Here is a 140,339-nt window from a genome sequence, read left to right on the forward strand (position 1 = left end):
GGTTTTAGTGCAGACAGAGTGAACAAGGTACCTTGTGCTCTTAAACAATGAGATCCTATGTGAAACATTTTTTTTTTATTGCATTGCTGGGCTTGTGGGAAGGGAAATCTCAAAGAGGTCACAAAACAAAAGAAAACAGCCCTCTTAGGCATGGTGAGTGGACAGGAAAGGTGGAGTTGTCCTAAAGGAAAATGCCAATATTAGCATCTTAGTTGGTAAGTTAAACATAAAGCCAAGGTCACGGTAAGATAACCTGAGATTCTGGTAAGTTAGGGACCTGGTTCCAAGTTGGTATCTTTATCCTGGACCCGTCCTGACAGAAGCAAATGCAACTCGTTTCTGGAGGAAGGTATCCTCAATTTCAGCCCCCAGATTTTCCATAGATTCATCCAAACATGAGCTCACAACAAGAGATCACAAAATTCAGAGAAACAGACCACCATGAGCAATAGTCAACATAAACAACAACATATTTATATGTCCAAGGACTTCTGATATTAGGCACAACATGTAAACTAACCGTGTGCATGTAAATGTTTAATGAAATAAAAGATGGCATTACAAAAATTAACAAGCAAGAAGACATTAGAATGAACAGTTAGTTTTGAAGGAGAACCATCCAGAACTTGTAGAAATAAAAATACAATGCTTAAAACAAAAACGAATTGGAGGGGGTTAACAGCAAATCAAACACAACTGAAAAGAGATGAATGAACCAGAAAGTTGCTCCCCTAAGTATGGTCCTTGGATTCGCAGCATCATCAGCCTGGGAGCTTGTTAGAAACGCAGCACTCAGGCCCCATCCAGAACTACTGCATCAGATTTGCAGTTTAACAAGATTCCTTGGTAATTAATAGGCATTTTCAAGTTTAAGAAGTACTAAACTAGAAGATAGAGCTGAAGAAATTATATAGATTGAAGAACAGAGATAAGGAGAAGGGAAATATGAAAGAGAGGGTAAGAGATATGGCAGTTATAAAGATAAGGTCTAAAAAAATGTTATCCTGGTCAATGGAGACATTAAAAAGAATGGAGTATAGATAAATATTTGAAGAGAATTTTCCAGAAATGATGAAAGGCATGAATCCACAGATGTAAGGATTTACACCAAACAAGAAAAATTTACTCATGGTCAGGAGTAAAACTGCAGAACACCAGTACAAGTAGAAAGCAGTCTGAGAAAAACTATCACATCACTCAGTCTGTCAGCAGACTTCTCAACAACAACACTTATAGCTAAAAGACAAAATAATAGTATTTCCAAAATGCTGAGAGAGAATGGCTGTAAACCTAGAATTGTATACCCAGCAAAACTCTTTCAAGAATTTTTTTTTCTTTCAAGAATTTTTATGAAGTAGAGCTTTTCAGATAAAAACTGACAGACTTTACCACTAACATGACTTTTTAAAAAGAAAATCTGAAATGTAAGGATCTAAGTAAACATTGTCTGTGTAAAATAGCAATTAACAATAATGTTTAGTTTGTACCTTCCTACAAAGAAAATTCTAGGCCCAGATGCCTTCACTGACGAAGTCTACCAAACATATGAAAAAGAAATATTACCAATTCTACACAAACTCTTCCAGAAAATTGAAGAGGAGGGATCACTTCTCAGCTTACCCTGGTACCAAAACCAGGCAGAGAACTTAACAAGAAAAGAAAACTACATACCAGTACTGACCAAGTCAAATTAATCCCTGGTTGGCTTAATGTTAGAAAATCAAAGAATAGAGTCATATTTGCAGACTAAAAAAGAAAAAACATATAATCATCTCAATAGTTGTTGAAAAATCATTGATAAAATCAACATCAATTTCTGATTTTAAAAAGCTCAGTAAACTAGGACTAGAAGGGAAATTTCTCAACCTGGTAAAGGGTCTCTATGAAACACACACACACACACACACACACACACACACACACACACACACACATATATATTCTTTTTCAGTTTCTTTTCCATTCTAGGTTATTTCAAGATACTGAATATAGTTCCTTGTGCTCTATGGTAGGTCCTTGTTTAACTCTTTTCTATGTAGTAGTGCATATCTGTTAATCCCAAACTCCTAATTTATCCCTTCCCCACTCTTCCCCTTTTGTAACCAAAAGATTGTAGAAAATCTCTCTTCAATAGGCCTCAGTAGATTAGGATCATAACATCCAATTCTTTGTCTAGGGGTCGATTAGGGAAGGACTATCTTAAAACATTCATTTTCCCATCGACACTCTCTTTGGTGTTAAAATATTTCTTTAAAAGAAACTAATGGGAGGATAGAGGGTAGTTTATTATAGCTAATATCCCAATTTGGCAAAACAGAACTTTAGCAATGCTGATGTTCCCCTAGTTTTTACCTCTCAGCAAGTCCCCAGGCTGGAAACCCTTGCTCTTGGGATGGGCGAGCGGCGGCTTATTGCAATTCTTTTGTTCAAGGGCCTCTCATAGGTACACGAGATCACAGAGCTGAAGGTGTGGGTGTACAAATACAAAACCAAGGTGTATCAAGATGGGGGACTGCAGAGTGGCAGCTGGCGAGGGAGTAGACTTCTTCCCCTGCCCAGGAGGGTGGCGCTGGGCCAGCACTGTGGCAGCACTGGGAGCTAGGACAAGTGTGCCAGGGTCTATGAAGGAGGCTTGAGTATCTAATAAATCCACGGAAACTTGGAATCCAGTGGATGCCAATCCTAGGCTGCCTTGGAGAGAGCTCTGCTTCACAAAAGACATAGATCTCTTTAGCAGGCACATGGTCTGAAATCAGGCAAGGGGTGGGACTGGGATGACCCAGCTGAGCATTCCTGGTCCCCCAAAAGCTCTGACTGCTGTAGGTGACAGGCTGAGAGGACAGGAAGTTTCTTTCCCTTCTGAGAAGCCCCTGTTCTCACCAGCCTCCAGCTGAGGGATTTCTCATGGGCGAAGCCTGCTTTGGAGCTGAGACCACCTGAAACTTGCTAATTCCTACTTCCCCCAACATCTGGGCACACACTGTGCCCAGATCCTGGGCAGAGTCCCTAGAGCTCAGACTCGGGTCTCCCTTTCCACTCAGAGAAGGTAAAAAGTGCTCACTACTTCACCCCCCGGGGAACTGGCTGCCACCTTCTGGTGAGTTTCCCTTGCATCTTCAGACCGGCTCCACCTTGCCCAGCCCCCTAGGCCCTCATTCCATAGGCCTTACGGGTGGTTTCTCCTCCCACACCCACTGGGATGGGTGCAGAGGCTGGTGAGGACTTTGAGAAATGCTGACTGCTAGGACCTGGTGGGGGTGAAACTGGTACTGCCATTTCTCAAAGCTGTTTAGCAATGGGTATCAGTAACTTCAGAACCGTTCACACCCTCTGACACTTCCACATATGCACATCCTTCTGAAAGAAATCTCCAGATGCGGGCAAAGCTGTGCGCCTAGATTCACCATGCTGTTATTTATAACAGAAATAGAAACAAATTAAATATCTAGTGAGAGAGAACTGAAATAAACTGAAGCATACCAATCTGAAATGTTATGCTGCTGGTCAACATTTAATTTATAAAAGGTTTGTAAAAACATTATGCAAAAACATGCTTGTGATATAATAATTAGTGGGAAAAGCAGGATATAAAGTTATAGGTACAAAATAATTTGTAGAAGCACATCAGCAAGTGATGTGGAGGAAAAAGACTGGAAAGAAATACAACAAATTGCAGTGATTTCGTCTTCGGGTAGCGGTGAGATGATGGGTGATGTGTTTTCTTCCTTTTATCCCCCCATCTTTCTAGGTTTTGTATATTGAGCAGCCCCCGGTTCATTTTTCAAAAACCCAGTCGTTCTTTTATTCTACCTTCCCTCTGCCCACTCCAGGGGACCAAACTCCAGGTCACCGTCAGGTTCCCCTTAGGGTCCTGCCCTGTCCCCTCCCTCCTCCCTTTTAGATACCTACCTCCACCTGCACCCTGTGTTTTCCTACCCCCTCCCCAGCTCTCAGAACCCACAGGTAGTCAACCCTTTCTTTTTCTTTTTTTTGTTTTTTTTTGCGGTACACGGGCCTCTCACTGCTGTGGCCTCTCCCGTTGCGGAGCACAGGCTCCGGACGTGCAGGCTCAGCGGCCATGGCTCATGGGCCCAGCCGCTCCGCGGCATGTGGGATCTTCCCTGACCGGGACACGAACCCGTGTCGCCTGCATCGGCAGGCGGACTCCCAACCACTGTGCCACCAGGGAAGCCCTCAACCCTTTCTTGACAAGGAAGGAGCCGTGCTTTTTTCCATCCTCCTTCCAAAGCCTGGAATGCATGGCTAGGTAGGGAGATCAGAAAGACAACCGCTCCCCGCCAGTCCTGGGCTCACCCCTTCCAATGTGCACTTGACCTGGGACTGGACTCGGGCAGGTCCAGGAAAGCCCCCAGCTGGGTCATGGTGTCATGGGCAGAGCAGGCCCTATAGGGGGCAGGGGGGAGACTCCACACACCAAATGTAGACTCTCTAAACTGGAGGGGCCTGAGAGCTCAACCAGCCCACTGGTGCTCAAACTCAAGAGTTAGAATCACCAGTGCACTTTTTAGAAATGCAGAGTCCCAGGCCCAGCCTCAGAGATGGTTTTCGTAGTTCTTTTTTTTTTTTTTAAATTATTTTTGGCTTCGTTGCTGTGCGCGGGCTTTCTCTAGTTGCGGTGAGTGGGGCCTACTCTTCGGTGCGGTGCATGGGCTTCTCATTGCGGTGGCTTCTCTTGTTGTGGAGCACGGGCTCTACGTGCATGGGCTTCAGTAGTTGTGGCGTACGGGCTTAGTTGCTCCACGGCATGCGGGATCTTCCCGGACCAGGGATCTAACCTGTGTCCCCTGTGTTGGCAGGCAGATTCTTAACCACTGCACCACCAGGGAAGTTCCGTTTTAGTAGTTCTTGATGGGGCCCAGGAATTATCTTTTTAACCAGCTTCCTGAAGGACTGGGATGCAGGAGGTTCCCAGCCCGGCTTTGAGAAATCAGAATCCCGTCTAACCCAGCAGTCTCCCTCCTCCTCACCAGCTTATGTAGGAGAACTTGACCTTGCGTCTGAGGATGGAAGGAAGGAAAGAGAAGGCGGGGTCTGGAGGGGGAGTTAGGAGCGGCCCGTGGCTCGGCACCCAGGCCCAGAGGAGCTCCTGTAGCAGATACAAACTCGGACCAGACCCCCTGAGCCCTGCCTGGCCCCTTGAGGGTCCAGCGGCTGCACGCTTTGCCCAGGAATGTGACCATCTTGGGGAGGTCCCCGTCTCCAGCTGGAACCGTGAAGCCACCACTCCAGGCTCCAGCGCTGACGAAGCGTTCCGGGTCAGCTGGGGCATGCAGGAGGAAAGCTTGGGGAGGGTGGAGGAGAGCCCTGGACTCTGGCAGGAGGACTCTGAAGCCGTAGCAGAAAACTTATCCGAGTCAGCGCAAATTCAGCCCTTCCAGAGATTCACGGAGGGCGTTAGGCGGCTAGACTGAGATGAACTTAGAAAAGTCTGGCTCGTCCCCAGACACGGGGAGGGGAGGGCCTGGGGTCATGTCTCCCTCAGGGGTCTGCCACGAGGCTTCGTCTTCCTTTGAAGTCTGTAAAGACAACAGTAGGGGTTGAAAAGCAGAGCCCGGCTTGGGGGGGTCTCCAGGTAGCTGCTGGGTCCAGCCCAGCCTTTTCTGCACATTCTGGACCTGTCCGTCTGGGGGTCACAGGACTAACCACTCCTTTTTCCCAGAACCCCCAGGCTTTGATTCATTCCCCCCCCCCCCCCCGGCACACACCAGGCCCCACTCCCTGGGAGATCAACCTCATGGCCTCGGGCCCAGTTGTGGCTGCAGACGTGGGGATCCTGCCAGCTCAGAACTCTTTAAGCTGTCCCTCTCACCACGCTATTCAAGAATTTTCTGGATCACAAGAAATGAGGATGTGAGGTCAGGAGCCCTGGCTTCCTGGGTGACATGGTCTAAGCTCTGGCTGTGATGCGGAAGGTAGGTGGACGCTGAGGGCAGAGACCTCCCCCACTTCCTTGCATTGTCTGAGTGGAGCCAGGCTAGGTCGCTCCAGACCCCCAGAGCCCTCTGTCCACACCTGGCTCAGGCACCGGATCTCCACATTGGGGCTGGCAGGAGGCCCAGTGGGCCCTGCAAGGTCGATCACAGCATACTCTGGGACCCCGCTGTTCCCCAGTGGCTGAAACACAGACTCAGTCAGAACGGCCTGTTCTTGGCAGCAGGGATAGTCCGCAAGCCAGAGCAGGAGGAGGGAAAGGCAGGGGGTGGATTTTGCAGTCAGAGTCCTTGCGGTCCATTCACTATGTCTCAGTGTGACCTCAGGTGAGCCACCCAACTTCTCTGAGGCCCAGCTTCCCAAGCTATAAAATGGGGATAGAAAGTTTTCCCTTAGGGTTATAATAAATATTTCTGATAATGTTTTTATCACTCAACAACTGGGAACTCCTGGAATGATTAATTTGTTTCCATGATGATTATTTCTATCCTTGAAGCAGGAAGAACATGCAGGCTGCAGGTTCTTTGTAATAGGCCCAGAGAGAGCAAAGTTGGACACCTCAAAGATTCACCAAATAACAAAGAGCACAGGAAGAATTCTTTAGGGATCATGGGTCTGAGCAATTCCTCCCTGATCAGATGAGAAAACCGAGGCCCAGGGAAGAGAGGTGGGTAGTCCAGAGCGAGTGCGGAAGCCCGTCTCCTGACCTGGGCTCAGCTGCCCCCGTGGTCCTCAGGTCAGAATGCCGGGCCCCTCTGTCACCTGCTCCCTTGCCCAGCAGCTGAGCAGAGCAGAGGCTGGAGCTGGCCAAGGCCCCCAGCCATGTCTCCTAACAGCACAGCTGCCCTGAGGTGGCCCGGCCAGCAAACCCCTGGCCTGATAGGCACCGAAGCCAAGGAAAGAAGCTCCCATTTTCTGGATAACTACGAGGGGTCTCATCTCACTCATTCCTCACCACAGTCCCGTGAGATGGGGAAGCCGAGGCTCAGAGAGGTGATGTAACTTGCCGGATGTCACACAGCTGGTGAGTGGTGGAGCTGGGCCTTGTCTCCGTAATTCTTTGGTCTCAGACTCTTTCCTACACCATGCTGCCTTCCTGGTAGGGCGTCCTGCACACTTCTCTTTGTGGCAGTGTCCCTTGTCTACTAACTGGGCCCCTGCTTCTATCAATACCCTAGGTGTGGGACATGGGGGCAGAGGTAGATGTTTGAGCCACCTCTGGTGACACCTTCAGTTTTACGGGGACAAGGTAAGAGTCAGAACAGAATCCCTCAGGTGAGATGTGACTAGGGGGATGAGGGCCTGAAGGAATAGGGGAGGGGGAGGGAGAATTCACAAATGCTGTCACTCACGGCCCTCGTGCGTCCCAGCCCTGCCTGTGGGGAGGACATGGCAGAGCTGGGGTTGGGCCAGAGAACTCCTGACATCAGGTCCATTTCCCATGAATCCCATACTGACAGCTTTCTGATTTGGTCGAAACCCAGCCACTGCTGACCGCTGACCACCAACAGCTGCAGAAGCGTCCCCTTCTCAAGGGTGACAGAATTTGAGGAAAGAACCTCAGGGGACAGAGAGCAAACCGCACATGTAGGCTGTGGCCAGGACCACTACCCTCTGTCCAGGGGGGCGTCTGCATCTCTCAACGGTCCCTCTGCCCACGCAGTGGACCCTGGACTGTTCCAGTGAGCGTGGAGGCATCTTCTGGGTTGTTGACTATACGAGATCTATACGAGAGCCTCTACTTCTAGGCACTAGAAAAAACGGCAGCAAGGCATGGCGGTTCTCCCTCCGAGCCCAGCCCCTCTTCTGGAGTTGGGGGCAGGGCTAGCCTCAGGACACCGAGCCAGGAGGAGGGCCCCGGCAGTGGCCTTGGCAGCCCCTCCATCTGTTTCCATGACCTTTCCCTCACTCCTGTCCACCCCTTTGGTCCTGCTGAGCTTCCTGAGGTAACAACAGCTGCTTCCTAAGTGAAGGAAGGCCCAGTACCCCATCCCACCGCAGCCCCTCCCTAGGGGGATCGGGCCTGAGTGTTTTGTCCCTGCTGGCACCAGGAAAGAAGGCAATGGCAGCCCCCCTTTCCTGCTCCAGTGTCTAAGGGAATCAGGGTGGAGGCCTCTCAGTAAACAGCTGAGGAAGGAGAGGCTGGGGGCGGGGGTGTTGGCGAGGCAGATGAAGCTTCGGTTTCCTAAGCAGTGACCCTCTCCGTAGGAGTGCTGGTGTGGGAAGAGGGTCTCTCTCTGCAGGGGTCAGGGAGGGGCCCAGCAGCAGGTAGACTCAGGGCAGCGTCCTCTCTCCAGGGTGATGGGCACAGGGACCCCCATTCTTTCTGTCCCCCGGTCTCCAGAGCACCACCCGCAGCCCGAGTGTCAAGGTAGCTGCACCACCTTGGTCTCAGAGCCAACGACAGCTCAGAGAAGGGTGTTCCGGAAAGAGGAGAGATGGGAGTCGAGAGCTCTGGGACCCGCTCTGTATCTGGGCCACCGCCTGCTGTGTGACCTCGGGCAAGACTCTTTCTCTTTCTGGGCCTCAGTTCTCCCTTCTGCAAAAGCAGACTAGAGTCTATTGGTGCTATCAGAATCCCCCAGGGCAGCGTTTCAATTTCAGGTTCCTGGCCCCCACCCCAAGGGGTTCTGGCTGGGACCGATGTCGAGGAGAGTGTATTTCTAATAGCCGCCCACACACCCCCCAAGGTGTTTCGTAAGGGATTTTGCACCAAATTTAGAGAAAGGCTGGACGAGCTGATATCAAAGCCCCCCCTGTGGAACCAGCTCCAATGTTCTCTGATTCTAAAAGGGGGGATGGGAAGAGGGCCTTGGGCCTGGAGCAGAGCCCCACTGGCACCCGGTGGGAAGTCTGGGTGAGGAGGGCAGCCCGAAGGGCTCATCTCGGGGCTCACACAGATTCCCTGGATGTGGGACGCAAGTCCTGCCTTGAGGTCAGCCGTGGAGGACCAGGCAGGGAGCCGGAGAGGCAGGGCCTGGGAGCCGGACGCAGAGGGATCTGAGCGTGGGCTTTGCCTCCTTCCTTACCAAGTGGGAGAGATGGACCTTCTCCTTCCTCTGTGTCTCCGTGGCCAGTTGAGCTGAAAGAGACCAGAAGTGTTAAGGGAACCATTGACTGAAACCGTCCACCCTGGCCAGGCCTGTTAGTAACCACTCGCACGAGGTATCTTAAACAGGAGGTCCTGGTAAGGAATGCGGAACTAACAAGCTACCACCAACTGGAAGACTTCGGGAAAGGTCAAAAGGAGAGAGGAGACTCCAGTCCGTATGTCCTACCAACCTCCCAGAATCCTTCTTGCTGGAATCCATCTTGAGTGAGTGATGCGTGGGCCACCAGAAAGGACCCTGAGTCAGAATGATTGGCCAGAGACAACCCGGAAACTAACCCTATTCCCATAAAACCTGAGACTGCGAGCCACGTGGCAGAGCAGTTCTCCTGGGTTCCCTTACCCTCCTGCCCTCTGCCCGGGCGCCCCTTCCCAATAAAGTCTCTTGCTGTGTCAGCAAGTGTGTCTCCTCAGACAATTCATTTCTGAGTGTTAGACAAGAGCCCACTCTCGGGCCCTGGATGGGGTCCCCCTTCCTGCAACAGAAGGAGCACCTTGAAGCCAGGAGTAGCTGGGAGTAGTCTGCAGCTGCTCCCGCATACGTGGACTGGGTTCCTTGCACCTGGGGCTTCCCAGAGGGAGCTGGCAAGCAGACTGGCCCGAGAACCCCAGCACCTCGGCAATGACCTGGACTTTTGAGATTGGTACATGGAAATCCCCTCGCATGGGCCAGAAACTGGCTAGGGAAGTGATCCTGTATGCCAAGGTCATTGCTTCTTAAATCTCAGTGTGTGTACAGGACCTTGGGAAATTTTACTCAAATGCAGATTCTAATTCAGTAGGCTGAGGTTGGGGCCTGAGAGTCTGAGTTGCTAACAGGCTACCCGGGGATGTTGCTGCTGCCAGCTGGGGACCACAATTGGAGAGGCAAAGTGCGAAGAGGCTCTGAGGTTGTGATGGGAACGTTCTCACCCTGTGTGTTCCTCCCGACTCCTCTGAGGGGGCCTAGGGATGTGGGCAAAGCTGACATTTCTTCCTGGGGGCCACACAGAGGGGAGTCACATAGCAAGCCCAGCGTTCCCCACCATGGCCACCAGTGCTGGGACAACACTGCCAATTTGCAAAGTTGGCTTCCTGGTTCTACCACTTTCCAGCTATACAAACCCAGGGCAAGTTGCTTAACCACTCTGTGCCTCAGTTTCTTGCCCTGTAAATTGGGGGTATTTGTAGGTGTTGAATAAGTAGTTCCTAACTCGACAGTATTGAGGAGATTAAAGGAGATAAAAAGAACATAAGCCACACCACTGTGCCGGGCACAAGGCAGCTCCCATTACCGTTATTTCGGTTAAACTCTCTTAATCTGTGCCATCCACCACAGGAGCTACACACGGCCATTGAGCACCAGAAAGGTGACTACTCTGAATTACACTGGGGTTGAAAGACTCAACTGGAAAAAATGAACGTAGAATGTGTGTCATTAGTATCTTTTTTTAAAAAAATAAATTTATTCATTTATTTATTTACTTTTGGCTGCGTTGGATCATCGTTGCTGCGCGCGGGCTTTCTCTAGTTGTGGTGAGCGGGGGCTACTCTTGGTTGTGGTGCGCGGGCTTCTCATTGCGGAGGCTTCTCTTGTTGCGGAGCACGGGCTCTAGGCACGTGGGCTTCAGTAGTTGTGGCACGTGGGCTCAGTAGTTGTGGCTTGCAGGCTCTAGAGCGCAGGCTCAGTAGTTGTGGCACACGGGCTTAGTTGCTCCGCGGCATGTGGGATCTTCCTGGACCAGGGCTCGAACCCGTGTCCCCTGCATTGGCAGGCGGATTCTTAACCACTGCACCACCAGGGAAGTCCTCATTAGTATCTTTATATTGATTCCATGTTGAAATGATAATGTTTTGGATATATCATGTTAAATAAAGTGTATCATTAGAATTAACTTCACTAGTTTCTTCTTTTTCTCGTGTGACTATCAGAGAATTTTAAATCACACGTGTGGCTTCTATTCTATTTCTGTTGGGCATATATCTGAGGAAGCTGAGGCTCAGGGAAGTTAGATGACTTACCCAAGGTCTCACAGCTAAAAAGTGGCAGAGCTGGAATTTGAAGCCAAGTCTTGAAAGGAGCTGAGCACCTCTAGAGACCCAGTGGCAGGGGCGGGGCCATACACACATCCTGCTCAAGTTCAAGTGCTCAGACCTGCACTTCCCCCTGTAATCAGTCCTCGTACAAGAAGCAGGACCTACAGAGACTGGACATGGATTCACTGGGATCAACAGGGAGAGAAGTGGCTCATGAGCTTGGTCGGACAGACCAGAGCAAGATGAGAGCCCCCCAGCCTCTTGCTCCCCCGTTTGAATTGCTTGTGCCTGGTGTGGACGGCCCTGCGGGTCCCTCAGAAAAGAGGAGCAGGGCTCCCGATGCCCACGTCTTGGACGCATACGCCGAGGCCCACGAGGTCTCTCTGGGGCGGTGGTGGGGACTGCGGGTCTCAGCGAGGCCCCTGGCTGACAGCCTCTCACCCCTCCCGTCTACACTGCTCACCTTTCTTCCTCCATTGGAGCATGTAGCTGCCGAGGGCGGCCAGGCCTGTGGCCAGCAGAAGGGCCAGCAGCACCAGGACTGGGGCCAACATGCGGGTCATCGGGACGGAGACCCTGTGGACGAGATGGAAGGAGACTGGTGGCTGTCATCAGATGTCGGCAGCACACTGGGCATTCTTATTCTGAGTCCCAGTCATATCCCTCATCCCTCCCAAGGGGGTCAGAGGGTACCAGGGACCACAGCATCTTGTTGGTCCCAATGGAAGGGACCTCAGCCCCCATCGCCAGCCCCAGGAGGTACTTTCAGCTGGCTCTGAACCTGTGAGTAGTTACCTGGCCACCAGCAATGGAGGGCAGTTATATATAAAGACCCAAGAGCCAGTCCTTCCGGCTGGGATCCCAGTTGGGTAAGAAAACATCACATTGTTTGGTCTACAGTTTCCTGCTTAGCACAGGGCCCAGTGCAAAGTGCACAAACAAGAACTACTGAACTGGGGTGGCTGTCCCTGAAGCCGGGCGGGGAGCGAGGTGGGGACTGGGGCCATGGAGGACCCTTCACCTTGGGCGGGCCTGCCTGTCCAAGGCAAAAGGGCTGCTGGCCCCCGTAATGTAGGTCGTTCACTGCTCCAGGGCCCTGCTGGGTAGGGGGTGGGATGGGGGCTGAATCTGCCCTCTCTGCGTGTCTGTGGCCACGTCAAGAAGCTGTGTTCCCCCAGAGGAAGGAGTATTGTATTCCTATTCGCTCAGGGGCACCTTATGGTTCAGGGATGACCTGAAAAGGTGGCCTTGGTTGGAGCTGCTCACCTGGTCTTGGAGCTGCTTCTGATGGGGACAAAACTGGTGTCCTCTGTGGAGGTAGAGTCTAGCCGTGTGGCTTGGCGGGAGATCCCTGCAGGAGGAGAGGTTGCTGGGTGAGGAGAGGTCCCTGCATTTGGAAGGGTTGCTGCATACGGAGAGGTCCCTGCATACGGAGAGGTCCCTGCGTACGGAGAGGTTGCTGGGTGAGAAGAGGTCCTTGCAAATGGAGAGGTTGCCGGGTGAGGAGAGGTCCCTGCATACGGAGAGGTTGCTGCAGGCTCGGATGGGGAGGTCCCTGTGAATGGAGAGACCTCCGCCCCTGTCTTCCCCAGCTTGGCTGTGGTGACTGTCAGGTGGAGACCAGCAGAAGCTACAAGTCCAAAAGCAATGCCTCAGCACCTTCCCTGATCCTTGATTCCCAGCATTCCCAGACCTCTGACCCTTGACCCCTGAACCCTAATCTCCCCAGGACCAATTTCTCAGAACTTCCCCAGCTACGCCTCAAACAGAGGCCTTGAGGAAGCCATTTTGAGCAAGCAGGTCATATCTCAGGAACACCCCAAACCTGTGCGTGGCTCTCAGCTCCCCCCGTTTGAGCTGCAGCCTGTCCTTTATTGTAGGGAGGTGCCGTGCTCCAGCCCCCACCTCCATGACCCTGAACCCCTCCCAGGGAAGGAGGGACATCTGTTACCTGGAAAGACGAGCAAAGAAACCGAGAAAGTCTTATCGAAGCCCATTCTTTTGGCCCCACACCAGTACTGCCCCACGTCCTTCAGGGTGAGGTTCCTCAGGGTGACCTCAAACCTGAGCTGCCGGGGGTTGTCGTGGACGGACACCCTGCCTTCCTGGCCATATTCTCCAGAGTAGACAGTCCCAGAGCAGCGGGAGATCAAGAACCCGCTCTCCCTGCACCAGTATTTCCTGTACTTCTTCAGCTCTTCCCCGTAGGTGCACTGCAGGGACACGGTGTCACCTTCAAAGCCGCTGACCTCCTTCGGGCCCTCCAGGGCTTCATAACCTGAAACCACAGCAGGGATGAAGGTTGGAATTCCCTGATTCAAGTACCAGGATCAAGACCAGAAGGCTTTCCTCAGTCACTCCCTTCTTGGGGCAGCCCTGGTAGGAGCTGGTACTCCACTCTGCCACCGAGGGGGTCTTGGGACAGGACTGTTACTGTTTCCCTATACCTGGCATATTGAAGCCTGGTGATGGGGAAGATCTAGATTCATACAGCCCAGAGTTTGAATCCCAGCACTGCTACTTAGTAGCTGTGTGACCCTGGGGAAGTTGCTTGACCCCTCTGAGTTTTCTCACCTATAGATGATGACAATGTCCTATTTCATTGAATTAAGATGCTATCATATGTAAGAGCCACCATAATTTTATAAAACATTAAGAAAAAAAAACTGTCATTTGAACAACTGACATCAGTTATAAGATGCATCCTAATTTTTTATGTTAAAAGGTTAAAAAACGAAAGAAAGAAAAAAAAGAAAAGCAGGCTTGTGAATTGATGAAACAGGATAATTTATCTCTCGGGGCTGTTGTGAGTGGTACAGCAGAGGTTCAAGAAATATTTGCTGAGTTTAATGTGGCAACATTAAATAAGGGGTGTCTTGTCTGTCCCCAGGCTGGCACAGAGTCAGGAAATGAAGATAAAAGAGGTAAAGGTACTCTCACAGCCACTTGGACATGAAGGGTCTGGAGCCCACAGGTCTGGGGGAAGACCTGGCTCTGGGTTCCAGAAACAGCAAATGCCCGCACCCTCTGAGGGCTGAGGACGAATGGGGAGGGGTGAAGCCTGGAAGGATCAGGCGGCTGGGCTGGGTCACCCCCACAAGGAAATGTAGGTTCAGTAGGTCCCTCTCTTGCAGACCCAACGGGCAATAAGAATAAGCAATAAGGACGTTGGGGATAAGCCCCACATCCCTCCATCCCCGCCCCGCATCTCACCATCCCCGCCCCCCATCTCACCTGGGAGCACGAGGCAGCCCCACAGCAGGACGAGGGGCCGCATGGTGAGCGCTGGCCAAGCTGGAGTGCACGCCGGGAGCTGGGGGTTCCTCTCCGGGCCACGCGGGACTTTAACTTCCTCCAGAGGCATAATCGAGAGAAGGAAGGGAGGGGAGGGGCCGTGTGGCTCCCCCAGCCGGGGGAGGCGCCTCTGCTGATCCCTTCAATACTTACCCTTGGTTCACAGCGACCCGCACCCGAAAACCCACCGAGCGCTTCTCCCAAACCCATGCCCTTTCAGGGGGTCTTAACCATGCCCCCGGCCGCGCACCCCAGAGGGCCTGTGTGTAGAATTCAAGGAGTCCGTGAATCTGGGTGGGGAAATAGTACATCTTGACTTTTCACTAAACTTTACGTAATAGTTATTTTTCCTTGTATGATGAGTAGTGTTCGCAGTGCCGTGACTGTCACCAATTAAAAATCACAGACACTAGGGGCTTCCCGGGTGGCGCAGTGGTTGAGAGTCCGCCTGCCGATGCAGGGGACACGGGTTCGTGCCCCGGTCCGGGAAGATCCCGCATGCCGCGGAGCGGCTGGGCCCGTGAGCCATGGCCGCTGAGCCTGCGCGTCCGGAGCCTGTGCTCCGCAACGGGAGGGGCCACAACAGTGAGAGGCCCGCGTACCGCAAAAAAAAAAAAAAAAAAAAATCACAGACACTAGGAGTTCAAATTGTCGCCGATAGCTTGAAATACTGTGTACGCACCTCACTACTTGGAAAATCATTAGTTATTAGATCTGCCACTGGAATTGTTATTTAAAGTGCTAATTTAAAAAAAGCACATTTGGGCTTCCCTGGTGGCGCGGTGGTTGAGAGTCCGCCTGCCGATACAGGGGACACAGGTTCGTGTCCCGGTCCGGGAGCGGCTGGGCCCGTGAGCTGTGGCCGCTGGTTCTGCGCGTCCGGGGCCTGTGCTCCGCGGCGGGAGGGGCCGCAACAGTGAGGGGCCCGCGTACCGCAAAAAAAAAAAAAAAAAAAAAAAAAAGCACATTTATTACAGTATTACACAATTATATTTTGATAACCACTTCATTTATTATTGGTTTTCTTTCAAGCATGTGTATAGTATTTTATATGCTTAAAAAGACCATTATTCTGAGGCGTGGCGCATAAGCTTCACCAGACTGCCAAGTGGTTTATGGTACAGAAGTTAGGGGGTCCACAGGCAGCCGCCACTGCTTCTCCTCCCCATCGCCTCCCGGAGGGCGCAGTACCGCCCTGGGCCACAGGGCGGCGGTGCAGGCGGAGGGTGAGGGAAGCTGTCCGGCTGGGCTGAGCCGGGTACCTGGAGCCACCAGCAGGCCGAGCACAAAGGCTGGGGAGCCGCGCTGAGGTGTCTTGCCTTTTAAAAAGTTAATTAGCGGCTTCCCACCGCGGAACTGAATCCTTCCTGAAAGGAATAGAACAAACACGCACACTAGAGGGAGCCCTGACATACCGTTTTTCCAAAATAGTTCTGTTTGTTTCTTCTGATTGCAAAGGTCACACCGGTTGCAAGCAAAATTTTACACGGTGCAGATATGTTAAAAAAAAAAGGGTAACGTTTCCTGTTATTCTCCTCCTCTCTTAGAAAACCACTGTTAATATTTTGGCATATACTTCCATATGTACAGGTGGAATTTTTACCCACTTGCTGGGCTAATATTTGAAGCATTAACTCAGTGGTTCTGGGAGGGGAGATTGTGTGTGTACGCGTGTGCGTGTGCGCGTGTGTGTGTGTGAGTGATGTGGGAGATATGTTTGAATTTCACAATGTTGGCGGCTTGGGGGGCGCTGCTGGCATTCAATTGGCAGGGACAGGGGTTCACATGGGTGAAAACTCTGTTATCTCAGACTACAAAAGGTAATCACATTTTTTTTTTTAAATTAATTTAGGCTGCATTTGGTCTTCGTTGCTGCGCGCGGGCTTTCTCTAGTTGTGGCGAGCAGGGGCTACTCTTCGTTGTGGCCCACGGGCTTCTCCTTGCAGTGGCTTCTCTTGTTGCAGAGCACAGACTCCAGGCACGCGGGCTTCAGTAGTTGTGGCACATGGGCTCAGTAGTTGTGGCTCTTTGGCTCTAGAGCGCAGGCTCAGTAGTTGTGGCGCATGGGCTTAGTTGCTCCACGGCATGTGGGATCTTCCCGGACGAGGGCTCGAACCTGTGTTCCCTGCATTGGCAGGCGGATTCTTAACCACTGCACCACCAGGAAAGTCCCGGTAATCACAGTTTTAAAAACACAGATTAAAATAATGTTTATTCTAGTGTTTAATAGTATATCTCTGCTCTTTTATTTTTTTGGTTCTTATACAGAATAATTTCTGATCTTCTTGCTTTCTTAAATCCTAACTTATTTGTTATAAGCAGGGGCAAGCATCTGACACTTTATTGTGTTTTCTAGTGTCATGAGGCCTCAGCATCGACACTTTGAGTATGTGTTATTTGGTTACAAATCGTTTTCCTTCGATTTTTGTCCCCCTCTATTACAGCTCAGGCATTATATTGTGATTTTTAAAAACTGAGTATGTGAGAAGGCATATTATTGATGATTGCCATTTCGGGAGAGTAAAGGAAGCGTTACTCCAATTTTTATTTTTATGAAGAGGGTGTGGGGTGTACTGTGCAACACCCCTGATGCCTTCATGTGTATTGTGAGGTCCTTTTCCTCCACCCCCGCCAGCCAGGAGTGAGGTTTGAAGACTCCGTAAGAAATAGATCCTCCAGGGACTTCCCTGGTGGTGCAGTGGTTGGGAGTGCGCCTGCCGATGCAGGGGACACGGGTTCGTGCCCCGGTCCGGGAAGATCCCACATGCCGCGGAGCGGCTGGGCCCGTGAGCCATGGCCGCTGAGCCTGCGCGTCCGGAGCCTGTGCTCCGCAACGGGAGACGCCACAACAGTGAGAGGCCCGTGTACCGCAAAAAAAAAAAAAAAAAAAAAGTCTCTCTAGATGTTGTCAAATATTTCCCTGGGAGGCAAAATTACTCTGGGTTGAGAACCACTGCCTTAGATGATGCATGAAACTTTGGGGAAAAAAACAGTGTAAGTTGTGTTTACATAGGTACAGTAACCAGGTTTTGGATGTAGGAGAGTGAGCTTTCTACTCCCGAACCTCAGAGCTAGGCACACTATGCATTCACAGGCAGTGCAGAACACACAGTCTCTGCAGGCAAGCCAGCTCCCAGGAGGAAGGGAAGTAAAAAGGGCTGGGCGACACATGCCTTGTCCTCCTTCCAATTCATCTATCAAATAAGTAAAGGTGTGGGGAGAGAGCAAGAGTGTTACACCCGGCAAAGAAGGGTGAGCCAAAAGCTGGAAAGAACCTGGATCCTTGAGTCACCACTTGGAAGAGAGCTGACTCTTCCATGCCAGCGGCAGACTTGCTTTTATGAGCAAGAGAGGCTTTTATGTGTTTAGCCACGGAGATTTTTTAAAAAGATTTATTTATTTATTTATAATTTTGGCTGCTTCGGGTCTTAGTTGTGGCACATGGGCCCTTCATTGCGGAGCGCGAGCTTCTCTCTAGTTGTGGTGTGCAGGTTTTCTCTTCTCTAGTTGTGGCACGCAGGCTCCAGGGCATGCGAGCTCGGTAGTTGTGACGTGTGGGCTTAGTTGCCCCGCAGCATGTGGGATCTTAGTTCCCTGACCAGGGATCAAACCTGCATCCCCTGCATTGTAAAGCGGATTCTTTACCACTGGACCAACTGGGAAGTCCCTAGCCACTGAGATTTTGCAGTTTGTTTGTTTTTGGGGCATAGCCTGAGCCAACACGAAGTTTTTTGTTTTCTCACATACATTTCATCCTCTATTCCGCTTACAGCTCCCCCATCCCCAGCCAGTGGCAAACTCAATTGTTCAACTTCCTCCACTATACAAGTCTAAAAACTGCTTTCGAGATTTTTATGTTGACTGTTTAAAGGATTTTTTTTTTAATTTCTAGGAATGCCAGTGAAACAATGGGGGAGGGCAGCAATGTAAGACGAAGTAAATAGGGCCATCCTCCCTCAGAAACTGGATGAAATAGACATATATTTTAAAATATTCTCAAAAACATTTAAGGCTAACTGCAATGTGGTGTCTTGGATTGGATCCCAGAACAGAAAAAGGATATTAGGAAAACTAGCGAAATACTAAGAAAGTCTGGATTTTAGTTAATAGTAATATACCAATGTTAATTTCTTAGACGTGACCAATGTACATGGTTATGTAAGATGTTAACATTAGGGGAAACAGACAGAGTGAAGGGTATTCAGAGACTTTCTGTACTAATTTTGCAACTTTTCTGTAAATCTAAAATTATTCCCTAACATAAAGTTTATTTTTAAAAAAAGAAGTGAAGAGCTAACAAGAGTGGGAAGGATTACCCGGCTGAGGTCTGCAAGTAAAACCCCAGAAAGATGAACCGAGTAGGCAAGGTCCCTTTGTCCTTGGGAGCATTTACTGATTCAGAGGAAGCAACTAACGGGATGAGCTAGGAGTGCGGGGCCCTCCAAGGGTGAGAAATCTGGTATATATGTAATTTTTTATCACCTTAGGCTAGGACCCCAAAGAGCTGCACTTTGGGAGAAGACTGAATTGCAAAGAAACCAAGCCACATGGACTTCACTCAGCTTCCTGTCTTTTGGGTGTCCCAGGAAACCTCAAACTCTGAACTTGAATTTTAAATGGTCTTGGTCCGACAAGAGCTTAATCTCCAAAATATACAAACAGCTCATACAACTCAACAACAGAAAAATAAAGAACCTGATCAAAAAATGGGCAGAAGCCCTTAATAGACATTTCTCCAAAGAAGACCTACAGATGGGCAGTAGGCACGTGAAAAAATGCTCAGCATCCCTAATTATTAGAGAAATGCAAATCAAAACTACAATGAGCCATGGCCACTGAGCCTGCGCGTCCGGAGCCTGTGCTCCGCAACGGGAGAGGCCACAACAGTGAGAGGCCCGCGTACCGCAAAAAAAATTAAAAAAAGATGCCTTGAAGAGCGAAGAGACACACCCACAGAGAGGGAGAAAAGGTCAGCAACGCACATGACAGGCAACATGGATAAATCATAAAAAAAGATAACGTTGAGTGAAAGAAGCCAGGCATATAAAAGACTGATTTCATTTAGATGAAATTTAAAAACAGATCCAACGAAATGGCATTGTATTGTGATATATATACTTAGAGGGTAAAACCAGAAAGCAGAAGTGATTCCTATAAAAGTCAGGGTAGCGGATGTCTTTGTGGGAAGATATTGTGCTCTCAGGGGTCACATGGGGGCTTCTGGGGCTGGAAGGGTTTATTTCTTCATTGGGGTGGTGGCTACCCAGGTGTTCGTTTTTTATTAATTTGTGAAGTTGTCTTGTTTATGCCCTTTCCTGCGAGCATATTTTATATCACAAATCTAAACTTTCTTTTTGAGATGGAGTAACAGAAACAACAAATAGGAAAAGTTATCAGAAATCTCAAAAAACAAAACAAAATCAAAAACCCAAGGTTACAGTACTTTCCCTAGTTCTCACTGAGATGTAAACAGGCTGAGCCCGCCCTTTCTTCAGACCCTCTGACTCACTCTCTTTGTCTGGGAGTGAGCCCATTTCTCCTCTTGGAATTCTTCTTCTTTCTCTTTGGTGTCTGGGCTGAGTGCCAAACCCAACGATGCAGACCTGTCGCCTGAAGCAGAGATTCTGTCACCTCTAGGAGGATAAAGGACCATTGACATTCTATCTTTACCAGAGCGTGCCTCCTCTACTTTCTCACCCTGCAAAGATGGACCCCCAAGTCATTCATTCCTCTGGCCTCATCTTTCTGTTCCATCTGTGGCTGCCCTGGCTGGAGCACCTTGACCAAGGCTTGGGTGGGTGAGGTGACCCTGCCTGGGCTTCCAGCTATCTTGGCCAACGCCGCCCTGAGTGATCTGCTCTGTCCTGGGGTTCAGCCCTCTCCTCAGCTCTCCAGCTCTAAACTCTCATTCATCCAAACATCTAACACTATGTTAGTTTCAGGTGCACAACACAGGGATTTGGTATTTCCATACATTGCAAAATGATCACCACAATAAGTCTAGTTACCATCTGTCACCATAGAAAGTTACTACAATATCATTGACTATATTCCCCATGCTGTACATTTCATCTCCCTGACTCATTTATTTTTGTACCTGGAAGTTTATACCTATTAATCTCCTTCACCTATTTCATTCACTTCCCCACCCTCTCCCCTCTGGCAATCACCTGTTTGTTTTCTGTATCTATGAGCCTTTTACTGTTTTAGGTTTGTTCTTATGTTTTGTTTGTTAGATTCCACATTCGAGTGAAATAATATAGTATTTGTTTTTGTCTGACTTATTTAACTTAGCACAATACCCTCTAGGTCCATCCATATTGTTGTAAATAGCAAGATTTCATTCTCTTTTATGGCTGAGTAGTATTCCATTGTATATATATATATACCACATCTTCTTGTATCCTTTCATCTATTGATGGACACTTAGATTGCTTCTATATCTTGACTGTTGTAAATAATGTTGCATTGAATATAGGGGTGCATATATCTTTTGGAATTAGTGTTTTTTTTCTTCTTCAGAAAAATACCCAGGAGTAGAGCTGCTGGATTGTACGGTAGTTCTATTTTTACTTTTTTGGGGAACCTCCATACTGTTCTCCATAGCAGCTGCACCAATTCTCATTCTCGCTAACAGTGCATGAAGTTTCCCGTTTCTCCCCATCCTTGCCAGCACTTGTTATTTGTTGTCTTTTTGATAGAAGCCATTCTCACAGATGTGAGGTGATATCTCATTGTAGTTTTCTGTTTGTTTGTTTGTTTTGTTTTGTTTTCTGCAGTACGCGGGCCTCTCACTGCTGTGGCCTCTCCCGTTGTGGAGCACAGGCTCCGGACGCGCAGGCTCAGCCGCCATGGCTCACGGGCCCAGCCGCTCCGCGGCATGTGGGATCTTCCCGGACCGGGACACGAACCCGTGTCCTCTGCATCGGCAGGCGGACTCTCAACCACTGCGCCACCAGGGAAGCCCCCCTTATTGTAGTTTTGATTTTCATTTCCCTGATGATTGGTGATGCTGAACCTGTTTTCCTGCACCTGTCGGTTATCTATATGTCTTCTTTGAAAAAATGTATATATCAGTCCTCTGCCCATTTTTCAATTGGGTTGTTTGTTTTTTTGATGTTGAGTTGTATGAGTTTTTTGGTATATTTTGGATAGTAACCCCTTATCAGATGTATCATTGGCAAATATCATCTCCCATGCAGTAGGCGGCCTTTTGTTTTATTGATAGTTTCTTCTGCTGTGCAAAATCTTTTTAGTTTTTTTTTTTTAAGATTAAAAAAAATTTTATTTATTTGGTTGCACCGGGTCTTAGTTGCGGCAGGCAGCCTCCTTAGTTGTGGCAGGCAGGCTCCTTAGTTGTGGCAGGCAGCCTTCTTAGTTGTGGCAGGCGGGCTCCTCAGTTGTGGCATGCGAACTCTTAGTTGTGGCATGCGAGCTCTTAGCTGCGGCATGCATGTGGGATCTACTTCCCTGACCAGGGATCGAACCCGGGACCCCTGCATTGGGAGTGCGGAGTCTTATCCACTGTGCCACCAGGGAAGTCCCAAAATCTTTTTAGTTTGATGTAGTCCCACTTGTTTATTTTTGCTTTTGTTTCCCTTGTCTGAGGAGACATACCTCAAAAATATTGCTAAGACCAATGTCAAAGAGTATGCTGCCTTTGTTTTCTCCTGGGAGTTTTATGGATTCAGGTCTAACATTTAAGTCTTTAATCCATTTTGAGTTAATTTTTGTATATGGTGTGAAAAAGTAGTCCAGTTTGATTCTTTTGCATGTATCTACACTATTTTTTTTAGTAATTTCTCCCCCCCAACTGATTTATAATGTCATCTTTCTTAAAAGTTAAATTAGCATATACATGAGGAATATTTCTGTACTTTCTATTCTGTTCTATTTGTCTAGTTGTTGATGGTTTCTTCTGTACAAAACTTTAAAAAAATTGTTTTCATATCAGAAATATTTTGTATCTGATAGGTCTAATGCCTCCCCACCCCCCAATCTAGTCCCATAACTTTTCTTTTTCAGAATTTTCCTGCTATTCACCAATGCTTATTTTTCATGAAGAACTTCTGTACCATTTAATAAGTTCCCTCTGCAAATCCTCTTTATATTTTAATTGAGATTGCATTGGGTTTGGAGATTATTTTAGAATGAATTGACATATTTACAGTATTCAATTGTCCTTTTCCCTGAGTTATAGTTTGTTGTATATGTCCTTTACTAGTGTTTTAAAGGTCCCCCCTCCCATATCAATAGGTCCTTCACTTTTCCTATTCAGTTTATAACTTGGTATTTAATCTTTTGATTGATATTTTAGTTTGGAATTTTTTTCTTACATTATGCTTTTTTTTACTCTTTTTTTTTTTGGTTTTTTTTTGCGGTACGTGGGCCTCTCACTGTTGTGGCCTCTCCTGTTGCGGAGCACAGGCTCCGGACGCGCAGGCTCAGCGGCCATGACTCACGGGCCCAGCCGCTCCGCGGCATGTGGGATCTTCCCAGACCAGGGCACGAACCCACATCCCCTGCATCGGCAGGCAGACTCTCAACCACTGCGCCACCAGGGAAGCCCGCTATGTTTTCTTCATTAACTGATTCCCTCATCATTATGAAATATTCATCTTTATGCCTGGCAATAGTCCTCGTCTTGAGGTCTACTATGCCTTGTATTAATGTAGTCGCTTCAGCTTTCTCAATTAGTATTTCCATGGTAAGTCTTTTTTCACTCATTTTCTTTTAACATGTGTGTCTTTGTGTTTAAAGTGAGTTTCTTCTAGCTAGCACATAGTTAAGTCTTTCTTTTTAAATCTATCCTGACAATCTCTGTCTTTTATTTGGAGGATTTAGACCATTTATTTTTTACAAAAACAACTTTGAGATATAATTTACGTACCATAAATTTCATCCATTTAAAGTGTACAAGACAATAGTTTTTAGGATATTCACAGAGTTGTAAAACCATCATTATAATCTAATTTTAGAACATTTTCATCATCTTAGTAAGAAACCTCACGCCCACTTGCAATCACTCCCAACCTCCATCTCTCCCAGCCTAGGCAACCACTAATGTACTTTCTGCCGCTATAGATTTGCCCATTCTGGATTTTTCACATTAATGAAATCATACAATATGTGGTCTTTTGTGACTGGCTTCTTGCACTTTGCATTATGTTTTGAGGTTTATCCACGTTGTGGCACAGATCAGTATCTCATTTCTTTTTATTGCTAAATAATATTCCATTGTATGGTTATACCCTATTTTATTTATCCCTTTATCAATTGACGGACCTTTGGATTTTTTTACACATTTGGCTGTTATGAGTAATATTGCTTCAATATTCTTGTGTAAGTTTTTGTGTTTTCATTTTCATTTCTCTTGGGTATATATCTAGGAGAGGATATATATGAAAACTCTATGTTTTACCTTTTGTTCACCTTCACTTTTGAAAGACATTTTTGAAAAACCAGCATCTGTGGACATAATAATATGAAATTTTCACTTTTTATTCTATTAATAGATTATTTTATATGGAGTTATAGTAACAGATTTCCAGAGAGTAAACCATTTAATTTCCAAATATTAAACCATTTCTAGAATACACTCTACTTGATCATTTGTATTATTTTTCTGGTATTCTGGTGACGCTGTCAGCTAATATAGCTTTTAGAATTTTTTAATAAGTGAGACTGGTTTGTAGGGTTGGAGTGTGTGTGTGTGTGTGTGTGTGCTGCTTTCTTTGACAGGTTTTGGTATCAATGTTATGTTCACTTCATAAAAAGAATTTTGAAGATTTCCTTTTATTTCTGTGTTCTAGAAGAGTTCAAGGTAACTGTTCCTTAAATGTTTGGTAGAATTCTTCTGCAGAACTATCTGGTGCTTCTTGAAGGAGAAATTCTTTGACATCTCTACTCTATTAAAAATCAGCCTGTTAGTATTTCTCTTCTGGAGTAATTTGGTAATTTGTATAATAATAATAAACTGGGTTTCTGGACCAGCCAGGTCAAGGCCTCTGAGTGCAGTGACAGCATCAAGATCACAACCTTCCAAGAATCATACAGTGTGTATTTTTCGTGTCTTCCTTCTTTCATTCAGTATAACGTTTTGACATCTACCCATGTTGTTGCACGGTGGGGATAATCTTTGAATATTAGTTTTTTTTCACTTATGAGTCAATATACCACTGTATGGACGTACCACAATTTATTTATCCATTCACTTGTCTATGGAATCTGGATTGTTTCCCTTTTTTGGCAATTATGAATAATACTCACATGGCAGTCTGACAGTTTCAGATGCTCCCCGTCCTTACGTGTTATTCAGTCTAACACTCTAGTGTATGCACCTGCTTGTGGATTTACTTTGCAATTCCCTAACAAATAATGTTCGATGAGCACTTTCTCATATGCCGCTTATTGGCTATTTATGTATCATCTTTTGTGAAGCGTGTGTTTACATGTTTTGCCTGATTTTTGGTTGGGTTGTTTTTCTTTTTATTATTTCTTTTATTATTGGGTGGCAGGAGTTCTTTACTGTGGATACAAATCCTTTGTCATATATATATGTTGTGAGTATTTCCTCTCAGTCTGCTGCTTGCCTGTTTATTTTCTTGACAGTGTTTTCTGATGAACAGAAATTTTAAATTTTGATGAAGTCAGTTTTGTTTTGTTTTTAGAGTCCATGCTTTTTATGTCCTTTCTAGAAATCGTTGGCTTCCAAAAGATTGAGAAGATAGTCTTCTATGTTTTTCTTCTAGAAGCTTTCTCAATTTAATTTATGTTTATGGTCCCTTTTATTTTTTAATTTTTAAAAAGTTTAGTAAAATATTTTAGTCAGCCCACTATGTCCAAAATATTATCATTTCAACATGGAATCGTCATACAAATTGTTAATGAAGTATTTTACATTCTGTTTTCTGTATCAAGTCTTTAAAGCTGGTGTGTGTTTTATAGTTACTCACACCTCAGTACAGAGTAGCTGCGTTTAAATGCTCAACATGCTAGTGGCTGTAGTATTGCACAGTGTGTATTATACTTACATGTCTCCCCACCTCATGGATACTCTTGTGTATGACCTACTTGATCATCAAACCAAATACAGTCTTTTCCCCATACACCTGCTCCTCAAACCTCTCCATCTGGACCCATGGTCCCATTTATTTATTTTTGAGAGATGGAAAAAAATTCTCATATATTTCTTCTTTTTTTAATTTTTAAATTTTATTTAATTTATTTTTTATACAGCAGGTTCTTATTAGTTATCCATTTTATACATATTAGTGTATATATGTCAATCCCAATCTCCCAATTCATCACCCCCCCCCCGCATTTCTTTGTTCTTAATGACATGAGTGTACTTCATTCATCTTCCACACGGTCAGTATAGTGTTACAATATCAAATTAAGATGAGGACACAGAAGCTCTTGACCAGAAGTTAAAGGTGAAGGGGCAAGTCTGCATATTACCCAGGGTCCCTACAGGAGACACATAGGACCGTTGTCAGGATTAAGGGAATGAGGTGAGTCACCCAGGGGTCTGTGACAGTGGGAAACTCTTGCCTTTTACCTTGGCCAAAAAGGGCCAATGGGAGGGAACTGTGTGGGCGAGCCTGGACAGCTGGAGGTGTGGCAAAGGAGGGGAATAGTCCCTGACCTCTCTCTCCTCCCTCCTGCCAGTTTCCTGCTGTGGCTCCCACTGGCCAAATCCAACTGGAAGTCCAAAGTAAAGGGAGCCCAGGTAACACAATCCATCAGTGTCAGTCTCCAAGGACACAGAGCAAAACAGAGTAGGATAGAGAAAGAACTGGGGGCAGGGTGTGGAGCAAGGTACATGGAAAATACCCAGCATGGTCTGCTGTCCATAATCCTAAGATGTGGCTGACGTCCTCAGCACAGTCTCTGCATTTCTGTATGATTTTCTAAAACCAGAGAACAGCAGCCCAAGAGCTGTGCTTGGGTGGCCAATCGAACACCTGAAAAGAATCTGTTTTTCAATTTTCCAAAGAAATTAAGAAATTTCCATCATCTTCCCCAAGGCTGTGTTGTCAGACTCTTTTAGTCTCAGCTCAGCTACTTCAAACACTGTCACGTATTTCTATAAACTCGAACCATGGGAGTTCCGCTTTCACGGTTTTAATATACAATCTAGAGGCAAAGACTGTGTCGATATGTCACAGATGTCCTGGTTCCAGGATGCACCGCCACCCGGCCCGGACGAGGAGCCAGCTGACCTCATCTGGCAAAGCTGGCTTTGGGGGATTTTACTTTAAAACCTGAATATGTATACAGTTTGCATTCTTAGGGAGGTGAGAAATTCTGTGAAACTTCAAGAGCTCTCATTTGCTTTATCTTTTTGCTAAGAGAAGCCAGGCGGTCTGGCTGAGGGGACCGAGCTGATTGGCTTAGCTGAAACATACCTGTTGTTATTAACTACAGAGCAGAATTATTTGAAGTTCAATTTCTACGTTAAACATAATAATTTTGCTCTGTTTGGATTCCTGAGGGCTCTTTGGATTCTGTAATTTATTTCATTGTTCTGATGCTGCGCCTCCCCCCACCCCCTTGTATTCCAGACTCTTCGGCCCCTATGGTCCCTTTTAAACTGAACTTTGTATGTGGTGTAGGGTAGGGATTGACCCCCCTCCCGCCCCCACCCCAGAATATCTACTTTCTCCAGCACGTTGGTTGGTTCCCTCGTCAAAATTCATCTGACCCTATATCAGATGACTCTTGATATCTCTCAAACTCTAAGCACCCCTGGTCAAAATGGGTCTCATTTAGGCTTTCCCTACTCAAAGCGAGGTCCTAAGACAAGAGGCATCACATCACCTGGGAGCTGAAATGCAGAACCTAGCACCACTCCAGCCCTACACAACCCCCAGATGATTCATAATCACATTACATTTTCAGAAGCACTGGTGTAGATAATTTTTGAGGAAGGAGGGGAAATGTGATCACGACGTATTCTGCCACCGACAGCCTCCCCATGCACCGCAGGCTGTGGGGGCCGATGGATCCATTTGTTCTCCTTGAATCACTGGACTTACTCCCATACTTCATCCCTGGGTCCACGCTCCCGCTGCGTGCTGCGTGCTGGGGGCGAGGGGAGGGGACTCACCGGCCCAGTCCTCACCCTCGAATACCCACAACCACCTGCTCACTCATCCGGCAGCTCCTGCCCTCTCCTCCGTACACATCCTTCCCTCTGAGCCTCAGTTTCCTCAATCACAGAGCAGAGATAATAATGGTCTCCATCACAGGAGTTAATGCGATGCGAAGTGATCTGAAGAGTGCCTCGGGCATAAAGACCGCACAATAAAAGTCAGTGATCGTCACGGCTGTTTCCGAGCCGGTCCCCCAGGAGAAGCCCCTGCCCACAAGCCGCCGTTTCCCTGGCAGATCCACCCCCGCCTACTACAGCGGGGCAGAATTGAGCCTTGCAGTCTGGCCGACTCGACTTCTCCTCTCTCCCTTCCCCGCTCCCCCAGGACCCGGTGCACCGATAAATCTTTCCCAGCACCGTTGCATTGTTACGAGTTGCCCTCGCATCTGACTGGTCCCCCGCCCCGGCCTGGGGACTCCTCAAATCCAGGATCTCTGCCTTGGTAGTCTCGGAACCCCCAGCCCCTGGCACAGTGCCTGGCACTTGGAGGGCGCGCAATAAATGTTTGCAAAACCTAATTCGGCGTTAAGCAAGCGTCCACCTTTCAGCAGGTGGGGGTGGGGTGGGGGTGGTAAGTGCGGGCTATGGTGAGGGAGGGAAGGCTGGCTGTGTGCCCGGGTGGGGGACACAAGGCAGGGAGCTCCTCGTGGCTCGGGTGGGAGGACACTGAGGAGGGGGTACGACGCAGGAGAGCGGAGCCAGGGCCGGCAGAGGGCTGGCGGCGCCAGACGCCACGGGGCCCCTCCGCTCCTCCCCCTCCTCCCGGCGCGCCCCCTTCCCCCTCCTCCTCCCGGTGCCTTGCCTCCTCCGGCTCCTCCGCCCCCGCCAGCGCGGCCGTGGCAGGGAGGGGCCGGGGAGGCGGAGCCAGCGGCGGCCGAGGCTCCCGGCACCCGCGCGGCTCCCGGTCTGGAGCTGAGATCCCGGCGCGCCGAGGTAGGAACCCGCGCGGAGGACGGACCAAGGGCTCGGAGCCGCAGGGGCCGGGCGGGACTGGAGGATGGGCTGAGACCCGCCTCTCATGCCCAGGCAGCCACGCGGCTCACGGGGCCCCCAGCTTGGTGATGGTGGGGCGGGGGGGCTCAGTCCCCGCCCCTCGGCCCCTGGTCTTCTCTCCGCACCCACCCCCTCCTCCGTGCGCCCCTCTCTTTTCCTGCCGCTCCGCATCCTCCGAGACCGCCCCGAGCGCCCCCCAGGTCTCGCCTCGCCTTCACCTTCGCCCAGCCGCGCTCCTTGTTGGTCCCACAGGTTCCTTCCCAAAGCGAGCTGGAGTCTCTGCTTGGCTGCCTGGGGGAGTGGGGGGCACAGCTAGAAGGAGCCAGAGGATGAGTCTGGCGTAGGGGGGCGGGGCGTTGGCTGGAGGGCCGGGGGCCATTCTTATGCATCTCGGTGTCAGCGGGGCTCGGGCGGGCGCTGTGGGGCTGGCTCCATGTTTGCGGAATGAATGAATCATTACTCTCCTTATCTCCTTCTGAAGGAGGACTTTTTGAGGTCCACGTGCTGCAGAACACGTCGGGGGGCCTGCCGAAATAGGGCTCCCCCCGCCGGCATAGTAGACACTGACTCTCATCTCTCCACCTCCTCTCTATACGCTCTGTTTTGGCGGCAGGCTCCCTTTAGGTTGGGGCTTGGGGATGGCGGGGGAGGAGGGGTTGTAGGCCCAGCCAGGTACTTGTTGACAGTCAAGGGACTTGAGTGAGGCCCCTTAGAAGGTAACAGGGGAGGGGTGCGCTGTGGAGGAGAGCACCCACTGTCAGGCAGGGGCCACTTCTCATCTCTGAGACCTGCCTGGAAGGGCCAGTCGAGTATGGATTCTGACCTACAATTTACTGAATCCTCCAAGCCTCTGTTTCTTCATCAGTAAAATAGGAATATTAGTGTCAATTCCTCGGGGCTTTGAACAGATTAAGAAAAATGTCATATGAAATCACGCAGGACAATGCTTGACACACTGGGAGCGCTCAGCAAGGCTTTGTTTTCTTTCCTTCGTCTCTGAAAAAACTGAGCAGAGAATTATTTATTCCAACCCTTCTGTCCCGAAATTGATCCTGGACAGGCGCAGTACATGTGTAATCACTGTTTGTTGAATGAATATGCTTGGTGGAGTTTCACCCCGCTTTTTTCTCCCAGAATCCACAGGCAGAGATCTGACCAGCACAGACATGCCAGTGCTGTCCGAGGACTCTGGTGAGTGTCTCCCGGGGCTGGACCTGCCACAGTCTTGAAGACAAGACCCTGCCTAGCAACCTGGGGCAGCAAAGAAAGCAGCTGCTATCCAGTGTCAGCTCCAAGCCCTGGGAATGAGAGCTGGGGGAGAAAACGTGCACATAGCAGGGCTGAAGTGTTGTCGGAAGGTCCGCTCGGGGGTCCCACAGGGCAGGAAGTTCCCACTGCATCGGTTATACAGTGTTTTTCTTACTCTCTCCTCAGGTTTGCATGAAACCCTGGCACTACTGACCTCTCAGCTCAGACCTGACTCCAACCAGAAGGAAGAGATGGGCTTTCTGAGGGATGTTTTCAGTGAAAAAAGCCTCAATTATTTAATGAAGGTAAATATGCTGCCCCGTGGATGACCCGGTCTGCAGCCCCAGGCATCCCCACAGCCGTGGGTGGGGTGTGTGATGTCCAGGGTAAACCTGGGCAGCTGGCTTGGGAGGCCGCAGCCTGAGATCAGCTGTCTTTGCAGATTCACGAGAAGCTTCGCTATTACGAGAGGCAAAGTCCAACCCCTGTTCTGCACAGCGCTGTGGCCCTTGCCGAGGATGTAAGCCCCAGGTTTCTCCTTACGGCCTCAGCCCCCCTCCCACCTGTAGCTCCTTCATCTGGCCTGCATGCCATTGCTTAGTGAGGGGACGTCGGGACTCGGGAGCCCCAAGGTGAAGAGCGTCTTCTCCCCTTCCCCTCCTCCCTGGGCTTCCTAATAGGCAGGGAGGAACTCATGAGTCTTGGACAGGGCCAGGGGACATGGTGACATGGTGACGCCCACTTACTTTGTGTTCCTGAGAAAGTCTGTTTCCCCAGCTGTGAGATGAGGACAGTTCCCAAACGGTTGAGAACTGGCGACAAGAACAGGTCAAACACGCACGTTGTGTATCTGCTTTGGGGAGGCCCAATGGGAAGTCCTGCGTCCAGGGACTTGCAGCTTCTTGGACTTTTGTTGTTGTTTGTTTGTTTGCTGTACCCATGTGGCTTGCGGGATCGACTAGGGATTGAACCCTGGCCCAGATAGAACCCAGCCCTCCAGCAGTGAAAATGCTGAGTCCTAACCACTGGACCGCCAGGGAATTTCCAGGCTTTGTTTTTTAAAGGGATCCTTCCTCATTTCTTGTGGACCTGTCTGCTGTGTTGCATGGTTGGAAAAACTGTCCCGGTTGATTACTAAGGCTGGCTTCTGAATAAACTCACATAACCTCAGGAGATGGCCTAGTGAGGGGTCAGAGCAGATCCCCTGCCTTTCTTGGCTGTGGAATGCCATTAGGAGCAGGTTAGGTTGCCAGGCTCCCAGGCTTAGCTCTGCCTCTGCTACTAGCTCTGTGACCATAAGCAAGTGACTCAACCTCTCTGAGCCCCAATTTCCTCATCTGGAAAATGTGGTGAAGGGCACAGACAATAGAGCCAAATAAGCCCAGGTTCAAGTCCTGCCTGTGCCACTTACCAGCTTTGCGACCTTGGGCAAGATATGTAACCTGTCTCATTTACTTCTTACTTCTGAAATGCCAATATAATAGTACCTGCTCCATCTAGTTCCTTGTGAGAGTTAATCCACATAAGGCAGACAGCACCCAGGAAGAGCTTAATAAGTTAGCTCCCATTAGGATTAGAGGCTGCTCAGGGTCTCTGATCTCTGGTGTGATTTCCCTGGGAGTGTCAGTCCTGGGGTGGCTGAGGGTCCAATGCTCCCTGGTGCTGTAGTAGTGGCTGGGAGGGCCCTTGGTTCTGAGGCCCAGGGAGCAGGGTTTCCCCTGGGTGACTCCCAGCAGGCTCGCAGCGCCCACAGCCATCTGTGGCCTTCTCTCTCCTTTCCCCCCAGGTGATGGAGGAGCTGCAGGCCGCCTCCATGCACAGTGACGAGAGGGAACTGCTCCAGCTGCTGTCCACCCCTCACCTCAGGGTAGTCATGCCGCAGTCCCTGGCCACCCACACATCTGTGTCTCCTGGGATGAGGGCAGGAGGGAGCGCTTGGCCGTGAGACAGGACATTTCTGAGCAACCGCTCCTCAGCGCCAGCGTCCAGGGTGGTCGTCTCTCTGGCATGAGATTTGAGACCCCCAAACCACTGCCCGGCCAGGTCCCCCAGACCCATGTAAGCTCTAGGGCCAGCCCTTCTTTTCTCTTGCTTTCCTGACAGGCCATGCTCATGGTACATGACACGGTTGCCCAGAAGAATTTTGACCCCGTTCTCCCCCCTCTGCCCGATAATATTGACGAGGATTTTGATGAAGAATCAGTGAAGATTGTCCGCCTGGTGAAAAACAAGGAACCCCTGGTATGTGGCCCTCACCTCTCTGCCCCACCCTCTCCTTGCTTCCCACCTCCACCCACCCAGAAACCCTGGAAAGGACCCTCCTGAAGTCTTCGGAGTGAGTGATGGCAGTTTTGTCAGGGCTGCCACTAGTCCCTGTGACATCTTTGTGTGCAGAGTATCCCTTTCTCTGGGTGATTACAGCTTCCCTCCACTGTGCAGTCGAGAACCTGCACAGCTGTGCAGGGCAGCCCTGATCGTCAGCTCTGAACCAGAGGTTGGCAGACTACGGTCCAAGGGCCAAACCCCGCCCACTGTCAGTGTTTGTAAATAAAGTTTTATTGGTGCCCGGCCATCCCGTTCATGTATATATTGTCTGGGGCCCCGCCTTTACATGGCAACGGCAGACTCAATGGAAACTGTGTTGCCCACAAAGTATAAAATATTTACATTTGGCCCTTTCCAGAAAAAGTTGGCCAGCCTTGTTCTGAATTCCAAGGAAGCTCAGGGCAGCAGCCATTTTTCTCCCCAGCTGACAGATTGTTATCATTTTGGTCCTGGTTCAGCAATGATGTACTGAGCAAAGGGACAGAGTTGTTTATGAGATGGAGGGAAGTAATGGCAGTCCAGAGAATTGAGGGCTTGCCCTAGAGAATACCACATCTGGCCCTCTTTATTGTCCACTTTCACCAAGTGACCTCAGATGAGCCGCTTCTGCAAACAGACCACGGTTCTCCTCTGCCTCTGTTTCCTTACCTTCAAAATGGGCCAGTCATCCATCCACTCAGAAAACGTATCGTGACCCCCACCCCCCGTGTGCCAGGCGCTGTGTTGGGTGCGGACAGGGTTAAGACTTAGTCCTTGCCCTCTGGGAGTTCACAGGAGGTAGTGACTGGGGGGTTTCCTGGAAGAGGTGATGCCCACGCTGAATTCTAAAAAAAAAAAAAAAGGAACAGGAGTTTTCCAGAAGGAAGAGGAAGAAGAAAGGCATTCCACCATAGAACTGCATGAGCAAAGCCATGGGAAGGTAAACGGGCTGCTATATTCAGGGAACTTGCCGAGTTGAAGGTAAAGTGTGACGGAGGCGAGGCCAGATCAGCGGGAGAGCGGAGAGATCCAGGTTATAACACGCAGTTGCTTGGCTGGATCCTGAAGGCAGTGGGGAGCCATTGAAGGGCTGTAAGTGAGGAACCAAAGGGCCAGATTTGCAGTTAGAAGTATCACCCTGGCTACGAAGTAGAAAGTGGCCTGGAGGGTGAGACCAGAAGCGGTGGACCAATTTGAGGGTAGCAGCCAATACGTGAGGTTCAGAAACAGGGCTTGACCTCGGTTTGTGGGAAGAGGAAAGAGAAATCCAAGAAATATTTTGGAAATAAAATTAATGTCACTTTGTGCCTGCCCCAGTTTGGGCAGGAGTCTGGGGAGGCATCTTGGGTAAGGCCCAGGGGTCCAGCTAGGATGATGGGTGGGCACTGGGACCATTATAAGGAGGAACTTAGGGTCCGTGGAATTCAAGAGGCCCGTGTGCCCGCAAGTGGAAATATCCAGGAGGTGAAGGCTTACGTGTGCAGAGATACAGACTTGACAGCTGCCATCTTCCGGGAGGGGTTAGCACCCTGCCCGAGAGGTTGAGACCACCGGGGTAAAGCGTATATCCTGGCCCTTTAATCAACATTTAAAAGGCGTATAGAGGAGGACTCGGCAAAGGAGACGAATTGTCACTGAGAAGCACCGGGAGAGAAGTGTCACCAGGGCCCAGCGGGAGGGTGAATCAGACAGGAGAGGAGAGAGAGAAGACTGAGGGTGTCGAGCTGGCAGCTGGAGGGTCGTCGGTGCCTTTGCTGGTGCATTCGAGGCGGGGGGGAGTGAGTCAGAGGGCAGGCAGCAGAGAGAGCAGATGCGAGCTGCCTCTTTGAGAAGCTTGCTCCAAAGGAATGGAGACTGGTGGCTGCTGGATGGGGTTGCCAGCTTTTTAATGATGGGAGAGACTTGATAATATTTTTAGGACCAGGGGAAGGAGCCAGTGAGGAGGGGGCATTGAGAAGGCAGGAGAGGGAGGGAGGGGGTAGAGGGCAGCCTAGCCAGGAGGAGCCCCTCCCCTGAGATGGGGAAAAACAGGAAAGGATGGATAGAGATGCTGGCAAGCTTGAAAGCCTAGGTGGCAAGAAGCCGTAGGGTTTTTAGCTGCTGGTCTCTCTTTCCAGCAGTATTTATCTTATGGACTTTGAATGAAGTTAATAATGAGTGTGCCAGTGCGTTTGCATGTATAGCCAGGAACAAGTGGCTAGCATTTATTGAGCACTTACCGGGTACTAAGTGCCTTGCATGCGTTACCTGATGTCAACCTCGCAACAACCCTGTGAGTTAAACGCTTTCCCACACCCCAGACGAAACAGTCGCAGAGAAGATAAGGAGCTTCCTCGCTAAGGGCACACGTTCTCAGTAGACGGCAGGGCCATCCGGCTCCTGACCGCTGCCCTGCCCCGCCACCGTCCAGTCTGTGTGGCGCACGAAACTGAGGGCTTGCTAGTGCCTTTTTCATCCTAGATATCATCTCTGCCATGCTTCGTGGGCCCCATCCTGGTCCCGAAGCTCTGGCTGGGGCATAATTGGTTCCCCTTGGCAACAACAGAAGGCCTGGTAACCCCGTGCTTGGCTAGAGGCAGGTTGGGAATTGGCTGACACGTATTCTCCTCATTAGTAAATGTCTTTGAGAGAGGCAAGGGCTGCGGTACGATAGAGAAAGCAGTGGGTGTGGCATCACAGAGAGCTGGGTGACCTTGAAGTTGCTTTCCTTCTCTGTGCCCCAGTCCCTCCTCTCTCTGACGAGATTGTGACAGCATTCTCCTGCCTTTAAACTGTAAAGTGCTGTGCTATACTAATTTGAGATGTGGGTTTTATTTCATCCTCAGCCTTGGAAAGGTGTCCACCGATCTGCCCCCTGGGGTGGCAGGGGGAGGAATGGGGCGGTGGCCGGGGGGAGGCTTTGCTGGGTCCAGAGAGTCGGGGTCTGAGGTTCGGGGCTGCTTCTCAGGAGCCTGCCTGCTCTGTCTCTGATGCAGGGGGCCACCATCCGGCGGGATGAGCACTCAGGGGCTGTCGTGGTGGCCAGGATCATGCGAGGGGGCGCAGCAGACCGGAGCGGTGAGTGCATCAGTGCCGGCCTAGCTGAGGTGCTGGCCGTGGTCCCCCAGCCTGCCCCCTTTGGCCACAGCTCTCCTTTTCCTCTCCTGTCCACTCACCTGTTAGGGATGTGCTTTGCTTTCTGGGAGTGGGGCTGGAATTCTCTTCTCCTTCCTAAGCTCTGTAGAAAATTTAGTTGTTTGGAAATATCTCAGGCATGGAGTACTTTGAGGGTGATCAGGAAGGTTTGAGCATTGGCCTAACCTGAGGACTGTGGCAGTTAAGCTTGGTGTAAATCCTAACTGGGGTGGCAGGGACACCCTTCTCTGACACCCCAGTTGCCTTAACAAGCCACAGTTACTGAAGGGAGGGTGTTCATGTCCCAGATGTGTTTAGGTGGAGCACAGGTTAAGAATCACTGGTGTGGGGCTTCCCTGGTGGCACAGTGGTTGAGAGTCCGCCTGCCGATGCAGGGGACGCGGGTTCGTGCCCCGGTCCGGGAAGATCCCACATGCTGCGGAGCGGCTGGGCCCGTGAGCCATGGCCGCTGAGCCTGTGCGTCCAGAGCCTGTGCTCCGCAACGGGAGAAGCCACAACAGTGAGAGGCCCGCGTACCGCAAAAAAAAAAAAAAGAATCACTGGTGTGAAAGAGACTCACAGACTTAGAGAATGAACTTATGGTTACCAGAGGGGAAGGGTGAGGGGAGGGATAGTTAGAGAGTTTGGGATTGAAATGTACACACTGCTATATTTAAAGTGGATAACCAACAAGGACCTACTGTATAGCACAGGGAACTCTACTCAATACTCTGTAATAGCCCAAATGGGAAAAGAATTTGAAAAAGAATAGATACATGTATATGTATAACTGAATCACTTTGCTGTACACCTGAAACTAACACAACGTTGTTAATCAACTATGCTCCAATATAAAATTAAAAGTTAAAAAAAAAAAGAATCACTGGTATATGGAGGAAGTAAATTGGGGGGCAAATCTCCTGGCATAGGGGAGTGTTGCCCGAGAAGTCTGGGGCTCATTGTGGTGGGACCCCTAGACCCGTGCTTCCCAAACATTAACAAGCATGGAAATGGCCTGAGTTGTCTTTTTAAAACGCAGATTCGGATTCAGCAAGTCTCAGGTGGGCCCAAGACTCTGTACCTTTTACTGCCTTCTGCTGCTTCTGGGCCAGTGTCCACACTGAATGGCAAATAGGGCCGGATATGCAGAGATGCTAGTCATTAAAGCAGAGGCCAACAGACAGGTGTGTCTAACACTCTTGACACCATCTTCCCTGGTGCCCTTAAGTTTTCGTGTAAAATTTGAGAAAGACATTCTTGGAATCAGGTCTGTACATCCAGGAAGGTGAAGAGTTAATGATATTTTTAAAGAAGCAGAGGCTATAGCAGAAAGAACACAGGGTTTCTACAGCAAAGTAACTGCGTCTGCGCACTGGCTCCGTTTTTTCTTAGCAGTGTGGCCTTGGGCAAGCTGCATCTTTTTTCTGGATCTCAGCTGCCAGTTTGTAAACCGGGGGTTTCACCCCGTGGTTGTGAGACTGGGATGCCAGGTGAGGCACCCGGCACCCTGTGACAACTCGGTTCATCCCAGTCCTGTCCACTGTCTTTAAACATTGCGTCTCCCCTGCAGTGGGCTCCGCAGGCAGGTGCCAGCGGTTCCCAGAACTCCCTGCTTTGGGGACCTCAGCCCCCTTCCCGTGCTGACCGTCAGCCCCTGTGTCTCCTAGGCCTGGTCCACGTTGGAGACGAGCTCCGGGAAGTGAACGGGATCACGGTCCTGCACAAGCGGCCTGACGAGATTAGCCAGATTCTGGTCTGTGCTGCGCGCATGTTGGGGACGCGGTGGTTCTTCAGAAACCCAGAGCAGGGCGCTTCCTGGAGCCAGGGCTGATCTGGCCCAGCGTCCCTGTTTGCACGGGGAGGCCGCAGGCCAAGTGGCCTCACAGAGTGCCCTGTATGGAGGGTGGGGGACAGGAGGAAAGGAGCGCCCAGACCACCCACTTCTCTCAGACCCCCTCTTCAGCACAGCCATCCTCCCTACCCCCAGCCTTCTTTCCTGAGGACCCGTCTGGAAGACCCTCTCAAAAGGGTCCCCTCTTCCAAAGGGCTGAGGAATATGGAGTAAAAGGCTGTAGCCCAGCAGAGCAAGGGCTTTGGGGTCAACTGGTCCTGGGTTCGAATCTTGCCTGCATCACTTTCCAGTTGTGTAACCTTGAACAAGTCATCAAATCAGTCTGAGTTTCCATTTCCCTTCCTGTCCAGCAGGGATAGGGATGGTTTCTCAACCAATGCATAGTTATCGTTAGGATGTGAGTATCCGGAAGAGGATATAGCACTTTACAACTGCAAGGGGATTCTAGGGGGTCACGTGCTGGGATGGAAACAACCTTCTCAGTCCATTCTGCGGGTTCAAGTCAAAACTGAAATTACAGAAAGCCCCCATCGTAGTTCTGTCCTCTTTATCCTCAGGCATCCTCTCCCAACACAACGTCTTTGCTAACTTCTGATGGTTTGGGGGGCAGATACGGGATGAGATCTGAAGCTCCGAGGCCCGCTCTTTAAGGCCCCTGCTGTAGGGGGTCCTGGTTACAGGCAGACACTTCAGTCTTCCTGCCCCCACTCCCCTTTCCCTGGTTCTGGGCACCTACTTCCCTGTGTTCCAGAGTGATGCGGAGCCAGGGATGGCATTGGGTGAGATGTGCTCTCATGGGCTGACAGTGTGCTCCCCGTGGGCCCCCCACGTGGGGTGCAGGGCCTCTCTCCAGTAGAGGGGAGGGGAACCCCTGGGAAGGTAGCAGTGGCCTGAGATTGGGGAAGATGCAAGCAAAGAGGGGAGTACTGTTTGGGAACTAGCCCCAAATGAGGCAGGAAGGAGGAAAATGAAACTGGACTAGGTTATTAAAATAACCCGAGAGAAAAGAAAGAAGGGCAGCCCTTTGGATGGAGAGCTGTACTTGGTGCATGCATTGTCCTCGGGTTCTCATTTTAAGTCTTCTGTCCCTTTGTCGCATGAAAATGCTTTAGTTAAGTCAGCCGGCTCCCACCATAGAAGGGTGGGTCATAGGGGAGGCAGCATCCCCTTTGTTTCTGAACGTGAGCTTCCAGATCTGGGAAGTAAGATGTGACGTCCTGGAGGGTCAGATCTGGTAGATGATACGGCTGTGTGCTCTTTCCTTTCAGGCGCAGTCCCAGGGGTCCATCACCCTGAAAATCATCCCAGCCACCCAGGAGGAGGACCGCTTGAAGGACAGCAAGGTATGGGGGAGCTGGAGGCGGCGGCGCGGGGGTGGGGAAGCGGGGGCGGCGGACTCCAGCCCAGCCTTTGAAACAGCCATCCGGGAAGAGATCATCCGTCTGGTCCTCGGAACAAGCTCCCAGTAGGGACCTGTAATTCAGTCACGGAGTGATTTATTTGTTTGTACCCGGCCTCTTCTAAACAGGATTTGACGTAGCTTACTAATAAAAGACAAGGTTCTTCTAATTGAAGTCGAAAAGCAGGGCCGGTGAAGAGGAGGAGAAGGTACCCAATGTTCTGGCTTCGGGACCAATTAAGTAACTGCCTTTTGTTTAATTCCTTGTGGAGCCTACCTTTGGTAGGCACCTCCTCTGTGCCCAGGCGCTCAGCCAGATGCTGGAGACCGGGATGATTAGTAGCTTCAAGGATTCCTGGGTCAGAAGGGGAGGCTGGGGAGCCATTCTCTCCTTGCTGTGTGATTAAGCGCTTCGGAAAGATTCTGTACAGAGTGAGAGGCACTTTGGAAGGTGTCATGCAGTAGGGGTGTTGGAAGTGAGGCTTGAGGAAGATGGAGATGAGAGGGACTTCTCTGGTTAAGAGGAGGTGGAGGGAAGGGCGGGCAGAGGGGTCTGCATATGCGGGGGCTCAGAGATATGGCAGAGAGGAGTAGGGGGGGCTCAGTGAGAAAGTGCACGGTGGTGGGGCTCCAGGGGGAGGATGAGGGGGTGTGCTGGGGAGGTGGGTCAAGGCTACCTTCTGAATGGCCTTGAATGCTTTGTTAAGGGTTTTGGCATAATCCCTGCTTAGTTTAGGATCTCAGAAGCTGACTCTGATACAGGGATTCACTACAAATAGTTTATTTGGAGGTGACCCCAGGAAACACTAGTACAGGAGTGGGGAAAGGAAGGCAGCCAGTGCAACAAAGGGTGTGTTCTCAGCAAGGTACCACAGGGGGCAACCAGAGCTTAATCCTGCTCCAGAGCTTGGTATCCCTTGTAGACCGTGCCTCCGTCATCCCTCCCAAGAGCTGGGAGATCTGGGGGATCTGTACACCAGCTCCCACCAGGCTGCATCCTGGGGGTTAATTCCCAGCAGTTCCTGCCGGCCAGGTTAGGGGAGAGCAGATCCCAGTGGCTGGAGAAAGCCGTTAGGCAGTCAGCCTGGGTGCCCTGAAAAAGTAAGGCCCCGGGGGATATGGGGGGCCCCCACAGCCCAAGTTACAACCCCATAGGCGGTGAGAAGCTCTTAAAGGTTTTTTTTTTTTTTTTTTTTTTTAAGAGGGAAGTGATACAACCACATTTGTGTTTTAGAAAGCTCCCTGGGGCAGTGAGTAGAGGAGGGTGGAGACCGGGGCTAGGGCACCTGGTAGGAGTCTGTTGTGAAAGCCCGGGTGAGAGATTGTCAAGCTCCGAGCTGAAGTGGTGGGAGGGACGATGCAAGAGGGCATTACTTTTATTTCCCAGTGAATTTGGACCTGCACTTTCTGGCAGCCAAGGCAAAAAGGAGAACGTAATGAATTACAATAATGAACGGAATTCATCAGAGTATGGAAGGCAGCATGCCAATTTTTCAAGAAAGCTAATTCCCAGCCCGCATGAAAGATGGGACATTACAGCACTTGGCACACAGTAGATGTCAATAATTTTTTTTTTTTTTTGCGGTACGCGGGCCTCTCACTGTTGTGGCCTCTCCCGTTGCGGAGCACAGGCTCCGGACGCGCAGGCCCATCGGCCACGGCTCACGGGCCCAGCTGCTCCGCGGCATGTGGGATCTTCCCGGACCGGGGCACGAACCCGCGTCCCCTGCATCGGCAGGCGGACTCTCAACCACTGCGCCACCAGGGAAGCCCCGTCAATAAATATTTCGATTAATAGTGGACAATGTATTTGACAGTTTTTTATGGCAAATGAAGAAATCATCTTTATATGACTGTTTCTTATTTGCACCTGCAGTTGAATCCCAGGGCACACGTAATGCCTGATGGAAGTGGTTCTTCCTCGGACCAGCTAATATGGTCTCCATAGGCAGCTTTTGCAGGTTCTAACTTGATACAGGGAGAGGACTTGGTTTTCCTATAGGACAAAATGGGTAGCCTGTCTCTTAGTCCATCCTTTCTAAATATTTTTCTTTGAGCTGGATCACGGCTGGCCATTTGAGATTATACTTTCTTCAGAGTGCCTGGGACCCTGGTAACATCTGTGACTAAATGAGAGTATCTGTCCTCATAATATATGGCCAGAAATTTCTTACTACTGTCGAACTGCATCTTTTCTGCTTGGCACATAAAGGAATATGATTTGGATTTGTCTAAGGAAACCCTCTGGCCTTTTTTTTTTTTTTTCCTATTTGCTGTTAAAGTTATTGGGCTGTAATGATCTGGAAATAGAAATAAATAAATCCATGCCACTGAATTATAGAAGAGAACGAAGAAGTGTGACACAATGCTATGTCTTCCCATCCTCTTCTCTAGAGGGATGATTTCAGGGTAAAGGGGAGAGTTGGGGGTTGGCTAAGTGCGTGACAGATGAGGCAGGATTGAGCTATCAAAGATGTAGCTGTCAGTTCCCCACTGAAAAGTGATGATGAGGAATCGGTAACAGTAGTTTCATTGATGTTTGTGTTCTTATCAAAACATCTAGATGACTTATTTACAGGTGGCTGCTGACATCCTTAGGGGCAGTTAGCGTATCAGAAATAACATTTGAGTTAGAAATTGTGCTTGACTTTACTTTTTGCTCCCGGGACTAATGGTTGCTTTGTGTAGGCTGAGAGGCTGTTGTAAGGATAGCAGATCAGGCCAATAAGGAGATGTTTAGGTTGGAAAGGGAAATTCATGGGGCCCAGCTATTCATTTTTCTGATTCTTGAGGGATTCCCCAACTGGGACATTGAAAATGGTTGAAGAACACTAAGAAAATCGGTGCGGTGGGTTTCTGATTAACTTCCTATTCTTTTTTTTTTAACATAAATAAGTAAATAAATAAATAAATAGTTATTTGCGCCGCGTCTTAATTGCCACGTGCGGGATCTCTGTTGCGGCAGGCGGGATCTAGTTCCCCAGCCAGGGATTGAACCTGGACCCCCTGCATTGGGAGCACGGAGTCTTAACCACTGGACCACCAGGGAGGTCCCAGCTTTCTATTCTTGAGGCTGCTTGTTCTTCCTAATTATGAATGGTGGTTGTTCTTTGGTTTTCCGTGTGGCATAGACACATCTGTGCTTACACGGCAAAGGGCTGTCTCACTGAGTGCCTCCCCTGCAGGTGTTCATGCGGGCCCTCTTCCACTACAACCCTCGGGAGGACCGGGCCATCCCCTGCCAGGAGGCAGGCCTGCCCTTCCAGCGCAGGCAGGTCCTGGAAGTGGTGAGCCAGGACGACCCCACGTGGTGGCAGGCCAAGCGAATGGGGGACACCAACCTTCGAGCTGGCCTCATCCCCTCCAAGCAGTTCCAGGAAAGGTAGGTCTGGGGTGTGTTGTAAGGGGGTGTGGTTCTGGAGTGGCCGAGGCATAAGTACATGACCAAGCCCCAGATCTCTGCCAGCACAGCCAGAGGGGCCCACTGGGTGTCCTCTGGGCTAAGTACCAATTGTGCTTGTGTTGGCTCTTTTTCTCCCATCATCAGTGGTGATGGCTGTTTGAGATTTCAATAAATATGGAAATCTATGTTATTAAATTAATGTATATTTTATAATGCATACTTAGGGCAAGTTGAGAAATAAAATATAAAAATACAGAAGAGGAGGACGAGGAAAATAAAATTACCCAAAGTCTCACTACTATCTAAACAACATGATTTATTTCCTTCCTGTGCCTGTTATGTGTGTGGTACACATAGAATTCGAGGTCTTGCTTTTTTTTTTTTTTTTTTGGTAGCTTAACATTTTGACATGAGCGTTTCCTATATTACTCTAGAATAATATTATTCTGTACTATTAATTAATGGTAATATAATATTTCATCAGGAGATGTACTGTTCATTCACAGGCAGCAGCTATGGTGTCTTCCCTGGAGGAGCTTACAGTTCAGCTGAAAAGTCACACATGGTTCAGACGAACACTTTATATATAAATGTGATGGGTGTGTGGGAGGAGGACACCGGTCCCCGCCAGGCCCTAGCAGGAGGGTTGGCCCTCGTCCTGGCAAGCTTGGAAGGCTTCATTGAGGAAGGGTCCTACCTAAGTGACTTTGCTTCCTCCGTGTGGCTGTACTTTGACGCTGTCTCTAATGTTTCACTGCTACAGTCTATGTGCAGATAATTATGTTGCACATAGACTGTTCCTTATGTTTCAAATCATTTCCTTAGGATAGCTTGCCCAAAGTGTAAATCCTGGGTCAGAGGGTGTGGCACTTACGCCTGTGAGCCTCTCCTGGGGTTTGTAGCCCTCTTCCATTTTTGGGGTGTGGAATGATGCTGTAGCAACAGACCTCAGGGTTCATCTGTTTCATGGGCCCTCCTGGTGTGGTCCTCAGACCAGGTGCATCAATCAGCATCCCCTGGGAACTTGTTAGAATGCCAGTCCCTGCCTGGGCCCTGCCCCAGACCTGCTGAATCAGAGACTCCAGGGGCAGACTCTGAGCTCTGTGTTCTAACAGATATTCCAGATGAATTGAGGAGCTGAAGTTTGAGAACTGCTGCTTTATTTCCTCAGGGGAGCCTCAGACCCATCTGCATCTTTGGCTTCACAGGTCTTGGGGGAAGGCTCTTTAGCTGCGTTTAAATGTGGAAATCTAGAGACCTCTAGGAGCCCTGGGTGTTTTCTCAGCTCAAAGAGGCCTTGGAGGTTGCTTCTCCACGCAGGGACGCATTGAATAATGTGCCAGGCTGAGCTCTCTGTTGGGCTAGGGTGGGTGGGGAAGGGCATTAAATTAGGGTCACTTTCACCCTCGGCTTCTCCTGGGAGTCGTTCTGCTGTTTTCCAACTTCCTCAGAGATGGGAAGGCCGGGTGAGTTTGGAGAAGGTGCCTCCTTTCCTTGAGAATCAGCCATGGGAAAGTAACGACCAACTGCTGACCATGGACACTGGGCTGTACCCCTGTGTGTGACCATCTTGGGCTGGAAAAGCTTCTCCCAGAGCAAGAAACTCAGTTTCTTCCTCATGAACCAGTGAGAACCTGTGAAAACGTCCCTCTTCACTGGAACTCAGTGTGAAGCAGGAGGCCCTTGGAGTGCCAGGCTATCCCCACCTGTGGGTTCCGGGCCTCGGTTTCCCTGAGTTTTCCAGAAGGTTCCCTATGACTGGTTCTCTGGTCCAGCTCACGGGCCTGCCCATCCCCTTGTGTCCCCACAGGCGACTAAGCTACCGGAGAGCCACGGGCACCCTGCCGAGCCCCCAGAGCCTCAAGAAGCCCCCGTGTGAGTAGACTGGCAGGATGGTACTTCAGGGAGGCAGTTCAGGGAGGGGCTGGGGTTAGGGCTCTGGGGCTTCGTGTGGGGAAGAAGCAAGCACTGGGCTGGAGGGGGCACCGAGGGTCCTGTCTGAGCTCTCAGGCCTCCTGAGGGAGGAGGGGCCGGGGAGAGGGATGAAGAAGGGAAATGGGGGTAGGTTGTGGAGAGCTATTCCCTGGAGAGGAGCTACTATATTTGGGGCCCATAGATGACACTGCGGGGGCCATGGTAACACTGCTCCCGAAATTTTGTGCAAACTGTGTGTGTGTTGCGTATCTGTGTGTCTGTGTCTGGGAGAGGCTCCACAGCTTTCATTAGATCCCCAAGGGGCTCTCTGACCCTGACAGTTTAAGAACCACTGATGTTGGAAGGGAATGGAGATGGCTGTGAGCGATCCCGTGCCTCTGAGTCAGCAGTCAAATCTGGCAAATAGAAATAAAGGCTGCCCAGTTAAATTCGAATTTCAGATAAACAATGAATGGGCTTTTAGTATAAGTATATCCCATGCAATATTTGAGACATACTTATACTAATGAATTATTTGTTGTTTAGCTGATATTCACATTTAACAGAGCGTCTTGTATTTTGTCTAGTAACCCTACTCTTTGCATCACTTACCTTTTAGAAAACACATTCACCTACCTTCTTGCCTTTTAATCATCACAACAGCCCTGGGTAGTAGTGGAGTCAGGGCATCCCTTTTGCCAAGATGGTTAAACAGAGGCTCATGAAGTCAAGGGAGTGGGGCTGGGGTCAGGTTTCCAGAGGGCCTGTGGTCAGAGCCCCCAGGTTAGAGCCCCGTATGGAGAGGAAGCTTCCCCAGGGTATGGCCTCCCTAGCTGGGGGTCAGGGGGTAGGGGGGAAGCAGGGGGCTTGGAACCAAGTGGGGCGCCAGAACAATGCCAGATGAACGGAGCACAGCTGGCCTGCAGCCCTGCGCTGTGCCGCTCTGTCGTCTGGCACCTGCATTTGCCCAGGAGAGTCTCAAACCCAAGAGGAGAGAGAGCAGGTCCTGGTCCCGCTGCAGGCATCCCAGGGCGAGCTGCTCCCTTGGCTGGGTGGCCCCTGCCAACAGTTGCCTTTCCAGACTTGCTCTCGGGTCGGAGGGGCTGCTGAGTAAATTGGCCCTGAGGCTGCTTATGCCAGTGAAGATCTGGCTTTCTTTGGGCCGCTAATGAGACACACACAGGAGGACTAATTAGAGCAAGTATCAGTTTAATAATGCACCACAGCTCAGATCTCGGGTTTGTTGGAGGAAAGAAAGAGGGGACAGATGGAGGGGTCCTGAGGCACCCGAGGCTGCGGCTGCCTCTGGGCCACAGGGCCTCGCGGTTCCCCTCTGCTAACGCTGTTCCATCTGTCTTTTGTGCAAACCGCAGATGATCAGCCTTGTGACGAAGGTAGGCCCAGTATTTGTCCCCTGTGCGCACGGACAGGCCCCTCTTCTGTAGACTGTCTGGGGCTGCAGGGTCTTGCTCTCCCTTCTGCCACCCCGCTCTGGGGTTGCTGTGCCCCTCTGGCTCCTGGCACCCCTCTCCCTGCTCTGCCAGCTGGACCGACCTGCTCCTTGAGGCCTGCAGAGCTGGTGGGGACGTGGGGCCCGGCCCTCCCTGGACTTTGGCTGGGATGACCACGTGACCCGGCTGGGTAGCGGTAGGGCAGGGCGAGTGAATCTCCCCTCCTTATTCTCACTGATCCTAACTCTGAGGGGCTGGAACGAGGTCTGCTGGCCCAGAACCCCAGCCAGGCCTGGAAAGGCTGTTTGTGGCCTAAGCATGGAGAACTGGGTGAAACAGAGGAACTTGTTTACCTGGGGTGGCTGGGACATGGCATTTGTCCTGGGCCCCCCGAGACTCCATCCCAGAGGGCTCTGCCTGGCCATCCGGGGCCTGGGTACCTCCGGGCTGGGGCATGTGTCCAGCATGGCTCACTGGCCTACCTCTCTCTGTTTGGTCCCCAGAGACCTGTGACTGTGAGGGATATTTCAAAGGACACTATGTGGGTAAGTAATGGGGGCTCTCCCCCCGAGATCCCCCCCCCGCCCATGCACAGACCACCGTGGGCTCCTGGGTCAGGGAGAGGTGATCCGAGCCCAGGAACCCCTCAAGAGCAGCTGAGTCTGTGGGACCCACATTTTCCCTCAGTCTGTGTCTGCCAGAGGCTGGGCTGAGCCTGCCCAGGCCTGGGGTCCCCCACCCCAACTTTCACCCAGCCACTGGGAGCAGTGCCCTGGCAGGACCCCTACATTAATACTGATTTTATTATTACCATAATCTCAATCGTAGTTTATTCAGTGTTTCTGCCACCCCCATACAACAATGGAACCTTTTATCAATCTCCAAAGTACCTTCACTTCTTTTATTTTGGTAAATCTTTTCAAAGGCCTTAGAGACAGGCCAAGAGTTTTTAAACTTTTCATTCAGAAGCAATTTCAAACTTACTGAAAAGTTGTGAGAATTGCACAAAGAACTCCCACATACTCTACACGCAGATTCCCCGGATGTTAACACTTTGCTGTGTTAGCTTTGTCATTCCCTTTTTCTGCACGTACACATTTGACCCTCTTCCCCCTGAGTCATGTAAGAGTTGTGGACGTCATGTTCCTTCACCCCTAAATAGCTCAGCATGTGTCCCCTAAGGACAAGGACATTTTCTTATATAACCCAGGGCTATTATCAAATTCTGGGAATTTATTTTTTATTTTATTTATTTTTTAAAAAAATTCCGGTAATTTAACAGGCATACAATTCCATTATTTAATATGGTGTTCATATCAAAATTTTGCCAGTAGTCCCAATAATGTCCTTTAGAGCATTTCCCCCGATCCAGGATCCAATCTAGGAGCACCCGTTGCCTTTGTAGATGTAGATTCCCTTTCATGGATAAGGGAACTGAGGCGCAGAGGGGTGATGACTTGCCTGAGGTCAGTCACATACCAAGTAAAGCAGTAGCCTTGAACCCTAAATTTTGGACGCCAGGTAATCGCACTTTCGTCATATTACTGTACGTCCCGATCAACCCCTTCCTGTAGCAGGAGGTGGTTGGGAGAGGCCCGTGGGTCTCAGTCCCACCTCCAGGTCTGACCAGGTAGAGAAAGTCTACAGGGAGATACTGGGACAAATGCCGCAGTGTCCCCCTGCCCTTCTCCCCAAGCTGGTCTTCGGAGGAGCTTCCGGCTGGGCCGCAGGGAGAGACTGGGAAGCCCGCAGGAAGGAAAGACATCTGCAGTGGCCGAGTCTCCGAAGCTGCCGACCTACGAGGAGGTGACCAGGTACCAGCACCAGCCCGGCGAGCAGCCCCGCCTGGTGGTTCTGATCGGTAGGTGACGTCTCCAGAGAAGGGGCTGGTTTCTCCCTGGAGGGGTGGGGAGGGAGCTCAGCAGGGACCTTGCAGCCTTCCCTTTGTTTCCCAGGGTCTCTGGGAGCCCGACTGCACGAGCTGAAGCAGAAGGTGGTGGCAGAGAACCCGCAGCACTTTGGTGTTGCTGTTCCACGTAAGAGGGCTTGTGTGTGTGTGTGTGTGTGTGTGTGTGTGTGTGTGTGTGTGTGTGTGTGTGTGTGTGTGCAAGCATGTCTGCACATGAATATTTCTTGGGGACTTGACTCCATGTATCCATCTTCATCCTTACTTTGGGTCTGAAGGGCTGCCAGGCACTGCCTGCTATAGGCACATCAGGGGACCTAGGCATGATGGGAAGAGACCCACTCTCAGTGGTCCACTAGGACCCTCTGAGGCAGTAACTGGAGGTTCAGTACTCCAGTTACTGGAGTAACTGCCTGGTTCTTGCCTGGAATGGGAGGTGAGTCTAGAGCTCATTGCAGGTAAAGTGGCAACTTCAGCCCAACACCAAGGGGCCCCCAGCAGTGGGTGTATTTCAGCCTCCTCTTCCCAATGACTCTGACTCCTATGGCCCCTGCTCTCTGCTTGGGCAAGAGAGTAGGTTGGGGAAGCCAGAGAGCCCTTGAGCAGTGTTGCTCGGGCACTCCGCCTGCAGCTGGATCCAGTCCAGCAGGGTGGCTATGTACACTCCTGAGTCCAGAGGCAGCTGGAGATGCTGAAATCCAGTAGGCAGAAGTCCTGGTTCTGAATGTGATGTGCAGTAGCTAGGAGCTCTACCAAGAGCTTTTATGTGCAGTAGCTTGGCCAGCCTTCCCAGTATCCCCGAGAAGAGGATCATCATCATCCCATACAGAGGAAGACACTGAGGCTCAGAGAGGTTAGGTAACTTGTCCAGTGTCACACAGTTGGTAAGTGGTGGAGCCAAGATTCAAACCCAGGCAACCTGCCCCAGTCTCGTTCTTTTTTTCTTTTTTAATTTAATTTATTTTTTGGCTGCGTTGGGTCTTCGTTGCTATGCGCCGGCTTTCTCTAGCTGCGGTGAGTGGGGGCTACTCTTCGTTGTGGTGCGCAGGCTTCTCATTGCGGTGGCTTCTCTTGTTGCGGAGCACGGGCTCTAGGCGCGTGGGCTTCAGTAGTTGTGGCGCATGGGCTTAGTTGCTTCTCAACATGTGGGATCTTCCGGAACCAGTGCTCGAACTCGTGTCCTCTGCATTGGCAGGCAGATTCTCAACCACTGCACCACCAGGGAAGTCCCCACAGTCACATTCTTTTTTTTTTTTTAAATAAACCATTGTAGTTTATTTATTTATTTATTTATTTATTTATTTTTGACTGTGTTGAGTCTTCATTTCCGTGCGAGGGCTTTCTCTATTTGCGGCAAGCAGGGGCCACTCTTCATCGCGGTGCACGGGCCTCTCACTATCGCGGCCTCTCTTGTTGCAGAGCACAGGCTCCAGACGCGCAGGCTCAGTAGTTGTGGCTCACGGGCCCAGTTGCTCTGCGGCACGTGGGATCTTCCCAGACCAGGGCTCGAACCCACGTCCCCCGCACCAGCAGGCAGATTCTCAAGCACTGCGCCACCAGGGAAGCCCCCCACAGTCACATTCTTACTGAGGCCACACATCAGCCTCTCACCTGCTGCTTGCCACTTCCTGTCCTTGGCTGTTCCTTTCTGAGACTCTCAGTCCTCTTCCTCAGAGGGATACAATGTGGGCACGTGATGGCCACTGAGAAGGGATGCTGTGGTGGCAGTAATGGGACCTTTCTGGAGGATTCTGAGGAAGCGCACCTACGTATTCTTTCTTTTGCCATGTCACTCCCCTGGGCCTCAGGGCTCATAGCTCAGTCTATGGGTTATGAGAACTGTCTTCCAGAATCCTACCTGACGTGGTAGGGATGTGGTGGCGGGGTCATGGGGGGTTGGGGAGGCCATTCTGGAAGCACCTGTGATGGACCTGGGAGAACTTTGGGGGGCCCACAGCCTTCCAGGCTGAAAGGATGGACTGAAACAGGGCGTGTGGAAGTTGTTCACACATGGATCCTTCAGAAACTTCCAGACCCATACTCTGGGGGTGGGGTACCTGGATGGCTAGACCTACCTGCTTCCAGACATCCCACAGATAGGTGACTTTCTCCCTGCTATAAGGAACCAGGCGAGTCAGGGAAGGCTTCCCAGCAGCAGTGACTTTTATCTGGGTTTTGAAGAGTAAGTAGGAGTTTTTCAGGCAGAGAAGGAAGAGTTCTCTATACCAAGGGAACAACATGTGCAAAGGGACAAAATATGACCCAGTACAGCAATGGGAGGGACTGGGGAAGTTAGTGTGGGTGATGTGGGGGGAGATGAGCTGAGTGGGAGGCTGGGTTGATTAAGAGGGTCTCATATACTCATCTAAGGTGTTTAGAATGTAATCAGTGGGTGAATAAAAGTTTTAAAGCAAGGACATGGTCAGGAAAGGTGACCCTAGCAGCTCTGCCAGAGGTTGGACACAGATGTCACACGGCGCACAGAGCATCCCCTGGGTGGCCTACAAGGGAGAAAACACTGTCCTCTGAGACCCCCTCTTTTCTTTTGGAATGCTCTGGAAAAAGCTGTGTGTTGCTTCGCGTGTGCTCTTGTTCTGTGGAGGATCTGATTTTCCCCAGAGGTGCGTGCCTTGATTCTATTATGGAAATCAGAGGGAAAACACTATGTGTTTAAAAATTGTGTGAGGGGGTCTTCCCTGGTGGCGCAGTGGTTAAGAATCCGCCTGCCAATGCAGCGTACGCGGGTTTGAGCCCTGGTCCAGGAAGATCCCACATGCCGCGGAGCGACTAAGCCCGTGAACCACAACTACTGAAGCCCGCGCGCCTAGAGCCCGTGCTATGCAACAAGAGAAGCCACCGCAGTGAGAAACCCGCGCATCACAACGAAGAGTAGCCCCCGCTCGCCGTAACTAGAGAAAGTACGCGTGCTGCAACAAAGACCCAACACAGCCATAAATAAATAAATTAATTTAAAAAAATTATGTGAGAGCCAGCCTTGCGGAAACATCTAGTCCACGAGGGGACCGTCTGTCTTCATGCCTTTTCTCCCCAGATGAGAAATAATTGAATAAAAAATTTAAAACACACAGCAGGGTCAACTGAGTTTTTGCCCCCTTGGCTCTCAAAAAGAAAAACAATTAGGAAATAAAACCTAGAGGACTAGGAATTCCTTAGGCGATTCTTTAAAAGCCCAGCATCAGTGAGGCAGTTTGGCAGAGTGGTTAAGGGCATACGCTTGGCCTGAGACAGAGAGCGTTCCGACCCAGCTCTGCTCCCAGCCGTGGGACATCCACACGGTGCTTAACCTCTGCACCTCTGTTTCCTCACCTGCAAAACCAGAGGCTCCTTCTGCCTACATCACAGAGCTGTGCAAGTCAGTGACGTGCCTGCACACAGGGACTCTCGATGGAGGGAAGTGGGTGGTTTGTACACAAATCCGTGACCAGCTCCGGACAGGAATGAGGGCACAGGCTCGCTGTGCTGTGACATCTCTGCCCAGCTACCCTCCTCTCTTTCACAGATACCACCAGGCCCAGGAAGAGCCATGAGGAGGATGGGGTGGAATATCACTTCGTCTCTAAGCAAGCGTTTGAGGCTGACTTGCATCACAACAAGTACGTTTCCTTGATGGACCAGTGGGGCCTCCGTGCAGCTGTGCGTCTTTGCATCTGTCCAGTCTTCCACTTGACCTCCTGGGAGGGCGTCTGGAAAAGTCAGGGGAAGCAGAGGATGGGAGGAGGAGCGGGGAGTCATGGTGGGCCATTCACCTTCTGTGTTAATTCAGGCAAACTCAGCAGCTGAAGGCCTTTGCCCCTGTGGTGCTGTTCTAGGTTCCTGGAGCATGGTGAATATAAGGAAAACCTCTATGGAACCAGCCTGGAAGCCATTCAGGTTGTGATGGCCAAAAACAAAGTGTGTTTGGTGGACGTGGAGCCAGATGTGAGTTCCTGGGCCAGTTTGGCATTTCCTGTTAATGGAATTTTTATAAACTAGGGGGTTGTACATTTCACAGAACATTCGACCTTAGTCCAGGGACTTTTTATTCCAGAGCACTGGAGGTTAATATTTCCTTGGGTCTCCCTTTGAGAATCTAATGAAAGCTTTTGTACCCCAAAACGTGCACCTCTGTACACAAAAATGACATGAATTGGAGGGACCCTGTTGGTGGCCCACAGGCCCAAGATAGTAACCTCTGCGTGGAGTAAATCATGCAGGAGACAGTGGCATCGACTGGTCCACTGTGACCTGACAGTCAGGGACTTAGATGTAAATGCACCAGTGGAGGCTGGGCCATCCCTTCCCCGACGAGGACGAGTGAAATCAGAGAACCACCTAGAGAACCACTGAGGGGGGTGGTCAGGAGAGCAGTTTGAAAGGGAAAAAGGGCAGACTTGACCCTGTGTAGTGCTTCAGAGACATTTCCAGTCCTGCACACCCCACAGGGGCTTAACCGTCTTTTTAACCTTGTCTTTGAGAAAAATGTGTAAGCCTGGAACTCAATAGGGGCTGAGCTCTGATTTTATGACATACACTGTAGGCTTTATGTTACAGAAGTTGGCTTGAAACGGATTCCAAAAAGCACCTTACGTCCAGAAAGGAAAACCCTCACTAATTTGGACTTAGTGAGGAGTTGGTAGTGGAAATTAAAAGTCTGAATTTCAAAAATTGTTTTGAAAAGTGATTTTATTGGTTTAGAGGGGATGCAAGCTGTACACATAGCAGTTTAATACCAGTGTTTCCAAATACAGGCCCTTACATCATAAATAAAATGCACTAATTAACAGGACGAGTTGCATACTGAAAACCTTCGAAAGTCTTTGCAATTTGCTTCAAGGAATCTCTTAGTCTCTTCATTTGCTTGGCAAACCTTTTCTTCTTTGAATATCGTGCAGAGGCTGTGTGACAGCACAAACTTTGCATTAGTCCAAATTGATGACGTTTGACTAAATAGATACACACATTAAATCCTGCTGGTTCTTCCATCAGGACTAGGCAGGCAGAGGAGGGTGTGCGAAGGCTAATTAGAGCTTGCTGGAGGGTAGCCAGAGCTAAGTAAGATGGCAACTCTCGGAGCTGAGGCTTTGGAACCTCTGTTCTCGGCAAGTGAGCCTTCAGGGTCCAGCTGAGGCCAGCGGGAAAATGAACAGGTGGTCTGCACGGATGAAGGCCATTGTCATGTGACCATATCATCAGGACCTTTGCCATCGGGGTTATGTGATGAAGCACACCATTACTGAGAATTCAAGAAGTGTGTTTCACAATAAAATATTTTCAAAGTATGTAATATTCCTGAACTTTCTTTCTCAGGCACTGCAACAACTGAGGACCTCAGAGTTTAAACCCTACGTTATATTTGTAAAGCCTGCAATTCAGGAAAAGAGGAAGACGCCACCCACGTCCCCAGCTTGTGAGGATGCAGCGGCCCCACTTGTAAGTTTAAAGTTGATCATTTCTCTTCCGAAGGCCTAAAAGGGCCGTTAGCTGCATGTGGGTGCCCATACCTTCTACACAAGACCATCTTTCCATTTTGCCTGTTGGCCAGACTCAGATGGTCATGTGATCTGAAGACTCAGGGTGGGGCAGCCAGAAGTGCCTCCCAGTTCACACCGGAGTGGCTTTGCCTGGGTTCCCCACCCTCCACTCCCTCACATAAGCACCCCGTTGGAAAGTTAAGGGACTGACATCTATCAGGCACCTGATCTGAGTGTGACATACCACAAGAATTTGTTGAACTCCTAAGCCAAACCCAAATAATTTTTAATTGAAACACCAACTTCAGACCCAGCAAGCTAGTCCAAGATGGAGGCAAGGGGCATCATGGGAGAATCTTTCCTATGTGCAGCTCAGGACTGTGACTCTCTTGCTGAAGCTGCAGGTGGTTGAGTTCCACCTTTACAGGGCAGGGAAAGGGTTCAGGGGACTGACAGCTTCAAAACAAATGTCACACATTTTACTCCATTAGAGATTACTTGAGTTCTTTCAAGAGGCAGATATTTATTAGGAAGATGGAGGAATTTAGGGGCAAAAGAATGTTCCTTCTCTAATTTCTTAAATAGATAAACGCTTCCAGGATGAACAAAGAAGGTACCTGGAGGAGGGGAAACTCCAGTAGCGGCAGACAGTCTATAGGATATATGTGTGTAAGGGGGTGGGGGAAGTGGGATGGAAGATCCAGGGGCAGCAGTGGGACACTGCAGGGTGGTTTTGAGTAGGAGAGGAGCCCTGCAAGATGCCATATAGAGTTGGAAAGCTCTGCCCAATTTAATCTAGGTTTTTCCCTCCCGGGAGAAAGAAGTAAGAAGAAGTTATCTAAGGTCTCTTCTGTCTTTGCGGTAGCATGCAAAAACTGTTTCCTAGACCTTTAGAACATATTTTCTGAAAGTGTGGATGCTCTCACGAAAGTAGGAATCTGGTTTTGATTGGTGACAGAGAACATTTTGGAATATGGGTCGTTTTAGGGGAAGACAGCTCACCCCCTCCATGGCAGCATAAAAACAGAGCCCCTAGAAGCAGAGGCGAGAAGGCAGCAGAGGACTGGAAGGAGATAGAAGGGGAGGTGGGTGAATACCAGCCACAAATTTCACTTTGCAGTTTTACTCAGAGTGGATCCTGCCGCTTTCCTTTCTTCCAAAACCCAAGCTAATAGTCAGTGAACTACCTGCTTGAAATTCTACTTACTAGAGGTATATTTGAATGAAGCAGCAAACAAAACACTGGGTAAGTTGGGTAAAGGAGGGATCATTGGCTGCCTAGACCTTAGGGTTAGGTGTCAGGAAAGCAGTCTGATTAAAGAAGCCAGGTGTCCTAAGGAAATGAGGGATTGGGTCAGGGTTGTCCCAGCACTTTCTTAAATATCTCTGCTTTGTCAACTGTGCTAATGTTGGGCTCTGGTTTGAGGAAATGAAAAGAAGAACTGAGTTCTACATGATGAATTTAGGAGTCCTCAGAGGGCATTTGAGTTACTTCTTCTTCTTCTTTTTCCCCTAGTTGATTCCAGAAATGCTTGCTTTGCTTTTATATAGTGACTACTATTTTTAGTTCTTTCCTGTAATTATTTAACCAAATTGCCATGCAACACAATAGTACTGCTAGTTTGGAAATACCTTCGGACAGGAAGTGTGATACTGACATATATAGACACACAGATATAGAATCAGCATCTGCCCAAAGCATGGCTCGCAGTTAACAGGTCCTCAGTAGATACCTTGTGAATGACTGAACAATGATTATGGCTGCCGCCCATGAACTTTCTTGGAAGTTTGGTAGGCTAGCATCACTGTGCTCTGTTCTTGTGTGCCCAGTTGGTTATTCAAGGGCCATAGTCATCCGCTCATCACCTAAAAGTGAGAGGTTGGATACTGCCCAAGACAAAGGCTGTAGGTTTCTTTTTTTTTTTTTGCGGTACGCGGGCCTCTCACTGTTGTGGCGTCTCCCGTTGCGGAGCACAGGCTCCGGACGCGCTGGCCCAGCGGCCATGGCTCACGGGCCCAGCCGCTCCGTGGCATGTGGGATCCTCCCAGACCAGGGCATGAACCCGTGTCCCCTGCATTGGCGGGTGGACTCTCAACCACTGCACCACCAGGGAAGCCCAAGGCTGTAGGTTTCTTATTTGGGGGGAGAACAACACAGTTGTTCCCTAACTGCCCCTTTTCCTTGCAGGATGAGGAGCAGCGAGAGATGGCCGCCTCTGCTGCCTTCATAGACCAGCATTACGGGCACCTGGTAGATGCTGTGCTGGTGAAGGAGGACCTCCAGAGTGCGTACAGCCAGCTCAGAATGCTCTTAGAGAGGCTGAGCAAGGAAACTCACTGGGTACCTATTAGTTGGGTCAGGTAACTGTATCCTAGAACATCCAGGTTGGAAGGGACCCGGAAGACCACCTGGTCCAGGCTCCCCCATGTTACCATCAAGGAATCTTGAGCGAGAAGGGCAGAATTTTCCATAAACTCCATTATCAAGAAGAGTCTATGTGGGGAGTCTTGTTTTTTGCTGGTTTTTGTCTGTGGCTTTTCACTGCACCCCTTTGGAGCCGAACATACAAGTCGAAAGGGAGCATATCACAAAATAACACATGTCATTCATTAAAGTATCACAGGCAAGTTGACCCTGATTCTCTGTACCGAAGTTGAGTAGCCACTGTCTTTTGGGGGCTGGTGGTGGTGAATGTATACAGTACCAATTTGCAGAGGTGTTTAAGCTTTATAAACAGAGTGACACTTCATTGATCCGGCTTCGTTGGAAGTTGAGTTGTTTTACCCAAGAGGGTTTTCCATGCAATTGAAGTTCCCCTGTCTTCAGGCACTAAAATGTTGATTTTAACCTTTTCGGTAGTGTGTGTTTGCCTGGTAATGGAAAACGTGGTTCTCTGCCTTCCTAAATAGTGAGCATTCATCAACATTTTTGGCAGACTAAGGCACCCTTCCCTGTCACCATGATTTACTGTACTCTTCCATGACACAGTGGTGTTTTCAGGGACTTGCGGAATGTCAGGCTGCTTGTGCCTTTTCTAAATATTCTCAGACTCTGAAACTGGATGCGTGCTTGCTTTTATTTTATTCCATCACTTGTCTTTCTTGTTACTGACAGCTCTCTTGGTTCTCACCTGTCCCTACCTTCAGATTATAGGGGCTCCTATCCTGCTACATCATGGGAAACCAGATGATTCCCCCCTGTCATAACTATGCCTAATTCACAATAAATCAGTCCTGACCATCAAAATCAAAGTACATAGACTCTGAGTGTGGGCCTGATGGGTTGTCTCTGAGCAAAAGTGCTTAATGTATGTCACACAGGATTTGTGATATATCTCAGCTTCAGAGAATTGTATTTCTTATTAATAGCCAATGTATGTAAAGCTTTATTCTGTGCCAGGAGCAATGCTAAGGCCTTTACATACGTGATTTTGACAGATGCACCAAGCCTATGATGTAGGATTCTTTTTTTTTTTTTTTTTTTGGCCGCACCACATGGCTTGTGAGATCTTAGTTTCCTCACCAGGATTGAACCCTCGCCACCGCAGTGAAAGCGCCGAGTCCTAACCGCTGGACCACCAGGGAATTCCCTGATGTAGGATTCTTATCATCCCTATTATACAAACGAGAAGAACAAGGCTAAAAAGTTTAAATAATGCGTTCAAGCTCACACAGCTTTAATAAAATGGCAGAGCCATTGTATTTGAGCCCAGGTCTTCCTAATACCAGAGATGGTCATCAATCACTATACTGCCTGTTTCTTTTGCAGTCCCATAATTGAGGCTACCTGTTAAATTATGGACTTAGAAGTGAGGAATGTGTTCTCAGCTAGAATTTACAATAATATGCAGTGTGGTTGCAGCTTCTAAGACTGAAAATAGGCTGCTTACATGTGTAAATTTTCAAGCTCTTTTCCTCATGAGAAAAAAAAGGAGGCCAGGTGAAGGGTGAAGCACCAGGGAGAAGATCTGTTGCCCATTTAGAAATTTCCATTTTTGCCTTCTTACACAAGGATACCTATGCCACCTTCTAGCTCATGAACCTGGTAGGTCCACCTAACAGGATCACATTCTTCAGACCTTTCTAGCAAAAGGATGAGGACCTCTTTGCACTTCCAAAGTACTGGATTCTTATCAAGTGAAATTAGTCTTGAGCTGTTCCACATAGAACCAGCACAGGGAGGGCAGCTGCCCTTTGAAGTGGAATGGCATATGCCAAGTTGTGTATATTATTCAGGAGAGCCAGGATCTAAACTCAGCTCTCAGGCAAAAAACACATAAGTTAAAATTACTCCAGAAAAATCACCTAGGGAGGCCCCTTGGTGGAGATCCTCACCAACTCTGAAGTCCCATCTGGGTGGTTTTTCTCCCATTGTAGGAGCACAGTGGTTGAATAACAGATGATTTTTTTTTTATATTTCATACTACAACAGACATTTTCCGCTTCTTAATATGTTCGCACAATTGTCAGATGAAATAGTAATCATTCCCTTCATGTGTATTGTGAAGCAAGGTATTAAAATGTGATGCCTGCTTTATTTCCTGTCAAAATAGCCTTCTCACCCTCTAAGGCAAGCTGTGTTGACAGCTGTTTGGCTGCTACAAAATCTGTGAGTAGAATGGACAGGGCCCCAGAGACAGGTCATTTGTAAAGTGTTTTTGCTGTTCGTAAAAAGAAAAGTCTTACTTAAAAAAAAAAAAAAAAGCACCTGTTTACAGATATATGTTGGTGGAATGTGTGTAAATTCAGTTCTCAGTCCCATTCCAGCCAGTAGCACATGTTCTGACCCCCTGGGCAAAATTTTTGCAAAAGTCCATCACTCTGGGCCTCACACCAAGAAATCTGCTTATTTCATACCTCTCAAAATGTACCTTTTTTTCCCCCCTTGGGCCCTCAAATGCCGGTAAGCTCTCTGCCTGTGTCTACAACCAGAGAGAATGTGAGCTCTGGAGGGCTCTTCTAGGTCAAGGATGTTAGACGGGTGGGGCATATGTGCTGCCACTAACCATTCTTATATCCGTGGCAGACAGCACTAACTGATCACAGTACTCTCTTGCTGAATGTAGGCACTGCTTTGGATCTTTCAGGATACAGTATCCAGTCTCAACTGAGCACAACTGGCAAGTGAGTTATCCTGTTCGCCATCCTTGATCCATAAATTTGTAATCTTCTCTACCATCCACTCCACTCCCTGAAGGAAATGGGTTTAAGAAAATTATAACCATCTGTCCTTCACAGGCAATGCTTAGCTATGTTAAACATTAGCCAATTGTGCTTTTACCATTGTATGTTTGAAAACATACGTGCTTTAAGACATGTGACCCATCAGAATTTTACATCCACTTACCCAGGGTTACACCATTTATGCCACCAATCACAGGATCATGTGTCCAAAAATATGAAAGCATTTAGTGACTTATTTAATAACTACAGACCAACATATGCACAAAACCCATTCTTGAATCATATAGTTTAGAACTAATAAGCAGCATTTCTCTAACTGGTGGAGTCGACATGGATTTTTTTTTTTTCCTGCCCTTTGAATACAGTCTCAGACTGCTTCCTTTAAAAGTCAGGCTTGTGGTTTCAGAACAAGATGATGTAGAATCATTTTTCCCTCCTCCTCAACTCTAAATACAACTTAAAACCTTGGAAATTTATTAAAAAGACAATGATAAAAGGACTCTGAAAGCTGGAGAGAAGATGATGGATTGATTAGGAAATCTCAGGACTTGAGGAACAACAATGTGGTGACTTTCCTGGGTTTTCTTTTCATCTCCTACACCCGACTGGGCTCTGGAGAGGCCTGCAACCCAGAACCACCAATAGACAGAGACAGGGAAGAAAAAAGGAAGGAAGGAAAAAAGGGAGGGAGGGAGGAAGGGAGAGAGGAAGGGAGAAAAGCTTGCTTTCTCTGCCAAAGGACAGGGAAGGGGAAGCCTAGTAGAGACCTACTGGGGAGCTTCAGCCCTAGCTCCACACCTGGGTACCAGCAGGTGGCCCAGTTCATTCAGAGCAGGATTGAAGCCCTATGTCTCCCTGTCCTCCACCCAGTGATATTAGAAGACCCAGGCCCAGCAGTGTCTGACTGCCCCTCTGCAGAAGGTGGTCCAGCAACACTGTGCAGCCCAGGGAAGCACCTTCCTACACTGCAGAAGACACCAGCAGGGATTGAGTGGGAGTCCTGGAAGCATCCAAAGAACAAGCAGACCAGAATAGTATTGTGAAGGCTCAGAAAACTATAATGTCATTGGAAATAAAACCCATAAAAGAAGCAGAAACTTATACACTACACCTAAACAGGACTCCTACCTGCTATAATAGAAGATGTAAATAGCATTAAGAGATTCCTAACATAATTACCCAAATATCTAGGATACAATAGAAAATCACTCAGCATATCCCAAACCAGGAAAACCCCAATCTAAATAAGAAAAAAAAAAAAAAATCAACCGATACCAATATGATATGATTCAGATGTTGGAATTTATCTAACAAGGATTTTAAAGCAATTGTAGTAAAAATGCTTCAACAATCAATAACAAATTCTCTTGAAAAAAAATTGTTTAAACAGAAAATCTTAGCAAAGAAATAGAAGCTATGAAAAATAACCAAGTGGAAATTATAGAAATGAAAAGTTATTGTAAAATTAAAAACTCAGATGAACTCAATAGTAGAGTAGAAATGACAGAAGATCAAATCAGGGTACTTGAGGACAGATCAATAAAAATTACTCAATCTGAACAACAGACTGGGAAAAAAAAAAGAGAGAGCCTCAAGGACCCATGAGACAATAACAAAAGAGCTAACACTTGTATCATCAGAGTCCCAGAAGGAGAGGAGAAAGTGTGGGACCAAAAAGTACTCAAAGAAATAATAGCTGAAAATTCCCCAAATTTGATGAAAGATATAAATCTACATATTCAAGAAGGTGACAAACTCAAAATAAGATAAGCCCAAAGAAATCCATACCAAGATACATCATAATTAATCTTCTGAAAACTAAAGACCAAGGAAAAAAAAATTTTAAGAACAGGGAGAAACAATGGGAAGGAACACTAACGCAAGTGTTACTATTTTACTGTTTTACTAATACTATTACTGTTACTAATACTATTTTAGTATTACTATCAAGGAGACTGTGGAGGCCAGAAAAAGTGACACAACATTTATCAAGTGCTGACAGCAAAGATTGTCAACTTTGAATCCTATATGTGAGGAAACTATCCTTCAGGAACAAAGGGGAAATAAAGACATTCTTAGATGAAGGGAAACTAACAGAATTTGTTGAGACTGACCCTTAAAGAATGGCTAAAGAAAACTTTCCAAACAAAATGGCAGAAGGCTGGGACTTTCAGAAAGGAAGAAAACAACTGAAAAGGTGAAAATAGAAGTAAACGTAATAGATTGTTCTTCACCTCTTGAGTTTCTTTATCCATATTTTCTGGTTGAAACAAAAGTTATAACCCCATCTGATGTGATGCTCCGTGTATGCAGAGGAAATACATAAGATAATTATATTCTAAAAGTGAGGAGGATAAAGGGACCAATTAAAAGACAGATATTGGTAGAGTGGATTAAAAAAACTTGACCCAACTATACGTCATATACAAGTGTACATAGGTAGACAGAAAGTAATGATGGAAACTTAAATATTATGCAAACAATTTTTTTTAAAAACATCATTTTAAAAGGCTATATTATTATCAGATAAAGTAGACTTCAGAGAAAGAAAATTACTAGGGACAAAGAGGGACATTATAAAATGGTAAAAAGGATCACCCCCCCAAGTAGGTATAGCAAATCCTAAATGTGTATGCAACAAACACCAGAGCTTTAAAGTACATGAAGCAGGGACTTCCCTAGTGATGCAGTGATTAAGGATCCGCCTGCCATTTCAGGGGACACGGGTTCGATCCCTGGTCCGGGAAGATCCCATATGCCGCGGAGCAACTAAGCCCATGTGCCACAACTACTAAGCCTGCGCTCTAGAGCACGCGAGCCACAACTACTGAAGGCTGTGCGCCTAGAGCCCATGTTCTGCAACAAGAGAAGCCACCACAATGAGAAGCCCGCACACCACAATGAAGAGTAGCGCCTGCTCGCCACAACTAGAGAAAGCCCACGCTCAGCAATGAAGACCCAACACAGTCAAAAATAAATAAATAAAAAATAAATTCATTAAAAAAAACAGCTTGAGCACCAGTTGCTTTAAAAATAAATAAATAAGATATGTGAAGCAAAAACTGATAGAGCTGAAAGTTGAAATAGACAAATCTACAGTTATAATTGGGGAATTCAACACCCTACTCTCAGCAATTGATAGAACTAGAACAGAAAGTTATCCAGCGTATAAAAGAACTGAACACCATCAACCAACAGGATCTAATTGACATTTTAAAACACTCCCCCCAACAGCAGAACAATATACATTCTTTTCAAATGTCCATGAAATATTCACCTAGATAGGCCATATTAATAAATTTTAAAAGAATTGGAAATATAGAGTATGTTCTCTGACCATAATGGACTCAAACTAGAAATCAATAAAAGAAGGACAACAGGAAAATCTGCAGACATTTAAAAGAATACCTAATATAACCTGAGCAGTTCATGGAAACTTCCTAGAGAATGGACTCGCTTGTATAAATTATGTATAGGTGTTTTCCAGGTAAAGACATAGAACTATGGATTTTCCAGCTAGAGGGGACAACAGATGAATGGGATGAGAAGAAAACATGTCTTCTGTTAGTTGAAAAAGACAAGGAATGATGAGATATAAGTTTGCAGACGTTTGTCATTTTTGTGAAATTCTAGTATCTGAGCCTCATTCTAACTGGGGGGAAATTTCCTGTTCTGGTGAGAATGAGAAGCAGAACTCATGTCCAGCCTTGGAAAAAGGCAGATACTCATTCTCCCAACCCTTGCAGATAAGGAATGGGCATATATGATCTAAGTTACACCAATCAGATAGACCTTCACTGACTTGGAATTGGGAGATAGTGACACAAAATGGCGGGGACGGTGAAGACTTTTCAGAGGCGGCACTAGCAGGTCAGCAAGATCCAGTTCTAGATAGAGCAAGGGCAGCTGTGCTAGCCACAGCGCCACAGACCAGTTCTACAGCAAGACTTGGAGCGCTGTCCCTTGATATGCCGCTTAAAGCTGGGTTCCGCAGTTTTCTAGCAAATACTGTTAACGATTTCATATTCTTTCAATAAATTATTTCACTACTTAAAGTCAATTTCTGTTGCTTGAACTAAGAATTCCTGTTGATAGAGGCTTCCAAGACAGGAGGAACAGGATTGAGGGGGGCCATATTAAGAAGTGTGGCTCATTCTGGAAGGAATGGCAAATCATTGAAGGTGTATTAAGCTAGAAAGTGATATGGGCATATTTTTGCATTAATAATACTGGTTGTAAATCACAAGCGCCTGAAATGGGCAGTAGCACATACAAAGACTGAGAAGCAGGACTGGTAGATTAAAAATATGCAGGAAGGGGCTTCCCTGGTGGCGCAGTTGTTGAGAGTCCCCCTGCCGATGCAGGGGACACGGGTTCGTGCCCCGGTCCGGGAAGATCCCACGTGCTGCGGAGCGGCTGGGCCCGTGAGCCATGGCCGCTGAGCCTGCGCGTCCGGAGCCTGTGCTCCACAACGGGAGAGGCCACAACAGTGAGAGGCCCGCGTACTGCAAAAAAAAAAAAAAAAAAAAAGCAGGAAGGAGGAAGGGATGAAAGAGAGGGAGTAAAGGATGACTGCCAGACTTCTCACCTGGATGTCTAGAAGAATAGTTCCTCAAACCGAGATGAACTGGAACCAGTTTAAAAATGAATTTACATTTGGACATATTGATTTTTTCTTGAAACTTTTTATTTTGAGATAATTGTAGATTGACATGTGTGAAAAATAATACAGAGAGATCCTGTGTCCCCTTTACCCAGTTTCCCCAGGTGGTAGCACCTTACAAAACTATACACAGTATCACAGCCAGGATATTGATATGAGAGAGCCAGGATACAGAACAGTTTCACCATTGATAAATTGAATGTCATCAAAATTAAAATGCTTTACTCTGTGAAAGATGAAAAGATAAATTACAGAGAAAATATTTTGCAGATCACATATCCAGCAAAGGGCCTGGATCTAGAATATGTAAAAAACTCTGAAAATTCAATAAAAAAAAATCCAATTAGAAAACGGGCAAATGCACCAATATTTTACCAAAGAGGATATACAGATAGCAAGTAAGCATATGACAGATGTTCAACTTCATTAATTAGAGAAATGCAAGTTTCTCTACTGCGCACATGTTATAATGCCTAAAATTAAAAATGGTGGTAACATCAAATTGCTGCTGAGGATGTGGAAAAACTGGCTCACTCATCCATTGCTGGTGGGAATGTAAATGGTACAGCCACTCTGGAAATAGCTTTACAGTTTCTTTTAAAATGGACTTATCATACAACCCCAATACACTCTTGGGCATTTATCCAAGAGAAATCAAACTTACTTTCATGCAGAAACTTGTGCACAAAAGTTCACAGCAGCTTTATTCAAAACGGTCAAAAAACTAGAAACTACCCAAATGTCCTGCAGTAGGTGAATGGTACATTCATAAACTGTGGTACATTCCTACCATGGAATACTACTCAGCAATAAAAAGGAATGAATTATTGGTATACACAACCTGGATGAACCTCAAGGAAATTATATGGAGTGAAAAAAGCCAATCTGAAAAGAATGGATACATACTGCATGACCCCATTTATGTAACACTCATGAAACAGCATAATTACAGAGATGGAAAACAGATTAGTGATTGCCAGGGGTTAGGGCTGGAGGAAGAGGGAGGCTGTGGCCAAAAGGGGGAGTACAGTAGAGTATTTCCATAATGGTACAGTTAACTGTCTCGAATGCGGTTGTACTTATACAAAACTAGACATGCTAGTTACATAAAACTAGCTATACACCTACATATAAATGAGTGCATGTATAATTGTGAATTTATATATGCTCTATAGATTGTAGCAATGTCAACTTCCTAGATTAATACTGTACTGTATTTACACAAGATGTTAACATTGGGGGAAGCTGGGTGAAGGGCGCAGGAGGCCCCACTGTACATTTATTTGCAACTTCCTGTAAATCTAATTGTTTTAAAATAAAACATTTATTTATTTGCGATAAGAACATGTAAGATCTACTCTCTTTCAAAATAATTAGACCAATTACAGAAGACATGCAGCACTGTCTTGTCATGGGTTCATATGCTTTTGTTTTCCATTTTGACAGAGCTGAACTTGTGGCTGGATCATCACACCCCACCTATTCTTTCCCCCGGGGTGGTGGTGACGGTGTATGGTTTAAAAAGTTGTCTCTTTCTCTCTCATTAAAACTTTTCATAGCCCCCATAAAAATGCTTGTTGCATCTTTCCTTCTGCCTGCCCCATTCTGTCTCCATTTGGAGATGGGACTTAAAGCCTTTGGGTACTTTAAATGTAACTTACTCATTTTATGTTCCAAGCTTTATTGTAGCATCTTAAGACTGAGCATTCAGCCACTTAGCAGTGTCTTGAAATCCTAAGCAGCTAAGAAATCCTAGGGCCTTCTCTTGTCTTTTCCATGGTGAGTAACCTTGTATTCAGGGAGAGGACAGGGAGAGAAATGGAGAGCCATCAATTATACAGAACTGTTCTTTGGAAAGCTTGAGCGTCCATTTATCCTTCTCCCCAGGGGCAGCGGCAGAGCGGGGAAACTTAGTCACTACTAACAATATGAAATAATACAAAATGCCAACACAGTATTACTTTTGAACAGTGACAGAGATCTGTAATATAAGTTTAGCATAATATTAAAGCCACAAGACCTCCTGTTTACGTCTTATTGAAACAAATCACTTCCCCTTAGACTCACGTAAAGCCTCAAAGCTGATGACAAAAGGCAGTCATTTCCTACTTGTATGCAGAGAGGAAACAAAGACAGAGCTCTAGTCCCTGACTGGATGGCCAATCAATATTACAGAAGAGCAAAATCCACCCCTTAGTTGGGCCCCTCGTTCTCCATCTACACGGTTTTCAGGACTTTGGCATCGACTGTGATCACCGTGTTCTCTAATAAAGAGCAGCCGTGTGAAGACATACCTATTCATCTCAGGAGAGAAGATATTTGGTTGTATTTCTGATATAGCGCCTTGAATTCTTGAAGGAAAAGAATCAGAAAGATTTATGTCAATGCCAGGGTGCTGATGCGAAAGCTGAAGTTCTAAATCCTACGGGTGGCTTAGAAAAGGCTTTCAGACCAAAGACAGGGAGTGGAAGTTTATAAAAGCACTGCGGATGGCTTTTTGTTTTCCTTCTTGAAGAGCCATTCCTAAAAGAAGCAAGTCAACCACATACTGAATTGTATACCCTCATCCCCTTTGCTTGTCCATTCAGCCTGAATGAATTAAGGGATGAGGGAAGATGCTACCAGATATTCTCTGAAGCTGACCCATGATGGCTTTGCTACCAAGCTGCTGGATGGTTTGCTCCTGTTGTCAGCTTTGTAGGCTCTGGGTAGTTTTTCTTTCAACGATTGTTGCATTTCTCATGATTTCACCCTCAGCCGCTTAGGGGTCTCTCCTGAGATTGGCTCTACTCTGAACGCAAACTCTGTGCGTGCGTACGAATATCAGAGTACCCACGTGCCTGCCAGTCTAACTCCAACGACCTGCGGTCATAGTGGGGTTTGCGATCACCAAGCCTCTTCAGAATGCCCTGGTTTTCCATGGTGATTCTCACTAGCTCCCGGTTCCTTGTTTCTCTGTTTAAGCTGAAAAATACAAAATCCCAAGATGCGTGAAGAATAAAGTTCTCCTCCTGGATGGGAGTGGGGGAGATGAAGTCGTGATGTCATAAATCCAGGCTGCCAAAGTGCAGGGAACCAGCTGTCCCGCAGAGCCCTGAGGCCCCGTATGCCTGTTGAACCAGACCACGCTCTGGGAAACGTGCAAAGCCTTTTCAGATTAAGATCAGTGGTTCTCAGCCCTGCTGCCTACTAGAAAATTCTACTTTATTGGTCTGGGATGGAGCTTGGGCATTGGCATTTTGCAAAAGCTTCCCAGGCATTACTATGTGAAACCAGGATTGAGAATCTCTGGCTTAGAGGATGAAGGTCTTGCCTATAGATACATCACAAATGGCTGATGACAAGTTTTGGTTCACCTCACTCCCCTCAGCTGTCACACACACACACACACACACACACACACACACACACACACCCACCCCACTCTTCTTTCCGTTTCAACTCTATAGTCCTGGTGCTTAGCACGTGGTAGTTCAGGAAATATTTGCGGAAATGATTTTAAGAGTGCTGTAGTCCCAGCCATGGTCACCATTTTACAAAAGTGCTTTCTTGTGTCAAACTCTAAATAGGACCCTGAAGAGTCTCTTAGAGGGAAAAAAAGCTCTTTAACGCTAGAGAAAGGTCCCTGTTCGGGGTGGTTTTCTTTCTCCTTAACTTGGTCTCTTTGGTTATCCCTCAAGATAACTTTCCTTGAGAATTCCTCTGGCACTAAAACCCAAAAAGGGTGAAGTCAATTTTGACTTTTGGAAAATGAAATGAAGAGAAAGAACACTACCTCTTAGAGAAATATTCGTTCCAGCAATCCACCTTGGCAGGGCCGCGGTGGGCGTTGGCAATCTTCTGACACAGTTGCTTGTTTTCATATTCGATTTTGTCGAATTTCTTCTGTTCACCCTAGTGAGAAACCCCACCCCATCGTGGTGACGTCATTGCTACATGGCCCTCCATCCCACAATCGCTGAGCATCCCCCTCCTCTGGGATTGTGCGAAAGGGGCATATTGGGGGCCACAGTGGAGACTGGGAGAGAAGCTGAGGAATCCAGGGGTGGTGTGTATGGGGAGGAGAAGGGTGAACGAATCTTTGGTGAGGGGGGTATTTAGAAAGCTCTGGGAAACTGGCCCTCTTTAGGACATAGATAAAATCAATAATGGCAGGAACAAGTACCTGTAGTTTGCTCAGTTTTAAAATGTGATGTGTGTGCACCACTGGAAGCTTGGTATCAACAGTAGGCTTCACTAGAGAGGGGGGAAAGAGAGCAATGTTACATCACAGGTGTCCTCTTAGTAGCCTTAGAAAATCTGCTCACATTCTAGACAACGGCCCTGATTAAAACATTACAAGTTTGAATTCTGAACTAATCCAGGTCAGGAATTTTGGTTTAGTTGAGTTTCCCAAACTGACATCTTTTGGAGAGTTTTGAGCAGACACGAGAGAATGGTGAGGGCTGTGAAAAGTAAAATTTACAGACATAAATATCCTTAGAATCTAATGAAAGAAACCTCTCTCCCACCCTTTCCCAGTACGACTAGCCTGGCTACTGGATGCTGAAAGCCCTATCCTCTGTCTACCTTACTTTGGCTTTAAAGAGTTTAAATGAGCATATCCATCAAATGAACTCCCTGGTGGAAGATAAATTTGCAAAGCCATGTACTGGTCTGGTTTACCGTCAATATCTCTAAGGTGGGCCCTTCCAGAACCCTAATCGCAGTGTCCCGTTCAAATTGCCCCACGTACCTATTTGTAGTCTATTCTGATGAAATACGTAGTGGCCAAAGTCCAGTTTCCTCCTGAATGATGTGCTCTGTCTATGATTAGAGACGATCACAGGGTAGGCTAGATAATCCGGGGAATTGTTCATCTTCTCTTCCTAGTCTCACTTCAGAAATGAGGCACCCAGGCTCCTCTGTGAGGTACTTAGCTGTCCCCATGACGGGTTGTCAGTTACCCAGTTATGACATCAGGGACAGGTCCCCCGGAAGAAGGAGGAGCCCCAGAGCATGCCTGGCCGTCCCTGGGCTTCTCTTTTGAGAGCTAACCCAGTCAAGATGAAGGCAGAGGCTCAGAAGCTTTCCCAGCTGTCTGGAATGCACGTACCACCAACAGCAGCAGGAAAAGGTGTGGTGTCTGGGAGGGGTGGGAAGGCACGGGGTGGGATGGGGAGACATCCAGCCTTGGTTACACACCTTGGGCTCTAAGTTTAGTCTCCACTGCAATGGTTTCCCTGAAGGTGTGAGACTACAGCTGTTTGCAGAAGTAAAAGACCTTAACGATAATTTGATCCGATTTCTTCATTTTGCAGATGAGGAAACTGAAGTCCAGAGCAACAGCCAAACTTCTGTAGAACAAGTTAACGGCAGAACTGGGCTCAGGATGTGGGTTTCCTGAATTCCCAGGACCACAGGTGCTTTTTGGAGAGGCGGTAGCTGCCATTTTCATGGCAGTGGAGGAGAACAGAGACGGTCTTTTGCTGGCAGCTGGACCTCAGTAAATGATGAGTTGCTGACATCGTGTGGCTCACAGTGGGCTGGCAGCTGCTCCAGGAAGGGCTGCAAAGGAGAGGGATTCGCGTCCACAGTAGCACAGGGTGTAGCACCTAGTGGGTGCGCTACGCGTTTGCTGATCAAGAGAGGGAGAACGCCTACCCAGTGCTCACTATGTAGAGCTGGGCGCTTTCCTGGCATGTTGATCTTTCAAACCACCCTAGGAGTTAGGTGCTCTTATTACCCTCATTTTTGCAGTAAACGGGCTCAGAGAGGTTAAGTCATTGCCCAGGGCCAGAATGCCATGCTTGCTTGCATAGAGCCCAAGCTTTAAGCACGATGCCAACTCTCACTGAAGGCTGGAAGAAATGTGCCCCCGAGTTGGGCTTCTCAAACTTTAAACCTTCGTAGGGATCCCCAGCAGGGCGTATAAAAGGCACATTCTCACTCAGCAGGTCTGAGCTGGGGCGGAGATTCTGCATTTCTGACCAGCTCCCGGGTGATGCCAACGTTGCTGGTCCGCAGCAGGCAGAGCTCACAAACGGAACCCGGGTGTCCCTGTAATCCTGAGAAAATTCGGCGACACTAGGGTGTACCCCGGTCAAGAGAAACTTTTATTGCGCCCTGCATTTAGTCCAGTGAAGTTACTGCACTTCCATGCCTTAACGGGGGGTGGGAAGAGGACCCCCCCCAAAACTCCGGAGTAGCGGCATCTCAGCCCCCTAACTCAGGCCCAGAGGTCTGTCCCCGCGTCCGCCTGGCGCCTGGCGACGCGCATACTTCCCGGGAGCGGAGCGCGCCTGGCCGCCGGCGCTCCGCCGCTTCCCGTGCCCGGCGGGCCCGCCTCCGGGGCGGGACGGGGCGGGTCCCGGCTCCGGAGCGCCCGCCCAGCTGACCCGGCCGCTCTCCCTTAGCTTGCTGCTGCCCGGGCGTGCAGGGCCCGGCTGCCGCCATGTCGGGCCCGTTTGAGCTCTCGGTGCAGGATCTCAACGACCTGCTGTCGGACGGCAGCGGCTGCTACAGCCTCCCGAGCCAGCCCTGCAACGAGGTCACCCCCAGGATCTACGTGGGCAACGCGTGAGTCGCCGCTCCCGGGCCCCGAGACACCCCAAAGGCCCCTCCCCAGGTTGCCCCGCCCACCCGAGGGCTGGGGGTGGGGGCGTCGGCGGGCGCGGGTGGGGGGAGCCAGGGCGGGGTCGTTCCTCCGGAAGCCGAGGCGGGGGCTGGGCGGGGGCTGGGCGGGGGCTGGAGTCACCGCCCACCCTCGCGCTTAGGGCGGAGGGGCTGAACCCCGCCCCGCCCCGCCCCAGCTCTGTTCTTCCCTTCGCTGGGTGGCAGAGACCCGGGCGCAGCTCGGGCAGCCGGGCGTCAGGCCCGAAGCCACAACCCTCTAGGGGCTCGGCCTTGGGCCGTGTCGGGGCTACCAGGTTCACTTAACAGGTGGCCCTCTGTCCCCCGGCCGGTCTCCGGCCCGCTCGTCATGTGACAGCTGCCTGGTTCTGCAGTGAGGTCACCGCGGAATGTCTGCCTTCGCTGCCATGGCAACGGGATGACGTCACAATTCGGGCGTGGAACTTTCCCGGCCGGGCAGGCCCAGATGTGGGAATTGAAATATCGCAAACTAGGGGTCCAGAGACATGGGCCCGGGCTTCCTCGCTCCTCCCCCTGCCTTCCAGTTAGGGTTTGATTTATCTAGAATTCTAGAACGATCCAATAATAACGCCCCCCTAAGGACCTGAGCCATCACTTAGAAAAGGCTGCCGACCTTCTCACCACCAGGAAGTGCATTTATTATTTATCACTGAGGAGTTCTTACCAAATTGATTTTCTCATAGTCAAACTACCAGTAAGAATTTCTCAGCAGCAGGAGAAAACCAGTGTTAACCATTCAGAGAGTTGCTGAAATACCAGCCAAAAGCAAAAAAAAAAAAAAAAATAGATTCCCATGCCTGTACAGCCTTGGGAGGGTGTAGGTTGGATTTTCTGAGACCCAGTTACCAAGGCCCTAAGCTCCGTGGGCCCAGGGACTGCATGTCTAATCCGGTTCTCTCCTTTTACACAGGAAGAAATGATGGCCCAGAGCACTGTAGGGATTGTGAAGACAGGGTCAATGTCTTGTTCATGTCTGTATCCCAGGTCCTGGCATAGGACTGCCACAGAAATGGGGGCCATCACGGAGCCAGGGGGTCTGGCAGGCAGGCTGGGCCTCGTGGGGGCTTGTCTCATCCATCCATCACTCATTCACCACTTGAAGCATCACTATGTGACAGATGTTGAACAAGTATTCACAGTATTGATGACAATGATAATGGTAAAGTTGTTGAATGTTGACTTAGAGAAGGAAGATGCATGGTAGTGACTCTTCAAAGTTAGTTATTTTAGTGCCTTTTTAATGAGCCACTGCTTTACAATTGTGTGCAGTGTCGTGATAGCTAAAACAGGGTCCCAGAATCTCAGCCAAAGGCCTCGGTAATTGCCAAGTTCTGAGGATAAGCCCCTCTCCAGCCACCCAAGCAGCAAGCGGCCTCGGCCTTCTCGGAAACCCGCTCTCTTGGGCGGCTTGGCACATTGGGCTGTCACCGCTTCCCAAGTGAAAACTAAGGTTGTGAACAAGTAACTCTGCCCTTGACAGAGCCAGGGGTGTGGGGGGCGCTCAGCAGGGAGGATGGACTGAGTACCGAGCCCCCCCTCCCCCGCGCAGTTGGGAGCGCCTTAAGAAAATCAGGGCTCCTGATCAGGGCTCACAGGGCAGAGAGGAGCCTGGATGAGCCACATTTTCTGCCTCTTGAGATTTGCAGTTGATATGGGCATGAGAGGCAGGGTGAGGAGGAAGACAGCAGGGCTGGCATGAGGAGAAAGGAGGCCTTCTCCCAGCCCTGCTGCGCAGCAGCCCATGTGAGCATATGCACAGCCTTCCGCTGTCATGTCGGGCCAGAGCTTAAGCTCTGTCCTTCCTCCCCGGGCTGCTGTGACAGGCAAACAAGATCACGCAGGAGAAGGCGTTCTGTAAAGTATAAACTGCTGTTTGAACTGGGACGTTGTTGTGAGATGAAATAAAGGAGCCCTTTGACTATTCAGATCGAATGTTTTGTAACCCCCAGAGTTCTGTTGAGGCCACTTGCTCCCCAAGTGCTTACTCACCCAAGAGAGCTTCAGAGACGTGGCTAGTGGACTATGGCAGAAAGGATCCCTCTGGGGGATGGGAGGGGGCTGCTGCACTTTAGAATCCAAGGAAGAAGGCTGCCTGGGATGCGCTGAGTTCATTCTTCACTGATTCACCACACATTCAGCACCTACTGTGTGCCAGGTTCCGTAGGACGTGCCGGGCATACAGACATGAAGTAGACATGGTTCCTCCCTCAAGGAGCTCACAGCCTGGACAGCTAAACAAATAAGCACAGTCAAGCATTAGGATAGTGGCAGTGACCACGGTGTCAGGTTCCGTCTATAGAACAGCTCCTTTGACACTCAAAACAACTCCAGGGGTAGGTACTGTTATCACCCCCATTTTACAGATGGGGAAACTGAGGCACAGAAAGGTTTAGTGGCTTGTTCAAGGTTGTCTGGCTGGTAAGTGGCAGGGCTGGAATCAGACCCGGGCAGTCTGGCTCCAGAGCCCATTTTAGCCCCGTGGTGATACCACCACCACAGTATAGGGAGCACAATGCTGAATGGAGGGGAGATCAGGAAATACTGCCAAGGGTGGTGAGAAATGAGAGGGTACGTTTCCATGAAGATGGTGGAGAAGGGCATTCCAGGTAGAGGGAACAGCCTGGGCATGAAAGTGCCCAGGCTATTTGGGGCAGGTAATTAGATCTGGCTGGAGTGAGGGCAGAGGGTCATAAGCTGGGGCTGGAGAAGTAGTCAGGGGCCAGAGCATGGAGGGTCCTTGCTGGGCCAGGAGGCTTGGGATCTTCTCCATCTTTCTCCCCCGAGGGCTGCCAGGTGGTCAGTTGATCACCCCCCTGCTGCTGTCTCCTGTCCAGGTCTGTGGCTCAAGACATCCCCAAGCTGCAGAAACTGGGCATCACCCATGTCCTGAATGCGGCCGAGGGCAGGTCCTTCATGCACGTCAATACCAGTGCCAACTTCTACAAGGACTCTGGCATCACCTACCTGGGCATCAAGGCCAACGACACACAGGAGTTCAACCTCAGCGCCTACTTTGAAAAGGCGGCAGACTTCATCGACCAGGCCCTGGCTCAGAAGAACGGTAAGGGACCTGCCACCCAGGAAACTATGGGAGGCACCTTTGACAGGACTTTCTCTAGAAAACAGGCCCACGACAGGCCTCTTCTTGGAAAACCTGTTGTTTCCTGTGTCTTGTGCTGAATGACTGAGAGCTTTGGGTCTCTCTCTGCTCAGCTGGCTGCCCGTCAAGTGGCTTCACATGACACGAGATGTACGAACCCATCACACAGTGGCAGCCCTGGGCTCCCTGTGTTGGATCTGACTTTGGCTGGGAGTCAGTTGCCAGCCCCTCCCCCCATTCAGATAGCTGCAATAATGAAGATCTGTTCTTTTCCGTGATAAGAAATCCTGAGGCGAAGGGGCTCCAGGGCTTGCTGATTCAGCAGCTCTGTGGTGGCTTCAGGACTCTTCTGCCACCCTTCGTGGTGGGGACTCCCCTGATGGTCCCAAGATGGCTGCGGCCGATCTGGTTACCACCTCCCGACAGGACCAAGTGCAGCAAAAATGAGGCAGCCCTCTCTTCCTCATGTTTCTCTCTTTTCTTAAGAGCAAGTGAAACATTCCCTGGAAACCCCCCAGTGGAGCCCCCCCTCACATCTCACTGGCTACAGTTGGGTCACATGAATACCTGGCAAGGGGAGGGGGCCAGTCATGATCGGCTCAGGCCCAAAGTCAGCAAACTTTGGCCCAGTTTTTAAATGCTTCCTGCAACTCCCAAATATAAGGTGAGACCGAAGCAGAACTGCTGAGGTGCTGGCAGTGGGGCGAGGCATACCAGAGAGAAATCCTAGAAGGCCAGAGGGTGGACAGCCGCTGAGCAGGCTGGGCCGCTTGCCCTTTCTGCTTTTAGCTTGTTTCTCTCAGCACCTGCCTTTACCTTCCTGCCGCTTCCTCCAGCCTCTTCCTTCCTCCCCACCCCAAACCTTCCCAGGCGGAGTGACCCCCACTGAGGCGTCATCAGCCCTGTTCTCCTGATTCTAGCCTGTCTCTGCTACCCTGATGCTTCTTGTCCCAGCAGCCTCCCCACTGGAATGATTTCCAGGGAACAGAGTTTACTAGCCACTGGTTAGCGCACGTTTGGGGCCCAGAAGGGAAGATTTATTGCCTGGGGAATCTGCAGACTTTATCATCAGGCCCTTCGTGGTCCTCCACTGCCTTGTACACCTTACCCACCTCCTCTGCAGCTGTTTTGAGCTCCTGTATAGACGAGACCGAGGGGCCCAGTTAAGGGGATGGATTTCGCTCTTCCTGTGTGTTGACAGGTCATCCATTCAGGGAACTTAGAGCCCTCTGATGGTTTCCTCTTTCCAGACAACTAGGAACATACCCTGACTTTGTGTGACCTCCTGCCTTAGCCTGCGTGGGTTGGGTCATGAGTCTGGAAGGCTCTCTCTGCCTCTCCCTGCCCTGTCCTCTGGCAGACTCCACCTCGTGCTCGAGTACTGGGCATAGTGTCCTCTCTTCCATGAAGCCTGCCCTCAGGCTGGGTCTGCTGTGTCCCTTGTCTGGTCTCCCTAGCACCTGACATAGATCAGGCACATAGCAGGTACACTGGATTACTGAACCAGTGACAAAAAGGAATTCCAGGGGTTCTAATGCCCAGTGTAAATGCCTCCAGGATTGACTGGCCAAGTGAGTCAACAGAAATGCGCTGGCCTCCAACACTGTGCCGGGCTCGGGGGAGCTGGGGTCCCATCACTTTGGAGAGGGGAGAGGAGGGGAGTGGCCAGGGGCACTCAGAGAAGGAAGCAGTCACTTCCATCTGGGAAGATCAAGGGAGGCTTTGTGGAGGAGGTGGCATCTGGGCGGGGCCTGGAAGGATGGGCTTTGAACCCTCCCCTTCCACACTGGCTCTATGAGCCCTGGGCATACTGAGTCTGTTCCTGGTTCCAGGTGGTGAGGCAGCTGCTCTGCAGAGGGTCCCGTTGCCAGGACAGGGGCAGGGAAAGCCCCACTCTGAATACTTTGGGTCCACTGGCCAGAGAGTGAATGGGCAGGAAAGTGGAGGACTCCCCATTCCTGCTCATCAGCATTGGGAAAATAGAGTTGTGTTTTGGGGATAGGTTAACGGGAACGGAAGACACTCTGTTTGATTCTGGGCCAGCAGATTTCCTTCAGAATAATGCCCGTGTAGAGGTGTTGGTGGGTATTCATTCACTCGGCTGGTCAGCAAATATTTATTGAGCACCTACTGTATGCTGGAGATTGTAAGGCATCTAAAATCGGTACCCCACAGTCCTTACCCTTAAGGAACTCACACTCTGGCAGAGGAGGGTCGGTCTTTGTGTGGCCGACGCTCACACAGAGCCAGGCTGCTGTAGAAGAGGATGTACCAGGTGCCAGCAGAGGACTCGTAGTGTTGGCTAATATTTATTTATTGAATGTTCCCATCTGCCAGGCACTAGCCTAAGTCTTTCTTTTTTGAATTAATTTATTTGGCTGCGTTGGGTCTTCCTTGCTGCGCACGGGCTTTCTCTAGTTGTGGCGGGGGGGGGGCTACTCTTCATTGCAGTGCGCAAGCTTCTCATTGCGGTGGCTTCTCGTTGTGGAGCATGGGCTCTAGGTGCGCAGGCTTCAGTAGCTGTGGCACGCGGGCTCAGTAGTTGTGGCTCGTGGGCTCTAGAGCGCAGGCTCAGTAGTTGTGGTGCACGGGCTTAGTTGCTCCGCGGCATGTGGGATCTTCCCGGACCAGGGATCGAACCCGTGTCCCCTGCATTGGCAGGAGGATTCTTAACCACTGCGCCACCAGGTAAGTCCCTAGCCTAAGGGTTTTATGTCACTTCCTTTAAGCTTCCAACCACCTTGTGCCATGAGTACTATTAGAACAGACAAGGAAACTGAGGCACAGTGGGCTTAGGTGGGTCACAGAGTAATAACCAGTGTATTGGCCGGGGTTCTCCAGAAAAACAGAACCAGTAGAATATAGCTATTATTTATTTCAGAGAATTGGCTCACGTAATCATAGGGGCTGGCAAAGCTGAAATCTGTCAGGCAGACCTGCAGCTGGAAACGCGGGCAGGACTTCTGGAGGTAGAATTCCTTCTCCAGGAAGCCTCAGTTTTTTGCTCTTAAGCTCTTTCACTGATTGGATGAGGCCCACCCACCTTATCAAGGGTGATGTCCTTTATTTAAAGTCAAGTCATGGGAGATATTCATTACATCTACAAAATCTCTTCGAGACTAGTGTTTCACCAAGCAACTGGGCATCATAGACAAGCCAAGTTGACAAGTTTAACCATCACAACCAGCAAGTTAAAATTTAAACCCAGATTCACATGACTTCAAAGATTTGGGTTCTAAGTCCCGATGCTGACAAAGAAATACTTGAGCTGGGGTCTTAAGGTATGAGCAGGAGTTTGCCAAGTAGCCAAGAGGGAGAGGATGTGCCAGGTAGATGGAAAAACATGTGCAAAGGCTGAGAAAAAGCCTGGAAAGGTGTCGGGGCCGTGGGCGGTTGGCCTGGTATGTCACACCTTGGGGACTAGACTACCCGGCTAATGGTGGCAGGTCACGTTTTTATATTTTAGAAAGCTCCCTCCAGCTGGAGTGGGGGTTGGTGGTGGTGAAGATAGAGTGAGAACTCAGTTTGGAGGTGAGGGGGCAGAGGTGGGAGGTGACAGGGACCTGAACTGAGCACTCTGTGTGAGGAGGGGGTGGGGATAAGAGAAGCCGAGGCTTGTAGCTCAGGCTACAAGAACCTTGTTGACAAGGTTCTGACCTCTCCTGACCATCCCTTCCTTCTTTCACCCAACGCTGGGGATGCAGCAGGGAGCAAAACAGACGGACATCCCTGCCCTCGTGGAGCTTATGTTTTGGGGGAAGATGACAGCAAACAAGTGAAAAAGATATGTGGCCCGTCAGGGGGTGGGGGGACCAAAGCAGGGAGAAGGGGATGAAGGAGTATGGGTAGCGGGCTGGTGTTGCCAGACGGCTGGAGGGAGGGAGGAGAGGGAGGAGGGGATGACGTCAGTGGCGGGGGGAGGGGCAGATTTAGTAGAGCCTCGTGGGACATTTGGGGGACCACGAGAGGGTGTTTTTGTTTGTGTGGTTTTTTTTTGTTTGTTTGTTTTTGCGGTACGCGGGCCTCTCCCGTTGCGGAGCACAGGCTCCGGACACGCAGGCTCAGCGGCCATGGCTCACGGGCCCAGACGCTCTGCAGCATGTGGGATCTTCCCGGACCGGGGCACGAACCCGCGTCCCCTGCATCGGCAGGTGGACTCTCAACCACTGCACCACCAGGGAAGCCCTGTTTGTGTGTTTGTTTTGATTTCTTGTGTTTTTGACACGCACGTACCTTTTATTTTTTAAATGGCTTTATTGCGGCATAACTGACGTTCAGTAAACTACACACAGTTGAGTTTGGTAAGTTTTGACACATGTATGCATCTGTGAAGCCGTGACCACAACCAAGATCGTGAGCTTCTCCGTCACCCCGCAGATTTCCCTCATGTCCCTTTGTGACCTCTCCCTTCCACCCCTCTCTTCCCTCTGTTCCTCAGCAACCACCCATCTGCTTTCTATCACTAGACGTTAGTGCACATCTTGTAGACTTTCATATCAATGAAGTAGCACGGTATGTCCACATTTTTGGTCTGGCCTCTTTCACTCAGCATCATTACTTTCAGTTTCTTCCGCGCTGTTGCACGTATCAGGAATGCCCTTTTAACGCTGAGTAGCCTTCTGTTGGATGGACGTACCACAGTTTGTTTATCCATTTACCTGTTGATGGACATTTGGGTGGTTGTCATCTTTTGCTTTTGCTTGAAATAGAAGATTCACATAGAGAAGTACCCATATCACAGTGTATCAGTGCGCTGCACACACCCATGTACCAGCCCCCAGATCAAGAAAGAAAGCATGACCAGCACCCCAGAAACCCCCCGACGTATTCCCTCCCAGTGTCACATCTCCCGCCTCGCATACCAGTATCCAGACTTCTAACAGCATAGTTCAGTGTTGCTGGCTCTTTTTTGTTGTTGTTAAAGTTTTGTTTTTGTTCTTGGCCACACTTTGCGGCACGCGGGATCTTAGTTCCCCTGCAGTGGCAGCGTGGAGTCCTAACCACTGGACCACCAGGGGAGTCCCCTGGCTCTTCTACCCTATGGGATCGTACACATCCTGTTTGTGTGTTTCTTCCATGCTGTATCTGGGAAGCTGGAGATTGCTCATCCTTAGTATTTATCTACTCTGCCGTTGACGGGCCTTTGGGAGTGTCCAGCTTGGGGCTACCGTGAACAGTGCTGCCTGCAGTCTTTTAGCAGACGTGTGCGTGCACTCCTGCCGGCCATGGGTCTGGGATGGAACTGTCAGGCCCTGGGGAATGCATGTGTTCAGCTTGAGTAGATCCCGCCACACGGCTTTCCGAAGCTGTGCGCCAGTTTACACCCCGTCCCCGAGCCACAGATCAAAGTCCTAGCTGCTCCACATTCTCACTAATGCTGTGTGTTTTGTATTTATCTTTTTCATCTTAGCCATTCTGGTGGGCACACAATGGCCTCGCGTTATAATTTTCATTTATATTTCCTGGAAGGGTTTTTTTTTTTTTTTTTGCGGTATGTGGGCCTCTCACTGCTGTGGCCTCTCCCGTTGCGGAGCACAGGCTCCGGACACGCAGGCTCAGCGGCCATGGCTCACGGGCCCAGCCGCTCCACGGCACGTGGGATCTTCCCGGACCGGGGCACGAACCCGTGTCCCCTGCATCGGCAGGCGGACTCTCAACCACTGCGCCACCAGGGAAGCCCCCTGGAAGGGTTTTGACTGGAGTCGAGGTGTGACGGGACGGCCCCAGCTCACTGTGTCCCTATCTTTCACAGGCCGAGTGCTCGTCCACTGCCGTGAGGGTTACAGCCGCTCCCCGACTCTCGTCATCGCGTATCTCATGATGCGTCAGAAGATGGATGTCAAGTCTGCCCTGAGCATCGTCAGGCAGAACCGTGAGATCGGCCCCAACGATGGTTTCCTGGCCCAGCTCTGCCAGCTCAATGATAGACTAGTCAAGGAGGGGAAATTGAAACTCTAGGGCGCCCTCACTGCCTCTTCTCTAGAGGTCGGATGGAGGGAGGCGCCCTGGTTGTGGTGTCCCAAGCTGCCATGTTTAGGAAACACAGTGTACCCTGCTCCCAGCATCACCAGGCACTTGCCCACAAGTCTGTCCCAACACAGCCCTGGGCCACTTTCCCCCTGGGGAGCATATGAAGAAGCTTGCTGAGGAGGGCATTCCTGCTCCCTGGTGCCTACAATTTATGATGTCCTCACCCTGAGGAGGGGGCGCAGAGGGGGCGCAGGCCTGTGACGGGCGTGCTTCTCCTGGATGGCCCAGGGCAAGGGGTGTGTGGAGGTGTAAGGCCTGAGATGCTCACAGGGACCCCTCCCCACCTCCCCACCCTTCACCCCTGGGCCCTCTCCTGAGTGGGGACCCCAGCCCTGTAAAGGAACTATGCAAACGCGGGCCCCTCTCCCCCCACCGTGTCTGTCTCCCCTGTCCCCTCACAGCTGTCCACACCCTGCTCGTAGGCAGAGGCACGTCGTGAGGTCTGAAGTTGGCTCAGGGTCAGTTGTCCGTGGGTGGAAATTCCCATGAAGAGACTGCATTTTAATGATTTCCTTAGGATTAAAGATACCGAAACAAAGAAGCCTTTGAGTGGGCACATACATGTCCCTGGAGGGCTCTCCTAAATTAATTGTTTAAAAAATGTGACTTCTTGGAAGGCTTGAGTTCAGAATCCACCTCTTCGGGGTACCCGGCTCTCAGAGGTCACTTGGTCGGTTAGAAGAGCGATGCCTTGGGCAGGGTTTTATTTTTCTTTTTTAGAAAACAGGGTGTTGAAGTCCAGCCTATTTAAAAACCCCACCATTTGGAGAATTACAAGGGTTTTGTCCTGAATTATAGTGTTGGCGAGCCCAAGCCACTCGTGCTCACTGCTTTTTGTCTCGGTTACTATTCCAAGAGCAGGAGGAGGAAGTTGGCCAATTATAGCACGTGCGTGCACATGCGCGCGTGTGCGTATCTGTGTGTGTGTGTGTGTGTGTGTGTGTGTGTGTGAGAGAGAGAGAGAGAGAGAGCAACACAGCCAGTGGCTGGACAAGCAAGGGGTTGAATGGGCCCAGGCTCACATCCTGCCCACTCACAGGTAGTTCTTCCAGCTCTCTGCTGCCAGAAAAGGTCCAGGAGCCTTGGCAGCAAAAAATGACTCAACCAGGCAGAAAGGAAACATGGCGGAACGTCCAAATGCAGCCTTTACTGGTGGTAGAGGAAACAAAAAGAAACAGCCTCTGTAAGGACTTTTTTAGGATGACGTCGGAACGCACAAGCACTCACACACGTGTGCGTGTGCGCACATTTGTCAGAATATAGGAGTTTTGTTTTGAACACAGTCTTCTTAGCACTTGACGTGATTGCCATCAGGGCAACCGATGCAGTGCTGTCATCTTCAGGTTCCCTAACGGCAGAGAGGTGGTCCTCAGCTCTGCCCCCAGCGCTTAGCACATAGATGTCTGATATAAGTTTGTGGAATTAAACTTTTTTTTTTTGCGGTACGCGGGCCTCTCACTGCCGTGGCCTCTCCCGTTGCGGAGCACAGGCTCCGACATGAAGGCTCAGCGGCCATGGCTCACGGGCCCAGCCGCTCCGCGACACGTGGGATCCTCCCGGACCGGGGCATGAACCCGTGTCCCCTGCATCAGCAGGCGGACTCCCAACAACTGCGCTACCAGGGAAGCCCTAAACTTTTTTTTTTTTTTTTTTTGAGCACCAAATATATGCAGGGTGTTGTTCTGGGGGGTGTATCAAGCTCCCAGAAGCCTGACTTGGTGGTAGGATCACTTGCAAGGATCTGCAAAGGAGTCTTACCTGAAAGGAAATATCAGGGACTTTTGTTGAATATTTAAAATTCAGTTTTAAGTTGCAATTCAGGCAGCGTCATTACTGTATGGAGGTGGGGAATGTGCCTTTTCCAGAGTTGACCAGAAGCTTCCAGCTAGGTTGAGGAGAAGCAGGTGTGCCTTGGGCCTCACACCCAGGTGTCATGGTCTCTGTCTTGGCAGAAGCAGTACCTCCGCAGCCTGGATGTCCCCTTTGCTTTGTGACCTCAGCAGCCCTGAACAAACTAGAATCTGTCTTCTTTTTCAGCTACGAGGCTGCCCCAATAGACCTAAGTGACACGGCCACCCTCTCCACCACGTCCCTCGCAGTGCCCAGATAACTCTCGCACTTAATCTATCTTCATCCTCACAATAACCTATTAACTTGGTAGGACTTATTCATGTATTGTTACCTTTCAGGAAAGGAACCGGGGTTCAGAGTGAGTAGGGGTGTAGTGCTCAGGGCTGCCCAGCTCTAAGGCAGAGCTGAGGCGAGATTTCAGGGTGGCTGCTCTCTGAAGCTGAATTCTTTCTCCCCTACTACACTCCTCCTCAAGAAATGAGCCCCTGGGCATGTCCGTGACCCAGCTCATGTGCACAAGAGCCAGTTAGCTTTGTGGCCAGAGGACAGCTGTTTAAGCTGTGGTGTTGGGGGCGGCGGGACTCTGCTCCAGGACAAGGAAGTAAAAAGCGTGGGTCCCCAGCCGGGTTAGAATGTGTGGCTCTTCTTCTAGGAAACATGTAGCATCCCTAAGTCAGAGCTTTCTGCTCCACTTCCGGAAGAGGCCCAGGAGCTGGGGCGGGGGTCCCCGTCCCACACCCAGGCAGTGGTCCCTGCACAGGACAGCCACAGCTGCTTAGGCCGGCTGACAGGATCTCTTGAAGGACTCTTTGTTAGGGGTATGTTGGAGAAAAGGCCATGGGGAGAATTAATGCCTTCACTTTGGGGCTACTTTTTTGCTGATAACTTGGGTTTTCTTGATAGTTTTTAGTCCCGGAAACGCCGTATTTACTTCACGAGCTATAGCTCCTCAAAATCAAATTCTATTGTTTGAGCCAACACATGCCCAGCTGTGAGTGGAAAGCTGTTTCTGGATAGCTTTCTACCCCTGGGAAGTGATGGGATAGGAACTCAGGACGCCTCTACCCCCTCCTCTGACCTGATCTCTTTCTTTGACTAGCAAACCCCCATCTAGGCCAGATGAGAGCACCAAACAGTTTTCTTCTAGATTCTAAAGCAGTACACCTTCCGCAGGCTGGTCTGTTTCCCTGCCACTCTGAGTGAGCTGGAGAGCAGCAATCACCATCTGTCAAGCAAGGGGACTCAACTTGAAGACCTCTAAGGTCCCTTTTGGCTCTGACACCGTGGGGTTCTTTAAGAATCCGCATTGATATTGACCGCCATCTGGAAATTATAGGGTGTGTAACAATATGATGGCCAGCAGGTGGCGTTGTGTTCCACCTGTGGTGATGGATGCTTGGAAAAGGAATGTTGGTGCCTTTTGTGTCACAAGTTAATGATAAGATGCTAATGTTTTAATCGAAATAAGCACTGATCTTAAAATGTGAACATATTAGCTTTTCTCGCAGGAAATTTTCTGTCATAAAACCTGCACAAAAATCACTGAAGAGCCAACAACGATGGTCCTTCCAAGTCAAGATTTTATCCTGATTGGAAAGAGAGGCCATCTCCGGTTGGGAGAGCAGATTGTTTGGAAGCTTTACTTACCTCCTGTCTGCTTTTAGGGTAATTTGATTGTGAAAGTGTGAATTTTCTGGACAGAAAAGGGGAAGGTATTAAATTGGTTTTAAAAAAAGTAAGTTTAATATCTGTTCTATCACAAATCAGTGTTAAAACACTAAAACTGTAACCAAAATAAATGTCTTACATTACAAAGAAATGGTCTTTTTGTCCTTCTTATCATAGTTGATTTTTTTTATACTTTTGTGCTTAGCTTTTGTTTGCTTTTTCTAACGTTTTAAAGTAATCATCTAAAAATTAGCCCTCCTGATTAGTTACAGGTTCCATGATGATTACATTCATTCAGTAAATATTTATTGAACATCTCTCCAGTACCAGAAATTTCCTGTGTTAGGAATAATCCTTAAAAATAATTTAATTAAAAAAATTTCAGCTTTATTGTGGTGTAATTGACTGGAATATTCTTTTTTTTTAATTAGTTTATTTATTTTTGGCTGTGTTGGGTCTTCGTTGCTGCGCGCTGGCTTTCTCTAGTTGCGATGAGCGGGGGCTACTCTTCGTTGCAATGCGAGGGCTTCTCGCTGCAGTGGTTTCTCTTGTTGTGGAGCACAGGCTCTAAGCAAGCGGGCTTCAGTAGTTATGGCATATGGACTCAGTAGTTGTGGCACATGGACTCAGTAGTTGTGGCGCACGGGCTTAGTTGCACCATGGCATGTGGGATCTTCCCGGACCAGGGCTCGAACCCATGTCCCCTGCATTGGCAGGCAGATTCTTAACCATTGCGCTACCAGGGAAGTCCTGACTGGAATATTCTTGATTAGAGTAGTCCACTGCAAATGAGGGAGGTAAGATTTATGTTCTGAAAGCAGGGGACAGGGGTGACAGTCTCAAGGTGGCCTCACATGAAGATGACTGGGTGGCATTTTAGGATTTGAGTCATTCTGCAAGCAGGCAGTCCCCAACATCCCCTCCCTCCAGATGTCTTATAAATTCCTCCCGTAGCAGTAAGCTCCTTTAGGATAAGCATTGCCTTTTTTCCCCCTGAATAAAACACTTCGAGAAAATTGGGTGCCTTTTCTCCAGACAGAAAGAGCCTGGGCAGAAAAAGAGCCTCTCTGGTCTCCAGCTCCCCATCTGCAGCAGGAGGCAATTAGACTAGCTCAGCATTTGTCAAGCTTCTTTGGCAACATAATCTTTACATTTTCACACAAAATCTTAAGGCAGGGCACTGATATATAAAACTGGTAACATGTTTTTTTAAGTGTAAGTTACACTTAAAAAACATTTTAATTAAAAAGGCAATACTGTATATATACACAGTAATAAATTCAAACAATACAAAAGGCTTAGAACAAAAAGTGAGTCTCCTACCCCAAACCTTCAATGCCTCTACCCCGGAGGAAGCCACTACTAAGTATGTCCCTCTAGAAAAGTGCTGTTCATGTGTAAGTGCACACATATGGATACTCGTGTGTATGGAGAGATATAGCCTTTTCCCCGTAAGTGGAGAATGTTTGGCACTTCGCTAGGTTGTACCCTCTTGTTTCTTATAGTCCCATTCATTTTGCCAGCTGCCTAGCATCCATTGTGTATGGACATACTGTGATTTCTGTATACTTTTATTTTAAAGGTGCAGTCTGCTTTAATGAGCATCAGATATACAATGAGACTCATGAATGATAATCACAGTATTTGATCTGCTTTGCATGCAGTTAATTTCTGTCATCTGCGGGGGTGGTACAGTGTCAAGCACATCCTGATACTCAGAGCTAACTAAGGAGGGATGGCCTGTGCTCCCTTGTGTAATTTCATGGGCGTGGATACGCCCAAGCCTAATTTTTAAAACGACAGTCTCTGAGCTATGGCCTTCTGTATTGATGACCATGTATAATAAGTTCAAATGCACGGAAATACCATTTCTGAAGTCTACACCAAAATGAGTTAATTTGGAGGCAACAACATGAGTGGGTCATCTCCAGTTCGTTCAAAGCAGATGCATAGGGCTTCCCTGGTGGCGCAGTGGTTGAGAGTCCACCTGCCGAGGCAGGGGACACGGGTTCGTGTCCCGGTCCGGGAAGATCCCACATGCCGCGGAGAGGCTGGGCCCGGGAGCCATGGCCACTGTGCCTGTGCGTTCGGAGCCTGTGTTCCGCAATGGGAGAGGCCACAACAGTGAGAGGCCCATGTACCGCAAAAAAAAAAAAAAAAAAAAAAAGCAGAGGCATACCACATTTAGGTAATGTAGTATGCATCTGCCTCTGAACATAGAGGATGACAGTCTTCTTTGTCAGCTTAAGCCCCTCTGAGCTCTTCTTCAACTGGGCCTCGACTTTTGGACTTCCATGTTCATCTCTGTGTTGTCTAATTTTAGCAAGAATCCTGCCAAGTCAGTTTAGGCAGAATCCCCCTCCCTCCATATCTGATCACCCTCAATACCTAATCGGGTTCCTCACCCGCCACCATCCCCCAGGTGATGTCTGACCACCCTGGCCTGCCTTTAGCAAGAATCCTGTTAGGTCCATTTCACCAGAATCCTCCTCACCCCTGATGTTTCCTCAGTAATTTTCCATCTGCTGAGCCCAATCTCTCTCCCCGCAACTACACGACCCCATGGCAGTGGTCCCTATCCCTGCCATGATGGTACCCCCTTGAATAAAGTCTTCTTTACCATTTTAAACAAGGATTTGCAGACAGGGGCCCTCCTGCAGGCAGAGGGTGGTAGTTTGGACAGCAGTTGGCGAGATTCCGGGGATGGGTCAGGGCCCCCCAACTTAAAAGGCCTGGTCTGCCAGGCAGAAGGAAGCAGAGGTTTTATCATGTTGGGGCTGGGGGAGCCATTAGCCCATTGTAGCGGGAGGTTGAGTGACACAAGCTCTTTGGGGCTGTTCCTCAGAAGCTGCTGAACCAACAAGTAGATTTCCACCTGTGCTGAGACCCTGCCCTCTACAGAGAGCAAGTTCTCAACTGTGAATAAAGACAGGCTGATTTGGACTTCCCTCAGGGTAGGCAACTGCCTACAAACAGAGATTGCCCTCCAAATCCAGATCCTCCATTTTTACCACTCATCTGTGGCAGCAAAATCTGTTTAAAAATGCAGCTAATAAGAGTCCTCAGTTTCCATGAATTAGAGACCGGGAGCTTGGGAACCAAGTAGAGAGTGAAACTAACCTACCTTTGAGGTCCCTCTCAGATCAAACATTCTACAATCCCGAGGAGTCAGACAAGCATAACTTACTTTCCAAATTTGGCCTGTCCTTCAGAGTCTGGTCCAAATGCCACATCTTCCCAGAACCACCCCAGGGGGAAGAGACTGTTCTCTTCTCTAAAGGCCCATAACACTTTATCCTGTTTAAAGAATGTATCTGAAGATTTCCTAGTGGCACCAATCACTTTCTACCCGGCATTAGAGTTATTTGGGTGAAGAATTTATTCCTTCCCTGGTACCAGAGCTCCTTGGTGGAGAGCGTGTATGAGTTCATCGTGCCTGATAGGAGGCCTTGCTTCATTAAATGTTTGACAGGTGGACTTATAAACAGGCAGCTTGGTAGAAACAAAACCCAGTAAATCATCACATAGAAAAACAGCCTTGCTAGAAATTTAGGTGCAACTACTAAAGTATTAAATTCAATATGGCGGGGGGACTTCCATGGTGGCACAGCGGTTAAGAATCCACCTGCCAATGCAGGGGACACAGGTTCAGGCCCTGGTCCAGGAAGATCCCACATGCCCCTGAGCAACTAAGCCTGTGCACCACAACTACTGAGCCTGCGCTCTAGAGCCCGTGAGCCACAACTACTGAGCCCATGTGCCACAACTACTGAAGCCCACGTGCCTAGAGCCCATGCTCCACAATAAGAGAAGCCACTGCAATGAGGAGCCCGCACACCACAATGAAGAGTAGCCCCTGCTCACCACAACTAGAGAAAGACCACGTGCAGCAACCAACACCCAATGCAGCCATAAGTAAATAAATAAATAAATTTATTTTAAAAAAAATTCAATAGGGGGACTTCCCTGGTGCCACAGTGGATAGGACTCCACGCTCCCAGTGCAGGGGACCCGGGTTCGATCCCTGGTCGGGGAACTGGATCCCACATGCAGGCTTCAACTAAGAGTTCACATGCCATAACTAAGGAGCTGGTGAGCTGCAACTAAGGAGCCCTGGAGCCACAACTAAGGAGCCTGCCTGCCGCAACTAAGACCCGGTGCAACCAAATAAATAAATATTTTTTAAATAAATAAATAAATTCAGTTTAAGGGACTTCCCTGGCGGTCCAGTGGTTAAGACTCCACATTTCCACTGCAGAGGGCCTGGGTTTGATCCCTGGTCGGGGAACTAAGATCCTGCATGCCACGTGGTATGGCCAAATATGTAAATAAATTCAATAAAAACAATTTAACAGCCCAAACCCAGGGTTGGCAGCCTTGTGGAGAAACATGCTGTTATGGATTGAACTGTGTTCCTCCAAAATTCATATGTTGAATCCAAGGACTTCAGAATGTGAGCTTATTTGGAAGTAGGGTCGTTGCAGATGTAATTAGTTGAGGTCATGAGTGTGGGCGCTAATCCAATATGACTGATGTCCTCATAAGAAGGCAGAATTAGGACACAGATGTGCACACAGGGAGGACAGCATGTGAAGATGAAGGTAGAGATCGGGGCGAAGCTTCTGCAAACCAAGGAATGCCAAAGCTTGCCAGCAAGCCCCTAGAAGCTAGGGGAGTGGCACGGAACAGACTCTTCCTCGCAGCCCTCGGAAGGAACCAACCCTGCCAACACTTTGATCTCAGACTTCAGCCTCCAGAAACTATGAGACAATAAATTTCTGTTGTTTAAGCTACCCAATCTGTGGTACTTTGTTTCAGCAGCCCTAGCAAACTAAGGCACATGCCTTGTATGTTGCTCACGGGCCTGGGGACTGTTTATCCTCTCAGACCCAGAATTCACTTCTGAAATAACCCTACAGTTAAAATAAAAGACTTTGTGGAATACTACTCAGCAATAAAAAGGAAAAAATTGCTGATACAGGCAAGAACTCAGATGAATCTTCAGGGAAAGACGCTGAGTGAAAAAAGCCAGTCCTAAAAGGTTATATCATGACTGATTCCATTTATATAACATATTTATTTGAAGTGACAGAACTGTAGAAATAGAGAACAGATTAGTGGTACCCTAGGTCAGGAGTGAAGGGGAAGGGCATGCTTATAAAAGGGCAATGAGAGGATCTTTGTAGTCAGAGTTGTGCTTTGTCTTGACTGTGATGGTGGTTACTTGAACCAACACGTGATAAAGTTGCATAGAAACACACACACACGTGTACAAATAACACTGGGGAAATCTGCATGAGACTGGTGGATTGTATCAATGTTACTATCCTGGTTTTTGCAAGATGTTACCATTGAGAGAAACTGGGCGAAGGGAACAGGGAGTTTTCTCTGTATTAATTCTTACAAGTGCATGTGAATTTACAAGGACCCCAAAATAAAAAGTTTAATTCAAAAAAATGACTTTGTCCAAGGATGTTCACAGCATCCCTATCCGAGGATAGAGGAGCATTGGAAATGACCTAAACTACCCACAACAGAAGTCAGCTAAAGCCCTGAGGGTTTAACTCTGGGGAGTGTTGTCTAGCTCTGAACAATGACAAGTTTGTGGACTGAATAAATATAAAAGCGAATTAGTGTTAAGTGAAAAAGCAGATGGCATCACAGCAGGTTCTCTCTGAGCCATTTTGTGAAAAGCACGGCTATACCTTAGCAGAGAGTTAATTCAAAAGGATGGAGATAATTCAGAAGTTCAAGTCCACTGGATCCTTCTTTTCTTTCTCCTCCTCCTTCTCCTTCTTCTTCTCTCTACCTCTCGCTCTCTCTTTAAACATTACTTCAGTTTCAAATAAAATGACAACAATAAAATGAAACGAAACCCTGAGCTTTGCCATCCTCCGATCGTTGGCTTCTCCTTCCGTCTCCAGCAGGTGGCAGAAGTATTCCAAGGATGGTCCCCACGGTCTCCGTTTCCTGTGGATGAGCTGCAGACCCCAACAGCAGGTGGGGCTCCAGCACCAGTCCCGCCAGCTCAAGGAATCCAGGCATCAGAACTGCCCTCTCCGAAATCAAGGGCAAGAAGGCAGTTGTCCGGCCACAACAGGGTTAACGGTCCACATTCCAGGGCAAGGGAAAAGGAGGCTGGAGGGTCACAGACAAAGGGAGAGGGTTCCGAGGGCCCCCTTCTCACAACATCACCGGCTCTGTTGGGAGAGATAGATCACCCGCAACAATGGCCACAGCTGTTTTCGTCTGCCCTGAAGGAAACTGACTTAGGAAGCAGGTATCAGAGAGGGCCCTTCCTGCAGGGGCTTCTGTCTGGCTTGTAAAACTGTCAGAGCAGCTGCATTCATGTGTCAAGTGATGGATGATGGAAAGGAGGGACAGAAGGCCGCAGATGGACACGGCGACTTACAAGTTGAGGCAGGTGGCAGAGGCTTTGCAGAGGCTCTGCAGGTGGGGTGCACTGATTCATTGCCCACTGAAAATACCAAGGGACCTGGGCCACAGCCCGCTTCCCAGCCTCCTTCAGGGCCAGGAGTGGGTGCGCCTCCTCAAACAATCTGTCTGCAGTGAAAGCTTCCGCTGGCCGTCTTTCCTTGTCCTGCATCTCAGGTGTGAACATTCCTCCCCCCCGGGCCCCTCCTTCTTCTCTGGGGCCAAGGTAGCAATTCCTTTTGGGTTCTCTGTGACTAGCTGGACCTGGGATGGCTTCACAGAAGGCACCTGTGCTATGCACCAATAAGGTTTTCCATATAGGACTCAAAGCTGGTTTTGAAAAATGTAATGGGCTGGGAGACAAGAAAAAAATATATATATCAGCACTAAAAATGCCGGCTTTCACTTTTGCTAAGAAAAGGGGTTTTGTGCTCTCCACTCCTACCCACAGCCTGGTCCAGGAAATAACTATGGCCCATCAGCCTGCCAACAAGTGCCTGTCACCAAGCACAGGATCCCCGAGGAGCATGAGCTGAGGTTTCCTCCTTGTCTCCATCACCAGAGCCTGTTGATGTCTCATCCTGGCCTTGAAACCGGAATCCCTGCCCCTTCAGCCAAGTGGAAGCCCCAGCTGTGATCCTCCAGTTTTCCCTCTTGCCTTCCAGAGGGATGACAAGAGGGGCTTTCTTGGTCAGGATAATTGATGCTGAGCTGCACGGGGTTGGGACCAATGAGATTTCTTAAAAAGTAGCCTTCTGGGCTTCCCTGATGGCGCAGTGGTTGAGAGTCCGCCTGCCGATGCAGGGGACGCGGGTTCATGCCCCGGTCCGGGAAGATCCCACATGCCGCGGAGCGGCTGGGCCCGTGAGTCACGGCCGCTGAGCCTGCGCGTCCGGAGCCTGTGCTCTGCAACAGGAGAGGCCACAACAGTGAGAGGCCGGCGTACCGCAAAAAAAAAAAAAAAAAAAAAAAAAAAAAAAGTAGCCTTCTGCCTCTGCCTGGGTCTGTGAGGGCCAAAGAGACACCCCTAGGGCTGTTTTATTTTGGTGGGGTGACAAATGAACTTGGCCTGAGAAATGGGATCGGCTGGGCTAAGACCTGTGGAGGACTCAGAGCTGCTGTTTTCTTTGTTAAGTTGGTCCAAAGTTTGCTTGGAGGAAGCCCGAGGGACCCAGGGAGGTAGAGACTAGGAGCTCATTTTGATATCTGAAAACCGCAGCCGCCTGCACGTGGGAGGCTCTGAGAGCAGGCTTGCCTCACACGCCCCCTCACTGTGGGTCACCTGGGAGCACCAGCAGCAATTTGGGAGATTTCTGAGCTCAAGGAGGAGTCTTTGGGGAGGGCTTGCTCGGAGCACACCCCGTTCCCTCCCCCTGGGCTGAGGGAAGCATGGGACCAGCCCTGCCCCAGCCTGTCCTCATTGGCTGGCATGAGGCAGAGGGGGCTTTAAAAAGGCAAACGTGTCTGAGCTGGGGACCTGAGCCTGTGCTGCTGGAAGGCCGGGTGCCCCCCTCCAGCTGGCACCATGCAGCTCTCTCTTGCCCTGTGTCTCGTCTGCCTGCTGGTACACGCAGCCTTCCGTGTGGTGGAGGGCCAGGGGTGGCAGGCCTTCAAGAATGATGCCACGGAAATCATCCCCGAGCTGGGCGAGTACCCCGAGCCTCCGCCAGAGCTGAACAACAAGACCATGAACCGGGCAGAAAACGGAGGGAGGCCTCCCCACCACCCCTTTGAGACCAAAGGTATGGGATGGAGGAGAGCCTTTTTAGCATAAGGGTCCTGGGAGGGTTCTCTTTGGGGAGGTTTTGAAGACTGGGGTAGACTGTCAGCCGCTGCCAGCACCGGTGAAGGCACCATCTTGCCTGTAGGCAGGGTGAGGATGGCATGCCAGCGTAGCCCTGGAATTCAAGTGCAAGGGTGTGGGGCTGGTAGGGGGCTGGCAGCGAGAGCCCAGAGCAGGAAGGAGGCTGAGGTGGAGAGGGACAGCCTCAGGGGCTCAGAAAGGAGATTTCAAAGAATCCCCTCCTGAGAAGAGAGGAGCAGGGTCCAGCTGCTGACACCACTGGGGAGGAACTAAGGCAAGGGGGCCTCACGTCGACGAGCGCCTGCTGGGTGCAGATACTACATGGGCTGTGCGTGAACCACACCCTGGGGAGCTCCCAAGTGGAAGGTGAAGAAACGGAGGCTTCAGAGAACAAGTAGCTTGTTAGTGAGTAGAGAGCTGAGATTTGAAGCCAGTTGGATCCAATTTCAAGACAGCCCCGGTGGGGGACTGTGTGGGGGGCATCGGAGGCCGAAAGCCAGAGCAGATCCCTGCAAAGCAGTGGGAAAGGGACACCAAAGAGGCACCCCTTCAGCTCCCACCACCCATGGTCTACCCAGTGAGCTGGCACTCGAGGGAATAGGAGCTGCAGGCAGTTTTAGCTTCTGACCTGGGTGGTAACTGGGTCCAGGCCCTGGAGGGGAGGCAGCATCCTCTGTGCAGGGTGTGGACACAGGTGGCACCATCTGTCCTGAATCCCCACCCCAGACCCTGACTTGCCTCCTTCCTGGGAGGGACACTGACCCTAGCGGAAAGGCAGTGGTCCCAGTGGAGGGCACACCTGGGCTCCTGGTCAGGCCTGCACATAGAAGCCTGGGGGGCAGTGTGCACAGCTGGCTCTGCAGCTGGCAGGAATGGCTGGGGGCGGGGGCTGGAATGACGCTTCAGAGTGAGGCCCTCTGGCTATGGTCCGGGTGGGAGAGGAGTCCACTGCCCAGGCCCCTGCATCCCATCCTGCCCTGCCTCACAACCAGCTGGGAATGGGGGTCTGCAAAGGGCACCCCCCCGAAGTGGCCTCTCCCCTGCTCCTGCCCAGGGAAGGTCAACTAAGCTCAAGCAATGGACTGTAGGGGACCCAAGCACAAGACGTCCTCCCTGGGCTCCCATGAGAGCTACAGGCTGGGAGGAAGCCACGTGCTCAAAACAAAGTCGCCCTTTGCAGAGGAAGCGCCTAACCTAGGGGTACTATTCTTGGAAAGCCCCAAAGCCTCCTTTTCTGGGCAAACAGGCCACGCCCACACACCAGCCCTGGGGCCTGGGAGCGGAGGTGAGGATGCCAAACCAACCCAGAAGCCAGGAGGCCACAGCCATGGGCGAGGGAACCCTGACCTCTCCGCTGCTGTGCTTGTTCTCACGGGGGTGGCGGGGGGGTGGGGTCGGCCTTCTTTGCCTCCTCTCTGGTTTTGGACTTAGGACTATTTTTCATCCCTTTGTGTCACATTGGAACTGTCCCTATGAGACCCTTGGGGATGGGCAAGTGCTCACACAAGGACAAGCTGTTTAAAAAAGCTCCCACCCATCTAAGCCCACACTAGGAGATATGATCAAGGCGTCTTCGGGGACAAAGCCAGGCCTTAGAGCCCAAACTTTCTCTGCCCAGGGAGCAAGCCTGTGCCACCACTGGCTGTCCATCAAATGTCACAGAAGAGACTCGCCCGGCACGGTGCCTGGTACACAGCACGTGCTTAATAAATGTTTGTGGCCGCCAAAGCTGTAGGTTTTCAGTCAGAGCTTGGTCTCCCTCTGGTAGGGAAGTAACCATAGTAAAAATAGTAAAAAGCAGGCCTTTGTCCCCCACCCAGCATCCCTCGGTGCTCGGGCACACAGCTTCCACCCTTGTGGGAGCTGAGAAGCTCTGGGACCCCAGAGGAGCAGAGTCAGGAGCTCCTGGAAAGAGCTTTTCCCTCTCTGGACCTCAGTGTCCACAGTGATAATGAGGGGGTTGGACATGCTGCCATTGGCTCCTTTCAAGTCTGACGACTTCAGTCTCCTCTCCACCTCCCCGTCCATCCTTCTTCTCAGTAGCTGCCCTGCTTCATTATCTTCAATTAACCCCTACTCCTTTTTCCATCCCCCGACTCCCAGTCTCCCCTCCCAACAGGCTGGAAAAGGAATTTTGGAGAAGCCAGAGCCATTCAGAGAATGTGGCTAATACCTACCCTACTGAGGCCCTGTGGCACAGATGTGACTTAAGTCTGGCAAAGAGGGCCCCCTTGGAGAGGAATAATAATAACATAATAACAGTCAACACTTCCAGCTCTTAGTATGTTCCAGGCAGTGTCCTCTGCATTATAGATGTAATGGATTAGCTCACTGAATCATCAAGACAACCCATTTTACAGATAGGAAGCACAGAGAGGTTAAGTAACTAGTCCAAGGTCACACAGTCATGGAGCTGATATTTGAACTGAAGCAATCACTTGGCTCCAAAGTTTTAGGGGGAGAGGGTGGATCGGAGATCTTTCCCCCAACTCCAGAGTACCTGGGCCCCTCCCGTAATAGATCCCCAGAGGCAAAAGCGTCAAGGGAGAGGCAGGTTTGGAAGAGGCGGAGTGGTTTGGAGGGAGGCGGGACGGATGGTCGCCCTCACGCGCGCTTCTCTCCGCAGACGCTTCCGAGTACAGCTGCCGCGAGCTGCACTTCACCCGCTACGTGACGGACGGGCAGTGCCGCAGCGCCAAGCCGGTCACCGAGCTAGTGTGCTCGGGCCAGTGTGGCCCGGCGCGCCTGCTCCCCAACGCCATCGGCCGCGGCAAGTGGTGGCGCCCGAGCGGGCCCGACTTCCGCTGCATCCCCGACCGCTACCGCGCGCAGCGGGTGCAGCTGCTGTGTCCCGGCGGCGCGGCACCGCGCGCGCGCAAGGTGCGCCTGGTGGCCTCGTGCAAATGCAAGCGCCTCACCCGCTTCCACAACCAGTCTGAGCTCAAGGACTTCGGGCCCGAGGCCGCCCGGCCACAGAAGGGCCGGAAGCCGCGGCCCCGCGCCCGGGACGCCAAAGCCAACCGGGCGGAGCTGGAGAACGCCTATTAGAGCCCGCCCGCCGTGCCGCGCCCCCAGCGGGCGCTCCCGACCCAGGCGCCCCAGGTTTCCGCCCCTTGCGCGCGCGGTTTGATCGTTTGTGTTTCACTTTAAATACCTGCAACCCAGGGCCGGGAGCTGAAACCTTCCCGGCTGCAGGCCCTGGGGATCCGGGTGTCAGCAAAGCGCTCCCCCCCACCCCCGCCTGCAGAGGGGGTCCCCAGGGGCATGGGAGGGAGCTGAGAGTCACAGACACTGAGCCACGCAACCCCGCCCTCCGGGCCGCCTACCTTTGCTGGTCCCACTTCAGAGGAGGCAGAAAAGGAAGCATTTCACTGCCCTGGAGTTTTAAGGGAGCAGTGGAGAAAAGTCCAGGGACTGGTTAAGAAAGTTCGATAAGATTCCCCTTCCCCCCGCCTCTCTGCCTGGCAAGTTGTGCCCAGAACACGTGACTGGGGTCCGTAGATAGGGTTTCTAGTCCTGGCTCTGCCACTAACGTGCCGGGTGACCTCGGATTATTACACTCTTCTCTTTCTGGACCTTGATTTCCTCTTTGTAAAATGGAAGTGGGGGTGGGATTAACATCTGGAGGAATTAACATCTGGAGGAAGCTACTGTCATATAATTCCAAGGACTCGGGTGCCCTTTGAATGGGCAGAGGAGAGAGCGTTTGGATTGAGTCACTGATGTGGTCGCTTCCAGAATTCGGAGTTGTAATCCTCTGATCTGACAGCCAAAGATGAAAAACAAGCAGGGAAAGAGAAAAGAGTCTATTTATGGCTGACAAACTCGTGCAAGAAGCTGTGGTGTGTCCCAGCCTGGCCTCCCAGATGTTTGGCTACCTCCACCCCTCCATCTCAAAGGATGCAGAAACAGCACCGTCACCTGGGGTAGAGAAGAAGGTCCCAAGGGTGGTGGGAGGCACAGAAATCACCCCCTATTCCCAAAGAGCAACAACCCCCCCCCCCGCCACCATGGCCATATCACCCTCTGCAGAGAAGCTCAAGGTCCCAGCACCCTGGGCTTCCGGGCCCAAGAGAGTAGCCACCACCCATTCAAAGGCCAATGGGTCCCTTCCAAGGCACTTCCGCCTGCCTACCACTCACGGACACATTTCTGTCTGGAAAAGAGCTTCTCACTGCTGTTATGTGTGATGGCATAGCTTACATTAAAATAATATTATTGGGGAAGAAATTACAAGTGCTGTATATATGCTGAGAAGCTGCAAAGCTTAATGCTGCCATCCAAAAATCTTTTGGAAAATCATTTCCAGACACCACTTACTTTCTGTGCAGTTTTTAATTGCTAAAAAAAAAAATTTTTTTTTTTAAACAGAAGCACATGCCATGTGAAAGCCTGCCCAGCTGGTCGTTTCTGCAATCTTTTCATGTGGAATTTGTCCACAAGAATGAAAGTAGCAGTTTTAAAAAAAAGTTAAGTTACATATTTATTTTCTCACTTAAGTTATTTATGCAAAAGTTTTTCTTGTAGAGAATGACAACGTTAATATTGCTTTATGAAATATCAGTCTGTTCTTTCAGAATCCAGAAACATTGTTAATAAAGACAATGAATTGTTACGGAAAGGATGTGGTCTTGTTTTGTCAACCACACGTGGTCATTTCTGTCAACGTTAACATCTTTCTCTTGGTCACTAGAGCTTAAACCTGGGAGGCACCTTTGATTGTGTTATGGTGGCCCTTGTGGCAATTATGTCCTTCCTTTGAAAGGTCATGTTCATCCCTTCCTTTCCAAACCGAGACCTCATCCCTTCACCTCGGCCATTGTATTAACCTCAGCCTGGTGTCCCTTTAGCAGCCTGCCCTTCACACTGTCTTCCAAAAACACTGTTCTCATCACATCCTACCCCTGCTCAAAAATCCCTCAATAGCTTCTCCTTGCCCAGGATCAAGTTCAGGCTTCTCACTCTGACACGGAAGTCGGCTTGATTCCCATCCCCCATTCTCCCAAACTCCCTTAATTACTCCCAAGTGGCCGCAGACTGTCCTGATCCTTGCCCGCCCGGCTTACCGCCCTTGCTTACCACCCCCAACAACTCCTGCTCTTTCTCTGGGGTGCATGTTCTTTGTCACCTCTACCGTGAACCTTCCAGAGATAATCCAATCCCCGATGATCCCTCTCTCCTCAGATGTCCAGCCCCTTCGTCCGTGCCACTCCTTTGGTTTCTGATTCTGTGTCTTCCATTGGACATTCACTCATGGACCGCCTGTTTCACCTGGCGGAGCTGTGAGTAGTACTGGGATAGACACAAAGCCAAGTACATGTTAGGACCAGCTCACAGGAGCTCAGTCAAGCTTTTTCCCGAATGTGAATTTTATGCCTCCCCGGTGAACTCGTAAACCCCTTTACAAGCAGGGACAATGTCTTGTGCTTCTCTCAAAACTCTTACCTCGCCTAATAGTTCTGGACGCTAGCTGAGAATCAAGAAATATTCTTCCATTGCCATAAGGAGGGATGATCAACTGCAAAACTTTGAATGAAGTCCAGCCCATCTTGGGGTAACCCCACCCCCAAAGTAAGCTGAGGTCCTCCCCCTAACTTTTCCCTTTAACTCCCGATGAGCGCTCCGAAATTCATTATCATCATCAAGTCTTTGATAGGTGTCAGTGGGTGTTGCCGCTTCCAGGGCCCAAGGAGACCTTAGTGAGACCCTACAGGGAATCCACGCATCGTCAGGAGTGTCCCAGGGTCCAGAACACGAGAGCAGGTAGGAAATGGATACATCGTCCAGCCCCCAGCTGCAGTGTGGCACAGGTGGGTGGGACACGAGCTCTGGAGCCAGGTTTGTGTTTGAATCTGAGCCATGGGCTGAGTTCCTCTCCCTGACACTCGAGCTGCTCAGAGCCTGGTTGGGTGGGCACGTGGGCAAATCATCAGGTCACATTGTCCTGTACAAAGTGTTACGAGGACCAAGGACGGCAGTGATTTACTCTGTGGTGGGTGGGGATGAGGGATAAAGCTCAGGGAGGGTTTCACGGAGGTGTGTGTTCCTTAGCGGTTCGCCAGGTGGAGAAGGGAGCAGGGACGTTCTAGGTAGAGGGCACGGCCCAAGCCGAGGCACTGAGGCTGAAGGTTCGTGGGCAGAGGAGACTCAATTCCTTAACGTGTACTGAGTCCTCGTCGTGCGTAAGGTAGCGTGGGGGAACCAGGGATTCAAACCAATGCCCCAACCCCGAGATACACCTAGGGTCGGCTTCTGGGACCCGGAGATCCAGGAGGGATGAGCCCAGGCTACACTCCCATTACCACGAGGGGAAAACAACCCAAATCTAAATTGTAGGTCGGGCTGGGAATTATTTATGGAAAGTTATATTCTACCTACATGGGGTCTCTGAGCCTGGCGCCGATCAGAAACGGAACAGACAACAGGCTCAGCTGGGAGGGGCAGCGTTCTGCTGCAGGAGCATATGCTCTGGGGGTGCAGCCAGACGTGCGGCTTGTATTAATAGTCAGAGTCAGACAGACAGAGGGACAGAAGGAAATAGGTCTCTCTGTCTCTCTGTCTCTGTCTGTCTCTGTCTCTCTCTCTCTCTCACACACACACACACACACACTCCAAGGGGCTCCACCTAGACTGCAAGTACAAACCCGACCACCTTTGCCCAAGGAGGTAGAGTGAAAGAAACTCAAAGAAGCCAAACGGCAACCAAACGTCCCCATTCTCCTCGAAGCAGGCAGGACTTGGGCAGTTTGGGAGGGTGGAGAGCCTGCAAAAGCCACCTGCCTGTGAGCCGAGCTCAGAAACACAGCAGCTGGAGGCTGGTACCATATCCCACACCCCTCGTACCTGATCCCAGACGCAGGCCTGCCCTAATTCCTGATCATTGATTCTAGCTCTGGGTCCTGCAGTCGTTCCTGCCCTCCCCTCCCCCACCCGTTCCTGGAGTGCATCCTCTGTCTCCTCCCTTGTCCAAGGGCAGGCAGAGGCGCAGATCTGGCAGCTTTGACCAATAGCTGAAGTTCCTTTTGTGGCCAGAGGGGCAGGAGGCAGGGGGACTGTCGCTCTTAATGAAATCACGCACCTGGTTTGTCCAGGACACCTATTGGCGCAGCGTAATTATTAACAACTCCCACTTTTACTCTCAAAAATGTCCTGGTTTGGGCAATAAACTATACGGTTCCCTCGCTGTTAAAAGATGCAACTTTCTTTGGACTGGCTGGAGCCCAGTTACCCATTTCCAAATGCTGGTCCTCTGCCTGGGATGCTCCTTAGTGCAGGGACTCTTGTCTGTTGCTGCTCCCCAGGGCACCCCAAGTACCCAGCATGCAGTAGGCGACTTATATGCATTGCGGTCGCATAGTTGTTGTTCAGTTTGTTTAGGATTTCTTCCCTCGTGAGATCAGGTGGGTGGAATAGACCGGGATGTACGGATGATGGTGAGAGGGGGGAGGCGAAGATCTGATTTCTGTGCAAAGAAGCTGTTTGCCCGGATCGTTTTACGTTAGGTTTCTGAGGATAAGACACAGCTTCTACCCTCAAGCAGTTTATAATCTTGCTGAGGGTCAAGTGGAAAATGAGGGCACTAGGTACAACTGTGGAGTATGTGACCATTTGTCACCAGAGTGATAGTCAGGGGAGGGTGGGAGCTTGAGGGAACAAGGCAGGAGTGGGGTCCTGAGCTTTGAAGGCTGCCAGGACTCAGAGGGGCGAGAGGAGAGGCAACAGAAAGAAAGGGAGCAAGGGGGGCCCATATCGGGTGGGGTGGGGTGGGGTGACGTCTGCACGGGACCTGGCATGCAACAGGCTCTCTCTCTCTCTGATTATGACAGAAGGAAGCAGAAGCCAGGAAGGAGAGAAGGGTGGGGTGGGGGGAGATACTGTCAATCACGGCAGGAGAGAGGGGGCATCAACTGGCAAGGAGGGAAGGGCTGAGCCCCATAAGGGTGGCATTGACTCCCATGAGCAAGACAAGGAGCTGGGTTGCAGGTGCTGAGGGGCGCCCCAAACGACGCTCCGTTCTCCACCAACCTGGCAGGGCTGCCTTGGAGACTAAGTCCTGTCTTTCTTACAACCTCCCTCGGCCCTAGTTCCCAATTTCCCTCCAATCACCTGGGCTGTCTGAGCTTGGGTCCTGCCCACCGAGAAGGCCAGAGCTGGCAGTGGACAGCTGCAGGTAGGAGATGGGTACCCATGAAAGAGAGTGGGAAAGGGAGATGGACAATGAAGATCCCAGACCACAGACCTCCCTTGCTCGACAACTTCCTGAGGTCTCCTCCTGCCAGCAGTTTGAAGGCGGAGGCAGGAGAAGAAGTAGGAGCAAGGAGAAGACGGACATGGAAAGAAGAGGAATAATCATTCATTCATTCCACTGAAACTGACCGAGAGCCAGCTGCATGCCCTAGGCTCCAGGCACGTGGTCACCATCACGGAGCCTCTCAGAGCTCATGGTCTAGTGCTGGCAGGGGGATGGCTGTTAGATAACAAGGAAATGCACAGTATAATGCCCAGGAATGAAAAGTTCTGTAAGGAAAAACAAAGCAGGTGAGCAGACAGAGAGCCATACCGCCTCTCTGAGGAGGTGGTATTTGAGATGAAACCTAAATGCAGGGAGGGCGTGAGCCACACAAGGACAGGGGATGTGTGTGCCTGGAGGGGGAACGACAAGTGCAAAGGCCCTGAAGGTAAGGAGGGGGTGGAGAAGCGACACCACTAATTGCCTTGGGTGGCTTTCAGGCGTCTCTGTGCCAAGGCTGCTAACCCCTGATCTGGAAGCCAGCGTGGTAATTATAATTATAGTGGGGAGAGGTGCGCACGCGCGCGGTGTGTGTGTGTGTGTGTGTGTGTGTGTGTGTAAAAGACAGAGTCTCTCTTTGTATGTTCTTCTGTCTCTGTATGTTAAAGACCAAGTGGTCTCCGGAAAAGAATAATTTGCATATTATTAATTAGGTAGCTACACATGCCTTTATTCTCTTCTTTTGAATTTTATTTTATTATACAGCAGGTTCTTATTAATTATCTATTTTATACATATTAGTGTATATATGTCAATTCCAATCTCCCAATTCAACCCACCATCACCACCATCCCCCCGCCCTTTCCCCCCTTGGACTCCATACATTTGTTCTCTGCACTTGTGTCTCTATTTCTGCCTTGCAAACCGGTTCATCTGTACCATTTTTCTAGATTCCGCATATAACGCATGCCTTTATTCTTAAAGCACATAATAGGTTTGCTTAAATAAGGTCATGGGCATCGGGCAGGTGTCCTCTTTCTAGGACACACATATGTTATGAAATTCATATATAAGAGCAGAAAAGTCTGCAGTTTTCCTCTAGTGGATGCCCACAAAATCCAGCCGGGGATGGAAGCAAGGATTAGCTCGGCTTGGGAAAATGCAAACATGGATGTGTTGACTGTTTTTTCCTGCCGTGGCTCTAGCCTGGACATATACATATATGTAGAAGTATACATGTTTATTATGAGACCCTGAATCGAGGGATGGAGATCTGAAGGGTAAGCAGGAGTCTAGAAATGAATTTCTCCTGGAAAGATTCATTCTTACTTCTCGGAACTGGATAAGAACGTTCCCATCAAGGAGCACACTCATGTGACAGCATCCACTGCAAACCCCCTCCTAGAAGACTGGCTTTCAGTCTGCTCTTTGGTTTTTGCACATGTGGTCACACGTGGGTGCATGCGTGCACGTGTGCACACCCACCATCTTTACTCTGAACATATAATGTCAAACGTTCCCAGGTATTCTACAGGCCTCCTGTTTCTGCCCCTTCGTTAGCAGGTGTCCAAGAACAGTACTGGCATCTGGGGGCTGCGAATGATGCTGAGACCCAGAAGTCACATCAGATCACAATCGTGGCCAGTTATGGACAAGACAGAGCCCCTTGTCTTCCAGGGACACCAGACAAGAGGCCAGGATTGCACCACAGCTCTGCCCAGAGGACAAAAGCCACCCAAGAAGGTGGGGTGTTTTCTGTATGTGTTGCCCTCGGGGGCCCCCCAAGATCTGCCTCCTCCATCCAGGAGAAGCTGTGTGGAGACAAAGAGGCCAGCTTGGGGTCCCTTCTCTCAATCTCCCTCCTTCCATCTTCTACACCACTACCAGATGGGTCTTTCTCTGCTTTTTAAAAAACGAAGTTCAAATTAAAAAAAAAACTTTGCTCCATTACTTCTTTTATATATAAAAACAAATAGAACATTATAGACAAAGTTCTCTGTATTTCTCCCCTTCCCCATGCTTTTCTACATATATTATCTGTAACCATATACAAATGTGTGGTTTTAAATTTTACATGCATTTTATCATACTATACATGTTCTGAAACTCACCTTTTTTTTTTTTTTTAACTCAAAATTATGTTTTAAAGATCTAGCCGTGTTGGATCATTTTTAACTACTGAACTCTATAACATTTTCTCACTATGTCACTATTTGCTTATCTACATTTTCCTATGGATAAGAAAATAGTGGACGTTTATTTTGTTTCCAGAGTTTTCACAAGCAATGCTATAAGGAAGTTGCCTGCATTGTTTTCCTATATAACAGAGTTTGTTCAAGACAGAAAGAAGTGAGTGTTCTAATATAAAAATTTAATCATGTTGCTTCCTTGCTCAAAATTCCTCCATGGCACCCTATTACCTAAAGGATAAACTCTAAACTCCTCAGCCTCTGGTTTCTGCCTACCTCTCCAGCCACTCATTAGACCACTGGCCTCCTTAACACTCTATTCCCTGCAATATTATGTTTCTTTTAATTTCCAAAAAGTCCAGATAGTTTTAAACCTCTGCGCTTGCACACATGCTGTTCAGTCTACCGAGGACACCCTCCTTCCACTTCTCTGACCTGGAAAGTTTTCTTCGTCTTCAAGTCTCAAATGCTGCCTCCTCTGTGGGAGCAGACCACTGTGCTATCATGTACCTACTGCATCACAGGGCATCACACGGGCTGAACTTGGCTACGTCCCCTACCAATTGTGAGCCTAGGGAGGCCAGAGTCCCAGCCTTTGCACATGTGTAACCCCAGTGCCTTTGCACAGGCTTGGTCAGAGTCAGTGCTTAATAACTGTTTATTGAATTAATGGATGTTTGGACAGTAGGGCGTGATTTGAGCAGCAATGAAAACTCCGGCTTCCTTCTAGCTCAGCAGCAGGCAAGAGCTCTGGGACTACCTTTCCAAATGCATTTCTTTCATTCAAGCCCTTCCATAGCTTTGCAGTGTTGCTGGGGGCAGTGGGGCCCCTCCCAAGAAAACCAAGTCCGTGGTTGTTTACCCAGGACATTATCACGCGTGCAAATTACAGATACCTCTATCACTTGGCCAACAATTTGGTGTTGTGGTGTGAGGTTATTTCTATGTCTGAAGAAAACAGCTCAGCTCTGACTAAAGAAATAAATGATATCATTTTTCGTTCAGGCAACCAGATTCCTTGGTACAAAAGGCTCCCTGGGGAGAAGCGCCGGGACAGCGTGGCTCCTCTGAGGCTATTTACATCTGTCAGCTTCTCTAATCTCTGGCCTGCCTTCCTTTGCCCGTTTCCTTCCCTTCACACAGAGGTCGGTGTTGAGCCCTGTCCTTGCAAGGAGGGTGCTGGAGCCACCGTTCTCACGTATGCTCTGGGGGTGGGTGCGGGTGAGGTTTTAGCCTAGTGGCATTTGGGTTCCCCCCCCCTTCTCTTTTTTCTTAGAAACCAGCCTCAATTTAAGATAATGACTCTCTTTGCTGGCTGGTGATCGCTATTTGTAGGGACTTATTTTTCCCTGGTCAATTTGGCTAAGAGAAGTTGGATCTAAAAGGGAGCATTTTCTAAAAATGTTGCTGGACAGTTCGTAGGGCACCAAGGGCGTCTTCCGGATCACCTTTACCAGGAGAGCCTGGGTGCCCTTGTCTTAAAAGGAGAGTTGAAGATGGAAACAGACTCCCGAGCCTTTTATGACCAGCCGGGTCAGGATGGCTGTTTAAAATGTCACTGAAACCTGGGGTAACACAGGTCCTGAGAAGTCATTTGGTCCGGACTTAGCGGAAGTATTCCAATTACTGCACAGCTAGTCCCCACCTCCTCTCCAGCCCTGTCTGCTGTTGGTGTCCCTCACCCCTAACCGATCCTGGCTCCCCCCTCCACCCACGCTGCTCTCTGAGTTCCTCGAAAGCACCAGTTTGTAGCTTATGGCAATGCTGTTCCCTCCGCCTGGAATGCTCTTCCTGAATTCTCTGCCCTCCAATCTCAGCTCAAATATCACCTCCTCCAAGGCCTTCCCTGACCTCCCCATCTGAAACAGGGCTCTACCATTCTCTTTCCCAACGCTTGTCACAATTTGTCATTTTGCATTAGTGTCACGTCGTGTCTGCTTCTGCTGCCCAATCGTAAGTTCTATTAGGCAGGGGCTGAGCTGGCCTCCTCTCCACCCTGTGCCCTGTGCTGAGACCCAGGAGCCTGGCACACAGCAGGGCTCAGGAAATGTTTGTAAATGAATGAACTGGGAAGGAGCAAAGGGGCCACCAGCCCACGCCCTCTACTATTGATTTTAATAGGACCATTGCAGGTGTCATTTAAACACTGGATCACAAACACAGCGGAGCTGCGGTCAGCTCACACAGCCCTCCTCCTGGAGAGGGGATAAGAGACTCCAGACCTGGAAAAATGTTTTGAGCTTTTCTATTTCTCATCCTTTGTTTCTTTAGCACAAGAAGCCTTCCTTTCCTTAATCACTGTTTTGCCCTGTCACCCCCCACCCTGCCCCTCCCCAGTACTCACACCTTCATCAGAGACTTCATTTTGCTAACAATACCGTTTGTAGAATCCATTTCATGTTCTCCTGGTCCTGTCGTGCTGTCTGGGGAGACCCAGGCGCACCTCTGAAGTCACAGTGGGGCTCATCCACTCCGCAGCTTCTGCTTGGCTGACCGGCTGCGTGCCCCCAGCCCCTCGGGGGCTGCAGCCAGACACCTGGGATTCCCGATGACTCCCGCGTCCCCTCATTCCCTACATCCAACCCACTGACCACCATGTATGTGACTTCTACCTTCTTCTATCTGCCTAATGTCCCTTGAATCCATTCATTTCTCTCCAGTGCCACCCGCTGGTTCAGCCACCCTCTCCCCTGTCCCTGCCTCCAAGGTTCTCCAGGCATCTGGACTTACCTCCTCCAAGCCAGTCTTCCCAAAGGAGTGGAACCGGATCCTGCCCCTCCTCTGCTTAGCACTGTGGCCTCAGGATGGTGAGCCCTCACCTCGACCGGGCCCTGGGCCAGACCTGATCAGATCTCCCAGTTCCAGCTCCTTCTTTTCCCAGTGCCTGGCAAACTCCCAGGTGCCTCGCTGGGCATCTCTCACTTCCCCCAAGACCCACGCTCTCTCACACCTCCAGCCTTTAGGCAGCTGGTCCCTCACTTAAAAGCCTTTCCTGTGTCACCTGCTACTCTTGTCTCAGCTCACATCACTTCTCCCACTGAGCTTCCCGGCCTGGGCTAGGACCCCCCCCCGTACTCTCATGGCAGGTCATACCTTCCCTTCTTTTGCTCTTGGCATGGTGCCGTTTCATCACCAATTTACAGTCTATATTCTCTGTTAGACTGGAAGCTTCATGAGGACAGGGGCTGGCTGCCCTGCTCAGGGCTGCAGAGAAGACCCTGGTTTGAAAATTCTGTAACGTGGATGTGCAAGAGCAGCCAAACTTGAAGGAGATAAATTGACCCAACTTTGCCTCAGCAAAGGAGCCCAGCCAGGAGGATCTGACCTCCCAGGATTGGAGTTTGGAGACCCGTGGGAAAGGAGGAGCCCCAGGCATGCTGTGGTCTGATCTTGTCTTCAAGCAGGCATAACTGCGTTCCAGCAGTTATGAGACTTCTAGACGGAAGTCTGGACACACCTCCCCCTCCTCCTGGCAGGTGGCCTGAAAGAGGGCACAGCTCTCCTAACATTTGAGTGTAAGAGTGCCTGTTCCTCTCCAGCCCTGGCGCTTAAGAGGTCTACCAGATGCACCGTGTGTGTGGCGGGGGTGGAGGCGGGGTGGGGGGAGGCTTATGGAGGTTTTTTTCTCTTAAAAAGGGACTCATGATAAAAAACTGTATTGATCAGGATCCAGGCAGGGAAGCAACGCATATGGGAATAAGGGATTTATTATAGACTTTACCCCACAGTGGGAGGAGCTGGGGAAGTGACGTCCTGAAAGGGGATTTGGACCATCAGAGAAAGTGTCACTCACCAGTCTTGCCACGGGTGACAAGTTCCAGCTTGCAAGGAAATTTGAGAAACCAAGCGTGTCCAGCTGCCCAAGGGGGGCCGTGAAGGGAGCTTGTGGAAACATCTGTAGGAGCCGTTGCTCTGCGAGGCCAGCAGGCAGGACAGGGAGCAGAGGATGCGAGGACAAGCTGGGGCAGGCAGGACACCGCTGCCCCTGTCCCTCATGGTATCTGACAGTCACGGTGCTGAGAGTCAGCGCGGCTTCACTTTACTTCTCCGAATCTCGCGGAAGTTCCTCTTTTGACCAACTCTACCCCAGACCCATGTGAAGAAAGGGATTCTGGGAAGTGTCATTCCCAGACTAACCAAGTTGGCATAATACAAAACCAGCACGAGGACCTGCCCCTCATCTCCCCAACCTCCCTCTCCTCCACCTCCTCCCGGGCCCTGGCCCTATTTACACTTCCCCATTGTGCCCCGCCCATGCTCTGCCCTTTATCTGCAATGCCCTTGCTCCCTTCTTTAGCCGGTCAACTCTACTTCCACTTCAGGATCTGAAGTTCCCTGAGAAGTCTCTCCTCTCTGAGAGCCCTGCTCCCCTTGGGGCTCCCAGAGGACTTGGTACAAACCTACTTTGCAGCTGCCGTCGCCTGCCATGTCTTCCTCATCCCCAGGTCACGGAATATCTAAGGAACAAGGAGCCTGCAGTGCCAGCCAGTGCCCAGCACAGGGTGGGGGGCTCCTGGGGGGAGCCGGCCTCCCCAGCACGGAAGCCACTCAACCACTGGTTTGGTTTGCTGTGCTTCAGAGTGACCCGGGGAGCTTGTTCAAAATTCAGGTTCCCCGTATTCACCTCCTTGAGTTCTGGCTGGGTAGCTCTGGAGCTGGGCCCAGGACCCTGCATTTTGTAGCAAACACGTTGAGTGATTCTGATGCAGGCAGACCCACCATGGGAGGTTGACTCTGACTGGGCTGAGCTTTTTTTTTTTTTAAACAGTTTATGTCTGATTCTTTTATAGAGGAAAGTTCTGCTTCTTTTAACAGAAAAACAAATGACTTTTACATAGTTTATTAACAATACTTACTGTCAAAATATTTCTAAGTCCCTATAGGTCATATTCTGCTTTCATTGAAATCCCTGAAGCCCAGACTATGGGATTTAAAAGTTCCCACAGGGCTTCCCTGGTGGCGCAGTGGTTAAGAATCCACCTGTCAATGCAGGGGACACGGGTTCGAGCCCTGGTCTGGGAAGATCCCATATGCCGCAGAGCAACTAAGCCCGCGCGCCACAACTACTGAGTCTGCACTATAGAGCCCGACAGCCGCAACTACTGAAGCCCACATGCCACAACTACCGAAGCCCACGCGCCTAGAGCCCGTGCTCCGCAACAAGAGAAGCCACTGCAATGAGAAGCCCACGCACTGCAACGAAGAGTAGCCCCCGCTCGTCACAACTAGAGAAAGCCCACGCACAGCAATGAAGACCCAACGCAGCCAAAAATAAATTAATTAAATTAATTAATTAATTAAATAAAAATAAAACTTCCCACATTTCCTAAAGGGTTGGGGGGGGGGCGCCAAGGAGAAGGCAATGGGGAAAAGTGTAGAGTATAGGTGTGGAGCCCTGCCAGGAGTCCGCCCTGGGCACAGAGGCCCAGCAATGCCTTGGCCCCAAGAAAATCTCCTTGCTTTCTTGGGAACCCATGCTGAGACACCCGGAGAAGGCAGCCTTTAAGGATTGGCCGTTGTCCTCTGACCCACCCATTATCCACTATGTCCTATCTTGTTCAAGCCCCAAATCCTGGCCCTCTCAATCCAGTCCCTTACTCCCTGACCTCTTCCTGAATTCGTCTCCCAGTTGGTATGTCACACACACCCCTCAGAACTGACAACTCAGAGAATGCCATCTCAAAGACTGGAAAAACCTGATTTCCCATCAATTTTTGAGGCTGCTAGTATATTATAAAATACAGCTATGCCAAAAGGAGTTTATAAAGATTGCCAGCTATTTTAATGTTTACACTGAACAGATTAATACTCTTATCAGACAATAATATGGTGAAACATTGTCATGAAACTCACCAGAAAAGTATAAATTCATAAGGCATCACAGGTGGTACTGACTGTCCAGGGGTGGGAGATAAGATCAAGGCCAAGTGACAAATGTCCTCTTTTGGTCTTGTCACAGTTGCTCTCTGGGACTAAGCATGCAACTTCATTTGAAAATAACAGTCGAAGTCTAAGTTCGATCCACTGAGAATATTAGACCCGCAACAATGGCCCTCCAGACGGCCTCCAAGCTCACACCCAGTTAAAAAAAAAAAACCCAAGATAATTCAAAATGCTTCTCTAGAACTGGCCTTTGTCCTACCTCCTAAGGCTGAGTATAGTACCCATCCTCAGATCTGATGCCTTTCTGCTTGGAGTACCTCCTCCACCAGGCCCAGCCCCCGGGTCATGCCTTTGGCTGTGCAAGCAGGCATTTGAAACAACTAATGATTTATAATCTTTTTATTATTGTAGATATGATGGATGGGGTTCTCTGGCCTTGTCAGCCTCTTTCCCCTCTCTGTCCTCATCCCTACTGGAGAGGGAATCTTTTAAAATGATAAATCATTAGAGTGATACCTTGAGAATCCACCGTAACCAGAGAGGCTGATTATGTTGAGGGTCCTCCACTCAAAGGACAGAGGGGATGCAAGGCAGGTGGTTGTGTCCACCTTGGACATCGAACATCTTTGCCCAGATGGATTTTTCTCTATTTAGGATTATTTATTTTTCCAGAAAAGGGACATTTCTGTGGCTCCTGACATATATTGCCTGATTGCTTTCCAGTCGATAGGTACCAGTTTACAATCTCACGACCCAAACAGGCGGAGAAAAGGTCCCCTTTCTGGCGCATATTACTATGCAATAAATAAATGTTTAATAGCAAGGGGAACGGAAAATCCCGCAGGTGGTGGGGCAGTGGTGCTGTTGCTGGAGAGAGAACATCCAGACCTGTAACCCCTGGGGCCGCTTCAAATACATTTGCACAGGATTTAAGGGTCATTAGTAGATGTTGCTAAACTAAATCGATAAATGGATATAGCTCACTCTCTGCGGGTCTTGGAGCAGGGGCAGATGGGGTGTAATTCTCAGAAATCCCACAAGGCCTTGACACTGCAGTGTGATCCTCGTGGCAGGGATTAATTCAGGGCCCTGGCATCAGAAGTCTTCTGTGAGAGTCCACTGATGACTCCCTCCAGATTCAAATTCCTGGGGGACAAGTCTGATTGCTCTAGCTGGGGCAGCAGTGCCCTTGAAGTCACATCAGGATTGCATGGAATGGGAGCGAGGTAACTGCTCAAATTAAAAGAGGATGAAAGCAAAACAATAGCTTGCCACTAGCCAAGCTACTAAAACATTGGAGGTTGCCATGTGCTAGGATGGGTTCGCAAAGTATGGTCACAGGCCAGATCTGAGCCTTTGCCTGTTTTTTGTTGTTTTTTTTTAACAGCCTGCGAGCTAAGAATGGTTTTTCCAGATGAACATTTGGAATCGATTTGATGAATTCCAATTCAGTGAGACGTTATCCAAAAAAATCCATTCTTCTCATCAGTAAACCTGTATTACAAAAAAATTTCCCTGAATATTATGATTATATTTAAAATTTTGTCAGTAAAAATTGGTGGAAATCTGTTCACTCTCTTGTTACAAAAGTGCGTACGTAGCATTCTTGATTTTTGCTTCTTGGCCCACAAGGCCCAAAGTATTTACTCTGACTCAATCAATGATCACTCTGACTCTTTACAGGAAAAATTTACTGCTCCTTGCTCTAGGGCAGTTCTTCTCAAATTCTGGTGATCATAGAATCACCTGGAGGGTTGGTGAAATAGGTTCCTGGACCCCAGCCCCAGAGATTCTGATTCAGTGGGTCAGGATTGGGGCCAAGGTTTTCTAACAAACTCCCAGGTAAGGCTGAGGCTGCCAGTCCAGAAATGACACTTTAAGCAATGAGGCTCCAACAGGCACACCTTGGGAAGGAGGCAAGAATGCAATCCTGAAAGTGAAGTTCTAGAAAGGACCACCACAGTTCTAGACCTTCACTTCAGATGTGTTCTTGTGGCTCATTTTGAACTAAGGATAGCATTTTCTTTTGTGCATCTGAAAGAAGTACTTAAAAGTATTTTTTGAAAGCATTATAAACCCATGCAAGTATGGCCACTTGATTTTTTAAATGTTTTAATTGTAGTAAAATACCTATAACATAAACTTTACCATCTTAACCATTTTTAAGTGTCCAGTTCTATGGCATTAAGTCTATGAATTTGACTACTCTAGGTACCTCATATAAGTGGAATCGTACAGTATTTGTTCTTCTGTGACTAGTTTATCTCACTTAACGTAATATCCTTAAGGTTCATTCATGTTGTAGCATGTGTGAGAACTTCCTTCCTTCTTAAGGCTGAATAATGTTCCATTGTATTCTGCATTTTGTCTATCCATTCATCTGTTGTTCATTTTGTTCATCCATTTTTTTTTTTGCGCATTCTGTCTTGTCATTTTACTCTGATTGTGTCCTTTGATTCACTTAAGTTTTTAATTTTGATGTAGTCCAATTTATCTATTTTTCTTTGTTGTCTGTACTTTTGGCGTCATATCCAAAAAATATATATATCATTGCCAAATCCAATGTAATGAAGCTTTTCCCCTGTGTTTTCTTCTAAGAGTTTTATAGTTGTAATTCTTACGTTTAAGTCTTTGATCTGAGTTAATTTTTGTATATTGTGTAATGTAAGGGTCCAACTTCATTCTTTTGCATATGGATATCCAACTTTCCCAATACCATTTGTTGAAAAGATTGTTCTTCGCCACTGAATGGTCCTGGCTCCCTTGTTAAAACTCATTTGACCATATATACGTAAGAATTTATTTCTGGGCTCTCTATTCTATTCCATCGGTCTAGATGTCTAGGCTATATGTCTTTATGCCACTGTTGGATTACTGTAGCTTTGTAGTAACTTTTGAAATCCGGAAGTGTGAGACCTCCAACTTTGTTCTTCTTTTTCAAAATTATTTTGGCTTATCAGGGTCCACTGAGATTCCATATGAATTTTAGGATGGGTATTTCCATTTCTGAAAAAAAGAGCCATAGGGATTTTGATAGAGATTGCATTCGATCTGTAGATTGCTTTCAGTAGTATTGACATCTTAATAATTCTAAGCTTTTCCATCTATGAACATGAGATTTTTTTTTTATTTATTGGTGTCTTCCTTAATTTCTTTCAGCAACGTTTTGTAGCTTTCAGTGTACAAGTCTTTCACCTCCTTGGTTAAGTTTATTCCTAAGTATTTTATTCTTTTCAATGCTATTGCATTAACTGATTGAGAAGGGTGTCAAGAGCATTTCATGGGGGAACAATAGTCTTTTCAACAAACCGTGCTGGGACAACTAGATAGCCACATGCAAAAGAATAAATTTGGACCTGCACCCCATACCATATACAAAAATTAACCTAAAAAATGGATCAAAGACCTAAATGTGAGAGCTCAAAGTATAAAATTCTTAGAAGAAAACATGGGTGTATATCTCTGTGACCTTGGATTAAATAATAGTTTCTTAGATATGACACCAAAAGCACAAGCAACAAAATTTAAAAATAGATAAATTGTACTTCACCAAAATTAAAAGCTTCTGTGCATCAAAGAATACAATCAAGAAAGTGAAGAGACAAACCACAAAAAATATCTGCAAGTCATATATTTGATAAGGGTTAGTGTCAAGAATATATAAGAAACTCTTAAAATTCTACAATAAAAAGACAAATAACCCAATTTAAAAATGAGCAGGGGTTTGAACAGACATTTTTTCCGAAGATACACAAATGGTCGATAAGCACATGAAACGATGATCAACATCATTAGACATTAAGGGAATATAAATCAAAACCACAACGGTACGCCATTTCACACATAGTAGGATGACTATAATCCAAAAAACTGGACAATAATAAATGTTGTCAAGGATGTGGAGAAATTAAAACTCTCATACATTGCTGGTTGGAACGTAAAAGGGTGTGTGCAGTCACTGTGGAAAGCAGTTTGGTAGCTCCTCAAAAAGTTAAACATAGCCCTACCATAGGACCCATCAACTTCACTCCTAAGTATACACCCGAGAGAATTAAAAACATATGTTCATACAAACACTTGTGCACAGATATTCATGACCTCATTATACTTAATAGCCAAAAAGTAGAAACAACCCAGTGTCTATTCATCGATAAATGGATGTACAAATGTGGTATATCCCCACAATGGAAAATTACTCGGCCATGAAATGAAGGACTGATGCATTCCACAATGTGGATGAAGCTTGAAAACATTATACTATGTGAAAGAAGCCAGACTCCAAAGGCCACGTATTGTATGATTCCGTTTATGTGAAAGGTCCCGAAGGGGCAAATCCATAGAGACAAAAGGTAGGTTAGTTATTGACACTAACTAGTTGGGACAGGAGGGTGGGGAGTGGCTGTTGATGAGTACGGGGTGTCATTTTGGTGTGACGAAAATATTCTGGAATTAGATCATGGTGATGGTTGCACAAACTTGTGAGTGTCCTAAAAAACACTGAATTGGGGCTTCCGTGGTGGCGCAGTGGTTGAGAGTCCGCCTGCCGATGCAGGGTTCGTGCCCCGGTCCGGGAAGATCCCACATGCCACGGAGCGGCTGGGCCCGTGAGCCGTGGCCGCTGAGCCTGCGCGTCCGGAGCCTGTGCTCCGCAACGGGAGAGGCCACAACAGTGAGAGGCCCGGGTACCGCAAAAAAACAAAACAAAACAAAACAAACCACTGAATTGTACATTTAAAAATTTTATGGTATATGAATTACATCTCAGTAAAATAAATAAATGAAATACATAACACATGACATCTGACATAATCTAGAACTAGTTCTCAGAAAATGTTATTGACGATGTCGGATCTACATTATACATTGGAAATGATAATGGATTGTCCAATATGATAATCCAACCAACTGGATATGACAGCGGTGTAGTTAGTGACTAGACAAGCAGTAAGGTGAGCCTTGTGTTTCTGTGGAAGTGTTTGTAAAGCTTCCTAAGCTTCTATACTTTACCTTTTAGTTAATTTCTGCCCTTGTATCAATATTCTATTAAACTTCAATTATGTAAAAGAAAAAAAAGAATGTCTACAAATTTTGACAAGCTCCAAGTGTTGCCTCTGCTACTTGCTGGTGAAACCATATAATAGATAATCCCAGTTAAGTTCAAGCCTGTGTGGGTGCAGAGTAAAAAGACTGGGAGAAAACACACCAAAATGTTATGACATTAAGGGTACTTTGTGTTCTTTTCTCTAATGCCCATTATTTAATAAAAATATTAAATAAAAAAAGAAGAAAGACTGCTGCTTCTCTGAGTGGAGTGCAATTACACTTTTTCATTCGTATCTCTCTCAACTTTTTTTCTCATCAAAGTCAATGAGAAAACAGAGTTTATGAAAAAAAAAAAAAAACTGTTGCTAACAATTAAGACCTAAACGCATCAGGACACCGTCAAGGACACCACGTTGGAGCTCTCGGGATCCGTGACAGACCTGGGCTGGCTGTTTTGACTGGCTGACTTATCAAGAAGTGAATAATGCCAGAAACAATCAAATACCGCATGGAAAAGAATTTATAGCACTTTTTGTGTTTGTGGTTGGAATGACCGCGGATGTGGTGAAGTCAGAATGTGTATCGGCAGCCACAAAATAGATTTAGGTCTTTGTCTTGCAAAATCCATCTGAACTTCATGGCTCCAGTCACTCGGCCCAGGGATTAAGTCATCATCCCGGGTAGGGTTTTGGTGAAGGCTAAATCAGATCCAGAGAGAGAGAGAGCAAGCAGCACAGTGCCGAGCCTGCAAGGGATGTTCAAGAAATGTCAAAATACACTTTCTCAGTGTTTAACTATTGCTGGAAAGAAGCAAGCTGGAGAGAACAGGAAGTTTTTTTTTTTTAAACTTTACTTATTTATTTAGGCTGCGTTGGGTCTTCGTTGCTGTGTGCGGGCTTTCTCTAGTTGCGATGAGCGGGGGCTACTCTTCCTTGCGGTGCGCGGGCTTCTCATTGCAGTAGCTTCTCCTGTTGCAGAGCATGGGCTCTAGGCATGCGGGCTTCAGTAGTTGTGGCACGTGGGCTCAGTAGTTGTCGCTCGTGGGTTCTAGAGCGCAGGCTCAGTAGTTGTGGTGTACAGGCTCAGTTGCTCTGTGACATGTGGGATCTTCCCGGACCGGGGCTCAAACCCGTGTCCCCTGCATTGGCAGGCGGATTCTTAACCACTGAGCCACCAGGGAAGTCCGAGCACAGGAGTTTAAGAAATCGGGCTCCAGGCCCCCCAGTGTCTGCAGAGGGTGAGCCAGGAAGAACAAATTGACTTCTTTTCCCGGGAGTGAATATTTTCTGCAGCTCCTTAGCTGCTTCCTTTCGGATGGCTCCAATCCTACGAACATATAAGGGATGCTTTATGGCTACTCTTTATCATCTTTGGTGCCTAGCACTACAGGTCAAGGTTGAAAACGCATGACCCCAGGGCCCTTGGACTCAGGGAGAACTCTGGCCAGCCTCCATCTCTGCTGGATTATTCTTCCAGAATCCCAGTTAGTAATCCTGTCATTCATCTTCTCATAAACCTTCTACGACTTCCAGCCACCAACCAAATAAAGTCTAAGTCTTGAATCAGGCATTCATGAATCTAGCGCTCTAATGTTGCAATGAATTCGACACTACCTGGAGTTAGTGCAGACTCCACAAGTTAAGGGCACCATCCCCCGCAAGACTGCCCTCACTTCAAAACTGAAATGAGGGAACTCCCTGGTGGTCCAGTGGTTTGGACTCTGCCCGTTCACTGCCAAGGGCCCGGGTTTGATCCCTGTGTGGGGAACTAGGATCCCATGAGTCTTGAGGTGTGGCCAAAAAACAAAATGAAATGAAACAAAACATGTGATGTGCCTAGTAGAGTGTCTGGCAAAGAGCAAGTACTCACTGCATGTTAGCAATTGATTGCTATTAACTGTCATGATGAAGTCTTCTTAGAAATTTTGTGTGCATTTTAGAGAGTGTGCCAAGTAAATCATGTCGGTTTTTAAATGAGATTTGAACTCCAGGCTTCCAACAGGTATTTGGAAGACTAGGAGAAGCAAGTCTTAATAAAAAAATACAAATGACTTATCATAAATCTTTCCCAACAAATATTCTATATGAAGACACAGCACAGAGATTGATTTATTTCTACTCTCCCTTGAAAGGCATTATTACATGAACTCCTGAGAGCTGTTTGGAAGCCCCACTCTTTTTCAGTCCTGGAGGAGACTGTCTCTCCCGCTTTCTACTCTGGGGCATCTTCTCCCTGTTTTCTCATCTATTTTCACCCACTGTTCAAAGCAAAGTGCAATATCTCTCTTAACAGCTCCTTTTCTTTCTGTTATTAGTTTCCCACAGCTGCTATAACAAAGTTAGTGGCGTAAAGCAACACACACCTTAGAGTTCTGGAGGTCAGAGGTCCAAAATGGGTCTCCCTGGGCTAATATTAAGACGCCAGCAGGGCTGTGTTCCTATCTGCAGAGAATACATTTTCTTGCCTCTTGCAGCTCCTACAGGCAGCCTGCATTCCTTGACTTGTAGCCCCTTCCCTCTTCAAAGCTGGGAACGACTGTCTGAGATTCCTTTGACTCTTACCCTTTCTGCTTCCCTCTTCCACATTTAAGGGCCCTTGTGATCACATTGGACCCACCTGGATAACCCAGGATACCCTCCCTGTTTCAAGATCCTTCCTCACATCTGCAAAGTCCCTTTGGCTATGTAAGGTAACATATTCACAGGTTCCAGGGATCAGGCTGTGGACCTTTGAGGGAGGGGCATTATTCTGCCGATCACATCTCTTGATCTTGAGATGCTCCTAATTTCTCTCCAGCCTCACAGTCCTCCTCTTCATCTACCCGGACTCCGTTAGCCCTCACCCTCTCACCCTCCTGCAGGGTCCGAATGGCCTTTCCTGAAGTAGAGGCACTGACTCCTGAGTCTGTTTTGGAGCGTAGGAAAGAACAGGGATTCTGGGGCCAGATTGCTGGTGTCTCTCCCACAGGGTAACTGTGGGCCTTTGTATATATACCACTCAACCTCTCTGTGCCTGTTTCCTCATATGTAAAATGAGGACATGAAGAGCACCTCCCTCATGGGGCTGTGGTTCATCAGCACGTAGAACAGTGCCCAGCGCTCAGTGCTGCTCTGAGTTAGCTGCTACTGCTCTTAACATGCTCAGAGGCCTGTCCTCCTTGGGAACGGGTCCTCTACCTCACAGTCTGCCTTCTTAAAGGATGCTTACTTGTTTTTGACTTTGAATAATTCAAAGACACCCAGCAACCTGGAACAGCTTTCTAGCAACTTTATCAACCAGTGTTTCTCCAAATGTCTTCTTGCATCAGAATCCCCTGGGGTGCTTTGAAAAACTCACTTCCACTGGTGGTCCAGTGGTTAGGACTCAGCGCTTTCACTGCCGTGGCCTGGGTTCAATCCCCTTAGTCGGGGAACTAAGATCCCACAAGCCACGTGGCACAGCCAAGAAAGAAAGAAAGAGAGAGAGAGAGAAAGAAAGAAAGAAAGAAAGAAAGAAAGAAAGAAAGAAAGAAAGAAAGAAAGAAAGAAAGAAAGAAAGAAAGAAAGAAAGAAAGAAAGAAAGAAAGAAAGAAAGGAAGGAAGGAAGGAAGGAAGGAAGGAAGGAAGGAAGGAAGGAAAGAAGGAAGGAAAGAAGGAAGGAAGGAAGAAAGAAGGAAAGAAAAACACACTTGATTCTTTGGCATTCTTGATTCTTCTGAAGTTGGAGAACCCTAGTGTGGAACTCCAGAACAGGAGTTTACAACTTGTAATCAGAACAAGCAGGGAGAACCCCAGCATGCTGCCGCATTCCACCCTCCACTGCTAAGGACAGCACTGGCTACAGGGCCAGGAGCAAAAGTCCTCTGGGGAGGATGTTTAGCAAGTCTGGGACCTTCTCGGGGACCTGCCATTGAGTGTGAGGGATGGCCTTGTCCCAAGAACAGCACTTGAGGGCAGGAAATAGGTAGAGGGAGGTAGACACTGACCATCTGGCTGATGACATTTATCCTTCTGGAGGCTGGGCCCCTCTGAGAACCTGATAAGGGTGACAGGTCTTTTCTCACACGTGGGGGCCCAGCTGGGTCCTATGACCGTCTCCAGAAAGGGAGGAAGCTAGAGCTTCCAGCCAAAGCAGAGGATGGTAAAGCCAGAAAGAAGCCCAGGTCATGTCAAAGGTTCAGGTCATGAGAAGTAGAGCTTGGTGTGAGCTCAGCCCCACGGCTGGGATCCCTCATCTGATGTCAGGGAAGCTTCCAGAACCTTCTAGAACCTGCAGAGACCGCCCCCCCCCAGACCATGCTATTTAATGAATGGCAAGATTCTCCTTCTCACCTTTGAGACATTCCAGGCCTTTCTGGAGCCCACCCAGAACTTAAATAAGCATCCTACCAGGATGGCAAGACTCCAGAACTAAAATAAACTTAAATAATATCCCAGCAAATTGTGTATTTAGGAATTGGAATGTATGAGGCAGGGTTTTCTCTCCCTCTATTACAGCTTTCATGGAAGGGAAACAAATAATAACGCTCCCCCAGGCTAAAGTTAGAGTCGACATATAGTTTACACCAGAAAATATACAGTTAGTTGTCGATTTGGAATGCATGTACTTCCAGTGCGAAGTCCTCTCCGTGACCACAGGCTCCTTAAAGCCAAAGCCAAAAGCAGGGGAGGCTTCTGTGTGGTCCGAATGGTCAGGAAGGGAGGGGAGTTGAATTTATTGAATGTTTACCATCTACCCGGCTCGGCTCCTGGCTCCTTGTCTTACAATGCCCTTACAACCACACCGTGAAATCGGTTTTATTCACCTCATTGTACAGGTGGGGAACTGAGTTTGGAATAGACAAGGAACTTGCCCAATATCATGGATGGAGGGGGACCATTAGCCTGAAAACCAATTTGTCTAATGGTTTATCCGCCTAATCACCTGTTTGCACCTTTTAGTGTCCTAGTTTTCCCTGTTCTTTTTTTTTTTTCCCTGTTCTTTTGAGTATTCTAAGCTGGCAGACCAAGACGGCACACTGTTCAGGTTATCTACAGCTACATAAAAGAACACCCACACTTGGTGGCATAAAACAACAGGCATTTTATTAGGCTCACAGATTCCGGATCGTTGCTTTTGTGAAGAATTGGCATCAGCACATCTCTGGCTGATCAGTCAACAAGTATTTATTGAACACCTACTACATCCCAGGCTCTGTTTAGGTGCTAGGGATACATCACTGAACAAACAATAGAAATATAAATAAACGGGCCTTGGAGGTCTCTTTTTATCTCTCTGCCCATCTCGGTCCTGGGGAAGCAGGTATTGGTGCTTCGAGCTGAACGATCAAATGATACACTTAATTATAAGGCATTCCCCGCCCCCCGCCCATATTTACGCCCTGAACTCCCATCCCCTTTTGATCCCCAGTCAAGGCCAACTTCAAAAATCTCTTGGCGATCAGCTGGGAGCTTGCAGGCCTCAAACAGTCCTTCAGTGGCCTGTGGGAATATCCCAAGAGAAACATTTTTTTTGGTCAAAAGAATGCCAGGAGTTTAATTACTGTGTGGCCTGTGTCACTGATTTCCATTTGACAGAGGGGAGCCCAGAGAGTTCCTAGAAAGGCCCGTTGTGAGAGGCTGCATCTGCTGGGCCCGCTCTAGCCAGGACAGGAACGAGCCTGCGCCCTGAGCCAGGGCAGCAGAAATACTTTGAATGCCTCCTCTGCATGCAGCCTTGGGTTTTACTACTGGCTACTGGGGGCAGTTTAATTAATAACGTCCACTGCTTGTCATTTATCATTAGCCAAACAGGAGGGGTTGAGGGTGGGGGTAGCCACGAGGGCAGGGGAAGCTCTCTCAAAAGAAGGTGCATCAATAAATTAAAGTTATAACCATCAATCTCAGGGGGTGGCCGCTGCCGGGCAGCCCCACGTTGTTCTCCTCCTGTTCTGAGGCCAATCTCATCTTTGCAGCATCTCGTAGGGGGTTTGCATCAATGATTGTGTTTTTCCCTGTCATATCTCAGTGAAGGACTGTGTTGTGTGATACCCATGGGAAGGAGAGAGAGTAGATGTGTCCTGGGGATTGGTTCCCATTGGGGCTGCAAACTGGAACTCTAGAGTGGATCTAGTCTGATGTTGGATATTGTTTGGCCTCAGTAGGGTTTGACAAATTGGAAAATTTCACATGAAAATCTGGGTTTCTGACTTGTTTTGAAATAGCAAGATGGGGCAAAACCAAACTCTTTCCCAGCAGGGGAAGATGCAGCTGATGGCCAGTTTAGGGCAGCCATGTGAGGTTGTGAGGGTTGTGAACTGCACAAAGGCACCTAGCCGATGGGGCAAATGGAGGCTGAAAGCAGCCTAGGCTGTCCGCCCAGCAGAGGCCGTGTAGGCAGGATGTGGGCCTTCCAGCTCACCACCTCCAACAACCCCTGCTGCCTTACTCCCACCTGCCCTGCTCCTGAGCTTGGTAAGCACTAGATGTTTTGATTCTCAGCATATTCAGGACGCTGTTCTGCCTTCTCTCTGGGAGGAACTCCTCTTCATCCTTCAAGGCCCAATTCAACTCTAACTTCTTCCAGGTGCCTTCCTGGACTTCCCATGAGAACTGGTGGTTCTCTCCTCTGTATTTTCTCAACAGCCTGTGGACGTGGCTGTTACAGCGCTCAGCACAGCACTGTGCTCTAATTTGTTCACAGGTCTTTGTTCCCCATAGATTTTGAGCCCCTTGAAGACAGACCCTACTCATTTCTGCTTTCTCTCTGCCTGGGGCATAGCACCTAACTGGTGAGGGCTTTGTGGATGACTAGTGGCCAAATTTATATCAGGCAAGGGAGGCCCCCAAGAGGCTGCCCAAATTCCCAAGCCGTGAAGGTCAGGAAGAGGTAAACGATTTTAGCTTTGGGGTTTTGAAATGACCTTGGACTCCTAATTCCGTCCCTTGGATTCTCTATAGGGCATTTGAAATCTTAAAAACATACATATACGTATATGTATTCAATCTTTTTTTCTCAGCATTTTTGAGATGTAATTGGCATATAACAACATGATGATTTGATACACAGACATATTACAAAAAGGCCACCACACAAAATTAGTTAACACCTATATCACCCCACATAATTACCATTGTGTGTGTGTGTGTGTGTATAATATATATATTTTATATATATATATATAAAATACAGCATTGTTAACTGTAGTCACCATGCTTTACTTTGGACCTCCAGAACTTATTCATCTTATAATTGGAAGTTTGTACCCTTTGGCCATCATCTCCCCGTTTCCCCCAACCCCCAGCCCTTAACAACCACCATTCTCTTCTCTGTTTCTATGAGCTCGACATTTTTAGATTCCGCCTGCAGGAGATCATACAGTATTCTTTTTCTGACTTATTTCACTTAGCATAGTGCTTTCAAAGTCCATCCGTGTTGTTGCAAATGGCAGGATTTCTTTCTTTTTATTGCTAAATAGTATTCCATTGTGTACATATGTACCACATTTTCTTTACCCATTCACCCGGCAATGGACACTTAGGTTGTTTCCATGTCTTGTGAATAACTCTGCAATGAACATGGTGGTACAGATATCTCTTCAAGATAGTGACTTCATTTCCTTCAGATATATACCCAGAAGTAGGATTCCTGGATTATATGGTAGCTCTATGTTTAATTTTTTTTTTTTTTTTGCGGTACGTGGGCCTCTCACTGTTGTGGCCTCTCCCGTTGCGGAGCACGGGCTCCGGATGCGCAGGCTCAGCGGCCATGGCTCCGGGGCCCAGCCGCTCCGCGGCATGTGGGATCTTCCCAGACCGGGGCACGAACCCGTGTCCCCTGCATTGGCAGGCGGACTCTCAACCACTGCGCCACCAGGGAAGCCCTATGTTTAATTTTTTGAGGAACTTCCATACTGTTTTCTGTCACAGCTGTGCCAATTTACATTCCCACCAACAGTTCACGAAGAAACCCTTCTCTCCACATCCCCACCAACACTTGTTACCTCTTGTCTTTTGGAAGAGCACTTTAAATCTTGAGCCATGCTGATTTGGGGCAGGGGGTGTTCCTCTGACTAAAATGCTGAGTGTCTGGGATTTTTTCACATTTTGCTTATTCTGTTGAAAGGAGCTGGTAAGAGCCCAGCCAGCCTCTGCTAAGACCACCTGTCAAGGAGCAGCAGAGATGGTGTGGCCAACAGAGCCTGCGGGGGAGAGCGACGGCTGCCTCTGTCTGCAAAGCAACTTCAGGGCCCTGAAATCACTGAAAATACATCCCCTCTTCAGACTAGCTGCAGCCTGAAATGTCTTTAAGAACAAAAGGTGAAACTTCCTCCTAATAATCAGAGAGAGGAATCAGAGAGAGGGCTGAAGGTGTTAACTGCTCTGAGAGAGGAGACAGAGTGATCTAAGTTTTTTCCCACTAGGGTGTAAATGACTGATAGAAGAGTCTTTCCTAAATGCTGGTTTGGTGAGAAGGTAAAAAGAGCTAGAAGACAGAACCAAATGCTGGAAGGGAGCTCCAAGAGGAGGAAAGAGGCACAGAAAGGAAAGTCTTGAGTTATAAAAAAAACCAAAGTTGGCTCAGGATTTCACCTGTAGTCTGGTGGCTTGGGGGTGGGGGGCTGTCTGAGTCGTATTGAGATAAAGGAACATCAGGCCCCGTCCACCTGGAGCTGACACTGGGACCTCTGAGTTGCAATTTTAAATAGGAAGAGCAGGCAATACCCACTAGGGGCATCAGAAACAGCTAAATTGGGTGTGTAGATGTGTGGTCCGTGGCCTGGGTGAGAAAGCGGGTGATAAAGAGGAGTGTTTGATCCCACACACATTTGCTGTGGACTCACTGTGTGCAGGGAGCTGCACCAGGCCCAGTACAGAGACTTGTCACAAAGCTTCATCAGAGCCCCGCACCAGATTTCTGGAAGTCTGTCAACAATGTTTTAATGTGCAGCATCTTGGGCTCAAAGCTGCTTGCTTTGGGGTAATTAAGGAAGGACACCATATTTTTCTAGAAACTTCCAGGATCTGGGGAAGAATCTCTCCATGTCTTTTCCCTAAAGGTGGTCTCAGAAAGACTTTAAGCTGGGGGTGCAGTCCCCTGTGTGCGGGAGAACATCATGGCAGGGTGTAGCTTACACGTCCTTCTCAGGGTGGCCTCCCTGGACCCCTTATTTTATTTTATTTTATTTATTTATTTAATTTTTGGCCACGTTGGGTCTTTGTTGCTGCACACGGGCTTTCTCTAGTTGCGGCGAGTGGGAGCTACTCTTTGTTGTGGTACACGTGCCTCTCATTACGGTGGCTTCTCTTGTTGCGGAGCACGGGCTCTAGGCGCACGGGCTTCAGTAGTTGTGGCACCTGGGCTCAGTAGTTATGGCTCGTGGGCTCTATAGTGCAGGCTCAGTAGTTGTGGCGCACGGACTTAGTTGCTCCGCGGCATGTGGGATCGTCCCGGACCAGGGATCGAACCAGTGTCCCCTGCATTGGCAGGCGGATTCTTAACCACTGTGCCACCGGGGAAGTCCCGGACCCCTTATTTTAAATTGCAACCCCCAGTATTCCTGATCCCCCTGCCCTGCCTTATTTTTCTCAGCACCACTTACCTCCTTCTGACATATGTTTTATCTGTGTGTTTATTGTCTACTTCCCCTAGTAGAGTGTTTCTCCATAAGAGCAAGGATTTTTAAAAAATCAACTTAATTGAGGTATCATTTACATGTAATAAATGGCGTCCATTTCAAGTGTACAATTCTGAGTCTTGTTGGACGTCTATACTTGTGAAACCACCATCACTACCGAGACACTAAATATTTTTTATCACCCTCAAAAGTTGCAATCATCCCCCCATTTCCCACCCTGCTGCTGCTCCAGGAAACCACTGATCTGCCTTTTGTCACTAGAGGTTAGTTTAATAGCAGAGATTTTTAATCTGTTTTGTTTATTTCTGTGTCCCTAGCACGTAAGATGGTGGCTGGCACATAGTAGGCCCTCAATAAACCCCTGTCGAATGACTGAATGAATGAGTTCTCAGAGGTGATTATGATCTCCCCTGTTGTCAAGCAGACATAGCCCCGTGGAAGAGACAGGTGGAAACACTAGTTACAACCTGTGCATTGTTTTCCAAACTCCAGAGTCCTCCTCAGGAAGATTTGGAGGAATGGCAGAAAGTTCAAGGTCTCTGGCTTCAGAGGGATTTGAACTCAAGAACCAGCTCTACCTCTCTCGACTTTAAGTTTTCCAGCAGGTTGTAGACTAGACTCCTAGACTCCACTGCGCCCCTTTTCTCTTCTGCAAATTCTATATACTGATAAGAGTAGTTTCCACCATACAGTGCTGTTGAAAGGATGAAATGGGGTGACACCTGGCAAGGGGAACAGCACAGTGGCGAGCACACGATCAGTGCTCAGTAAACCTTACCTATTAATATTATTAGCCATTCAAAGAACATGAGTTGAGGGTCTGCCCTGTAATATGAGTAAGATGAGATTCTTGATTTTGTGCTGGTAAAGCCGGGGAAGAGAGGCAGAGGTTGGAGGGGTCAAGATCAGCTGGTTTATGCTGCAGTCACACATGATTCCAAGGTCCCAGAGGCCTCAAGCATCACAGTCAAGTTCAGTTCTCTCTCACACTTCATGCGTGTCATGAGTCAGTTCCCAGCTCCCTGGACACTTTACTCCAGTGCCAGGCTGGCAGCATGGTTTCTGGCCGGGGCATTGCCAATCCTTTGCAGCAGAGGGAAAAGAGAGCACGGTGAACCATACTTGGCTTTGGAAGCTTCTGGTCCTCACTGACTCATGAGTCCCACTTAACAGGCCAGTACAAGTCACGTGGCCAAGCCTGAGTGAGGCCAGTGAGTCAGGGAAGTAGTTTCCTTCTCCAGGGAGGAGGACGGAATATCTGAGAACAACGGACAGTGGAGCCCAGGCCAGCAAGCAAATAATTACAGACTGGGAGAAGTAGCATATACTTCTGTAGAGTGCTAGCGAGGGAAAGGGGCTGACTCTGCCTGGAGGGCAAGGAAAGCTTCCTGGAGGAGGTGACATATGAGTTGCATCTTCAAGAATGTGCAAGAGTTCACCAGACAGAGAAAACAGGAAACAGGCAGAGTGAAAAGGCAATGACAAGGCATGGAATTGTGAAAAAGACTGGTGTGGTTGGGGGGCGGGGAGTTTATTGCACAGGTGAACTGGGCCAGGACAGGGGTGCCCTTTGACCGTCAGGCTAGGGTTTCGGGACTTTTCTCTAAGGTTGATAGAGAGGTACTGAGCAAGGAGATACGATTTTGAACCCTGGGGTGGCTGGATGGAGGGATGCTTTCATCCTAAGTGCAGAGAAGCAACCAAATAAAAGGCGGCCCTAAATCAAGGAGAACCCACCCCCACCCCCCCTCCCCGAAGAGGCAAGGTTTTCTGCACTGGGGCCATCTCCCGGGGTGTCCTTTCCTGCTGCCAGAGATTGGGAACAGCCTCGCTGGCAAACGCTACAGGGGCGCAGCAGGGACAGAGGTCCCGGCCGGGCTGAGCCCCGCGGACCCGCCTGACCCCGCGCCGCCCCCAATCCCAGCCCCCGCGCTGGGAGAGAAGCCCCTCCCTCTGGAGGCCTGGCGTGGCGGATATTTGTCTGTGATACGATTGTAATTTGGGCCCCTTTTGGCCTCAGTAAATTGTCCTGTTTGCACAGCGCCAGGCTGAAATAGCCCGGCGCGCGCGCCCCAGGAAATGAGCTCAGGGCCGGGCCGCCGCGGAGAGCGCGCTGCAGCCGCCCCGGCGCTCCCGCGCCCCCGCCGGCCCCCGTGCAGGCGGAGCGGCTATTTTTTCATTTGACCGACTTAAACAGGTAATTTGAATTATGATCATGAACAAGTGGCCCGAGACTCTGTCTGCCATGGAAGGCTCACAGTAAAGTGGGAGACTCTACGATGGGGACTTTCCTTTGGGGGCAGGGGTAGGGATGGGGGTGAAGAAAGAAGGGCGGGGAACCAAGACTTGGTCCGAGATGGGCTTCTTCGGCCACCTCCCACGAGGCAATGAAGAAAGCCCGGTGACAAATTACGATTTTACAAAAGTGATTTCTCAGTAGGACTCTACATCCACGGAAGAGGACAACGGAAGTACCGTTACATCTACCTTCCCCATCCACTGTATGCAACACAACAACTATTTTAATTTCTCTAGCTTGGGGTAAATCTTCACCCCTACACGTACACTTGTCAGCGTTGTAATAATCATGGGATGTATATAAGTTTGTGTTCCTTTTTCCACACGCTTTTAGTTTCTAAATACAGTTTCTTGATGTTACACAATCTTCCAATTTACCATCCTTACTAGTAGCAGAGTAGTTCATTGGATGGATACGCCATCGTGTACAGGACCATCCCCCTATGTTGGCTCCAATTTTCCCTGTCATAAGTAACACTGCAGTAAATGTCTCTATAGATACAGAATTGTTCTCTCTTCCGGATGAATTATTTCCTTAGGCTTAATTCCCAGGAGGAAGATTATTGGGCCAAAGGCTATGAACCCTTTTATGTCACTTGGTATTATTGCCAAATTGATTTCCAAAAGGGTTGTATCTGATGACTTACGGTCTCAAAAGTAGGAGCTCACCAAATGCATACCCGGTGCTTTCCTATCCGCGCACAAAGGCCGTGACGTTGGGGTCAGTGAGTAGGTCCCTGGGGGCAGCTCCAGGTGGGGGTGGGGTAGAGGTACAGGTGAAAAGGGACCCGGATGGGTGGGTGCTGGGAGAGTCCTCACCCCAGTGTTGGTAATTTCTGGAAGGCCAGGCTTCCTGGATTTTGGACCTCCTCTCCTGCCTTTCTGTTCCCTCTGTCAGATGTTCAGACCTGTCACTCCCAAGCCCCCGCCTCAGTGTCCACGCTCAGGGTTCCTCCTGCCAGGGCCACCTGGGAACTGGCCCAGCCTAGGCCCTGAAGTAGCACGATTGGCTGAGCCAGTGTTATTATGATACAGGAGCTATTCACACCTTTTGGCTTCTTGTCATCTTTCGTTTTCTGTGCTGCAGAGCTAACCCCTCAGTGACAGGCAAGGGAGGGGTGCTGGAGTTTGCAGGTAGGAGAAATCATCTACCTCACAGCCCATCCAGGTCCTTGCCAGGTTCGGTGATGGTGGAATCTTATTTATAAAGACCAAGACTGGGGGCTGAAGACAAAGCACCTGCTGTCCGCACCCCAACTTTCTGATTTGCTGAAGTCATTTCTCCCACAGTCGTTTTTGGTATCACCCCAGCTGACATCCTGGTCTGTTTTGTTACTTTCCCGGCAACACTGTAAGAAGAAAGCACTTGTAGGGGACAATCGGGCAAAGGGAAATCAGACTTGATTTCTTCTCCTCTGTAGTAACCCATGTGTTCTTGGGATAAGCCACTCAGAGAATGTGGGTCCCAACTTTGCTGACAAGACCAAGTTCTGGGTGGGTCGGCCACGTCATTGCTGTCCCTAAGACCCAGAAGCCCTCGGCAAAGTATTGTTCATGCTCCCACGTCTTCCTCCCATGGCTGTTCACCATGGAGAAGTGGACAGAAGGTGACCCTGGCAGGAGGGACTCTGAGGGGTACACAGTGAGGCGGAGGCTTGGGAGTGACACAGATCTGAACATCTGACAGGGGAGGGAGAGGGCAGGACAGAGAGTCAGAAAACTCCTGAGATACACTGCTACCCGCCAAGGAGAGCCCAGACCCAGGTAACACTGTACTTTGCTCTGACCCCTCAGGTCCACAGCTCCTGTCTTCAGAGCCTGCTTCCGGAGGGACCTCTGGAAAGCCACCATGCTGTCCTGGAGGGTGTCACACTCAGAATCACTCCTCCACCCCAGCTCTCACCTAGGGTCCCAGGATCCAGCTGTGCCTCTGACCTCCATCTCCTCAGGTGAAGTTTATGGTCATTGGCCGCCCTGCCTGAGAGGACAGAGGGAAGCCATTGTTACTCCAGCTGTCTGGAGATCACGGTGTCGGCACCTCGTGAGATCCCACCACAGCTCCTGCTCTGACAGTCCTCAGCAAAGCAGAAGCCCCCAGACAGGGGAACTCCACAGACTGGTAATGGGCGTACCCTTCACCCCTGCTGGGCAAAAATGGGTGTAAACGGCAGGATCTGAGTGCTCACTCTTAGGTTGGTCCTTTCCTGCTCTGAGCTGTGTTTTCCCACAAGCACTGCCTGCTAGCAAGCATCCCTTCCCCTCCACCCGACTCAGCTGTTTTCAGCCCCTTCAGCTCAAGCCTCTCGTGTGGAATATTGTCCCAGTGCCTCCAGTTCTCACACTCTAGTTCGTTTTGTACTTTGGGATGGCATCACCCAATGAGGACTCAACGTCATCGCCTCCAAGTGTCGGCAAGGCCCAATGAAACCCAACTTCACTTCATTGTCTTGTTCATGGTCTCACACATTGTCTTGTTCAATGTCTCCCCAGGACGTCAGGACCCTTGGGGGCACTGCCCATGTCTTACGCATCACTTGAACATGGTGGTCCCCAGCCCAGGGCCTGCCACTCAGAGCATGCACAGAAACGCACGTCAGTCAATTTCAGTTGCGCATCCAACTCCTTCTGCATCTGACCAGCCTCCTGGTTGCAAGTGATAGAAACTGACGCTAGGCTAAGAAGCAGTAAAGGAATTGATCGCAAGGATATTAGTGAGCACAGGAGTCTGCAGGAAGGCTGAGCACCACGATGGACGGGGCAAGGGAGGCCAGGTGTCAGGAAACGAGCCAGCATCACACCTCTGGAACTTGGGTTAGGAAGATACCGCCCAGGTGCCACCCCTACTGGCCACTCCTGTCACCACTATGGAAATCACGGCCAAGTGTGAATTCTGGGCAAGATGGCGGGGGGTGGGGGTGGGGTATTGGATTGGCCAAGCCTGGGTCACATGTCCAACCCCAGGCAGAAGTGGAAGGATGTGGCCTCCCCAGCTTCTGTGGCGGGATCCCTGACTTCCCCCACCAGGCCTACTCCATGGGAGATTCCACACCCCACTGTGGGACGCTGAGCAGCCCCCCAAATGACAAACGTCTAACAGTTACTGAGAATCTGCCAGGTGTTACCCTGGTGCTAGAATATGGACGTGAGGAAGGCAGGCGCCAGCCAGGCAGGGAGGCTGGTGGGACAGCGATCCCAGCCCTGTTTGTCATTTATGGGCACCCAGTCCATGCCTGGCACTGTCCACAGGCTTTCTCAGACATCATCCCACTTAATCCTCACCGTGTTCAGAGCTGAACTGAAGGCGCTAGGGGTCAAGGGAGCAGCAGGCCGGCCAAGTTGTTAGGACAGCATCACAGAGAAGCTACCGTCTAGCTGGGTCTGCAAGACAGTAGATGGACTCAAGGGGGTAGAAAAAAGGGAAAGGCATTCCAGGAGGAAGGAACAGCATGTGTAAAAGCATGGAGGCACAACGAAGTCAGAGGGTGCTCAGTCTGTCATGGCCGCCTGGTATGGTGGGAATATAGGGCACACACGTGGGCTGGAAGCTATTGCAGAGGTCTGTGTCAGAGATGAGGAAGCCTTGAATCACACAACAGTAAAAACAGCTAACATTTCTCAAACACTTAGTAAATGTCAACCCTTACAGGGCACCCTGCACATTTATTATCTCTTCGAATCTTCACAGTTGCCGTATAAGGCAAGCACTCTTTTTATTTTGAGGATGAAGAAACTGAGGATCAGAGAAGTTAAGTGACTTGCTCAAGGTCACACAGCTAGTAAATTGGTAGAGCCAGGACTTGAACCAAAGCTCATGTGTCAACCACCGATGGTGCCAGAGGGAGCATGCCATGCCCTGCCTGTGATCCTTATCTTCCCCAAGGATTGCTTCTTCTTGCAGGATTTCCTATCTCCTCTGTCTTCCCGCCATGGAGAATGACCTCCATAGTTCATGGGGTGTGGCTTGTCTTACCCTTTGCTCTATCAGGTCACATCAAGGAGGACTCAGCAGAACTCGCTCCTTTGCACCATGGTATTAAAAAGCCAGTTTCCTATTACCATTTCTCGGTTCTATATTCAGGGGAGAGGAACTGCCCACAGAATCTTTTGTGGGGAGGGGGGATTCTTGAAATGAGAAAACACAGCCTTCTGCTGTGGTTGGGTCCTTTCAAGGCATTTCCAGACAGAGGGACAGATGCAGAGGACATCTATCATGGTGGTTTCGTGCTTCGGTTTGAATCCCAGCCACCTCATTTAATAGTAGTGTGACCGTGGGCAAGTGGACTTAACCTCTGTGCCCCAGTTTCCTCATTTATAAAACAGAGAATAACCCCTCACAGGAGCTGGGAGGATTAGAGAAAATGGTTTATAAAGTATATATATGGCATTTTTAGTAGTAAATACTAAAAACAAATGCAGGTCATTTAGGGGAGAAAAACAGTTTTGTACCATTTAACACACATCCAGTGATTGTCACCTGGATCCAACTTTGTGCAGAGCATGGCCAGAGCCATGAGAGCAAACCCTGTAAGGGCCAGAGGAAGGACAGCTCTGCCCTGGTTGAGGAATCAGGAAAGCTTCTTTGATAAAGTGGAATTTGGGTCCAGATTTCAAGAACGTGTAAGATTGTAAAACCTTGATGCGGAGACATCATTGCCGGTGGAGGAAACAGCAGAGCGCTTTTACTCATCAAAACTACCCCTGAACACCTGACAACCTTGAAATCTCTTCCTTCTCGATGCTTCCTGGCAGCCACGTGTTTCGAGCACGGAAAGATCAGAGAGAAGTTCCCCACGTTGGCAGGCTGGTCCTGTGAGTTGGACGAGCATAGCTGCCCCTCCATCCTGAGGCTTTTTCACCCTGGCTGGGCACCCCAGAGCCAGACATCTGCATGAGACCTCAGAGTGCAGTACAAGGATGCTGATGTCTGGTCCTGACCTGGAAAAGTCCATATTGGGGGCTGAAGGAAGGAAGCTATTTTCTAGGAGAGCCATGGATCTAAGTCCCAACTCTGTTACCGTTTGTGGGAACTTAGGCAAGTGGCTTAGCAGATCTGACCCTTGGTTGCCTGGTCTATAAATCGGGGATGGTAAGAATTCCCCAGCACCCTAATGTGCCGTCACTACTCTTTGTATTTTCTTGAGGAATAGGAAACCCAGGTGCCTGCCTTTTGGGAACTGCTTCTTGCTGCCTCCCCTTGTAGGGCCAAGGGGCCTCTACAGCTCAGCCCGGGTCTTGAGTGGGAGCCTGGGATGCAAGAGGCGACTGGAGCTTTCTGGTTCCACTGGGGCACCCAGGAGAACGTGATGAGCAGTTCCAGCTCCTGAGGCCTGCAGCACTCCCTGGGTCCTGTCTGCTCGGAGCCTTTTTTTTCCAGCTTTCCTCTCCATTCTCTGAGCTCCCCCTTGCCCTTCCAATAAGTTCCCAGTTTGCTTAAGTCGCTGGAATTGAGGTGTATTGCTTGCAATCAAAGATCCTTCCAGTACAGCACTTCTATCCAACTCATACGTTTGTCATAGAGATGAAAGATGAATGCACATGGCTGGCGCATCACAAGAGGAGCAGGGAGGGTTGTTGTCACCGTGATATTCTCAGTTAATCCCCACAATAACCCATGCATGAGGCAGGTGGTATATCCATTTGACAGATGAAGAAACAGAGCCTCAAAGAGACGAAGTGGTCCTCCCGAGTTTCCTCCCTAAGTGGCAGAGCAGAGCAGGGACTCAATCCCGGAGCGTCTGATTACAATGTCCATAAGGCATTGAATCCTCAAAATAAAAAGAGTGCTTGCCTTCTACGGCAATTGTGAAGATTCAAGGAGATAATAAACGTGCAGGGTGTTCTATAAGGGTTGGCCAAGTGTTTCAGAAATATTAGCTGTTTTTACTGTTGTATGATTCGAGGGCTTAGGCCATACGCTGTCCCCCACTGCCCCGGGGTTCCTTCTGTCCTGGTACACCTCACCAAAGTGTCACCCATCAGCTGAAACCACATTGCCTTTCAGAATGCCTACTGCAGCTCAGGTATTGGCCCCTCAAAGCAGGGCAGGATCCTAGAACATCGCTCTGCGTTGGGGGGGCGTGGGGGGTGGCCAAGCCCTTCACGTGAGCGGCCTGCAGCCCCGGGCTTGTCCCTGCTATCTCAGGTAAAACTGTGGAAACCTCAACGCCTAATTACCGCCTGGCACAGGGCACCCAGTGGTTTCCGGGAGGCTTGTATTGACCTGTGCAGTCTTCAGAGGACATGGGTCTGGGCTAAATTTAAGCACCGTCACAGACAATTTAACAGTTTTCTGTGGAGGGGTAATTTAATGGTAAACCATAATTACTGATACAGCTGATACCTTAATTCCCAAAACAATCTGTGGAGGTGTGTGGAATTCAAATCAGTCCAATTAGAATTCCATCTTCTCATAATAAAATGCAGCATAATTGCTAATTGCGCCCCTGGCTCACAATATTTTAAGGCAGAAATTTGGGGGTTGTTTTTAATATGGCTTTTATTTTAAAGTATTTGTTTTCAATTTTGGACCATTGCCCACGAGAGGGAAAGGATCCAGGTCTCTGTACTCAGGGCTTCTGTGGGGCCTCAGTGCTTCTCTCTTTGGCAAGAGCAAGAGGCCTAGGAGAGGGCCAGCTGCACACAGGGCTCCACTGATATCAAACGTCCAGGTCTAAGCAAGGCTGAGAGAAGCTCTGTTGATATAAGCCACTGAGTTTTAGGGCACTTTTGAGTTGACGAAGCATTCTGATGAGCAATAGAGTCACATATGCAGAGGTTTAAAGCCAGACCACAGGATGTGGGGCAAGGTATTCACCCTCTGTATGACTCAGTCTATGTATGACTCAGTCTCTTGAGCTGTAAAATGGGTATAATACTTAACCTTCCTCGTGGGGTTGTTGTGAAGATTGACATGGTGCCTGGCACATAGTAAACATTCCAAACATGGTAGCTGTACTGTCATTATCAATTCATTCATCTGTCCACTCGACAAATACATACTGAGCCCTGTAGGTGTCAGGCATGGTTTAGGTGCTGGGGATATAACAGTGAAAGTACCAGGTCAAGCACCCACCTTTGTGTAACTTCTATTCTAGTGGGGAGACAGCTGGTGGTGAGCAAATGAAGATGTAAAATGATCTGATCCCTGCAAGAATGATGGGCTTTGGTTCACGCAGTGCGGTCAGGGAAGACCTTCCTAAGGAGGTGGCATCTGAGTTTATCAACCCTCCCTAGGAAGCTGAGTTTACAGATCAGGAAACTGAGGCTCAAAGGTGAAACCTTGGGTGGCTTGCACATCCCCCCCAAGTTTGGGAAAGATGAGATGGGAGGAGCACCCTCAGTGGAAAGGAGCTAGGTGGTCAGGCAGCGAAGGCCACAGGGAAGGTGGAGAAGCCGCGAGAAGCCGAGGTGCTGAAATCTCAGCTGGAAGGCATCCTCAGGGTCATCTGGAAGTCACCACAGAGGAGAAAGTGCTCAGGCAGTGGAGTTCGAGAGGCCTGGCTTCATATCCTGGCCCTGGACCCACTGGCTGTGCAGCCCGAGACAACTGCTTCACCTCTCCCAGGCGATATCCCCTCCCCTGTAAACTGAGGGCAAGACTGTGTCACAGGGTCACTGGCAAGGGTTTCTTTGGGCTCAGGCATGTCAAGAACATGGTACATACTGGGCACTCAAGAAGTTCCAAGTCTGTCCCCCTACTTTTAAAAACTCAGGCCCAGGGCTTCCCTGGTGGTGCAGTGGTCGAGAGTCCGCCTGCCAATGCAGGGGACACGGGTTCGTGCCCCAGTTCGGGAAGATCCCACATGCCGCGGAGCGGCTGGGCCCGTGAGCCGTGGCCGCTGAGCCTGTGCGTCCGGAGCCTGTGCTCCGCAACGGGAGAGGCCACAACAGTGAGAGGCCCGCGTACTGCAAAAAAAAAAAAAAAACTCAGGCCCAGAGAGGGGAAGTGACTTGCCAAAGGTCACACGGCAAGTTGTGGCAGAGAGTAGGCAGGTTTTGGCCTGGTGTTCTTCTCACCCTTCCAGACAGCCAGGAGGCAGCTAATCAGTGGCCAGGGAGAGGTTTTTGCAGGGCAGCTGCTGACGGGCAGCAGGCCAGAGAGACAGTTTCAAAAAAGGGAGGACGAGGATCTGGCCAAGAGGCACCCCAATCTGACACACACCTGAGTTAGTAGAAAATAAGCCATCCCGATTTCGAATTCAGGCATTTGTTGACTTTCAACTGCTGGGAGTGTTGGAGACACCGTGGAGGAGCAGAGCCGTCTTCTGGGGTTGGGGGAGGTTGGAGGGATGTGGGGGGACTGGTCTGGATTGGAGACATATCGCTCCAGGATGACCCCCTTCTGCTGAGAAGCCCTCTGGCATTCCCAGACAGGGCCTCCCCTCTGCATTTGACAAATCCACTTCCCAGCTGAGATCCAAGGGGCCTCCAAGGTTAAAAATCTGGTCACCCACTGGTTATGGGGCAAATGGCTCCTCTTACGAGAGGGTTCCAGGGGCCTGGGAACCCAGCAAGGGGTGGACAGGCGCCTGCTGACACCATCTTATCCATGGCCAGGGCCATTCACTGCCCACATGGAGGTGGGGGCCTGGGGGACCCACCTTAGCTCCCCGTGCCTCAGCAGTAATTACCACTCTTGGGCTGGCCACTGCCCAGACCACCCCATGGATGGGAATCTGGGTCCAGGCTGAACCGGGGGTTGGCTTGTTGCTTAGGGGCTCCCCTTCCCACGATTGGGGCCTGGGGGAGGGGGGTCGGGGGACCGATTTGGATTTCTGGCAGCCCATGGGAGAAGCAGCAAGATTCAAGGATGGGGTTCTTAGAAACAGGGGCCGACAGGCTGAGAAGGCTCTGGGGGTTTAATTCATACTTTTAGCCAAGGGACACCCCCCCTCCTCCCGCTCCCATGCGCTCAGAGGCTTCTGGATATCACTTTATTTTATTTTTATTTTTAAAATTTTCTTCAGATTTTTTTGACGTTGACCATTTTTAAAGTCTTTATTGAATTTGTCACAATATTGCTTCTGTTTTATGTTTTGGTTTTTTTGGCCACAAGTCACGTGGGATCTTAGCTCCCCGACCAGGGATCAAACCCGCACCCCCTGCATTGGAAGGCAAAGTCTTAACCACTGGACCGCCAGGGAAGTACCCTGGATATAATTTTAGACTCCCAGGTTTTCTCATAACTTCTCTGATGGCAGGTGTAAATGGTACACTGAACAAGCACAACTTTATTTTTGTCCCCCACCTTCTTTTAAATTTTCTTCTGTGAGAGAATCTCCCCGTTTCTGAATGAAAACCCCCGCAGGCCCATGACTTTTCTGTCCCTTCTTACGTAAAAGAGAGTTCTGAGGTCACTTTAAGTCACTAACATGCTCTCAGTTCAGACACTGGAGTTTCTGGGTACTGTGCAATATTACTGTAGCAAGAATGGTCCCCGGGAGTAACAATAACTAAAATAAGACAATGTCTACATTTGTCTTCTGACACAATTCTCATTTATTCACTCATTCTGCAAACTCTGATCCAAGGTCCATATGTGGTTGACGCTGGCTGGAAATGCTCCAGAAACACAGAAGACAGCCTTGTCTGGGTGTTCAAAGACCTGCTCTCGGTCATGCATCTCACAATGACCAGAAGTTCAATGACACGCCGAGTGAGGGAGAACCCATTTCTATCCTGCTGAGGCAACAATCAGGAATCATGTGCCCTACAGTCTAGAGAATACTTTGAAAGACCACATCTCCTTCAGCAGTACCCATTCTACTGTTGGGGAAACTGAGCCTCAGAGAGATTGACTAATGTGCATGATAACGCTCAGTTAGTAAATGGCAAAGTTTAGACTCTAACCAAAGTCTTCTAGTCCCAACTTTGGACCTCTCTGTGCTTCACCACCACCTCTGGAGCATTTAGGGCCATGATCTGACTCTCTCATTTGTTACCTGTGTGGGAGAAGAGCGAGGCAGGGCATCTGCTGTCTGAGAACTAACCAGGGAGGAAGGGCAGGCAGGCTAAATCCTTCCCCACCATCAGCAGAAAGCAAGCAGGGTTCAGATCGTCACTGTGGCCAGGGAAGCTAGAAGGTCAAAGTCAGCTTTTTTTTTTTTTTTTTTTTTTGCGGTACACGGGCCTCTCACTGTTGTGGCCTCTCCCGTTGCGGAGCACAGGCTCCGGACGCGCAGGCTCAGAGGCCGTGGCTCACGGGCCCAGCCGCTCCGCGGCATGTGGGATCTTCCCAGACAGGGGCACGAACCCGTGTCCCCTGCATCGGCAGGCGGACTCCCAACCACTGCATCACCAGGGAAGCCCCAAAGTCAGCTTTTAACTCCATAAATTTGAGAAACCACGTAAGCCCTTGAGTGCTGTAATATTACTGGTGAAAGGAAGAAAGCAGGGAAAAATTAAGATTTGGAATTGTTCAAAGGAGTGGAAACTCTCCAGAAGTTGAGGGGAACAGTGGCTGTGGGAAGCTCCTGGCTCACATTCATTCTCCCAGGCACCCCATCGTTAGGAGAGGTTTTCTTTTTCGAAGAGTTCAGAGAGAGGTCCCAGAATAGATCCTCATTGGCTCTGGTGAGTTATGTGTCCCTCCCTACACTGACCGCTAAGGCTGGAGGATTTGGTGACCTGATTGGCCAGACCTGGTCACATGATTTGTCTGAGCCGTGGCCAGGTGGGGTCCGCTCCCGCTGAACTACCGGTAAGGCAAGTAGGGAAAGGGCTATTACCAGAAGAGGGAAAGAGGAAATGGGAAATTAGACAGGAAAGAGGGCTTTGTGTGACAGATTAAGGATTTGTACTTTATAAATTGGCAGTAAGAGCTAATGGATGGTATTACACAGGGAAAAGACCTTATCAACTTGGGGTTCAGGGAGGTGAGTCAGACAGCAGTGAAACTGCTGCTACTCATGACTTTTAACCATTAGGTGTCAATTTTAAAAACATAGTATCTATTAATGTAAATTACTTAGCAACATGGCATCCTGGGGAAGGGATTAAAACCTAGTTTTGTCACTTACCAGTGACCTGGAGGAAGTTAAGTTCTCTATGCCTCGGTTTCCTCATTGGCAAAAGGGGTATAATAACAATAGCTCTCTAGGTTTGTTGTGCCGATTAAATGGATTTATACATGAAGCAGAGGAGTGTTTGCTGAAGTACCCAGCAGCCGGGACACCTCAGGTTCTGGGGGGGGACCTCTGGCTCTGGCGGCACAGACCCGCCCAGGCTGGCCCGGCAGTACTTGCTCCCTGCCCTCCGCAGCCTCTCTTGGCTGACAAACAGGAAGGTGGCGGGGCTGCCTGGGTGCCCCACCGCCCCTCACAGCCCTGTGTCTGGCCCCAACCCTCCGCCTCTACCCGACGCTGCGGTGAACTTGGATGGTGCTACTCTCGCCACAAGCCACAGCCCATCGCAAATTGCCCTGTGGTGAGTTGCAAGCACATTTATAATTGATGAAGTCGGGGTGGTGGTGGGGCTCATTGCTGAGGTGTTTAGTAAACAAAACTCTGGGCCCTTGGGTGGGGATGGGGATGCTTGAGAGAAAATGAGGGGACAGAAAAGGGGGGGGCAGCTCCCTCCAAGAGCACTGGAAAGGCTCCACCTTTTGTTTTTATTATTAAACGTATTCTGAAATTGCTCAGTCCTACAGAAAAGGTGCAAGGATAGTATAAACTTCCGAACGCCTGTCACCTAAATTCACCCAGTCTTAGCATTTTGCCGTATTTGCTTTAGTTCTTTCTCGCTGTACGTATGTATATCTAATATAACAAAATACACACTATTCTTCTTAGCCTTTTATCTTGCTAAACCATTTAAGATAAATATTTCAAGGACATTTTCCTACATACCTACAGGAAAATGATCAATCTCAGGAAATTGAATAGCAACACAACACTATGATCTAATTTCCAATCCATTTTCTAATTCCACTGACTGTCTAATACCCTTCCTTATAGCAACTTCCTGTTTCAGTCCAGCCCGACAAAGTCTTCAACAGTCGAGGTCCCAGGAAACAGACCCCCTTTGCCCCTCGCCCCATGGCTGGCCAGGACTCTGCAGTCAGATAGGAGGAATGAAGCTGTGATCAGGTCAGAACACGAGGCCAAGCCTGGGATGGCAAGTGGAGCCAGACATAAGATCTGGCTAAGCTTGGGGAGTCCTGGAAGCTTCCTCCAGAGGGTCCCACGGGATGGAGTCCAAGTGAGCAGGGGAAGGGGCACACTGGTTCTCAAAGGTACTTGGAGCCCAAGTGAGACAGGAGGCTCCCATGCCTCCTGTTACAGCAGCCAATTCCTAGGCCCAGGTAGGTGGGGGCAGGAGAGCTGTGTCAAGGAGATGGGGAGACCACCAACCTTTCAGGCACAGGAGCTGGGAGGAGAGGGACAGCTTTGTCATCTGAATACTAAGTGGCTAGTTTGTATATTCATTCAACAAACGTTTATTACACCCTTGCAATGTACTGAGAACTATTCTAGGTGCTGGGGATAAGGCTGGATAGGGCCCCAGCCCCAGCCCTGTAGTGTTTATGTTCAACAGGGGGATGTGATAGTTTGGATTGTGGTATGGAAATAGTCACTCGCCCACCCGCCCCCGCCCACCCCCACATCCACATTCACACACCTGTTGTAAGAGGTGTCTATTTCCCCACTCTGCTTCTATTAGACTTGGCTGTGACACTTCTTGTTGTTTTTTTTTTAACGGGTCTTTATTCGAATATAATTGCTTCACGATACTGTGTTAGTTTCTGTTGTACACCAAAGTGAATCAGCCATATGCATACATTTGTCCCCATATCCCCTCCCTCTTGAACCTCCCTCCCATCCTCCCGATCCCACCCCTGGAGAACAGTATGGAGGTTCCTCAAAAAACTAAAAGTAGAACTACCATGTGACCCAGCAGTCCCACTACTGGGCACATACCCTGAGAAAACCATCATTCAAAAAGAGACACGTGGCGCTTCTGTAGCCAGTAGAACGTTAGCGGTGTATGAGCATCCTTAAATGTGCTGCGAGGTTCGGCTTGGCTTTTAAGTTCCTGCCATTCTCCATGGAAAGAATAAGTCCCACTAGTCCAAGGAAAATGAAGAAATACTTGGAACAGACCGACACTGAAGCCACTGCCTGGAGCTGCACTGCCTTGGCTGACCCACAAACTCATACATAAGAAAAAGAAATGCTGTTAAGCCCCTAAGTCCTGGGGTGGTTTGTTACACAGCATTATTTCAGTAATAGCTGACTAAGAAGGGCAGAGACAGAACATAAACAAGCCAACTAGCAAATGCATGACGTCAGGTGGTGAGAGAAACAGAAAGGCAAAGGAAGTTGGAGAAGAGGAAGAGAGCGGTGGGTGCCACTGAGATAGGGCAGCCAGGGAAGGCTGTCTGATAAGGGAGCTGAGAGCTGAAGGAAATGGGGAATGAGTCGTGTGGTTATCTAGGGGAGGGAATTTCAGGCAGCGGAAACAGCAAGTGCAAAGGTCCTGAGGCAGGAATGAGGTGTCTGGAGGAGCAGGACCCAGCGGAGGGGCAGGGTGGGCATGACGCGAGACGGCTCAGGGAGGGGGCTGGGGCCAGACCCTGTGAGAAGGATGTGGAATTTTATTCACATCATCTAGTATAACTTGTTTCCAGCTGTCTGATGAAAGAGCCTGAGAATGTGTGAAAAGGCAGAGGAGGGGTGGGGAGACCACTGGCTGAGCCCCCTGCTCTGGGATCTGTAAGGAGAGGGCCAGTGGAAGCCACAGTCGGGCCAGTGTCCCGGTGCCTTTTTCCAGCTTCGTCCTCCTGCTGGCGAGGCTTTCCCCACCCCTTGCCTCGGTGACCCCTCCCTACACTCACTCCCCTCCCACCTCTCCAGCAGCCCCAGTGCCTTCTCTGCTCCCCGAGCCCCTCACTGGGCCTGCCCCACGCTCAGCCCTCAACTTCCTGGTCCTCTCAGTCAGCCCCGTCTTGGCTCTCAAGGTGGGGGCGACTCCCAGCTCTCCAGCCCCACCCTGTCTCTGGGACCCTGGGCATTCTGTCAAGAGCTCCCTGCTTAGCTGTGGCCCCCGGGGTGGCCTCTCACACTGGACTTGGCTTACAGTGAGCCCATCACCGGGGAGGGGCTCTCCGTGGACTGTCTGAAACCCAGGAGCTCCGGAAAACCCCCTCCCCAACCCCAGAGTCCATTCAAGTTCACAGCTCAGCACCCCTGGGCCGCTGGCTCCATTTTCTTCAAACACTGACCCCAAAGTGTCGCTCCTCAGCCGCTGTGTTGGGCGGCTGCTCTCCCCCTGCGATGGGGGAGCCCTTCAGGGCCGGCGCTGAAAGTCTTCTCCGGTTGGGTCTCGCTGGCCTTTGCTCCCAGAGTTGACCCTCCCCTCCAGCCTAGCAGGAACCCCCCGCACTCCGCCCCCTGCCCCGGCCTCCAGCACACTTTGTACCCCGTCCACGCCTTGCCTCAGGTATTTACTGAGGGCCTACTGTGCACAAGGCACTGTCCAGAGTCCTGAGGGGCAGAGGGGTACCCGCAGAGCCTACAGCTCCTAGAGCCCCCCAGGGTGCCCCCACCGCCCTCCCTGCCCTCCTTCCCGCCCCTCCCTCCATGCGGGGCCACTCAGGGCCTCAGTGACCAATGCCCCTCCTGCCACTTGGCCTCTTGGCACTTAAGCATATCTTGCCTTGGGTCTGATTGTTGTTTTAGATGAAGAGTTCCTTAAAAAAAAAAAAAATTGTATAGCCAGGACATGGAAGCAACCTAAGTGTCCATCATCGGATGAATGGATAAAGAAGATGTGGCACATATATACAATGGAATATTACTCAGCCGTAAAAAGAAACGAAATAGAGTTATTTGTAGTGAGGTGGATGGACCTAGAGTCTGTCATACAGAGTGAAGTAAGTCAGAAAGAGAAAAACAAATACCGTATGCTAACACATATATATGGAATCTAAAAAAAAAAAAAAATGGTCATGAAGAACCTAGGGGCAAGACGGGAATAAAGATGCAAACCTACTAGAGAATGGACTTGAGGACATAGGGAGGGGGAAGGGTAAGCTGGGACGAAGTGAGAGAGTGGCATGGACATATATACACTACCAAATGTAAAATAGATAGCTAGTGGGAAGCAGCCGCATAGCACAGGGAGATCAGCTCGGTGCTTTGTGACCCCCTAGAGGGGTGGGATAGGGAGGGTGGGAGGGAGACGCAAGAGGGAGGAGATATGGGGATATATGTATAGTTGATTCACTTTGTTATAAGCAGAAACTAACATGCCATTGTAAAGCAATTATACTCCAATAAAAACGTTAAAAAATTGTAGAAGTAATGTATGCTTCTTGTGGAAATATGGAAGATACAGAAAAGATAGAAGAAAAAAATCGCATAATCTAAGAACAGTTAAGTCTTCCCTTAAAAAAAGGTGTCTTCAGCTGCTGGTCTTCCACACCCTTTCCTAGCAGAGAAGGGCAGCGTGGATTTCCCCAGCAGGAGATGGGACCGGCACTGGGGACCCCACAGTAATTTGGGCGTGAGCTACGGTACGGTGCAGGCGACCAAATCAAATCCTTTTCTGGGAACGGGAAGAGTTTTCCACGGGTGGAAAGAGAAAAGAAAGAACGTTAAGAAAATTGAGTTCTTAATGGAAAGTTGGGGGGCCCCACAGAGGGGAGACCCAGAGTCCGGGAAGTCCAAGAGAGCATGGTAGGGGCTTCCCTGGTGGCACAGTGGTTGAGAGTCCGCCTGCCGATGCAGGGGACGCGGGTTCGTGCCCCGGTCCGGGAAGATCCCACATGCCGCGGAGCGGCTGGGCCCGTGAGCCATGGCCGCTGAGCCTGTGCGTCCGGAGCCTGTGCTCCGCAACAGGAGAGGCCACAGCAGTGAGAGGCCCGCGTACCGCAAAAAAAGAAAAAAAAAAGAGCATGTTAAAATGGAGAACAGAGCCCCGAAAAACACCAGGAGGACCTGGCTCCTTCCCCACTTAACTGACCCTCAGCCTCTCTGAGATGCAGTGTTTCCCTTGAGAATGGGCATCACCACACTTCACAGGGAACGGCACGTGCCACAAAATCCCCTTGTAAACTGTAACGTCCAGCACAAACGGGAGGGTGTGCTGCTGTCCTGTGCATGTCCAGCTGGTCTGTGTCCCATATTTCAAGGACAAAAACCACAGTTATTCATATTTCTCCTCTGTGTGCCTTCGTGCCCAGCACCGGGGAGGATGGGAACACAAACGTTTATTATGCACCTGCCGTGTACTAGACACCCTGCAGGGGTCTCACATGGATGGGTAGAAGGAACCTTGGGGCTCAGATCCACCCTCTGCACAGAAGGGGAAATCAAGGCTCACAGAGGTGACTCAGCACTCCCAGGTAGTGACGGAGCTGGCGCTCAGGCCCTGAGGAATGGGGGAGGGAGGGAGGGAATGGAGCACGAACAAGAGCGGATCCATGGTGAGTCTTAACCTTGCCTTTGCTCAGTGACCATAGCGCTACCGCTGTCTCTCCCGGGTGTGGACTTGCGTCAGTGGGCCTTGCCGTGGGCTGCCCAGCTTTGTCACCCTGCTCCAGGAGCTCCAGCCTCTCCCTAGGGCGCAGGACACCACCCCCGGCCACCCTGGCCCAATTTCTTACAGGCTGCTCTGGGATGGCAGCGTCCCAGCACTGCTATAAATAGCATCTCGCCTGGGCCCCAGACGGCCAGTTGGCAAACACTGTAATTTGCTGAAAAGTTTGGAATGTGTCTAAAAATGAAGAAGGCAAATGAGACCAGCCTTGAGGGGGTTCAGCCAGCGTATCCATTTCAGAGAAGCGCTGAGCTCCTCTCCTGCCCCTCGCCGACGTCTTTGTGAGGACACCGAAGGCAAGGCTTCAGGGACGGGGGACGAATGTGAGTCTAGGAAGCAAGTATTATCGTTTCCACCGACAGCGGCCACCTCCTGTATTGGCCTCACCCCTGACCTTCCTGTCTGAAGAGGCAGAGGGGCTGCCATCACTGGAAGGGGGTTGCCATGGCTTAACCCTTTCTTGGACTATGCGTGCTAAATCAAAGGGGATGTGGTGAGCACGTAAGGATTATGGGAGCCAGAAGGAAACCCCCCACATAATTTTATCCAGCTCCCCCAGTTCGCAAATGAAGAAATGATTGGACAAAAGTCAAACAGCAAATTGGAGCAGAA

The 140,339-nt window shown here is 49.3% G+C and overlaps 5 protein-coding genes across 8 annotated transcripts; 3 read left to right on the top strand and 2 right to left on the bottom strand.

Moving 5' to 3' along the window:
- Positions 1–4,815: 4,815 nt before the first annotated feature.
- Positions 4,816–14,384, bottom strand: CD300LG (CD300 molecule like family member g). 2 transcript variants are annotated; one of them, XM_059997442.1, is made up of 7 exons: positions 14,312–14,384; positions 13,029–13,355; positions 12,344–12,428; positions 11,541–11,653; positions 8,982–9,034; positions 6,034–6,135; positions 4,816–5,537 (listed from the first exon to the last, which is right to left on the bottom strand). In XM_059997442.1, exons 1-7 carry the CDS (start codon positions 14,352–14,354, stop codon positions 5,424–5,426), a joined length of 837 nt encoding a protein of 278 aa, XP_059853425.1. In that variant the 5' UTR covers positions 14,355–14,384; the 3' UTR covers positions 4,816–5,423. The 2 variants fall into 2 exon arrangements, with proteins under 2 accessions (XP_059853425.1, XP_059853426.1); XM_059997443.1 differs by lacking the exon at positions 6,034–6,135.
- A 14,007-nt stretch (positions 14,385–28,391) lies between these two features.
- MPP3 (MAGUK p55 scaffold protein 3) lies at positions 28,392–55,988 on the top strand. 3 transcript variants are annotated; one of them, XM_059997428.1, is made up of 19 exons: positions 28,392–28,460; positions 29,655–29,711; positions 29,955–30,073; positions 30,211–30,288; positions 31,555–31,635; positions 31,872–32,009; positions 35,048–35,129; positions 36,854–36,939; positions 38,307–38,381; positions 41,623–41,819; positions 43,651–43,715; positions 45,128–45,148; positions 45,709–45,750; positions 46,902–47,066; positions 47,161–47,241; positions 50,632–50,725; positions 50,942–51,050; positions 52,419–52,541; positions 54,771–55,988. In XM_059997428.1, exons 2-19 carry the CDS (start codon positions 29,687–29,689, stop codon positions 54,945–54,947), a joined length of 1,758 nt encoding a protein of 585 aa, XP_059853411.1. In that variant the 5' UTR covers positions 28,392–28,460; positions 29,655–29,686; the 3' UTR covers positions 54,948–55,988. The 3 variants fall into 3 exon arrangements, with proteins under 3 accessions (XP_059853411.1, XP_059853413.1, XP_059853412.1); XM_059997430.1 differs by lacking the exons at positions 50,632–50,725; positions 50,942–51,050; positions 52,419–52,541; positions 54,771–55,988 and adding an exon at positions 49,847–49,927; XM_059997429.1 differs by lacking the exons at positions 28,392–28,460; positions 29,655–29,711; positions 29,955–30,073 and having other exon boundaries at positions 30,239–30,400.
- Positions 55,989–64,732: 8,744 nt separating this feature from the next.
- CFAP97D1 (CFAP97 domain containing 1) lies at positions 64,733–67,288 on the bottom strand. The gene is made up of 5 exons (XM_059997467.1): positions 67,165–67,288; positions 66,595–66,665; positions 66,205–66,323; positions 65,270–65,393; positions 64,733–64,780 (listed from the first exon to the last, which is right to left on the bottom strand). The coding sequence occupies exons 1-5, from the start codon at positions 67,286–67,288 to the stop codon at positions 64,733–64,735; spliced, it is 486 nt and encodes a 161-aa protein (XP_059853450.1).
- Positions 67,289–68,561: 1,273 nt separating this feature from the next.
- DUSP3 (dual specificity phosphatase 3) lies at positions 68,562–81,980 on the top strand. The gene is made up of 3 exons (XM_059997463.1): positions 68,562–68,987; positions 71,897–72,123; positions 77,915–81,980. Exons 1-3 carry the CDS (start codon positions 68,863–68,865, stop codon positions 78,118–78,120), a joined length of 558 nt encoding a protein of 185 aa, XP_059853446.1. The 5' UTR covers positions 68,562–68,862; the 3' UTR covers positions 78,121–81,980.
- Positions 81,981–89,671: 7,691 nt separating this feature from the next.
- SOST (sclerostin) lies at positions 89,672–92,998 on the top strand. The gene is made up of 2 exons (XM_059997459.1): positions 89,672–89,888; positions 92,577–92,998. The coding sequence occupies exons 1-2, from the start codon at positions 89,672–89,674 to the stop codon at positions 92,996–92,998; spliced, it is 639 nt and encodes a 212-aa protein (XP_059853442.1).
- Positions 92,999–140,339: the final 47,341 nt, after the last annotated feature.

Source organism: Delphinus delphis, chromosome 19, assembly GCF_949987515.2.
Source record: "Delphinus delphis chromosome 19, mDelDel1.2, whole genome shotgun sequence".
Classification (NCBI taxonomy): domain Eukaryota; kingdom Metazoa; phylum Chordata; class Mammalia; order Artiodactyla; family Delphinidae; genus Delphinus; species Delphinus delphis.

What these genes read in the sequence shown, in the direction of transcription:
- CD300LG (XM_059997442.1), bottom strand. Translation starts at nt 14,354, where the DNA reads ATGCGGCCCCTCGTCCTGCTGTGGGGCTGCCTCGTGCTCCCAG. An exon ending in TTCTTTGCTCGTCTTTCCAG is followed by an intron (nt 12,429 to 13,028) that starts GTAACAGATGTC and finishes CTCCTCCTGCAG; the next exon opens with GGATCTCCCGCCAAGCCACA. An exon ending in GCTCCAATGGAGGAAGAAAG is followed by an intron (nt 9,035 to 11,540) that starts GTGAGCAGTGTA and finishes GGTCTCTTTCAG; the next exon opens with CTCAACTGGCCACGGAGACA.
- MPP3 (XM_059997428.1), top strand. Translation starts at nt 29,687, where the DNA reads ATGCCAGTGCTGTCCGAGGACTCTG. An exon ending in GGGCGCAGCAGACCGGAGCG is followed by an intron (nt 35,130 to 36,853) that starts GTGAGTGCATCA and finishes TGTGTCTCCTAG; the next exon opens with GCCTGGTCCACGTTGGAGAC. An exon ending in GCTGACTTGCATCACAACAA is followed by an intron (nt 50,726 to 50,941) that starts GTACGTTTCCTT and finishes GTGCTGTTCTAG; the next exon opens with GTTCCTGGAGCATGGTGAAT.
- CFAP97D1 (XM_059997467.1), bottom strand. Translation starts at nt 67,288, where the DNA reads ATGAACAATTCCCCGGATTATCTAGCCTACCCTGTGATCGTCTCTAAT. An exon ending in TAAAACTGAGCAAACTACAG is followed by an intron (nt 66,324 to 66,594) that starts GTACTTGTTCCT and finishes GTTTCTCACTAG; the next exon opens with GGTGAACAGAAGAAATTCGA. An exon ending in CGTTGGAGTTAGACTGGCAG is followed by an intron (nt 64,781 to 65,269) that starts GCACGTGGGTAC and finishes TTTTCCTTCAAG; the next exon opens with AATTCAAGGCGCTATATCAG.
- DUSP3 (XM_059997463.1), top strand. Translation starts at nt 68,863, where the DNA reads ATGTCGGGCCCGTTTGAGCTCTCGGTGCAGGATCTCAACGACCTGCTG. An exon ending in AGGATCTACGTGGGCAACGC is followed by an intron (nt 68,988 to 71,896) that starts GTGAGTCGCCGC and finishes TCTCCTGTCCAG; the next exon opens with GTCTGTGGCTCAAGACATCC. An exon ending in GGCCCTGGCTCAGAAGAACG is followed by an intron (nt 72,124 to 77,914) that starts GTAAGGGACCTG and finishes TATCTTTCACAG; the next exon opens with GCCGAGTGCTCGTCCACTGC.
- SOST (XM_059997459.1), top strand. Translation starts at nt 89,672, where the DNA reads ATGCAGCTCTCTCTTGCCCTGTGTCTCGTCTGCCTGCTGGTACACGCA. An exon ending in CCACCCCTTTGAGACCAAAG is followed by an intron (nt 89,889 to 92,576) that starts GTATGGGATGGA and finishes TTCTCTCCGCAG; the next exon opens with ACGCTTCCGAGTACAGCTGC.